The sequence below is a fragment of the Rana temporaria genome, chromosome 7 (genome assembly GCF_905171775.1).
Source record: "Rana temporaria chromosome 7, aRanTem1.1, whole genome shotgun sequence".
In the NCBI taxonomy this organism is placed as follows: Eukaryota; Metazoa; Chordata; class Amphibia; order Anura; family Ranidae; genus Rana; species Rana temporaria.
In genome coordinates this window covers 205,289,429-205,433,607 of record NC_053495.1, presented here as the reverse complement: position 1 = coordinate 205,433,607, position 144,179 = coordinate 205,289,429, and the positions used below count along the sequence as shown (strand labels likewise).

Sequence of the window (144,179 nt, the reverse complement as noted above, 5' to 3'; positions counted from 1 at the left end):
GGAGGGCCAATCACAGAGCTCTCCTGCCGATCTATGATGCGCCGTGTATGATATTCGCGCGCGATCCCCCTTCTTCTGAGGGACGGCAGGTCGGCTCCCCTGCGCGAGGTCACGTAGATCTACGTCATCTCGCGAATCAGCCACTAGGAGCACGTGCGCACCCCCCGTTCGCCCCTGGTCCCGACGCCTGTGCCCAACCAGGGCGATCACCGCCGGGCACCCGCGATCGCTTGTTACAGTGTTAAAACTATGCCCGATTTTTTAGACGCTATAACTTTTGCGCAAACCAATCCAAAAAACGCTTATTGCGATTTTTTTTACGAAAAATATGTAGAAGAATACGTATCGGCCTAAACCGAGGAAATTTTTTTTTTATATATTTTTGGGGGATATTTATTATAGCAAAAAGTAAAAAAAAAATAATTTTTTTTTTCAAAATTGTGGTTCTATTTTTGTTTATAGCGCAAAAAACAAAAACTGCAGAGGTGATCAAATACCACGAAAATAAAGCTCTATTTGTGAGAAAAAAAGGACGCCAATTTTGTTTGGGAGGCACGTCGCACGACCGCGCAATTGTCAGTTAAAGCAATGCAGTGCCGAATCGCAAAAAGTGGCCCAATCATTGACCAGCAATATGGTCCGGGGCTGAAGTGGTTAAGGAAAACTGGTCCAAAATAGTAAAAAAAAATGTTGTTTTTTAATTTAACTGTGTATTTCTTTCTACTACCATAACCTACCACCAAAGAACAACCCAAAATAAATTCTCCTGCTCCTGGCGATCGCAGCGATACCACATATATGTGTTAGTTGTTGTTTGTACCCGTAGTACAGCCCAGAAACAATAGTACGCATTTTGGGGGTTATTTATGAAAGGCAAATCTACTTTGCACTACAAGTGCAAAGTACAAGTGCAAAGTACACTTGAAATTGCACTGAAAGTGCACTTAGGAGTGCAGTCGCTGTAGATCCGAGGGGGACATGCAAGGAAAATAAAAAACAGCATTTTAGCTTGCACATGATTGGATGATAAAATCAGCAGAGCTTCCCCTCATTTCAGATCTTCCCCTCAGATCTACAGTGACTGCACTTCCCAGTGCACCTTCAGTGCAATTTCAAGTGTACTTTGCACTTTTAATTTGCACTTGTAGTGCAAAGTGGATTTACCTTCTGTAAATAACCACCAATGAATCTGTTTCTGTAATACAATTGTGCCAAATACCTTCATTACAGCGCCGCTCTTCCCCGCAAATATATTACAGAAACACACACATTGTACATTATATAATACTGTAATAGATTGGATTATAGGATTTTACAAGCATTTTAAACTAGGGCCTATTTTCGGGGTAGGGCTTATATTGCAGCCCTTCTGGAAAATAACACCGATAGCTGGATTCAGGTAGGGCGGCGTATTTTTGAGGCGGTGTAGCGTGTCGTATTTGCGCTACGCCGCCGTAAGTCAGAGAGGCAAGTGCTGTATTCACAAAGCACTTGCCTCCTAAGTTACGGCGGCGTAGCGTAAATGGGCCGGCGTAAGCGCGCCTAATTCAAATTGTGAAGAGGTGGGCGTGTTTTATGTAAATAAACCATGACCCGACGTGATTGACGTTTTTAACGAACTGCGCATGCGCCGTCCGTGGACGTATCCCAGTGTGCATTGCTCCAAAGTACGCCGCAAGGACTTATTGGTTTCGACGTGAACGTAAATTACGTCCAGCCCCATTCACGGACGACTTACGCAAATGACGTAAAATTTTCAAAATTTCGACGCTGGAACGACGTCCATAATTAACATTGGCTAGGCCAGCTTTTTGTTCGACTAACTTTACGCCTGAAAACGCCTTACGTAAACGGCGTATCTTTACTGCGACGGGCAAGCGTACGTTCGTGAATAGGCGTATCTCACTGATTTACGCATTCTAGGCGTAAATCAGCATTCACGCCCCTAGCGGCCGGCCTAAGTAGAAAGCTAAGATACGACGGGGCAGGCCGTCGTAGCCCCTAGCGGCCGGCCTAAGTAGAAAGCTAAGATACGACGGGGCAGGCCGTCGTAGCTTAGCTACATTTAAGTGTATCTCATTTTGAGAATACACTTAAAGATACGACGGGCTTAGATTCAGAGTTACGACGGCGTATCTACTGATACGCCGGCTTAACTCTTTGTGAATCTAGCTACCGGTCCTATTTTCACTTATTATCACTGACTCTGTCCATTCACATAACTGAAACATTGTAACCTCCTGTGATTACGATGTCTCAGTTTATGAATGGAGAGGAGCCGCTGTCTTCTCTCCATTCATTTTCAGTGCAGCGGAGGCTGCTGAGAAAGGGACTGGGGAATCTGTGTCCCTAGTCCCTTTCCCTGTCTCAAAGGGGAGATGTCAGAGGTCTGTTAAGACCCCTGATATCTCACCAAAGCCCCCCAACAGGGCTGACAAACAAATAAATAATTGCAATAAATAATAAAAAAAATAATAAAAAATTAAATAAAAACCCACTGACACTGTCCATTCCCCCCACCCTCTTAAAAAAAAAGCATTGTAAATAAATAAATAAATAAATAAATAGTAAATTTTTTTAAAACTAATTGTAAAAAAAAAAACTACTAACGTGCCATGAGATTTAAAAAAAAGTTTTGGTAATCAATATCGGCAAGTACTTAAAAAAAAGTATCGGTACCAGGGCTCAAGTCCTGCGGGAACGCGTGGGAACGGAGTTCCTGCACTTTTTTCACAGCAGGAACTCAGTTCCCATTGCAGGACGAGAGCAGCCGAGCCGCCCGAGTCAATCCTTCACTAAGCGGCGATGCCCAGCTCGAGTCACTGTCAGGGGCAGGCGAACCTTAGTAATCCTTTATGTTACTGGCCGCTTCCTGTATATGGATTCATCGGGTAGTGTGCGGGTATTCCGTCACGTCCTCGATGCCGCAATGTCTCCTGGGAGCTTCTGTCATTGTTCCCAGGAGACATTGCGGAGGTCTGCCGTGCGGGATTTAGAAAGAACTTGCTTCTTTCTAAATCCCGCGATAACTTGCGGCAGACCTCCGCAGTGTCTCCTGGGAACAATGACAAAAGCTCCCAGGAAACATTGCGGCATCGAGGACGTGACGGAATACCCGCACACTACCCGATGAATCCAAATACAGGAAGCGACCAGTAACATAAAGGATTACTAAGGTACAGTGGATCGAAAAAAAATAAAAAAACATGTGGTTTAGTAATTATGCATATGAGCGTATCATAATTTTTTTGTTTTTTGGTGGGGGAGTGGATCTTGGGTGGGAGTTCCCACATTTTTTACCCCAGGACTTGACCCCTGATCGGTACTTGTCTTAAAAAAGTGGTATCGGCAGGTCTTTTTTACTCAGACAATAGGTGCAGGAACTCCCCCTTTCCGAGTCACCCCTTTTCTCCGCCCCTACCCCCTCCCAGTACCGCCCCTTTTAGACAATATGGAAACCAAGTTTCATTTTGTGGTGCTAAGTAATTTATATGGAATTTGGTAATGATATCAAGAAAAGCAGTAAAATAGATCCCCTGCAGCCAGCAACAATAGATCCCCCTAACAACAATGGACCACCCACAATAAAATTTCCCCTCCAGCAACAATAGACTCACGGCAGCATCAACAGATCTCCGTACAGCCAGCATTAATAGACTCTCTGGCTGACATCAACAATAGACCCCTCCCCCAACAGTAGATCTCTTTCAGCAACAACTGACCCCCCAGCAACATAAAACCCCCCTAGAAACAATAGGTCCCCCTACCAGCCACAATAGACCCCCTGTAAAAATAGATCCACAGCAGTGAGCATCAATACCCTGCAGCACACCCCAGCAACATACAGTCAGTTCAAAAGGTGCCGGAACTGCGTTCCCCCGCGTTCCCGCTGAAAAAAAGCCATGGGTATCGGGACAACCCTAGTTTACATCTATTTGTCCTCGGGGAAAACATAATAATTAGTTGAAGTATTGAAGACAATTTAGCAGTAATGTTATGTATGAGAAAATCGATGTTCTGCCAAGATCGCGGTTGAAGAACTTGAATGAATTGTGGCAGTTGGAAACAACTGGATCAGCAGATGTTAAAGTGGAGGTTCACCCTAAAAAACAACTGTGTACCATCCCATCCAGCATACTAGCGTCAGCTACAGTATGCCTTTTTTTTTTTTTGCGCTGTACTTACCGTTTAATCCTTCAGTTTCGTTTCAGACTCCCGCGGGGAGTAGGCGTTCCTATGAAGAGGGGAACATGATTGACGTCCGGCTATGGCGCGTCACGCGTTCCCGAAAATAGCCGGAGTAAGACTCGGCTCTTCACGGTGCTATGCGTGCCTAGGAGCTGACTGCGCAGGCGCCGTATATATCCGAGTCCTATTTCGGGTATTTTCGGAACGCGTGACATGCCACAGCCGGATGTCAATCATGTTCCCCTCTTCATAGGAACGCCTATTTCCCCGCCGGAGTCTGAAACGAAACTGGACGATTAAACGGTAAGTACAGCGCAAAAAAAAAAAAAAAAGGCATACTGTAGCTGACGCTAGTATGCTGGATAAGATGGTAGATAAAGATTTTTTTTTTTTTAGGGTGAACCCCCGCTTTAAATAATGTCAATAGAACAAATATTGTATATAACAAATAAATGAAATGCTGGTCTTGTATTATCCACTTACCTGTCTACCTATGGATGTTCGATGTCCAATAGTCACAGGTGAATGACAAACATCGCAGGTAAGTGAGACCTTTTTTTTTTTTATAAAGGAGGTTGTCCCATTTGGTGACCTATCATAGATGCCACTCAAATGACATTATATTAATATGATACAACATTTCACCTAGTGAGCTTTTACCCTTTCTAACTGTCCCATTCCGAGCCATTGTATGAGCAACGCAGAACAATGTACAGGAATGACAGGTATGACGGGTGCCACCGATGGGGCCTAATAAGAGACAATTACGTGATTTAATTAAGGCATTATTGGGTTTGGCAATAAATCATCCATTAATGTATTCACTGTTCAATTGCTGCTCATTTTGCTGTTGTTGCAATCTGTAAGATACGCTATATTGTCAAAAGTATTGGGACATCAGCCTTTACATGCACATGCGCTTTAAAGGGGTTGTAAAGGTAAATAAATGTTTTTTCACCTTGATGCATCCTATGCATTAAGGTGAAAAAACATCCGACGGTACCCCCCCCCCACCCCCAGCCCCCGTTTTACTTAGCTGACCCTTCGAAAGTCCCGGGCGCGTCCATGTGATCTTCTTCGGTTCCCAGCCTGGCCGTTGATTGGCTAGGCTGGGCGGATTGATAGCAGCACAGCCATTGGCTGGTGCTGCTGTCAATCACAGTGGATGATGCGGCGAGCCGGGGGGGCGGGGCCGAGTGATACAGTCGGCGGCTATGGCCGCCGCTGTATCACGGGAGCGCGCTTGCAAAAGCTTTCCACCATGCTCGCTCGCCGCATGAAGGTAGAAAGCTTTTGCGAGGAGGAGCCGAGACAGCCGCCGAGGGACCCCAGAAGACAGGGTTAGGGGACACTCTGTGCAAAACGAGCTGCACAGTGGAGGTAAGTATAACATGTTAGTTATTTAAAAAAAAAAAAAAAAATCTGCCTTCTGACTGGAATCCCAGTCTAAGGCCTCATACACACTATAATGCCGCGTACACACGGTCGTTTTTTGTCTTGTAAAAAAACGTCGTTTTTTCTCATTAAAAAAAATAAGTTTTTCAAACTTCATTTAAAAAAAAGTGCGAATCGTCTCTCACCAAACTTTTACTAACACGAGGATCAGCAAAAGCCACCCAAAGGGTGGCACCACTGGAGATGAACTTCCCCTTTATAGTGCCAACGTACGTGTTGTACGTCACCGCCAGGGGCGTCGGGAGGCCTGGGCTTGGGAGGCTGGAGCCCCGAAGTACACAGTGTGCATTGCTCCAAAGTACGCCGCAAGGACGTCATTGGTTTCGACGTGAACGTAAATGACGTTCAGCCCCATTCACGCCATCGTATCTCCTCTAAGAATCTGGGCCTGTGTTTTTTTTTGTTTATATCGCAAAGTAATGTCTTTCTTCTGGCCACTCTGCCATAAAGCCCAACTCTATGGAGCGTACGGCTTGTTGTCGTCCTATGTACAGATACTCCAGTCTCTGCTGTGGAACTCTGCAGCTCCTCCAGGGTCACCTTAGGTCTCTGTGCTCCTCTCTGATTAATGCCCTCCTTGCCCGCTCCGTGAGTTTTGGTGTGCGCCCGTCTCTTGGCAGGTTTGCTGTTGTGCCGTGTTCTTTCCATGTGGTGATGATAGATTTGATGGGGCTCCTAGGGATCATCAAAGATATGGATATTTTTTTTATAACCTAACCCTGACTTGTACTTCTCAACAACATTGTCCCTTCCTTGTTTGGAGAGTTCCTTGGTCTTCATGGCAGTGTTTGGTTAGTGGTGCCTCTTGCTTAGGTGTTGCAGCCTCTGGGGCCTTTCAGAAAGGTGTGTCTATGTAATGACAGTTGTCCGGCCACCATAGGAGAGACCTATCAAAGTGGGCCAGTCTGGATGAAGTCCAGGGCCAAATTTTTGTCCCAGTCCAGCCCTGCAAGGGGGTGAATACTTTTGTAAGGCACTGTATCTTATTTGTTCTGGCTTGAGGGGGATGGGGGGGGGGGTGCACCATTGCCCACCTGCCCCCCTCCTTCCAGCCCAGTTCATTGCTGTTTTAGATCCATTTTAATATGTAGGATTCTTTCTATCGTTTTAGTTTGCTTTCCAGCCGCCAGAAGGTATTAAAACATTTTATCGACTAATAAAATCTAAATGTAACGTTTAAATCTTGTTTCAGTATAGTAACACGAGGAACATAACCTAGGGGCAAGGTACACTATGTGTATGTAATAACCATACAGAAACTACTGTATAATGTACATGGCTGTGAGGTCAGGTTTGGGAAGGGTGGAAATGGGAGTTGTCACACAACTGAAATGACTCATTGGAATCTCACTGGACTGTTTCAGCACTTGCTGACTGCCTCCTGTACTTATACGTCGGCGGAATGGCGCCCCTGCCGCGAGCTCCGTGACCGTGCCCGCAGGACCTGCAGACTCGATGTCCGCCAGGTGCCCACGATCGTGTCACGGAGCTGCAGAACGGGCAGATGCCTATGTAAACAAGGCATTTCCCTGTTCTGTCTAGTGACAGGACACTGATCTAATGATCCCTGTCATTGGGAGCAGTGATCACTGTTGTGTCACTTGTGTAGGCCATCCTCCCCCACAGTTAGACTCACTCCATAGGACACACTTAACACCTTCATCAGCCTCTGGTGGTTAACCCCTTTGTAATAGACTGTTTCCCTGGTCCAATTCCAGGATACATGTTAAATTCTGCCGCTGAGCCAAATTCACGTGGATGTGAGAGCATGCATGCGAAAGAGACCACACTGAAACACATGGAGCAGTACAAGTTCCTTCTCAACTCCAACAGGAAACCCTTTACTCAGGTTACAGCTCTTTATAGCCAAAGTGACATAAGCAATCGTCATCACATAGGTGTGTATATGATTGGCTCATCCATATATAGTCTTCTCTTGTGACGTTTATTCTTGACCACGAGGCTTCACATTCCAGGACACGGGGGCCATTTTGCCTTTGTTCGGTGGGAGGGGGAGGTGTGGGTATTGGGAGAGACATCTGTTTGTCATTTATCTGTTTGCAATTTTTGAGTAAGGATATATACTGCTGTCTTGTTACAGGAATACCAAAACACACACATATACATACATATATATATATATATACATATCGCAACAAGAAAGAAAGGAAATAATAAAAATAACAAAAGAAAGAACGAAAGGAAAGAAAATAACAGTATTTGAGTGGTTAAAAGAGAGGGATAATCATAGACACAATAGTCATTTTATCAACTCCATCGCACCTTCCCTGCCAGTGTCATTTACATAGTAATCCGTGCATTTTTATAGCACTGATCACTGTATAAATGACAATGGTCCCAAAAATATGTCAAAAGTGTCTGATGTGTCTGCCATAATTTTGCAGTCACAATACAAATTGCAGATCGCCGCCATTACTAATAAATAAAAAATAATAATAAAAATGCCATAAAGCTATCCCCTATTTCAGGGGTGCCCAACCAGTGGCCCGCGGAGCCCTCTGATGTGGCCCGCGACCTCCTGCTCTGAGATGGAATAGAATAGAATACTGTTATTAAAGGTAAGTTTATTAATAAAATCACAGGGCCAGATCCACAAAAGGGATACGTAGGCGTATCTGCTGATACGCCGTTGTATCTCTGTTTCTATCTATGTGACTCATTCATAGAACCAGTTACGCATAGATATCCCTAAGATCCGACAGGTGTAATTGTTTTACACTGTCGGATCTTAGGATGCAATACCACGGCCGCCGCTGGGGGGAGTTTTCGTCGTAAACCAACGTCGGGTATGAAAATTAGCACTTACGGCGATCCATGAAACTTTTTCCCGTCGGAAAGTCGCCGCAAGTGTTAGTTTGCCGTCGCAAAGATAGGGCTGCTTTTACAAAGTGTCAAATTAGTACACCATGTAAAAGTATACCCGTCTTTCCCGCGTCGCTTTCAATTTTTTTTTAAACATTTTTTTTTCCCGGCGCAACTCTTTTTTTCCCGCCGCAACTCTTTTTTACCCGTCGCGATTCACAAAAACTTGGCGCATCGTAACTTCGCGCAAAAGCACGTCGGGAAATTTGCGTCGGGAGCATGCGCAGTACGTCCGGAGCGGGAGCGCGCCTAATTTAAATGGGACTCGCCCCATTTGAATTGGCCCGCCTTGCGCCGGACGGATTTAGGATACACCGCCGCAAATTTCCAGGTAAGTGCTTTGTGGATCGGGCACTAACTTGGAAAATTTGCGGCGGTGTAACTTAAATCGTTTAAGTTACGTTGCGCCCCGGCTACGTGAATCTGGCCCACAGTGTATATATATATATATATATATATATATATGGGCATATCTGTTCTGCAGTGGTTACTGGGCTGCTTTCAAACTAATCCACAGGTGCAGAGAAGTTTTCCTGCGGGTTACCTGCACTGAGCCATAGACTTCTGTTATTATCAGCAAGTTTGGTGAGCTTTATGAAAGTGCACCAAACTTGCTGATATATAATTGAAGTCTATTTCAAAGTGCAGGAAAGCCAAAGGCACACTGCGTTGCACCCGCGGTGCGGGTAAATCGCAGCGCATCAGTGTGAAAGCAGCCTTGGGCCCCTTTCACATGGTCAGTCTGAAGCCCTGTACACACGATCAGTCCATCCGATGAGAACGGTCCGAAGGACCGTTCTCATCGGTTAACTGATGAAGCTGACTGATGGTCTGATGTGCCTACACACCATCAGTTAAAAAAACGATCGAGTCCAATGCGGTGACGTAAAACACAACGACGTGCAGAGAAAAAAGAAGTTCAATGCTTCCAAGCATGCGTCGACTTGATTCTGAGCATGCGTGGGTTTTTAACCGATGCTTTTGCGTACTAACCATCGGTTTTGACCTATCGGTTAGGCGTCCATCGGTTGAATTTTAAAGCAAATTCTAAATTTTTTGACCGTAGGATAACCGACCGATGGGGCCCCCACACGGTCGGTTTGGACCGATGAAACGGACCTTCAGTCCGTTTCCATCGGTTTTGACCGACCTTGTGTACGTGGCCCGACAGTCCGACCAATTGGACCCTCCATGCAGCTCTAAGTAGTGGCAGACATAAATCGACTTGTGTCCTACCTCCAATCCGAAAAAGTATAGTGGGCTGTGTCATTGTCCGCTCTGCATATGCAAAGCAGACACGGACATGCCATCCACCCGCTCCGCTCGTGGCCCGCGACCGGTTACCAATTTGATTAAGTGGCCTTTGCTCTTCAAAAGGTTGGGCACCTCTGTCCTATTTTGTAGACGCTATAACTTTTGAGCAAACCAATCAATAAACGCTTATCGCGTTTTTATTTTTTTACCAAAAATATGTAGAAGAATACGTATCGGCCTAAACTGAGGAAGAAATTTGTTGTTTTTTTTATATATTTTTGGGGGATATTTATTATAGCAAAAAGTAAAAAATATTGCTTTTTTTTTTTTAATTGTCGCTCTTTTTTTTGTTTATATCGTAAAAAATAAAAACCGCAGAGGTGATAAAATACCACCAAAAGAAAGCTCTATTTGTGGGAAAAAATGGCCTTAGGGGTAGGGGTTAGGGGTTAGGGAGTAGGGGTTAGGGTTAAACTTTAGAGGGTTAGGGGGTTGGGGTTAGGGGGTTAGGGTTAGGGTCAGGGTCAGGGTTAGGGTTAGGGCTAGGGTTGGGGTTTAGGGTTAGAGTTTACCATTGAAGAATATGGCTAGGACTCAGGAATTGGAACAGGGACCTCCCCCAAAGGTCAAAGGTCAGAAGGCGGGTTCCCAGAGGTCAAAGGTCACAGGGCGTGGCTGACCCACCCCCACCAAAGTGTACCGCCTACCCCAACTAAGTCGGGGAATGAACAAGTCGGGGAAAGCGTCTTAGGGCAGCCAATTCTTCCGGGGCTGAAGTGGTTAGAAAGCTTGGAGACCCGTTGCCCTAGAACAGGGGTCTCCAAACTTTCTAAACAAAGGGCCAGTTTACTGCCCCTCAGACTTTAGGGGGGCCGGACTGTGGCCAGTGGGAGTAGAAAATATCCCGGCATAAGTGGGACCAATCAATGCTCCATCTTTGGTGTCAGTGGTAGGAATCGTGTCCCATCGTTGGTGTCATTGGGACCAATTGCGCCCCTCTGTTGGGGTCTGTAGCAGGAATCAGGCCCCATCGTTGGTGTCAGTGGATGGAATGGTGCCCCATTGTTGGTGTCAGTCAGTGAGAGGAATTGTGCTCCATTGTTTTTTTCATTGGGGGGAACTGTGTCTCATCATTGGTGTCATTAGGAGGAATTGTGCCCCTTCGTTGGTGTCAGTGAATGAAACACTGCACCAAGGGCCTGATAAAAGCAAGCAAAGGGCCACATCCGTCCCCCGGGCCGCAGTTTGGAGACCACTGCCCTAGAACATTGGTGTGCCATAAAGGATGAATGAAGAAATGTAAGCCATGTGTGTCTCCCATCTTGTATAGCATACGATAACACGTGAAATAACGCAACGCAGCAGCGGAGCCCTCTGATGTGGCCCTAACTGATTACCATTATCACATACCGTACTGGGCTTATCACATTATTTCTACACCCTGCCGATCAGGTTGATCCCATATTCCATGACTCATTAGACACACTTGTAACCTTGTCATTCTAGAGAAAAAAATTAATTAACACCGGATTGTAAAGATTATAAAAAATAGACACATCCCTAATCCTAAAAATAAGATTGTCTTATTATCTATAATACATACAAAGTGAAAAAAAAATTAGCATTAAAAAAAAAAACGAGTATTAAAACTAGATTACTTACTTTTGTTTCCAGCGGTTTAGGCATTAATGGCTGTGTGTTGAGTTATTTTGAGGGGACGGCAAATGTACACTGTTATACAAGCTGTACACTCACTACACAACATACGCTACGCCGCCGTACCTTACCTGGCTTTAGTTCGAATCCATGAAGATTTCGCGCCGTAAGTTACAGCGGCGTAGTGTATCTCAAGCGGCGTAACGGCGCGGAATTCAAATGCGCCGAGTAGGGGACGTGTTTTATTTAAATGAAGCGCGTCCCCGCGCCGAACGAACTGCGCATGCTCCGTTCCTAAATTTCCCACCATGCATTGCGCTAAATTACGTCGCAAAGACGTCATTGTTACGTCCATCCCGATTCACGGACGACTTACGCAAACGAATAAAAAAAATTCAAATTAAACGCGGGAACGACGGCCATACTTATTATAGCAGGTGTAACTATACTCCACGAAAAAGCAGCTTTAACTATAAGCCGAAAAAAAACGACTAGAGACGCCGTAAAAAAATGCGACGGCCGCTCGTACGTTCGTGGATCGTCGGAAATAGCTAATTTGCATACTCAACGCGGAAAACGACGAGAACGCCACCCAGCGAACGCCGAAGAATTGCATCTTAGATCCAAAGGCGTACGAAGACGTACAGCTGTCGGATCTAACCCAGATGCCGTCGTATCTTGTTTTGAGGATTCAAAACAAAGATATGACGCGGGAAATTTGAAAGTACGCCGGCGTATCAGTAGATACACCGGCTTTCTCGCTCTGTGGATCTGCCCCAAAGTGTCATTTATTCAGTGTTGTCACATGAAAAGATACAAGGAAATAGTTACAAAAATTGGGAGGGGTGTACTTTTGTGAGATACTGTATATATATCTATAGCTATATATAGATATATAATTATATATAGATATATATTACTGTGCAAAAATATGAATGCTTTCGTCAATATATATTTAATTGTTTATTTTTATCAATTCACAAAATTTAGAGTGAGCGAGTAAATAGATACCTAGCATGTCACGCTTCCAAATTGCACACGCTCGAGGAATGGCACCAAACCGTTGGTACTTAAAAGCCCCATAGGCAACGCTTTCTATTTTTTTACTGGTTGCATGTTTTGAGTTACAGAGGAGGTCTAGTTATTCAAAAAAGATTGGGCTAGATTCAGGTAGTAGTTACGGCGGCGTATCTCCAGATACGCCGCCGTAATTTCAAATCTGAGCCGTCGTATCTTTACGCCGATTCTCGAAGGCAGATACGTTCAAAAAATAGGCTTCCTCCGCCGACGTAACTTGAATAGGGCGGCGTATAATTGTGTGCAATTTTACGCTGGCCTGCTAGGGGCGCTTTCGTTGTTTTTGGCGTAGAATATGCAAATGACCTAGATATGCCGATTCACAAACGTACGTACGGCCGGCGTAATTTATTTACGTCGTTTGCCTAAGGCTTTTTCGGCGTAAGGTTGCTCCTGCTATTAGGAGGCGCAGCCAATGTTAAGTAAGGACCTCGTTCCCGCTTCGAAATTTGAATTTTTTACGTCGTTTGCGTAAGTCGTTCGCGAATAGGGCTGGACGTAATTTACGTTCACGTCGAAAGCAATGACGATTTACGGCGGAATTTTCGAGCATGCGCACTGGGATTCTTTCACGAACGGCGCATGCGCCGTTCGTAAAAAACGTAAAATACGCGGGGTCACCATTAATTTAAATAAAACACGCCCCCCTCATCATCATTTGAATTAGGCGCGCTTACGCCGGCCCCATTTACGCTACGCCGCCGTAAGTTAGGAGGCAAGTGCTTTGTGAATACAGCACTTGCCTCTCAAACTTACGGCGGCGCAGCGTAAATACGATACGCTGCACCGCCGCAAGATCGCGCGCAGCTACCTGAATCTGGCCCATAGTTTATAAAACTATGTCCACACCGTTGTCATTTTGCTTGTGAGCATTGTGAAGCCCACAAGCACTTACTTCCTGGAAGTCTTGGATGGGGAGTGATAATTGGGTAGCGCACTGCATCCTGGGAAATGATGACACACATTTCCCAGGAGCATTAGAGGAAGATGATGTCAGGGTCCTAGGTGATTCCAACGGCAGATTTCGTGGGACTGCATAGCAACAGGCATTTCCACATGAGTAAAATTTATTTTTATTTTTTTAGGTCTAATGAGCACAATAATGAAAATAACATTTTGGGATGGAAACTCCACTTTAAGAACGATGTTTCAAAATATATATAAAACATTACATTTGGTAAATGATAAATGAACGTGGGGAGAGAGAGAGAAGCGATGTTGCTTACCTAGCGCCCAAAGCTTTCCCAGAGTGAGAGCACCACCAATGTTCCCCCTCCCCGTCTATGGGGGACGTGCAATCGATGGACGTATGTTTATATTGATTAACAATAAAAATAAAAATGGTGATATTCAATCATAGGATCAGAGGGAAGGAAAGGCAGAGGGTAAAAAGGGTCCTATAAGGGTCCTTGTTCAACCCGCTGCCGCCTGAAATTGAGAAGCAGGGGGGGGGGGGGGCTGCCGTGAATTGAGAAGCGGGGGGGGGGGGCTCTTTACAAAAAAAAGAAGAAATAAAGAAAAATATATATAAAAAAGGGGGGTTGCCATCCGGGGCCCTGGGGACCTCTGGGCCCTTTAATAAAATATATATATATACAATTTTTTTTTTTTTTTTTATAAAAATAAATTACAAAAAAGGGGGGTTGCCATCCGGGACCTCTGGGCCCTTTAATAAAAAAATAAAAAAAGAAACCTCTGGGGCCCTTTAATAAAAATAAATAAATAAATAAATATATACAATAAAATAAAAAAACATTTATTAAAAAAAAGGGGGGGGGTTGCCATCCAGGGCCCTGGGGACCTCTGGGCCCTTTAATAAAATAAATAAATATATATAAACAAAAATAAAAATATAAACATTTATAACAAATAAAAAAAGGGGGTTTGCCACATGGGGCCCTGGGAACCTCTGAGCCCTTTAATAATAATAATAATAATAATAATAATAATAAAAAAAAAAAATATATATATATATATATATAACAAGAAAAAAAAAAGAAATAAAATATATAAAAAAAAAATAATAAAAAAGGGGGGTTGTCATCCGGGGCCTTGGGATCTCCGGGCCCTCTGTACTCCTAAAAAAAATTGTGTCCCTTTAATAAAAAATAAAATAAAAATATATTAAAAAAAATATATAATAAAAAAAAGGGGAGTTGCCATATGGGGCCCTGTGGGCCTCCGGGCCCCTGGGGACCTCCGGACCCCTTACAGGTCTACTGCCTGTACCCCCCCTGATGGCGGCCCTGTACCCCAGTAGAGACCTCAAGACATCGTACCCACAATAAGTGCGTCCCAGATTCTTTGACATCCCTTGATTCATTCTATACTATGTACAGAGCACATGCCGTAGGTTCCGGGGCACTCACTGTATATTGGGTGCCAAGTAAAAGGTGTTTGCTTTAAGAAACCACATATAAGCCTGATACAAAACCTTTGATCTCCACGACAGATAACAATACAGATGCTGACATTTTCTGATGCCTAAGGATTTTTTTCCCTCTAAGAATGTACGGTAGGTGAGAATGTAGAACACCTATCAATTATGTAAAGGAACGGTGCTTACATTATCGTAATTGCTGCCTGTTTTATTTAATGAAGACTTAGACCAAGTAGAGCAACAAATTTTACAAGAGAAAACAAAACACAAGTGACACTAATAAAGGAGAGAGCAATGATGGCAGTACTGCAGGCATGGGTGTGCACCCAAAAGCTCAAACACACATATATGTATATAAAACATGGACAATGTCAGTACGGCACAGGATGATGTCAGTTGAGCAGTGGATGTGTCAGTTAGGCCCCGTACACACGAGAGGATCGATCCGCTGAAATTAATCCGCGGATCGGTTTCATCGGATAGATCCGCTGGTGTGTACGATCCAGCGGATATTTATCCGCGGATATATTTCGGGCCGACCGATATCCAGCGGATAAAAATTTCTTAGCATGCTAAGAAATCTATCCGCTGGAATCGGCTCCAGCGGATCGATCCGGTGGTCTGTACAGACTCACCGGATCGATCCGTCCGAACCCATCCCTCGCATGCGTCGTAATGATTCGACGCATGCGTGGATATCCTTATATGACAGCGTCGCGCACGTCGCCGCGTCATCATCGCGGCGACGGCGCGACACGTCACCGCGATGTGAATTCGGCGCGGATTTCGATCCGATGGTGAGTACAATCCAGCGGATCGAAATCCTCAGAGGATTTATCCGCGGAAACGGTCCGGAGGACCATATCCGCGGATAAATCCTCTCGTGTGTACCCGGCATAAGGCAGTAGACTTTGTCAGCAGGACAGTCGGTGGTGTTAGTAGCCATTTTGCCTCCCCGGTGTCATGTGACACATTAGTGCTACAAGGTCTCAGGTGTGAATGGGGAGCAGGTGTGTTAAATTTGGTGTTATCGCTCTTACTCTCTCATACTCTCATTGGGCATCACAGTGGTGTAGTGGTTAGCACTTTCACCTAGCAGCAAAAGGGTTGCTGGTTCGAATCCCGACCACGACACCATCTGCTTGGAGTATGTATGTTCTCCCTGTGTCTGCATGGGTTTCCTCCGGGTACTCCGGTTTTTTCCCACTCTCCAAAGACATGCTGGTAGGTTAATTGGATCCTAGCCAAATTGACCCAGTATATATATGTGTGTACGACTGTGTGTCCCAAGCGCATCAAGATCCTACGGGGTAAATGACCACACCAGCCAGGAAGACACTGGCTGCAAAAAGCGCCTAGAGGCGATTCAGTTTGCATGTGTAGCGCTATAAAAGTCACTCATTCATTCATACTGGTCACTAGAAGTTGAACATGGCACCTCATGGCGAAGAACTCTCTGAGGATCTGAAAAAAAAGAATTGTTGATCTACATAAAGATGTCCTAGGCTATAAGAAGATCGCCAAGACCCTGAAACTGAGCTGCAGCCCGGTGGCCAAGACCATACAGGGGTATAACAGGACGGGTTCCCCTCAGAACAGGCCTCACCATGGTCCACCAAAGAGGTTGAGGTCACATGCTCAGCGTCATATCCAGAGGTTGTCTTTGGGAAATAAACGTATGAGTGCTGTCAGCATTGCTGCAGAGGTTGAAGGGGTGGGGGGTCAGCCTGTCAGTGCTCAGACCATACGCCGCACACTGCATCAAATTGGTCTGCATGGCTGTCATCCCAGAAGGAAGCCTCTTCTAAAGATGATGCATAAGAAAGACCGCAAACAGTTTGCTGAAGACAAGCAGACTAAGGACATGGATTACTGGAACCGAGTCCTGTGGTCTGATGAGACCAAGATAAAGGTATTTGGTGTTAGATGGTGTCAGGTGTGTGTGGCGGCAACCAGGTGAGGAGGACAAAGACAAGTGTCTCTTGTCTACAGTCAGGCATGGTGGTGGGAGTGTCATGGTCTGGGGCTACATGAGTGCTGCCGGCACTGGGGAGCTACAGATCATTGAGGGGACCATGAATACCGACATGTACTGTGACATACTGAAGCAGAGCATGATCCCCCTCCCTTCAGAGACTGGACCGCAGGGGAGTATTCCAACATGATAACGACCCCAAACACAACTCCGAGACCACCACTGCCTTGCTAAAGAAGCTGAGGGTAAAGGTGATGGACTGGCCAAGCATGTCTCCACCTAAACCCTATTGATCATCTGTGGGACATCCTCAAACGGAAGGAGGAGGAGCGCAAGGTCTCCAACATCCACCAGCTCTGTGATGTCATCATGGAGGAGGGGAAGAGGACTCCAGTGGCAACCTGTGAAGCTCTGGTGACCTCCATGCCCAAGAGGGTTAAGGCAGTGCTGGAAAATGATGGCGGCCACACAAAATATTGACACTTTGGGCCCAATTTGGACATTTTCACTTAGGGGTGTACTGACTTTTGTTGCTAGCGGTTTAAACATTAATGGCTGTGTGGTGAGTTACTTTGAGGGGACGGCAAATTTACACTGAGCTGTACACTCACTACACAACATTGTAGATACAAAGTGTCATTTCTTCAGTGTTGTCACATGAAAAGATATAATAAAATATTTACAGAAATGTGAGGGGTGTACTTACTTTTGTGAGATACTGTAGATCTATATATATATATTGTAAATCTATTGGACATAATTGTATTTTATATGAGTGATATTACTATTATTCATGTGTTTATATTTGTATCTATATTAATATACTAATACAGTAAGCTTTGAATAATTCTATTATATTATATGATGTGCTTGTATCCAGTTCATTTGTTACTTTGTATGTAGAGCTGTGTTTAAATTGTTATTTATTGTTGATCCTTTACTCCCATCTAGTGGCACTATAGTAAAAAAAATATCAATTAACTCCATAGGTATTCAAAATGTAGACAGTTTCTCCAAAATCTTTGAATTACTCTCTCAGTCAGTGGCGGCTGGTGCTCAAAATTTTTGGGGGGCTCAAACAAATGAAAAAAACAATTGCAGCCTCACTGTGCCCATCAAACGCAGCCACTGTGCCCATCAATTGTCACCACTGTGCCATGCCAAACGCAGCCACTGTGCCATCGATTGTTACCACTGTGACCATCAATTGTCACCACTGTGCCATGCCAAACGCAGTCACTGTGCCATCGATTGTTATCACTGTGCCCATCATTTGTCACCACTGTGCCATGCCAAACGCAGTCACTGTGCCATCGATTGTTACCACTGTGCCCATCAATTGTCACCACTGTGCCATGCCATCAAATGCAGCCACTGTGCCATGCCATCAAGCGCAGCCACTGTGCCATCAATTGTCACAACTGTGCCTATCAATTGTCACCAGGGTGCCATGCAATGCCAAACGCAGCCACTGTGCCATCAATTGTCACCACTGTGCCATGCCAAACGCAGCCACTGTGCCATCGATTGTTACCACTGTGACCATCAATTGTCACCACTGTGCCATGCCAAACGCAGTCACTGTGCCATCGATTGTTACCACTGTGCCCATCAATTGTCACCACTGTGCCCATCAATTGTCACCACTGTGCCATGCCATCAAATGCAGCCACTGTGCCATGCCATCAAGCGCAGCCACCGTGCCATCAATTGTCACCACTGTGCCTATCAATTGTCACCAGGGTGCCATGCCATGCCAAACGCAGCCACTGTGCCATCAATTGTCTTCACTGTGCCCATCAATTGTGACCACTGTGTAATGCCAAACGCAGCCACTGTGCCATCAATTGTCACCACTGTGCCCATCAATTGTCACCACTGTGCCCAACAATTGTCACCACTGTGCCCATAAATTAGCACCAATGTGCCCATAAATTAGCGCCACTGTGCCCATCAATTAGAGCCACTGTGCCCTGTTAAAAGCTGCCACTGTGCCCTGTTAAAAGCTGCCACTGTGCCCTGTTAAAAGCTGCCACTGTGCCCTGTTAAATGCCCCCTCCCCCCGCCCGCCCGGAACTTACCTTTCTGGGGTCAGCCATCCTGCTTCAACCGTCCCTCGAAGTCTTCTACCGCCCTCAATGACGCTTCAGCCAATCAGGTTACCGGTAACCAGAACCGGTGAACCTGATTGGCTGAGACGCCTGTTAGTGTTAGCCAGGGAACGCACCCCCTGTACGTCCCCTGGATAACTATTTGGAAACCGATTACAGCCCTCAGCCTATCAGAGCTGCTGGCTCTGATAGACACTTCCAAATCCAACCAGTTGCCGTTATTCAGATGGCCGGCGCTCACCAGGGGGCCGGCCATCTGAATAGTGGGCGGCAGCGACAATACATAGATTCATGCAATGCACGAATCCATGTATTGTATTTCAGTGGCGGTGCAGGAGCAAGAGGGGACAGCGCTCCTGCGCCCACTATGGACGCACTGCTACTGCACTCAATATGTAAATAAAGATCTGAAATAACTCTTTAGCCACTTGGAGTATCTAAGTGTGCGGTGGTAGTGGGGGAGCCCCAGGTAAATGTTTGCATTGGGGCAAGTAAGCTTCAAGCTACGCCTCTGAAGATTGATATCTCCCCCACTTAACACTGTATGTCCACAAGTACACTCAGTCATGGGCGTCCGCAGATAGGGGCAAGGGGGGGCAATTGCCCCCCCCCCGAATCGTTAAAAAGGTGTTGTAGTTGTCAGCTTCAGTGTCTGCCGTGGCCACCACTGACTTTTTTTCTAAGTCAGTCATTTGCTCTCTGTCCTGACACATCTGATGTTCCTCCCTCACCCCCGATCCGATCATTGGATGAGATGGCTCGGCCGTTCCGCCGCTCCTCTTCAGTGATTGCCTGCCTGTATACATGTTGTGTAAGTCCGGCTGGCGTCTGCGCCGTCTACTCAGTGCAGTCAGTGGCCGAGCCGCCAAGTTGCCAGTGCCTACTCATCATCACATCACAGGAAATCCTGACCTGAAGTGAGGGGCATATACAGTTGCAAGCAACAGAAGAAGAACCACAGGTAACCACAGTTAGGAGAAGCATTTGGATTTATAAATTGCTGGAAAGTTGGACAGCTATTACTGGAAAGATATGTCTGTGTCTTCACTCTGTATTGGCCGTTTTTATTAAGATCAAAATATGGCCACAGCAGATATACAGTAAAACCTTGGATTGCGAGCATAATTCAGAAACATGCTTGTAATCCAAAGCACTTGTATATCAATTTTTTTTTTTTACAGAGTATAAAAGAGAAGAGAGGCGCCTCTAAGGCCGGGTACTCACGACCAAACATGTATGGTGAAAGCGGTCCGTCGGACCGTTTCCACCATACATGTCTGCCAGAGGGCTTCTGTACGATGGTTGTACACACCATCGTACAGAAGTCCGCGCGTAAACAATACGCGGGGCGTGTCCGCGGTGTCGCCGCGTCGATGACGCGGTGTCGCCGCGACAATGACGCGGCGACGTGGGCGGCCCGCCTTTAAAATGCTTCCACGCATGCGTCGAAGTCATTCGAAGCATGCGAGGGACGGCGGGCGCCTGGACATGTACGGTAGGTCTGTACTGACGACCGTACATGTCCGAGCGGGCAGAATTCCAGCGGACTGTTTTAAAACAAGTCCAGGAATATTTGTCTGCTGGGAAAAGGCCCGGCGGGCAAATGTTTGCTGGAATTCGGCCCGCTCGCGCCCACACACGACCAAACATGTCTGCTGAAACTGGCCTGCGGGCCAGTTTCAGCAGACATGTTTGCTCGTGAGTATGGGGCCTAAGGCCTCGTACACACGACCGAACATGTCCGCTGAAACTGGTCCGCGGACCAGTTTCAGCGGACATGTTCGGTCGTGTGTACGTCCGACCGGACAATTTTCCAAACGGATCGGACAGGTTTCCAGCGGACAAATGTTTCTTAGCATGCTAAGAAACATGTCCGCTGGAAGCCTGTCCGTCGGACATGTTCGGTCGTCTGTACGACTTACCGGACATGTCCGCTCGGCCGAAAGCCCTTGCATGCGTCGAAGTGTTGATGAGGACAAGGGCCCCTTCCCAAAAAAACCTGGCCATTGGTTGTCAGGGTCTGTGGGTGGGGGCTTATCGGAATCTCTTCCTTTTAATAAGGGGGCCCCAGAACCCTACCCCCACCTTTTTTAAAGAGTATGGGGTACATCGTACTCCTACCCATTCACCTGGAATAAAAAGTGTCAAAAATAAAACACTACACAGGTTTTTAAAGTAATTTATTAGGCAGCTCCGGGGGTCTCTTATGACCTTGGCGGGTCTCTTACGACTTCTCCGTTCTCTCCGGCCTCTTCACCGTGCTCTCTGTTCCTTCTCCCTTCTGTCTTCTGCCGGGTTCGTCTGCTCTTTTGCCCACTCATTTGCTAGCTCTTGCCCCGGTCTTCTCCGTTGTCCTCTTGCCTCTGCTCTTCTTCCGATGTTGACTCAAAGCTCTCTCCCACTGTAACGCCGTGTGCGCGGTGCGCAACGACTTATATAGGCATGGGGCGGGGTCACCGGGTGATGTAATCCGGTGACCCCTGCCCCTTATGACGTTACCGTCCCATCATGACATGGGCGGTGATGTCATAAGGGGTGGGGTCAGCGGATGGCGGGGTCACCTGGTCATTGAAGTCGTACTTTAGGTCGTAGGGCAAAGTCAGATCCACAGTCATATGACTGTCTTGTCAAAATCTCGGGTGGGAAATCGCAGCAAAATCGCACAAGTTTGGAGTAGCACAAGTGTGAAAGGGGCCTAAAACTCACAAATTATTTACTAATGGCAAAAACCAATCAGCACTATTCTATACTCCTACTCTTGGATCTCTATGATGCATTTTACATGGTTGACAATCCCCTCCTCCAAAAAGAAACTCCACTCCTTTGGTCTCAGTGACTTTACTCTACAATTCTACCTCCTCCTCTCCTCTTTTTTTTTTTTTTGGTGGGGTACCCCAAGGTTCTTTTCCTTCACCTCGGTTATTCTCAATCTACACCTCCTCCCTGGGTCAGCTGACAGCTTCCCATGGCTTTCAATATCATTTCTACGTTAATGATACCCCTAATCTATCTCTCTAAAACTGAGCTCATAATATTTCTTCCCCCAATGACTGTGCTGCTATCAATCATCCAATGAAGAGCCCACAAGAGTTGGGAAAAAGCAACGCAGGATCGCGCCCATGGAGATTCGGGGCTCAGGTAAGTAAAACGGGGGGGGGGGCTCGGGGGGGATGGAGAGTGTGAGGTGTTTTTTCACCTTAAAGGGGTTGTAAAGGTACATTTTTTCCCCTTAAATAGCTTCCTTTACCCTATTGCAGTCCTCCTTCACTTACCTCATCCTTCCATTTTGCTTTTAAATGTCCTTATTTCTTCTGAGAAATCCTCACTTCCTGTTCTTCTGTCTGTAACACCACACAGTAATGCAAGGCTTTCTCTCTGGTGTGGCGAAAGCCTCTTGGGGGGGGGGGGGGGGCGAGCAGGAGGGTCAGGACACTCTCTACTGTGCAGATAAAGGAGCTGTGTGTTAGTGGGCATCCTGACACTCCTGCTTGCCCTCTCTCCCCTCAAGAGGCTCTCTCCACACCAGGGAGAAAGCCTTGCATTACGGTGTGGAGTTACAGACAGAAGAACAGGAAGTGAGGATTTCTCAGAAGAAATAAGGACATTTAAAAGCAAAATGGAAGGATGAGGTAAGTGAATGAGGACTGCACAAAGGTAAAGGAAGCTATTTAAGGATTTTTTTTTCCTTTACAACCCCTTTAATTTACTTTTTTCAGACTTAATTAACTCTTTATCCTCCTTCTCTATTTAATTATTATTTTCCTGCTAACTTTTTTTTTTGTTCACTTTAATTTGAAAACTATATAACATTTTTTTTGTTTGCTTCTTTTGTTAATATTTTTGACAGCTGAAGTGTAAACAAAACAGTTGTGGTAGGTATCGGTTTTTGGTATTGGCTAGTACTAAAAAAAATAGTATTGGTACTAGTTGTAAAAAAAATGGTAGTGGTGCATCCCTAGTTTAGAGAACTCCTTGGTATTTTGAGTTTTTTTTTTTTTTTTAAAGTGTATTTTTGTGCGTGTACTCTCGAGAGAAGCCGGACTGCAGGAGTTGGGAGTAGGCAGGCCTGCCACCTTTCTCCATGCCCCGGGTGGCAATGGCGGGTGTGTGAGGGGGTCCTCCCACACAGCCCGCCCTACCTGCTCCGCTTTGAAGGGACTCCCTACAAGGGAGTGAGAGGATCTAGCCCGCTCAACCAGCCCCATTAGTCCTTCGCCTCTCTTTTTAGAGACCGCATGGTCAAAGTGCGTGCATGTTAACTCAATTTCGAGTGCGTGTAAGTGTGGTGGTTTTTGTGGGAGGGGGGTGGGCGTACTAAGCGCAGGATTACCTCGCATAGCACACCCACCGGGAGCCGGACTGAGACCACCAAACTCAATTCACATGTAGCCGAGACTGGGATCCGAACCCCTGGCTGCAGAGGTGAATGGCTTGTCAGTGCAGTGCCAATCACATTGAGCCACCGCAGCTCCCGTGGTATTTTGAGGTTACAAGTCAAAATGTACCCCTTTTGGGGTAGAGATAAGCATTCACATCGACCTCCAGGGACCATTTCCACAATGCTGTCTGCATCAGAGGACATTGCCTGCTGTACCGCCATCTTCTTATCTCACAGGGTCTGTAGATGCCACTTTAGATTCTGCTTTACCTTAAAGGAGGCAAGGCGGGTTTCAGTCAGCTGTTGTATCTGCTGTGGTGGTTAGGCAGTTTGTCTCTTGCTGATTAGCCTTTGCCATTTAAACACTGGGCATTGTTACTGATTTGCAGAACTTTATATGTCCACAAGATGGCAGCGTCAACTAGTCCTACTGTAGGATCCTATCTACAGCTGTCCTGGGGCTGCAACTACAAGGGTCATAAGCACCTGGAGGTGGGAGGGATATGTAGTTGGGAAAATGCGCCAACCGGGATGGAGTGAGAGAGTCGTGCTGTTTTGAGCAGTGCTGTACTGTGCCAAGCCAAGCTGTGCCAGGCTGACCTGTACCAAGCTGTACAGTGCCAGAGATAGAAAGTGGACTGCTGTGCTGGATGCTGAGACCACGAGTTGATTGGAGAGTGAGCTTTTACCAACCAGAATCACTGTTCAAGTAGCCATCGCATCAACTGCCGCTGTTGTGTTCCTGTTAAGGGGGTTCCACCATACAGACCAATTGCTGTTATTTGAGGACTGTTGTAGAGGGATCCAGTAAGAGAGTCTCTGACTTGAATCGTAGTTATAACTAACTTTTAACCCTTGTCTTCAGCCTAAATCTGATAACGGATCACTCATCACGTCTGCTGCTGTATTCATCATCAGACGGCAGCCATCAAAGCCAAATACAGAACCCTAAGCCGTTGAATTGACAGAATGCTGACTCTGCTTCACTGATCATCTACACCCCCCACTATCTCGTATTTTTAACATTAAACCCCCAACTTCCCCTTTTAACTTTTCATTTTCTGCCTGGCTGTCCCAAGGTTCCTTCCTAACTACTAGATCAAACTTTACACCATGCCTCCATTGAACGCCACCCCTTTGAGTTCACCTTTCTGTGTGCCAAAATTTAAAGGTCCCCAACATTGCCAGCAGAAGCTCACTATAAAAACTATCCAAGTCACCACATTTACCAAGAGCAAACCTGGGCTGTTGTTTATCCCTTTATAACCCTTCTCAGTCACTTGAGGAGAAACCTCTCATTCAGAAAGCTACTGTTTATGCTCTTAGTATCGCAGTATACACTGAGTTTGACCAGTGTTTAAGCATCAAGTTGTAAGGTGGACAGGCTCAGAGATAGAGTGAGAGAGATAGAGAGCCTCTAGAAGAAGTCACCTCAGTTATTATAAGACCTGTGGACAAATGTGAAGTCTGGTTATCAGATGAGATCTAGGGATCTAGGACTTGGAGCTTTATCCCACCCAAATTACTACAAAGCCTCCAGGCTCCAGAATCAGACTTATTAGGGCCTGAGAAAACCCTGGAGCCCCTCACCATGTGTGGGTGAGAAATCTTGGTGACATATATACACCATCGACAATCCTGTCCATCAGTGCCTCTTGGCATATATAGAAAGCCACAGCATTGAGTCTACAGCAAGAGTTGTGCAAGTCTACAGCATGAAAATGCAGCCACAGTGACCCCCTGTGGCGGAAGGACTATTGCACAACATAACTGAACCAGAACTTGCAGTAGACTTGCAAACTAAAAGAAAGTTGATCTGGAGTAAGGATGAACTCCAGCATGTTCGCATTGTACATGTGCAGAGCCCGCCAGGGAGAGATTTCCCGATCTCTGCAGCCGAGCATCGGGACAATGTCTCCCTGGCTGTGATTAGCGCAGAGCCGTGCAGACTTCTTGGCGGGCTCTGCACGTGTACTATGCGAACACGCTGGAGCTCATCCTTAATCTGGAGCCATGCAATGTGGACTTGCTGCAATTGTGCAACAAACTTGTAAAGCCCGGCAAGTCTAGCAATAGCTTAGCAAGTCGTTTTCAAACTTTCAGTAAAATTGCTGGCTGTCTGAGATATTGAACCTAGCCTTATGCTGTGACCAGTGGTGTATTTAGGTTTTGTGCTGACCTAGGCCTGACTAAACTCATGCACCCCCTAATTTAAATATGACCCACCCCTTCCCGTCAAAGCCACACCCCTTCCTGTCAAAGCCACACCCCTTCCCTTTTAAGACCCACCCTGTCATCATCATGGGAGGAAGACAGAGGGACGCCATGGGAAGAGGACAGAGGGATTCCATGGGAAGAGGACAGAGAGGGATGCAGTGGGAGGAGGACAGAGGGATGCTGCAGGAGGAGGACAGAGAGTGACACGGCATCTTTTAATTTTGGGGGAGAGGGAATAAGGGGATATGTGCTGGAGGGTGCTTTGGGAGTGGAGAGGACATGTGCTAGTGGGGGAGATCAGACCCCCCCACTAGCACATATTCTCTCCCCTCCCAAAGCACCCCCCAGCACATATCCCCTTACCCCCCTCCCATCACTCCATGTGTGCATCTGTTATCTGCAACCCCCTCCCCTTCTCAGTTACTGTGTCCCCAACTGTAAACTATATACAGACATTAGACCTGCAGCGTGGCTCTTGCACTGAAGTCCCTCCTCTGTGGCTCCTGCTCCTCCTGGCTGTGTACACTAGAACTTTGGAGCAGAGAAGTGTGTGCGGCTGTCAGTGGAGAGTAGGGCTGGGGAAAAAATCGATTTAAAAATCTGAATAGAGTTGCAAGGGCAAATCGATTCAGATTTTGACCGAATCGATTTTTTTTTTCATAGGACCGGCGGCCTCGCCTAAAAAATCCTGCCCGCAGCTCAGAAAGGGCGCGAGGTCGGACGCCGCGGACTAGGCCGAAGCCGCGGCCTTTTCCCAGGATTGCGGCGAGCTCGATTTTTTAGGCTAGGCCGCAGCTTCGGCCTAGTCCCCGGCCTTTTCCAAGGATCGCGGCGGACTAGGCCGAAGCCGCGTCCTCGCCTAAAAACTCCTGCCGGCGCAGTGTCCATCAGGATAAAAAAACTCTATTCGAATCGTGAATCAAGTTTTTTTTTTAAATCGCAGATTATTTTTTTGGCCAAATTTGCCCAGCCCTAGTGGGGAGAGAGGTGTTGGCTTCTACAGAAAGCAGATCGCTGCTTGCATGACTCTGGGCAGCAGATGTCCCGGTTGCCCACGCTAGTGCACCCCTGTCTGGCCAGTTACCGGAGCTCCGTGCTGGAACTTGATGTGGCACGGAGCTTCGGGATTCAAGGCTCCGTGCAGGAGCCAGGGGGACTGTGCAGGTGCTTTTTTCGTGCAGGGGAGTGTTTTTTGCCTTCCCCCCTGCAAAGTGCCGCCCTAGGCCCGTGCCTTGCCAAAACTCAGCACTGGCTGTGACTACAATGTCAATAATACATCAACAAACTGTCAGAGATGTGTGCTTCTGATGAATGCATTCCCTTTGTATTGCTTCAGCCTGTAATAACGAAATGGTGAAACCAACCCGGTTTAGTTACATTGTATCCAACAACAGTCCAAACACCAAAATGACAACCACAGATCTGCCATGACACTTCTTTATTAATATCGCAATAAATAAGATTAATCAGCATAAATAGCAGGTGCCATGACCTGACATGTTCACACATTTTCAAACATAGGCGTAGTATGAATCATAAAAAATTCAATCATCTTGTAAAAAATAAATTAGAACTCATTTGCTAATTAACAGGTTCATTATTAAGCTTTTGTAGTCAGGGTGCTACGAGGACTGTGCCTATAACTGCAGCACATTCCATTAGATTGCGTTATTAGTTATAACCAGAGCTTTTTTTCTCAGAAAATAGGTGCAGGAACTCAACCACGACCCGTTCAGATTTCAAAAACAGTAGAAGGGTCTTAAAGGGGCATTAAATACCAGGATTGTATTACATACAGAGTGCAGAGTTCAGGGGGTTACACAAGTGCAGAGCTGTCACTTGTAAACACAGAAACCAGACTTCTGTGTTTACAAGTGATTGTGGTGAGTGGGCACCAAACGGTCTGAGCCAAAGGTGGTGGAACTGAGTTCCCCCAAGTTCCCCCTGAAAAAAAGCCCTGGTTATAACTGGATAAAGTAAATAATCTTCCTTGTTTAAAGGGCAAGTTAACCTTTAATGAAGCTTATAAAGTCCTCGGTACATTAATACGCAGGGCTCTATATTGTAATAGAATGTTAAGTCTGGGTTCACACGCGTGCGGCCGCAGTTTTTAGTGCGTCAGTCCGGTGCGCTTCTGTTCACCGGTTCAGGAGCCATTCAGGTGCAAAAGTTTACCTGAAATCACACCTGATCCAGAAACCCAAAAGACGCACAGGACCCTTTTTTTAAAAACCGCCCAACGGCCCCCCCGGACATCCGTGAAACCGGCTCCATTGAAAGCCGTTCACATTCTTAAAGACGCATCCAATTTGCATATATGTGGACCCAGCCTCCCATTTTAAGATGCTCATTTCACTGTCCTCCCTTCTTTGTCCTGTAGATGGCAGGGCATACCAAGCGTTAGATGCACGGCTCTGAAAACTCGTAAACGAACACTCTCCTGTACCCACGCAGGCGCAGTCTGCTTTCTCTCCCAGTTCAGCATTTTGTGAGAGTGGAAGAGAGGTGAACGCGCATGTGTGAGTTTTTATACTTGAGCTGTTTAGCAGCAGTGCCCTGGATTTCAAATGGAATGCGATGTGGCAATAGGCAGAGTCCGTCTGTACTAATGTACAGTGGAACCTTGAATTACGACTATAATCCGTTCCAGGAGAATGCTTGTAATCAAAAGCGCTCGCATATTAAAGCGAGTTTCAATGGAAACGAAGATAATTTGTTCTGCATTGACTTCTATGGCATGCAATGCCGCATGTGGCCAGAGTTGGGGGGGCGCCGGAAAGCCTCGAAATAATTTGGGGACAGCTTGGCTGATCTTGGAAACCCAGGAACGGAGTATTTATGAACTGTTCTGAGTGCCACCGGCGCCCCCCACACCTCTGGTCAAATGCGGTACTGCAGGCCCCATTAGCTTGAATCCTGCTTGTTTTGCGAGACAACACTAGCAAACCGATTCAGAATTAAAAAAAAGTTGCTCGTCTTTCAAAACGCTCGTTAACTGCGTTACTCGTAAACCAAGGTTCCGCTGTACATGAGTCTATTTCCACTACAGTGACCTGAGAAGTAAAGTGCAATTTCTGCTTAATAAATATGTCCGGAGTCAGAGCAGGGATAGCAGTATTGTAAACAGATCCACCACATGACTTCATTATCGGTGATCCCGGCAGAGCCGAGGCAGGACAGTACAACCGTTTCTTATTGCACGTAAACCCCCGGATAAAGTTAAAACATTCAGATTTCTCCCGGGGTATTCAGATTTGGCGGAATGTCTTGGATTGGTTTAATTTCTAACATTATATCTTCCCATCTGTGAAAAGAAGAAAATATTATTAAGCAAAAAAAAAAAATACCAGAACAGAAGTCTTCAGAAAAATAAAATAAAAGTCTTAGAGGATATGTTCCTGTATCTCCAGGAAGACATCGACGTAATATTCTGTACATGCAGAGCTGTATAAGTGTAGCCCATAGGCGTGCGCACAGGGTGTGCCAGGTGTGCCCAGGTGCACCCTATTCACCCTGTGCGGCACACCCCCTGCTGACCTGGCTCCCCCTCCTTCCCCCCACAGCACTGCCAGCTTCCTTCCCCTCCTCACCGGTTGTTGCTGCGGATGTTTTAGGATGAGTGGGGGAAGGCTCCAGTAAATATGCCATTTACCGGCCTCTTCCCTTTCTGAATGAACACCGTGAGTGATTGGTAGAGTGGGTTTGAGCCTTGGGGTGCACACCCTAATGCCAAAGGCTGCGCTCACCCAGGGCTGCTGTTAGAAATCATGGGGCCCCCGTACAGCCTACCTGGCAGGGCCCCCAGTTATCAAAACAATATTTTCACTAAAAATACACTAAAATTATTATTATCGGACACAAATATAACAGAAAACCTGTGTGAATTTGCCTTTTTTATATATATATATATATATATATATATATATATATATATATATATATATATATATATATATATATATATATATATATTTTATTTATTTAAAAAAAATTATAATAAAAAAATAATATTTTTTTTTTAATTATTTTATTTTACATTGTTTAAAAATTATTTATCTTTTACAATAAAAATGTTTACAGGACAGGAAGAAGGTGGCATGGCTCAGTGACGGGGGGGGGGGGGGGGCATCAGAAGTAAGCAGAACAGGGAGGGGGATCGGTGCGGGGGATGCAATTACATGGACGATTCCCTGTGTCTCTCCCTGCAGCAGCTGAAAGCCGGTGGGAGGTTAAGAAACCGTCTTTCAGCTACTGCAGAGAGCTGCACAGGGCATCCTGCTGTAATTTCCCCCCTGCCCGGCCACACAGATTCCTTCTGCTGTTTGGGCCCCCTGTGTGCCGGGCCCTCTACAGGAGGACTGGTGGTCCCCCCCTATCAGCGCACCTATGGTGTAGCCAGGTCCCGGGCCTCCAGAGGCCTAATGGTGACCTCCAGAGTCAGGGAGAGCTGACATCCTTCCTTGTTGAGTGGGTTCCCAGGCATGGAGGGTGTGATGCAAGAAGAATGATGGGCGCCATTCACTTTTTGAATGCGAACAAGAGATTTATTGTCGCTTAACAAGAACTGGTTTGGGCTAGGACACCCTTGAGTAGATGCAATGATAATTTGCAGACTCTGAAACTCTATAGGTAGACAGCTATACAGGGAAATGCCTCCAGCCGGATAACACTTCTGTATAGGTAGGACCGCTGTCTCCTATGGCAACTGAACTTGTAACAGTCACTAAAGGTAATTGCACATAACTCTTGGTAACACGGAATAGTTCTTCTCTAGACATGTGCACTGCCAAAAAATTTGTTAGTTTTCATTTTCGTTTCATTCGTTGTTTTTTTTTTATTGATTGCCAATCGTACATTCGTAAATTTGTACATTCGTAAATTTGTGCATTTGTAAATTTGTAAATTCGTACATTCGTACATTCGTAAATTTGTAGATTCGTAAATTTGTAAATTTGTAAATTTGTAGGTTTGTAGATTCGTAAATTTGTAAATTTGTAAATTCATACATTCGTAAATTTGTAGATTTGTAAATTTGTACATTTGTACATTTGTAAATTCGTACATTCGTAAATTTGTAGATTCGTACATTCGTAAATTTGTAGATTCGTAAATTTGTAAATTTGTACATTTGTACATTTGTAAATTTGTAGATTCGTAAATTTGTAAATTCATACATTCGTAAATTTGTAGATTCGTAAATTTGTAAATTTGTAGATTCGTAAATTTGTAAATTTGTAAATTCATACATTCGTAAATTTGTAGATTCATAAATTTGTAAATTTGTACATTTGAAAATGTGAAAATTTGTACATTTGTAAATTTGTAAATTTGTAGATTCGTAAATTTGTAAATTCATACATTCGTAAATTTGTAAATTTGTACATTTGTACATTTGTAAATTTGTAAATTTGTAAATTCGTACATTCGTAAATTTGTGGATTCGTAAATTTGTAGATTCGTAAATTAGTAAATTTGTACATTTGTACATTTGTAAATGCGTAAATTCGTACATTCGTAAATTTGTAGATTCGTAAATTTGTAAATTTGTACATTTGTAAATTCGTAAATTCGTAAATTTGTAAATTTGTAGATTCGTAAATTTGTAGATTCGTAAATTTGTAAATTCGTAAATTTGTAAATTTGTAAATTCGTACATTCGTAAATTTGTAGATTCGTAAATTTGTAAATTTGTAAATTCGTACATTCGTACATTTGTAAATTCGTAAATTAGTACATTTGTAAATTTGTAAATTCATACATTCGTAAATTTGTACATTCGTGCATTCATAAATTAGTACATTTGTAAATTAGAACATTTGTAAATTTGTAAATTCATACATTCGTAAATTTGTAGATTCGTAAATTTGTAAATTTGTAAATTCGTACATTCGTACATTTGTAAATTCGTAAATTAGTACATTTGTAAATTTGTAAATTCATACATTCGTAAATTTGTACATTCGTGCATTCATAAATTAGTACATTTGTAAATTAGTACATTTGTAAATTAGAAAATTTGGAAATTCTAAATTTGAAAATCCAAAAACCCCAAAAAATGTAAATCTAAAATAATAACTAACTATTAAATTCTAGGTATTGTAATTTCCTTTCAAATTTGGCTGTTAGTGAATGTAATAAATACGAATTTATCCAAAGTTACGAATTACCTGAAATAACAAATGTATCATCTAAACGAATGGAACAGAACAAATTAATAACAAATAATAATAATAATTATTATTATTATTGTTATTTATTATTATTAGTTCATTACGTACCATTCGTTTAGATATGGCATTCGTTATTTCGGTTAAATAATTTGTAACTTTGGATAAATTTGTATTCGTTACGTTCATTAACAGCCAAATTTGAAAGGGAATTACAATACAGTAAAACCTTGGTTTGAGAGTAACTTGGTTTGAGAGCGTTTTGCAAGACAACAAAATGTTTTAATAAATTTTGCCTTGATATACAAGCGATGTCTTGATATTGCAGCTTCACTATGCCCATCTTTGCCCATCAGTAAGCCTCACTGTGCCCATTTGCAGCCTCAATGTGCCCATCTGCAGCCTCACTGTGCTGTTTGCAGCCTCACTGTGTCCATTTGCAGCCTCAATGTGCCCATCTGCAGCCTGACTGTGCCAATTTGCAGCCTCGCTGTGCCCATTTGCAGCCTCACTGTTCCCATCTACAGCCTCACGGTGCCCATTTGCAGCCTCACTGTGCCCATTTGCAGCCTCACTGTGCCCATTTGCAGCCTCACATTGTTTACGGTCTCCCGCTGTCCACTGTACTGTCGGGTTTGAGCCGTGGCCACAACAAAATGGCGGCGACTCTGAAACATTGCAGGCTGCTGTTAGAACTCTAGAGGCGGATCGCCATCGCTATCCAGACCTCTAGAGCTGTGACCACCTCTAGAGGTCTGGATAGCGCTGGCGATCCGCCAGCCCCAGAGAGACCGGAGAGCAGTAAGTGGGACCCTCACTCGAGTAGAAGCCGAGGGGGGCTTTTTCAGCACCAAAAGTGCTGAAAAACTCGGCTTATACTTGAGTATATATGGTATGTACTATGTCTACAATGTCTTTGTAAGCCATAACACTTTTATATGGTTCTTGTGTCCCCAGACAGCCCCCTAAGATTGGACAGGAACCTGTGCAGTCCATACACCTTGACACGTCTTTGCTCACCCAGGAATGGCAAATTTTCAATTTTAGAATCAAACAAGTCTTACCCTGGTTGTTGGCATAGACACTTCGAAATTTCGCACCCTCCTCCCACTCTCTGGAAAACTATAACCTGGGATCTCTCTTGGAAGCATGTTATTAAAAAATCCAAATCTGGCAATCTGTGGAAAAAAAGATGAACAAGGGTGAGCAAAAAAAAAGAAAAAAATGTGTACAAATCAATAAAGAACATAAAACGAACGAATAAAGCTCTGCTGACTTCCATCATCCAATCATGAGCTGTGATCAGTGTCCTGTCACTAGGAAGAATGGGGAAATTCTTGTTTACATCAGCATTTCCCCGTTCTTCTTAGACGATCACCGGTATCCCTGTGGACATCGAGTCCGCGGGACCAGCAATCACACTCACGGAGCTTGCGGCACTCACAATGCCGCATTTTAACCGGTTAACGACTGGCTCCTGTATATGTACGTCACTTTGGAATTCCCACTGTGTAAGCGCGCGCCGCCGCAATCTCAGTGACCATGCCCGCGGGACCCGCAAACTCGATGTCCGCTGGTGTCCGGCGATCGTGTCACAGAGCTGCAGAACAGAGAGAGGCAAATGTAAACAAGCATCTCCCTGTAAGAGAGCTATTAAAGTGTTCCACACGCGGGAGCACGCGCACGTCCCCTGGTGCCAGACAGCCTATTTAAAGGGCGCACTGACCCCCAGACTTGTGCTGACGGACCTCTGCCTGATGGCTTTGCACCGTGCTGCCCGTCTGTTGCTGAACCTGGCTATCCTTGTTCGGCTCTGCCCTGCCTCCCGGGTATCTGCGACTTCGTCCCTGCAACCTGCTGCGACTTTCAAGAGTTGCACCATCTGCTGCAGGCTTCCGGAGTCTCATTTGCAGGCACTTGTGGCTCCCCTGGCCCTTGGTTTCTCCTGTCTCCACTCTCAGCGGGACCAGGGCCAGAGATTCAAGAGAGGCTGACCTCGTCATTTCAGACTTCACCCAGGTACATGACACTCCCCATTCTGCCTACTGACACTGTCACTGATCAAATGCTCCCTGTAATCGGAAGCAGCGATCAGTGACGTGTCACTTGTAGCCACGCCCCCTAACAGTTAGAATCACTCCCTAGGACACATTTAACCCCTTCAGCGCCACCTAGTGGTTCACCTCTTCCCTGCCAGTGTAATTTTTACAGTAATCAGTGCATTTTTATAGCGCTGATCGCTGTATAAATGACAATGGTCCCAAAATGGTGTCAAAAGTGTCCGATGTGTCCGCCATAATGTCGAAGTCACGATAAAAATCGCTGATCGCCGCTATTACTAGTAAAGAAAAAAATATTAATAAAAATGTCATAAAACTATCATAAAACTATCTTAAAGCGTCTGCAAAATTGTAGACGCTTTAAGACAATTGGTAAATTCACGGCACAAATCAGTTTTTTGTGTAAATCACAACACTTAACCCTAAAGTACACAAGTTCACACTATATGAATGCGCCCCACCGGAATATTGACACTTACCAGAAATCCCCCTAATAGGATAGCAGCCAACGCAACAGCCGCCAGCACAATGAGAACGATGCCATAGGTGGGGATTGCTCCATTAGGGGTGTCTGAGGCGCCACTTCCAACATTTTGCGCTGAAATAGACAGAAAAAAAAATAAAGTTGAGTAAAGATTTGAACATTTTGTGCCTCATAGTGAACCTAACCAAATCTAAAAACCTCTCTAAGTTAATGACGCCGGCAACGCCGAAGTTACTCTCGACCACCGTAGGCCTAAAGGCAGCAGAGGCAAAGGGATGGTCCTCAGACTGCATTTATCAGGTGAGAATAGAACTGCGTGGGGGAGAAGGTTGCGGCCGCGGGAAGGGCGGGGTTATTTTTATATGGCTTCACGTTTATCTTTTTTTATCTTTTATTAGAGGGCGCTAGTCGGGCCCTGTGTGGCTGTCATAGGCATGTGCAGGGCCATCTTAATAGCATTATGGGCCCCTACAATGGAGACCGTGCAGGTAAACAAAAATCACGTAGGTAGGAGGTAGGGGATATCTAGGGTGTAGAGGGGTTAGAGTTCTGGGGGGATATCTGGGATGTAGAGGGGCAGCCCGGGCTCAAGGACCAGCTGCTAAGAGGAAAGGGCAGGGCCCCCCCCCATGCAGCTGGGGCCCCTGGGCAGTGCCAGGTATGCCCTCTCATTAAGACAGCCCTGGGCGTGTGCCGGGTGCTTAATTTGTAGAACCCCCTTTCTCTGCAATTACAGCTGCAAGTCTTTTTGGGGGTGTCTCTACCAGCTTTGCACATCTAGAGAGGAACATTTCTGCCCATTCTTCTCTGTAAAATATCTCAAGTTCTGTCAGATTGGATGGAGAGCGTCTGTGATCAGCAATTTTCAAGTCTTGCCACAGGTTCTGGGCAATCTCCAACATCAGTGTCTGACCTCACAAATGCTCTTCTGGAAGAATGGGCAAACATCCCCATAGACACACTCCTAAACCTTGTGGACGGCCTTCCCAGAAGAGTTGAAGCTGTTCTAGCTGAAAAGGGGGGGCCAACTCAATATTGAACCCTACGGACTAAGACTGGGGTGCCATTAAAGATCATGTGCGTGTAAAGGCAGGTGTCACAATACTTTTGACAAAGATTCAATACAGAGGGCTAGATTCAAGTAGCCCTGTAAGTTTGTGCGGGCGTAGCGTATGTTATTTACGCTACGCCGCCGCAACTTAGACGGGCAAGTGCAGTATTCACAAAGCACTTGCTCTGTAAGTTGCGGCTGCGTAGCGTAAATCAGCCGGGGTAAGCGCGCCAAATTAAAATTTGCAAGAGGTGGGCGTGTTTTATGTAAATAAAACATGGCCCCACGTAAATGACGTCTTTAACGAACGGCGCATGCGCCGTTCGTGAAAGAATCCCAGTGCGCATGCTCGAAATTCCGCCACACATCGTCAATGCTTTCGACGTGGACGGAATTTACGCAAAGCCCTATTCGTCTTACGCAAACAATGTAAACAATTCAAAATTCGACGCGGGAACGACGTCCATACTTAACATTGCGTACGCCTCATAGAAGCAGGAGCAACGTTACGCCGGAAAAGCCTTACGCAAACTACGTAAAAAATTCCGCCGGGCGCACGTACGTTTGTGAATCGGCGTATCTAGGTCATTTGCATATTCTACGCCGAAACCGACGGAAGCGCCACCTAGCGCCCAGCGTAAATATGCACCCTAAGATACGACGGTGTAAGAGACTTCCGCCAATCGGATCTTAGCCTAATTACGGCGTATCTTGCTTTCTGAATACAGAAAGAAGATACGCCGGTGCAGCTTTGAATTTACGCGGCCTATCTATAGATACGCCGGCGTAAGCTGAATCTAGCCCAGAGTATTTTGATGAAAGGAGGTGAAGCCCAGCACAGCCAATCTTCATTACGAACCCTTATCTCCCATAGGCACCTACCTAAACCTTGTGGACGGCCTTCCCAGAAGAGGTGAAGCTGTTCTAGCTGCAAAGGGCGGGGCCAACTCAATATTGAACCCTCCGGACTAAGACTGGGGTGCCATTAAAGTTCATGTGCGTGTAGAGGCAGGCGTCCCAATACTTTTGGAAACATAGGGGGATTCACTATAGGAGATGACAGATCGTGGTTCCCATGCTTGTAAGGAACTCACGATCTGCATCTCCTCTCAGAACAGAACAGGGATGTGTTTGTTTACACACACCTGTCCCTGTTTTGCCTCTCGTGCCCGCGATCGCTCGTGGCCTGGCGGTCATCGTGACCACCGGTCACGAGCATCGCCGCCCCCCCCCCCCCGCAGTGCAGCGGGCTCCGGTGGCGCACGCGTGCACGCTATACCTATGTACAGCTACGACGGTTTGCGGGATCGTGCCGACCTGCGGCAGTATAATGACTGAGGCAGGTCGGCAAGTGGTTAAAGAAATTCAACCCACTTCCTGTGAGCCCAGGGTGTCAAGGCCCTGCCCCTTTGCCCTGGGAGCACAGGAAAATACTGCAGAGTAGGAACACATCACTACTATCTGCAGCATTTAGGATCCCCTTCTCTTTGGGGGAAGGTATACATTTCGTTTTTAGTGTGGGGGTGCTTAGTGTGGGGGTGCTTAGTGTGGGGGTGCTTAGCGTGGGGGTGCTTAGTGTGGGGGGGGGGCTCCATTAAGTGGAAGGTGCAAAAGGCAGGGCAAATCCCAGGTCTGCGTTGGGCTTTAGGCTTGGTTCTCACCGCAGCGATGTCCGACTTTGCTCGCGATTCGCACCGCATTGCAGTGTGAACCGAGCGTTAGGCCCCATACACACGAGAGAATTTATCCGCGGATACGGTCCAGCGGACCGTTTCCGCGGATAAATCCTCTCGAGGATTTCAGCAGATTTCTATGCGATGGCGTGTACACACCATCGCATTGAAATCCGCGCGGAAATCCTCTGGCGATGACGTGTCGCGCCGTCGCCGCGATTATGACGCGGCGACGGGCGCGACGCTGTGATATAAGGAATTCCACGCATGCGTCAAATCATTACGACGCGTGCGGGGAATCCCTTTGGACGGATGGATCCGGTGAGTCTGTACAGACGAGCGGATCCATCCGTTGGGATGGATTCCAGCAGATGGATTTGTTGTGCATCTCAGCAAATATTCGATCTGCTGGAAATCCATCCCAGGGGAGATTTATCCGCGGAAACAGATCCGCTGGCGTGTACACACCATAGGATCTATCCGCAGAAACCCATTTGCTGGGATTTATCTGCGGATGGATTCTATCGTGTGTACGGGGCCTTAGAGTGGATGTAAACCAGATTCATGAAATTTGAGCTGGGCACATATATCTGCAGTGTTTTCTTATCCCTCTCCAAAGCACTGTGTCCTGTAGCTTTCTCGTGCTCCGTTCTTCTGTTATCAGCCTGATAACTTCTGACAAGTTCTCCCTCCCATATGATAAAAGCAGTCAGAGTTTTGTGTTGGAGAGTATACTATAAATAGATCTAGGGCCGTCTTAATGGCATCACGGGCCCCTGGGCAAAGTAATGTTCTGGGGCCCCCTACAATGATGACAGTGCAGGAAAACAGACACCAAGTAGGTAGGAGGCAGACTGCCTCCTCTGTGCATCTATCACTCTCGGTGCCATCATGGGGCCCCCAATTTCGGGGCAGCATAGGCTCAAGGTCCAGCTGCTTTGGGGAAAGTGCAGGGGCCCCCCCATGCAGCCGGGGGCCCCTGGACAGTGCCCTCTCATTAAGACAGCCCTGAATAGATCGGCAGAGTGCTGAACGGATCAACGAAACAGATCGGAAAGTCTCTACCTATGAGGAGAGGGGGTGTGAGCCTTTCCTCCAATCAGCTGTCTTGGCTGTATGCCCAGGCTTCACTGCAGTGCTGGACAGGAAGAAAAAAAATCTCCTAACACCATCTGAACTTTCTAAAAAATATATAAAGCTGAAGACAGCAGATATACGTGTAAAACTTATAGAGGGGGATTTGTTTCATCTCTGTGTATCATCTGAGGCTGTTCACTTCACTGGGTGTATGGGAGGGTTTACATCCACTTCAACTCACTGAACCTTTCTCTGTGTAGGGTGCAATGCAAACCACAATTTACCTGTCACAGCATTGATTGCAGATGGTGTACTGGCTCTTGGAGAGGTACTGGACCCAGGTGTTGTGCTGGATGTTGTAGTCGTTCCTGTAGTAGTAGTTGATCCAGGTGTTGTAGTCGTTCCTGCAGTAGTAGTTGATCCAGGTGTTGTAGTCGTTCCTGCAGTAGTAGTTGATCCAGATGTTGTTGTTCCTGCAGTAGTAGTTGATCCAGTTGTTGTCGTTCCTGCAGTAGTAGTTGATCCAGATGTTGTTGTTCCTGCAGTAGTAGTTGATCCAGATGTTGTTGTTCCTGCAGTAGTAGTTGATCCAGATGTTGTTGTTCCTGCAGTAGTAGTTGATCCAGATGTTGTTGTTCCTGCAGTAGTAGTTGATCCAGATGTTGTTGTTCCTGCAGTAGTAGTTGATCCAGATGTTGTTGTTCCTGCAGTAGTAGTTGATCCAGATGTTGTTGTTCCTGCAGTAGTAGTTGATCCAGATGTTGTAGTCATTCCTGCAGTAGTAGTTGATCCAGATGTTGTTGTTCCTGCAGTAGTAGTTGATGCAGATGTTGTAGTCATCCCTGCAGTAGTAGTTGATCCAGATGTTGTAGTCATTCCTGCAGTAGTAGTTGATCCAGATGTTGTTGTTCCTGCAGTAGTAGTTGATCCAGGTGTTGTCGTTCCTGTAGTAGTAGTTGATCCAGGTGTTGTAGTCGTTCCTGCAGTAGTAGTTGATCCAGGTGTTGTCGTTCCTGTAGTAGTAGTTGATCCAGATGTTGTAGTCATTCCTGCAGTAGTAGTTGATCCAGGTGTTGTTGTTCCTGCAGTAGTAGTTGATCCAGATGTTGTTGTTCCTGCAGTAGTAGTTGATCCAGATGTTGTAGTCATTCCTGCAGTAGTAGTTGATCCAGGTGTTGTTGTTCCTGCAGTAGTAGTTGATCCAGATGTTGTAGTCATCCCTGCAGTAGTAGTTGATCCAGGTGTTGTAGTCATTCCTGTAGTAGTAGTTGATCCAGGTGTTGTACTCGTTCCTGCAGTAGTAGTTGATCCAGGTGTTGTCATTGTTCCTGCAGTAGTAGTTGATCCAGGTGTTGTAGTAATTCTTGCAGTAGTAGTTGATCCAGGTGTTGTCGTTCCTGTAGTAGTAGTTGATCCAGGTGTTGTCGTTCCTGTAGTAGTAGTTGATCCAGGTGTTGTAGTCGTTCCTGCAGTAGTAGTTGATCCAGGTGTTGTAGTCGATCCTGCAGTAGAAGTTGATCCAGGTGTTGTAGTCGATCCTGCAGTAGTAGTTGATCCAGGTGTTGTAGTCGATCCTGCAGTAGAAGTTGATCCAGGTGTTGTAGTCGTTCCTGTAGTAGTAGTTGATCCAGGTGTTGTAGTCGATCCTGCAGTAGTAGTTGATCCAGGTGTTGTAGTCGATCCTGTAGTAGTAGTTGATCCAGGTGTTGTAGTCGTTCCTGTAGTAGTAGTTGATCCAGGTGTTGTAGTCATTCCTGTAGTAGTAGTTGATGCAGGTGTTGTAGTCATTCCTGCAGGTGTAGTTGATGCAGGCGTTGCAATCATCCCTGCAGGAGTAGTTGATCCAGGTGTTGTAGTCGTTCCTGTAGTAGTAGTTGATCCAGGTGTTGTAGTCATTCCTGCAGTAGTAGTTGATGCAGGTGTTGTAGTCATTCCTGTAGTAGTAGTTGATGCAGGTGTTGTAGTCATTCCTGCAGTAGTAGTTGATCCAGGTGTTGTAGTCATTCCTGCAGTAGTAGTTGATGCAGGTGTTGTAGTCATTCCTGCAGTAGTAGTTGATCCAGGTGGTGTAGTCGATCCTGCAGTAGAAGTTGATCCAGGTGTTGTAGTGGCTCCTGCAGTAGTAGTTGATGCAGGTGTTGTAGTCATTCCTGCAGTAGTAGTTGATCCAGATGTTGTAGTCATTCCTGCAGTAGTAGTTGATCCAGGTGTTGTTGTTCCTGCAGTAGTAGTTGATCCAGATGTTGTAGTCATCCCTGCAGTAGTAGTTGATCCAGGTGTTGTAGTCATTCCTGTAGTAGTAGTTGATCCAGGTGTTGTACTCGTTCCTGCAGTAGTAGTTGATCCAGGTGTTGTCATTGTTCCTGCAGTAGTAGTTGATCCAGGTGTTGTAGTAATTCTTGCAGTAGTAGTTGATCCAGGTGTTGTCGTTCCTGTAGTAGTAGTTGATCCAGGTGTTGTCGTTCCTGTAGTAGTAGTTGATCCAGGTGTTGTAGTCGTTCCTGCAGTAGTAGTTGATCCAGGTGTTGTAGTCGATCCTGCAGTAGAAGTTGATCCAGGTGTTGTAGTCGATCCTGCAGTAGTAGTTGATCCAGGTGTTGTAGTCGATCCTGCAGTAGAAGTTGATCCAGGTGTTGTAGTCGTTCCTGTAGTAGTAGTTGATCCAGGTGTTGTAGTCGATCCTGCAGTAGTAGTTGATCCAGGTGTTGTAGTCGATCCTGTAGTAGTAGTTGATCCAGGTGTTGTAGTCGTTCCTGTAGTAGTAGTTGATCCAGGTGTTGTAGTCATTCCTGTAGTAGTAGTTGATGCAGGTGTTGTAGTCATTCCTGCAGGTGTAGTTGATGCAGGCGTTGCAATCATCCCTGCAGGAGTAGTTGATCCAGGTGTTGTAGTCGTTCCTGTAGTAGTAGTTGATCCAGGTGTTGTAGTCATTCCTGCAGTAGTAGTTGATGCAGGTGTTGTAGTCATTCCTGTAGTAGTAGTTGATGCAGGTGTTGTAGTCATTCCTGCAGTAGTAGTTGATCCAGGTGTTGTAGTCATTCCTGCAGTAGTAGTTGATGCAGGTGTTGTAGTCATTCCTGCAGTAGTAGTTGATCCAGGTGGTGTAGTCGATCCTGCAGTAGAAGTTGATCCAGGTGTTGTAGTGGCTCCTGCAGTAGTAGTTGATGCAGGTGTTGTAGTCATTCCTGCAGTAGTAGTTGATCCAGGTGTTGTAGTCATTCCTGCAGTAGTAGTTGATGCAGGTGTTGTAGTGGCTCCTGGAGTTGTAGTTGATGCAGGTGTTGTAGTCATTCCGGCAGTAGTAGTTGATGCAGGTGTTGTAGTCATTCCTGCAGTAGTAGTTGATCCAGGTGTTGTAGTCGATCCTGCAGTAGAAGTTGATCCAGGTGTTGTAGTCATTCCTGCAGTAGTAGTTGATGCAGGTGTTGTAGTGGCTCCTGGAGTAGTAGTTGATGCAGGTGTTGTAGTGGCTCCTGGAGTTGTAGTTGGTATCGTTGTAGTAAGTGTTGATGAAGATGTGGGTGCTGCAGTAGTAGTTGTCTCGGCAGGTGTTGTTGAAGCTTCAGTTGTTGTTGGTTCTGCAATGAGATGTAAGGAACATTTTTTGTGTGTTATATATAAAGTTGGTTCAAAAACTATTTTCAATCCCATTTTATCCTCCCTCGATCGTTACAGATTTTACCAGATTCTACAGCCTCTTTGGTTACTGAATGCTTAACAACTTTGTGCCAACTGCCGCACGCCGCTATACGTCGGCACAATGGCAGCGGTGGGCAACTGGACGTACCTGTACGTCTCTTTTAAGAAACCACGAGGGGGGCGCACGTGCCCGCCAGGCTCTCTGTGACCGTGCCCACAGGGGCCCCGCAAACTCAGTGTCCCACGATCGTGTCACGGAGCTGCAGAACGGGGAGATGCCTGGGTAAACAAGGCGTCTCCCTGTTCTGCCTAGTGACAGGACACTGATCGTCTGTTCCCTGTCATCTGGAGCAGTGATCAGTGTCGTGTTACTGGTAGCCCCCCCCCCACAGTTAGAATCACTCCCCAGGACACTCTTAACCCCTTCCTCAGTGTAAACACAACATCTCCCCGTTCTGCCTAGTGACATGTCACTGATCGTCTGTTCCCTGTCATCGGGAACAGCGATTAGTGACGTGTCACGGTAAGCCACACTCCCCTAACAGTAAGAATCACTCCCTAGCTCACACTTAACCCCTTCAGCGCCCCTTAGTGTTTAGCCCTTTCCCTACCAGTGTCATTTACACAGTAACAGTGCATTTTTTTAGCACTGGTCGCTGTATAAATGACAATGGTCCCAAAATAGCATCAAAAGTGTCCGATTTGTCCGCCATAATCTCGCAGTCCTGATAAAATTCGTTGATCACCGCCATTACTAGTAAAAAAAAATATTTATAAAAATGCCATAAAACGAACCCCTATTTTGTAGACGCTATTAGCCAGATTCAGAGAGACGGCGCATCTTTATGCCGGCGTAGCGCATCCTATTTGCACTACGCCGACGTAACATAGTGAGGCAAGGCCAGTATTCACAAAGCACTTGCTCCCTAAGTTACGTCGGCGTAGCGAAAATGGGCCGGCGTAACCCTGCCTAATTCAAATTAGGCAGGTAGTGGGCGTGCTCCATGTAAAGTAACCGTGACCCCATGTAAATGAGGGCCGTTGGTACGGCGCATGCGCGCGCATGCTCAGAATCACGTCGCAAATACTCAATGCTTTCGACGTGAACGTAACCTACTCCCAGCCCCATTCACGTACGCTTACTACGTAAAATACGGCGGCTGTTCCGTCGTCCATACCTTGCATGGGCTGCGCCATCTTTTTGGTGGTTTATCTTTACGCCGGCTTATGTCTTACGTAAACGGCGTAGCTTACTGCAACGGGCGTACGTACGTTTGTGAATCGGTGTATCTTGCTCATTTACATATTCGACGCGTAAATCCACGTACACGACCCTAGCGGCCAGTGTAAATATGCACATAAGATACGACGGCGTAGGAGACTTACGCCGGTCGTATCTTAGCAACAGTGAGGCGTATCTCATTTTAAGAATGCGCGCAAAGATGCGACGGCGCTCATTCGGACTTACGACGGCGTATCTACTGATACGCCGTCGTAAGTCTCTCTGAATCTGGCTATATAACTTTTGTGCAAACCAATCAATAAACGCTTATTGCGATTTTTTTTTTTTACCAAAAATATGTAGAAGAATACGTATCGGCCTAAACTGGAGGAAAAAAATTTTCTTTTTTTTTTGGGGATATTTATTATAGCAAAAAGCCCCCAAAAAATTATTTTAAATTGTCGCTCTATTTTTGTTTATAGCGCAAAAAAAAAAACAACGCAGAGGTGATCAAATACCACCAAAAGAAAGCTCTATTTGTGGGGAAAAAAAGGATGTCAATTTTTGTTTAGGTGCCACGTCGCACGACTGCGCAATTGTCAGTTAAAGCGGCAGCATTTTCCGAATCTGAGTTTCCTCAGGGGACCGGTCGTGTGTCTTTTTAACAGGAATGTATTACCGTATATATTCGAGTATAAGCCGAGTTTTTCAGCACATTTTTTGTGCTGAAAATGCCCCCCTTGGCTTATACTCGAGTCACCTTTTTGCGCCTGATCTCTCGGGCTTTGGGGACCCGATACACATGTAGCCCCACTCTTCCTCTACAAGTGTGCAAAGTTTGCTGTTCGGGGGATCTACGGCCGGGGAGCACCGATTTTTCAAAGCTGGGCACCCCTTCCATAGACTCCCATGTTAAACGGTCATTTCTCCGGTGACTTTGGGGACCCGCTACTGGCCGGTCGTGGACCCGGACCCCTGGACCCAGACCTTGGCACCCATATAGCCCCATTTCTCCTCTACAAGTGTGCAAAGTTTGTTGTCCGGGGGACCTACGGCCGGGGAGCACTGATTTTTCAAACCCGGGCACCCCTTCCATAGACTCCCATGTTAAACAGTAATTTCTCCGGTGATTTTGGGGACCCGGTATCAGCCTGTCATAGGTCCCCTGGACCCAGAACTTCTCACACATTCAGCCCCATTTCTCCTCTACAAGTGTGCAAAGTTTGTTGTCCGGAGGACCTACAGCTGGGGACCACCGATTTTTCAAAGCTGGGCCCCCCTTCCATAGACTCTCATGTTAAACGTCAGTCTAGTCATGGGCACAGTGAGGTATGCAGATGGACACCCTAGGCTTATGCCGCGTACACACAATCATTTTTCGGGTTGTAAAAAACAAAGTTTTTCAGGCTCTAGTTTCTAATAGCTAGGAACCACGATCTGTAATTTCCTCTAGGTCAGTCCCATCCCCCCTTCAGTTAGAACACACATTAGGGAACACAATTAACCCCTGAATCGCTCCCCTAGTGTTAACCCCTTCCCTGCCAGTGACATTTTTACACCATAGCAGCCCCAACCAGTGAAAATGATGCCCTGAGCTGTTCTCATTTGGATCCTCAAAGACTGGAATGTCGTCCTCCATGTTCACCCATGACAGTGGGTAATGTCCCACAGGACCTTCAGGGACTTGAATCCCCCTTGCTGGGATCCACTGCCCTGGACCTGTATAGCACCTTTCCCTAAGCAAAATTAAGCTTTGTGGAGGCCCTTAATCAGTTGAAACCTTGGGGCCTCCCTTGAAGTTTCTGATGGTTTATTGTGCACATAAAGCCTCCTACACACGTCCAGTTTTCCCGACGGGAAAACTGCGAGCAGAGCTTTTGGCCGGGAATCTCAGTCGTGTTTATGCTCCTCGCAGTTTTTCTGACGGGAAACTGCCCAAAAACCGCAGGACAAAAAAAAGAGAACCGGTTCTCTTTTTTCCTGCCGGGAAAACCGGCGGACTTTTGCCTGGCGTTTTTTGGCAGTTTTCCTATGGGAAAAACTGCGATGGAGCATACACACGGCTGGGATTCCCGACCAAAGCTCCATCGCAGTTTTCCTGTCGGGAAAACCTCTCGTGTGTACACGGGGAATGACTGACCGAACAGGTTCTTGGCTTCCCCCTCAGGTTTTACCGCCGGGAAACCCGTACGTGTGTATGAGGCTTCAACATCAGGAGATAGTGGGATAACACTGAACTGAGTAATGTTCAAATCTGCCGCTAGATAGGCCATCACTACTGCACATTACACGGACGTAGGGTGCACCAGAATCTTTTACAAACCGACAGCTGAAACATCTATGGGCATCCTTCCAGAACCCCGCCTCCCTGAGGTGCGCATACGGCGCACGCTCTGTGACTGATGTGTCCTTGAGAAACAGCTGATCACAGATTGTGGTAAAGGGCCAATTGCAGTGGACCTTTACCATGTGATCAGCTGTGTCCAATCAGAGCTAATCACATGTAAACAGATTTATTGGTCATCAGCATTTCCTTTCCTCAGTCACTATCTCTGTGTGAGGAAAGGGAGGTTGTTAACGAATAGAATTGGATCCGGATAGTACAAATACTTCTCATCTGTGTTTGAACCGTTGTGTATTTGGTAACATTGTGCAGAGAGCCGCACATCAGTGAACATCACCTTCAGAAAAAACTGAGGGTACTTCCTGTAAGGGATGGATTATATAGGGCAGTGATCACCAACCCATGGGCCATGGACTGGTGCCGGTCCGCGGCCTGTTGCTAACCGGGCCGCATGGCGGGAGATGAGCGGCGACCACAGTCCATACAGCCCAGGCCTGTCACAGACCACTGTCCCCGCTCACCTCCTGCTGTGTGGCCATGCCCGTTTGTCTCCTCTGCCCACCCGACCGATGAGATCATCCAATCAGCAGGGCAGAGGGTGGCCCTTAACAGAGCAGTCCCTGTTGCATTCATGTAAAGGGGCACTGTGATAGAGGAGGCTGGGATTGCTCGGGGCACTGTAATATAAAGGGGACTGCACTGCAGACGGGCACTGTAATCATTCCAGTTCCCCTTTACAGTACAGTCCCCTTTATATCACAGTGCCCCTTTACAGTAAAGCCCCCTTTATATCACAGTGCCACCTTTACAGTGCATTCCCTCTTAGATCACAGCCCCCCTTTACATTACAGTGCCACTTTTACATCACAGCCCCCCTTTACATTACAGTGCCCCTTATCAGAGCAGTCCCCGTTGCATTAATGTAAAGGGGCTGGGATTGCGCGGGGCACAGTAATATAAAGGGGACTGCACTGCAGTGAATAGCCCATCATGCACTGCACCATCATTCGTGCATTACCGTGTAATGTGGCGACACAAGTAAAATGTACCCTTTTGCTGCCCATTACTGCAAAACACAGGGGGTGAAGCTTGAATCAGGGGCACTCAGCCTTTGATACGTGTGGATTTATTGTAACTGTATGCTTCTGTATTTTGTACAATAATGGTTTCTATTTCTCGCTATTCATAGGCATTATTTAATAAATATTAATACCTGTAGTTGTAGGCGAGGCAGTTGTAGTTGGCGCTTCTGTAGTTGTAGGTGTGGCAGTTGTAGTTGGCACTTCTGTAGTTGTAGGTGGGGCAGTTGTAGTTGGCGCTTTTGTAGTTGTAGGTGGGGCGGTTGTAGTTGGCACTTCTGTAGTTGTAGATGGGGCAGTTGTAGTTGGCGCTTCTGTAGTTGTAGGTGTGGCAATTGTAGTTGGCACTTCTGTAGTTGTAGGTGGGGCAGTTGTAGTTGATACTTCTGTAGTTGTAGGTGGGGCAGTTGTAGTTGGTACTTCTGCAGTTGTAGATGGGGCAGTTGTAGTTGGCGCTTCTGTAGTTTTAGGTGTGGCAGTTGTAGTTGGTACTTCTGTAGTTGTAGGTGTGGCAGTTGTAGTTGGCACTTCTGTAGTTGTAGGTGTGGCAGTTGTAGTTGGCACTTCTGTAGTTGTAGGTGTGGCAGTTGTAGTTGGCACTTCTGTAGTTGTAGGTGTGGCAGTTGTAGTTGGTACTTCTGTAGTTGTAGGTGTGGCAGTTGTAGTTGGCGCTTCTGTAGTTGTAGGTGGGACAGTTGTAGTTGGCACTTCTGTAGTTGTAGGTGTGGCAGTTGTAGTTGGTACTTCTGTAGTTGTAGTTGGCACTTCTGTAGTTGTAGTTGGCACTTCTGTAGTTGTGGGCGCTGAATAACAAGGAGAGGAGAATATTAGCAGATGAAATGGAGGTTTTCCTATCCACAGATGATTTCTTAAGCCTCATACACACGGTCGGACTTCAAACAAACTTTTCCGTGGATTTTTGTTTGAAGGGCGTTGGCCGTACACACGATAGGACTTTGCACCGTAGGACTTTTGTTGCTGAAAAGTTTGTCCGTTTGCAGAGCGAACTTTCGTCCGATGAAAACCGAAAAAGTTTGTCCGATGGAGCGTACACACGGTCAGATTTTTTGAAGTTTGTTGTCAAAAAGTCCGATCGTGTGTATAGGGCTTTAGTGTCCATTCGTCTTCTTTTCTTTAATAAATGTGGATTTACACTATATGAGCCTTTGTCCTTTATGGGGACACCTTGATCCTGTAAACCCACACGGGGGCACCACTTTTGAAGCTGGGAGGTCTGCTGCATGCCAGAGAGACCCGAGGCTGGGTATTTAGCCCCAGGTGTCCATTGATCCCCCTATAACAAGGGATTAGAGCATTGCGGTAAGAGGCAGCGTGTTCATAGGTGGAGGCACTCCTCCTATCTTCACTTCTTCCTTGGGTGTTTGTTTTTGGATTTTTGCGTCATTGCGGAGGATCCATCATCACAATTTTTGGACTATTGAGTTTTTGTTTTTTCATTTATATAGACTCTCATGTTCTCATTTTTAAAGTGTCACTCCTGGGAGGTTTATTATAATTCACTGTGTGCGTTTATTTATTACACTCAGTTGGATTTTTATATGATTTTTTCCTTTTTCGCTGGATTTTTAACCACATAGTCACCTCAGCGTGCGTGGTTATATTTGCTTGAGTGTTCACCTTATGTTTTTTTACATTTTTTGGTGTAGTGCACTTACATTAGTGCTAGTTGGACTAGCACTTCATACATCATTTTTTTAGCGCAACTTTTTTATATTTGTTGAGTGTTGTATAACATGTAAGTTGCAGCTTGTCACACACAATTTTAAATAGTGCAGTTTTTTTCTTTATATACTTGTACCCAGGGGCGTCAGGAGGGGGTGGCTAGGGGGACTGAAGCCCCTGAATGTGACCCAGAAAGGCCCAGAGTCTATGGAATGCTGCATTCCATTGTTAGCCCTGAGCGCCGGACGCTGGGACCAATCTGGTCGCAAGTGCGGCCAAAATTGGGCCAGTGCGCCCGAAATTGGCCGAGTGCCATAGCGGCTGAAAGTGGCTGAGTGTGCCCAAAATTGGCCGGGTGCCTTAGCGGCCGAATGTGGCTGAGTGCGCCCGAAATTGGCCGAGTGCCATAGCGGCCGAAAGTGGCTGAGTGCGCCCGAAATTGGCCAAGAGCCATGGCGGCCGAGTGTGGCCGAAATTGGCCGAGTGCCATAGCGGCCGAAAGTGGCTGGGTGCGCCCGAAATTGACCCATCTTCTGGAGCCTGCAGCGCCAATGCGAGGACCGCGGGAAGTGTGACAAGACGATGGTGATGTCCATCTTAGCCTGCAGGCTCCAGAAGGCGGAAACGCTATATCCCTGCTCGGACGGGTGGCTCTCCTCCTCGGCTGGGCTCGGCTCCTCCCCGACGCTGACGATTGAATGACTGCCTGCTGTGCCAGCACGGCTGACTGAGGTAGGTCAGACACACAGTGTGTGTATGTATGTCATTGTCATTGGTCAGTGTATGTAGGTCAGGCAGGTCAGTGGTCAGTGTGTGTAGGTCAGGCAAGTCACATCAGGCAGGTCAGTGGAAAAAGTTACTAGCAGAACAAACTGCTATAGCTAATCCAGATATGGACACCACTTCTCAGACTACCAATCAGGTTTCACTAAGACCTCAGGGTACATTAAACAAATCCATCCCTCCAGGCATAGGGCGGCGCCGCTCCCCAGCGAGAGGACCTTATGCCCAGGCACAGGTAGGGGGTGGTAAACGTTCTCTTGTCCCTAATTATGGAAATTCGGGAAGAGGTGGGGGCGGCTATTACGGTGTGCCTCCCCCTGTCACGACCATATGGACAGGGTCAACAACATCAGGGCAATTTAGGCCCTCCGTGAGCCCAAGGACAAGGTTGGAATCAGGGTCCACCACCTTCCCGGGGACGTGGACTTGCCACTGATCCCAAATCGGGGTACTAGGATAACTGCGTGCCAGATCAAACCTATCCCCGAGGTCAGGGGTATAATCCATCTTATGCTTATCACCATCAGGTTGTACACTGGTGATTATGAGTCTGAATATAATGTTTCGACTCAGAACAGCCTTCTCCCTTTGAGGGACACAGCTTTTTCTAATGAATTTGGATACCAACCACCCTTTGCTGTTGGAAAAAACAATGGCGTTTCAGATGGTTGTTATGGAGTTGTTGGAGTACGCTGCTACCCACAACTTCTTTTGGTTTGATGGCCATTTTTTCCGGCAGGACAGAGGTGTGGCCATGGGGGTTAAATATGCCCCCAGTTTGGCGAACCTCTTTTTGGCCAAATGGAAGGAGGATGTCGTCTATGCCCAACCAAGGCCGGAGGTGACCTTGTGGGCTCGTTACATAGATGACATCCTTCTCCTATGGAGTGGAAGTGAGACTGACCTCTCAATTTTCATGGATTCCCTCAACACCAACTCTAGAGGTATTCACCTCAGTTATGAGGCCAGCCAGGGGAAAATCTATTTTTTTTTGGACTTAACTATTTCTGTCGGTGAAGAGGGGTTTGTTACATCTACCTTTTTTAAACCCACCAACACAAATTCCTTCATCCCAAGTGATAGATGTCATCACACCTCTTGGATTAACTCTGTGCCGAAAAGTCAGTATCTAAGGTTTTAAGCACAATTGCACTTTTTGGCACAGGCACATGTTCTCACACAAAGATTTGTTGATAAGGGGGAATCCCCTTCAGTCCCTTATAAGTACTTTCGATCAAGTGAACTATGTTGATCGAACAGATCTATTGAAAGAGAAAAATGAGGGGGGGTTTAAACAGTGGATTTTGGAATCTATTTATCACCAATTTTTCATGTCAACATGCTAACATTAAGCATATTGTTAAAAAACATTGGCATATCCTTAAAGTGGAGGTTCACCCAAAAACGTAATTTTTAACATTAGATTGAGGCTCATTTTGTCAAGGGGAATCGGGTGTTTTTTTTTTTTAAATCGAAGCAGTACTTACCGTTTTAGAGATAGATCTTCTCCGCCGCTTCCGGTTATGGGCTGCGGGACTGGCGTTCCTATTTGATTGAGAGGGTGCAGGGGGCCGAGTGATACATTTGGCATGATACAGTCGGCGGCTATAGCCGCCGACTGTATCATGGGAGCTCGTCGGCAAGCTAACCCCCTTGGGAGATCTCTTCCCAGAACGGGGGTTAGCTCTTGGGGGGAGAAGCTGAGACAGCCGCCGAGGGACCCCAGAAGACCAGGATCTGGGCCACTCGCGTTTCACAGTGGAGGTAAGTATGACATGTTTGTTATTTAATGATTGAAACATGGCCTGTTGGGGGTACTTAAGGATTGAGGTTGAGAACCACTGGAGTGGAGGAGCTGTGATGAGCAGCAGCTCACCTTGAACAAAATGTAAATTCTTTTTTTGCAAGGTTCATCAAGATGTGATTTAAAATGAATGGCCCTTCGTACACTATACCACTGATCACGCATTACCATGTATGGTGGCGATACATGCAAAACGACTGTTACTGCAACAGGTGGGTAAATCTCGACTCAGGGGGCCTCAACCTTCGATACCTGTGGATTTATGGTTATGCACCAACATCTTGTATGATAACAGTTTCTATTCCCTGTTGCTCATAAACGATCTTTAATGAATACTCCTTTAAGGTTTCACCTACCTGGAGTTGTTGTGTTGTCGAAAAGGAGAGGGATGCCGCCTATGGTGCCATTATCTCGCCCACTAATATCAAAGGCTCTCTGTACAGCTGCATCAGTGTGATTGTCAGCTGGGAATAGTGCTGTACCGTTGGCCTCGGTGGAACCTCGTCTGTAGAGAAAACACAAATTCATTGTCAGGGATATGCAGTAATGTCTGGCAGCTTACCTTCCTCTCCATGTGTTCACCTTAGAGGCCAGACACTCTCACCTGGCTGCCTTTATCATCTCTCCTCCCTGAATGGCTCCACCCCAGGCCATATCAGGAACTCTATATTAACTAGTGCACTGCAGGTCTGCCTTGCTGATCAACGTTGTTTGTAAAGCATTGTGTGTTTGGGTTCCTGCTTGCCGTGTGCTACATTTATCTCTGTGTATCGATCTTGGCTTGTCCCCGACTACTCCTGTTTGCCTGTGACCCTGACCCTTGGCCTGTCCCTTGTTTATCCCTGTCGTCCCGACCTTGGCTTAACCCTCACTATCTCTTGTGTCTTGAGTGGCTGCTTCCCCTCTCTCCCTACGGAGCGTGACCTAGGGGACTCTGGGGGCCCAACCTGGATTCAGTTGCAGCTAAGGCCATCCTCACCACTAGAGGCTCTGGTGAATCTTAGACTCCGCGCCTTGGGGAATCTTTGGCTCAAGCTTCCTGTGGGATCTCTGTTTGTGCTCCAGTGGACCTGTCCTCCATATCCACTCTGTGGTCCATCCGCAGCAGTCTGCCATAGGGTTCACTACCTTGTGGTGCACTCCTGACTCCAACGGGGTGCATCTGTTATCTGGCCACAAGTAGGGTGACCACATTTCCAAACTTCCATTCAGGGACACCCTCCCTTCCCAAAAATCAGCTTGCGTTGTAACGAATCACAGCACAGGGATTGGACACCAGGGACGGAATTTATGATTTCTCCAATCACAAGCAGGGGGCAGGGATTGTGCTCCCCCAGGCATTCCCAGCCAGGACAAGTACTGTCAGTGAGTAAAGCGGTGATGTGGCGGCCTTTTTTGGGGGCATCAGATTGGCCTGGGGGGGTGGCTGTGTCAGTTTCATTCCGGGACACTGTATTGTCCTGGAATGAATGTGCCCGGGACAGACCTGCAAAATACCAGACTGTCCCGGGCAATCCGGGACGCGTGGTCACCCTAGCCACAGGTGACCTGACATTCATCTCTCAACTTTTCTGCCTTTTTCCTGCTCAGATCTTCCCCTCACAAAGACATATTCCTCTTTCTATAAACCCCGAAATGTGTATAATGTCTGAGCAAATACTGTGTGCCTTAGGCGTGCGCACAGATTCCCCCTACTGCCCTGGATCCCTCCTCCTTCCCTCTGCAGCACTACCGGCTTCCCTCCTTTCCTCTCCTGCGGGGATGTTTGAGGATGGGTGAAGGAAGGGGCTGGTAAATATGTATTTATCAGCCCCTTCCCTTTCTGAATGAACATGGTGAGTGATCGGTAGGGTGTGTTTGAGCTTTGGGATGCACACCCTAATGCAATAGGCTGCGCACACCTTTGCCGTGTGCCTTGATCTGCTAACCACTTTCTTTAAATGGATGTACCTGTAAGTCCTTGAGTTTTAGTGGTTATACCGGGGTGATGGCAACAGCCAATCGCCAAAAACGAAAAACGCCTATAAACGCAAACGCGGCCAGGCCCGGACTGACCATAGGGCATACCGGACATTAGCCCGGTGGGCCACGGCGGCCCATGGGCCGCATGTCATGTCTCCCACCCCAGTGTAACATGCAGGGGGTCCAGAACTGTTAGGGGGTGTCTGTGTAACAAACTGTGGGGGGGCTGTGTAATGTAAAGGGGTCCAGAGGTGCAGGGTGCTGTGTAATGTAAAGGGGTCCAGAGGTGCAGGGTGCTGTGTAATGTAAAGGGGTCCAGAGGTGCAGGGTGCTGTGTAATGTAAAGGGCCGCAGAGGTGCGGTGCTATGTAATGTAAAGGGGTCCAGTGTGGTGTGTAATGTAAAGGGATCCAGAAGTGCAGGGTGCTGTGTAATGTAAAGGGGTCCAGAGATGCAGGGTGCTGTGTAATGTAAAGGGGTCCAGGGTGCTGTGTAATGTAAAGGGGTCCAGAGTGCTGTGTAATGTAAAGGGGTCCAGGGTGCTGTGTAATGTAAAGGGGGACAGAGGTGCGGTGCTATGTAATGTAAAGGGGTTCAGGGTGCTGTGTAATGTAAAGTGGTCCAGAGGTGCAGGGTGCTGGGTAATGTAAAGGGGTCCAGGGTGCTGTGTAATGTAAAGGGGGACAGAGGTGCGGTGCTATGTAATGTAAAGGGGTTCAGGGTGCTGTGTAATGTAAAGGGGCCCAGAGGTGCAGGGTACTGGGTAATGTAAAAGGGTCCAGGGTGCTGTGTAATGTAAAGGGGGACAGAGGTGCGGTGCTATGTAATGTAAAGGGGTCCAGGGTGTTGTGTAATGTAAAGCGGTCCAGAGGTGCGGTGCTATGTAATGTAAAGGGGTCCAGAGGTGCAGGTTGCTATCTCATGTAAAGGGGTCCAGGGTGCTGTGTAATGTAAAGGGGTACAAGGTGCTGGAACCCCACATCCCATCATTAACCGCCGCTGCGTTTTTTTTTGTCCCAGTCCGGGCCTGAACGCGGCTAAACGCCGGTACCGCGTTTAGCCGCGTTTGGCGTCTGAAACGTGGAACTCTCAGCGTCTGAACTAATTTTTTTGCTTTCAAAGAAACGCTGTTGAAAGCAACTGCCTAAAAAACGACTGTAAACGAGACTGTGTACACGGTCACATAAGATAACATTGAAAAAAACATCCAACTGCCACTGAACGTCCGTTTAACAGCAGCCTTACCCAGAATCCTGTGCACCACCCCCTCCCCCATACAATAGCATTGGGATAACTTACCTGTAATTTATTATCTTGACCTTCCGACAGTCAGGGAGCCGTATTAGAATGAGTTGGAGCGCCTGCAAGGAGAATGTACAGAATTACTCACATGGATTTGTCATCTCTACATTTAAAGGCTCACTTCCTGTGCTGATGACAACATTTTTAATAGACAGGAAGTGAGGGAAAATCTCCAATATCTACAAAGGCAGAAATATTTTTTTTATTTTTTAGTAGTGTAGAGAAAGGCCCCTGTGCGATTTTTACATCTTTCTATGTCCCTTTTTTTTGAGTTTCTCTCACTTCCCATTTTTTTTTTTCCACCAGGAAGTCAGGCAAGATGTCTCTGCCAGAGCCCCAGTGTTCTGTCAATATCTCCAACCCATCAGAAACTCCAACCTCGTCACTTCCGGTTTATTTAACCACTTAAGGACCTCTTCACGCCGATATACGTCGGCAGAATGGCACGGTTGGGCACAATCACGTACCTGTACGTGTCTCTTTAAGCCCAGCCGTGGGGTTGCGAGCGACCCGGTCCAAAGCTCCGTAACCGCGCCCGTGGGACCAGCGGGCCCGATCGCCACCGGTGTCCAGCGATCGGTCACCGGAGCTGATGAACGGGGAGAGGTGAGCGTAAACAAACCTTCCCCGTTCTTCATTGTCGCAGTGTCACTGATTGTCTGTTCCCTGATATAGGGAATGACGATCACTGATGTCACACGTCCAGCTCCGCCCCCCTACAATTAGAAACACGCATGAGGTCACACTTAACCCCTACAGCGCCCCCCTAGTGGTTAACTCCTTCACTGCAATTGTCATTTTCACAATAAACAATGCATTTTTATATCACTTTTTGCTGTGAAAATGACAATGGTCCCAAAAATGTGTCAAAAGTGTCCGATGTGTCCGCCATAATGTCGCAGTCTGGAAAAAAATCGCTGATTGCCGCCATTAGTAGTAAAAAAAAAAACTATTATTAATAAAAATGCAGTAAAACTATCCCCTATTTTGTTAACGCTATAAATTTTGCGCAAACCAATCGATAAACGCTTATTGCGATTTTTTTTTACCAAAAATAGGTAGAAGAATAAATTTTTGCGATTCAGCACTGCGTCGCTTTAACTGACAATTGCGCGGTCGTGCGACGTGGCCTCCAAACAAAATTGGTGTCCTTTTTCCCCCACAAATAGAGCTTTCTTTTGGTGGTATTTGATCACCTTTTTTTGCGCTATAAACAAAAATAGAGCGACAATTTTGAAAAAAAAAAATATTTTTTACTTTTTGCTATAATTAATATCCCCAAAAATATATATAAAAAAAAATCCTCAGTTTAGGACGATACGTATTCTTCTACCTATTTTTGGTAAAAAAATCGCAATAAGCGTTTATCGATTGGTTTGCGCAAAATTTATAGCGTTTACAAAATAGGGGATAGTTTTATTGCATTTTTATTATTTATTTATTTTTTTACTAATAATGGCGGCGATCAGCGATTTTTTTCGTGACTGAGACATTATGGCGGACACTTCGGACAATTTTGACACATTTTTGGGACCAAAAAATGCTATAAAAATGCACTGATTACTGTGAAAATGACAATTGCAGTTTGGGAGTTAACCACTAGGGGGCGCTGTAGGGGTTAAGTGTGACCTCATATGTGTTTCTAACTGTAGGGGGGCGGGGCTGGACGTGTGACGTCATTGATCGTCTTTCCCTATATCAGGGAACAGACGATCAATGACAGCGCCACTGTGAAGAACGGGGAAGGTGTGTTTACACACAGCTCTCCCCGTTCTTCAGCTCCGGGGACCGATCGCGGGACTCCGGCGGCGATCGGGTCCGCGGGTCTTGCGGCCGCGGTCACAAAGCTTTGGACCGGGCCGCGGGCGCGCACCGCGGGAGCACGCCCGCGACCTACGGCTAGGCATGTAACAATCAGCTACGTGATTGTGCCCAGCCGTGCCACTCTGCCCACGTATATCGGCGTTAGGCGGTCCTTTAGTGGTTAAATAAACCGGAAGTTCAGCGGTTGAAGTTTCTGACGGGTTGGAGAACTTGACAGAACACTGGAAAGCTAAAAAAACACAGCTAACAGAGGTTCTAAACCTTCTTAACTCCATGCAAAAAAATGTATAAAGTTTTAGCTGGACATACACTATAATTGGCATTGGTACTAAGATGAATATGGATCCCATTGCTAGAGCTCCTAGGTGATTCAATATTTTGAGTGATCGACTCAGAACTGCAAAGTGAAGTCACAACGCCTTCTCCGAGTTTAAAGTGATTGTAAAGGTTCCCGTTTTATTTTTTTTTAAATAACATACATGTCATACTTTACTCCACTGTGCAGTTCGTTTTGCACAGAGTGGCCCCGATCCTCCTCTTCTGGGGTCCCTCGGCCCCAAAACAGGAGATTGCATTAAGTAGAAATAGTAGATTATGGGGCCCCCAGGCAATAGATTATGGGGCCACACAGTATATACAGTATACAGACACAGACACACACAGTATACACACACAGTATACACACACTGGGGTAGATTCAGGTAGCAATTACGCCTGCGTATCCATAGATACGTAGCGTAATTGCTAAGTAGCGCCGGCGTATCGACTTTCTGTATTCAGAAAGCTCGATACGCCGACTGCAGCCTAAGATATGACTGGCATAAGGCTCTTATGCCGTCGTATCGCAGGCTGCATTCTTACGCTGGCCGCTAGGTGGCGTTCCCGTAGTGGTCAGCGTAGAGTATGCAAATTGCATACTCACGCCGATTCACAACCGTACGCGCGCCCGGCGTTCGAATTGTACGTCGTTTGCGTTCGTCGGTTTCTGCGTAAGGCTGCTCATGCTATTAGCAGGCGCAGCCAATGCTAAGTATACCCGTCGTTCCCGCGTCGCTATATTTTTGAAAATTACGTCGTTTGCGTAAGTGAATCGTGAATGGCGCTGGACGCCATTTACGTTCACGTTGAAGCAAATGACGTCCTTGCTGCTGCTTCGTGAATGAAGCGTAGCGCAAGTAATTTACGTAGGCGTAGCGTAAAAACGGAACGCTGCGCCTCCGTAAGAGTGCGCAGCCCTACCTGAATCTACCCCACTGAAAAGGTACTGGTAAGACAGGGCAGCTATAATCTTGGGATTTTTTTTAAAACACTGATTTTTAAATACTGTCCCTGGTTTTACTGAGGCTGGCAACCCTGATGGGGCCCCCTAGTGGCGGGGGGGGGGCCCTCGGGCAGTACCCGAGTGCCTGAATGGTCAGTCCGCCCCTGTTGTTAAGCCAAAGGTGATTTAAAGAGTCATTGTAATCTTTTGGTGAAGATTATTTACTATTTTTTCTCCCTTTAAAATACCTTTAATAACCCTTTAAGAAACTCCTGATAATATTTAGGCCAATAACAGATGTTCTGATACTCACAAATCTCTCAAATATTGAAGTAAGTTCCTTGTATTCTTGGGATAAAGTATTATTATATGCGTCTATGAATGTCAGATTCATTCTACAATGGAAGTTGTATTCATACATTTTTTGATTAGTAGTTGGGGGCATAGGTGCAACTGTAGTTGTAGCTGTTGAAGTTGTGCTCTGTGCTGCTGTAGTTGTTTGTTCTGCAGTTCTAGTTGAAGTTGTTGTTCCTGCAAGAGTACTTGATGCAGGAGTTGTAGTCATTCCTGCAGTAGTAGTTGCTGAAGGTGTTGTAGTCATTCCTGCAGTAGTAGTTGATGCTGGTGTTGTAGTCGTTCCTGCAGGAGTTGTAGTCATTCCTGCAGTAGTAGTTGATCCAGGTGTTGTAGTCATTCCTGCAGTAGTAGTTGCTGCGGGTGTTGTAGTCATTCCTGCAGTAGTAGTTGCTGCGGGTGTTGTAGTCATTCCTGCAGTAGTAGTTGATGCAGGTGTTGTAGTCATTCCTGCAGGTGTTGTAGTCATTCCTGCAGTAATAGTTGCTGCGGGTGTTGTAGTCGTTTCTGCAGGAGTTGTAGTCATTCCTGCAGTAGTAGTTGCTGTGGGTGTTGTAGTCATTCCTGCAGTAGTAGTTACTGCGGGTGTTGTAGTCATTCCTGCAGTAGTAGTTGCTGCGGGTGTTGTAGTCATTCCTGCAGTAGTAGTTGCTGTGGGTGTTGTAGTCATTCCTGCAGTAGTAGTTGCTGCGGGTGTTGTAATCGTTACTGCAGGAGTTGTAGTCATTCCTGCAGTAGTAGTTGATGCAGGTGTTGTAGTCGTTCCTGCAGGAGTTGTAGTCATTCCTGCAGTAGTAGTTGATGCAGGTGTTGTAGTCATTCCTGCAGTAGTAGTTGATCCAGGTGTTGTAGTCATTCCCGCAGTAGTTGCAGTCATTCCTGCAGTAGTAGTTGCTGCAGGTGTTGTAGTCATTCCTGCAGGAGTTGTAGTCATTCCTGCAGTAGTAGTTGCTGCTGGTGTTGTAGTCATTCCTGCAGTAGTAGTTGATGCTGGTGTTGTAGTCATTCCTGCAGTAGTAGTTGATCCAGGTGTTGTAGTCATTCCTGCAGGAGTTGTAGTCATTCCTGCAGTAGTAGTTGCTGCAGGTGTTGTAGTCATTCCTGCAGGAGTTGTAGTCATTCCTGCAGTAGTAGTTGCTGCTGGTGTTGTAGTCATTCCTGCAGTAGTAGTTGGTGCAGGCTTTGTAGTCATTCCTGCAGTAGTAGTTGATGCAGGTGTGGCCGTCGTAGTTGGTACTTCTGTAGTTGTAGGTGTGGCAGTTGTAGTTGGTACTTCTGTAGTTGTCGGTGTGGCAGTTGTAGTTGGTACTTGTGTAGTTGTAGGTGGGGCAGTTGTAGTTGGTACTTCTGTAGTTGTAGGTGTAGCAGTTGTAGTTGGCACTTCTGTAGTTGTAGGTGGGGCACTTGTAGTTGGTACTTCTGTAGTTGTAGGTGGGGCACTTGTAGTTGGCACTTCTGTAGTTGTAGGTGGGACAGTTGTAGTTGGTACTTCTGTAGTTGTAGGTGGGGCAGTTGTAGTTGGTACTTCTGTAGTTGTCGGTGTGGCAGTTGTAGTTGGTACTTGTGTAGTTGTAGGTGGGGCAGTTGTAGTTGGTACTTCTGTAGTTGTCGGTGTGGCAGTTGTAGTTGGTACTTGTGTAGTTGTAGGTGGGGCAGTTGTAGTTGGTACTTCTGTAGTTGTAGGTGTGGCAGTTGTAGTTGGCACTTGTGTAGTTGTAGGTGGGGCAGTTGTAGTTGGTACTTCTGTAGTTGTCGGTGTGGCAGTTGTAGTTGGTACTTGTGTAGTTGTAGGTGGGGCAGTTGTAGTTGGTACTTCTGTAGTTGTAGGTGTGGCAGTTGTAGTTGGCACTTGTGTAGTTGTAGGTGGGGCAGTTGTAGTTGGTACTTCTGTAGTTGTAGGTGGGGCACTTGTAGTTGGTACTTCTGTAGTTGTAGGTGGGACAGTTGTAGTTGGCACTTCTGTAGTTGTAGGTGGGGCAGTTGTAGTTGGCGCTTCTGTAGTTGGTACTTCTGTAGTTGTAGGTGTGGCAGTTGTAGTTGGTACTTCAGTAGTTGTAGGTGTGGCAGTTGTAGTTGGCACTTCTGTAGTTGTAGGTGAGGCAGTTGTAGTTGGCACTTCTGTAGTTGTAGGTGAGGCAGTTGTAGTTGGTACTTCTGTAGTTGTAGGTGTGGCAGTTGTAGTTGGCACTTCTGTAGTTGTAGGTGAGGCAGTTGTAGTTGGTACTTCTGTAGTTGTAGGTGTGGTAGTTGTAGTTGGCACTTCTGTAGTTGTAGGTGGAGCAGTTGTAGTTGGCACTTCTGTAGTTGTAGTTGGCACTTCTGTAGTTGTGGGCGCTGAATAACAAGGAGAGCAGAATATTAGCAGATAAAATGGAGGTTTGCCTATCCACAGATGATTTCTTATTGTGATCTGGCCTCATATCACCGATTGTACATTGCGGTGTGTTGTGGTGAAGTGGGGAAAAGACGCTTCTTATTACTGCGTGTTTATTTCATATCAGGGTGAAGCCGACCTCGGGGGTGGGGGAGGGGGGACTCTGCCATTATCACATGTGTGGATTAATGTAATGCCCTCATATTTTATATAATAGTTTCTCTTTCTTGCTACTCATACACCTAATTTAAAACTGTATCAAATTATCAAATCGAAAACCAAAAAGCTGTAATTTATGTATTTTATGCCAAAAAAAGGAGGGGGAGGGGCATGGCAAAGGGACAACATTAATAAACTGAAACAAAAAAAAAAAATATAGTTTAGTTGTAATTTATGTCATCTGATGTTCTTGCGAATCCTTCTATGTCGGAAAAAACATTCAGTCAGTACTTAGGGGCTTGTAGGACCACATCTATGAAATCTTCACCTATCATCTCAAAGCTCCATTGGCCCACCAGCATGTGAGTTTGGAACACGATAGGGACCCCCCCGTTGGGTTCGGGTCTTGGTGGTGGTTCCCCAAAACTCTAGGGGAGGAAATTTTGATTAGAGAGTTCTACAAAATAGAGACTAGATGGATTTGAGAATTGGAGACTACCAAACCTGCTGGTCTCAATTGTAGTTTAGGTTTTGCTCCGTCTCTCAGGTCTTGGTAATTAATCCATCCTAATATGGAAACCGCATACCTATGTACCATATATATATATTAAATATGAAGTTATAAAAGGCAATGTCCATAAAGACATGGATAAGCGAGTTTGGGGTGAAGGAACTTTGCGAGCCTGGCCTTCTCGTCCTCACAAATGCTCTTCTGGAAGAATGGTCAACCATTCCCATAGACACTCTCCTAAAACCTTGTGGACGGCCTTCCCAGAAGAGTTGTAGCTGTTATAGCTGCAAAGGGCGGGGCCAACCCAATATTGAACCCTACGGACAAAGACTGGGATGCCATTAAAGTTCATGTGCGTGCAACGGCAGGCAATACTTTTGATAATATAGTGTATTTGTACCTGGGATAAAGGTTTTACATAAATAAATAAAACCTGATCATTATAAGCACCCCCCCTAATCAATAGTAAATGGTTTGTCTCGTCCCCCTAACTGCTTCATCTACAGGACAGGATTTGGTGTGGGGGGGGGTGTTTACTTGAAGGGGAAATTTGGCAGGAAGGATTTATACTTGGAGGGGTGTTGGGAGGGGGGAAAATTGTGCTGGGAGAGGGGATTTGGAGTGGGGAGGTGTACTTGGAGGGTTGGCGGGAAGGATTTGTACTGGGGGGATGTTAGGGAGGAGAAATTGTGCTGGCAGGGGGGATTTGGAGTGCGGGGGTGTACATGGAGGGTTGGTGGGAAGGATTTGTACTAGGGGGGTGTTGGGGGGGTAAATTGTGCTGGGGGGGATTTGGAGTGGGGGGTGTACTTGGAAGGAAAATTTTGCAGGAAGGACTTGTACTAGGAGGGGGGTTGGAAATTGTGCTGGGAGGGGGGATTTGGCAAGGGGGGGGTGTTTACTTGGAGGGTTGGCGGGGAAGGTTTTGAACTGGGGGGGGGTGTTGGGGGGAATTCTCTGCCTTTTGGCTAAGATCAAGTGTAGTATCTGTTCTTATCAGTTGCCAGGAGGGGGCGCTATGCTAACCGTCCCTAGTACACGGCGTGGAGGTGAAAGTCTTCTGATTTGGACGGAGAATCATGCGGTCGAAGCTGAAGGGCCGGGTCAATGGCCTTCTGGCCTGGATTTTGTGGTACCTGCCCCGGTCAGTTGTTCGGGAGAGAACACTAGCTCCTCCTTCCCACCGGGGGAGCGGTTAGTATTTCCCGAACGTGATTAGGAGGGAGGGATGGGAGTAGCCTGTTGTCGTGGGCTCTCCCCAATCTCTCAGAGCTCCTACCTTCCTGGCTGGGATGGGTGCTGCTGGTCCGGGCTGTTGGTCAGGGCTGGTTGAAAAGCCTATGGAGATGTGCCCCTGGGGTGGCAGTCCAGGGGTGCCGTTTTTGCACAAGTGTTTGAGAGGGCACTTCAAGTATGGCACCTTGGTCACATCTCCACTACACACTTTTCACACCTGCCTCTAGGGCCGGGCCTTTTGGCTGGGACCAGAGGAATTTTTGATTCCTGGCCGGAGGGCCGGCCATCGTATCGCACGATGGTCACTTTCCACTCACTCTCCTCATCTTTCTTCTCCCCCACTCTCTTTTAATTTACCCCTGTGTTTGTCACTTTATGTATTTTTTTGTTTGGTGTCATGTTTGTCACAGAGTGGTTAGGGTGCCGGTCCTCGGGCCTGCCCTGACGTCTTGGGAGTGGACATGGCCTTCTGGCTTAGTTCGCCTGCTCTCATGGGGTCTCCCTTCGGGGGAGCCCCACCAAGTACTTGGGTGGGTTCCGTTTCGGCAGACCCTCCAAAGAATGGGGTCCCTGTCGGCTTCGGCTGCTCGGACCAGTTGAGTACTTCAGTCCCCGTCTGGAGCCTAACGCCCCGGGGGATCAGGGTCAGGTCCTTCTTTATGGAGGACTGATTGACGTAGCACCCGTTGCACGTTTTTGTGTCACTCTTTATGTGTGTGCACATTTTTTTTTGCACCGGGTGGAGTTTTTGGGTGTGTTTTGCACGCCATGGGCTTTTCAACAAAAAAAAGGACCTTGCATTCACTATATCTGGTCTCCCCAGGAGCCTGCATTCACTATATCTGGTGTCCCCAGGAGCCTGCATTCACTATATCTGGTCTCCCCAGGACTCTGCATTCACTATATCTGGTCTCCCCAGGACCCTGCATTCACTATATCTAGTCTCCCCAGGAGCCCGCATTCACTATATCTGGTCTCCCCAGGAGCCTGCATTCTCTATATCTGGTCTCCCCAGGAGCCTGCATTCACTATATCTGATCTCCCCAGGACCCTGCATTCACTATATCTGATCTCCCCAGAAGCCTGCATTCACTATATCTAGTCTCCCCAGGACTCTGCTGTAAAGGAATGACCCGGGACATCCAGAGACTTTGTGAGGATGGGGGATACTCCTGTGTCAGCGTCCCTGATAAGTCTTGGGTCTGAGTCCACTCTGTGCCCTTTGGGCATGGAGTGGCAAGTGAATCATAACTCATGTATTACATGAGATGGGACATCACTGACAGTTCGTATTGCAGGATTTTGAGACACTGCAAGATGTTGGATTGTTCTGGCATGGATAGTGTTTTACAGTATATTCCTTAAAATGCCTGCAAAGAATATTCTATGATTTCTAGTGACATGCTAATTGAATCAGGGCCTGGGAAGCAGTCCATTGTCCTTGTGTAAAGGTGTTGTAACGGACAGGTGTTAATCCCAGGTCTGCTCCCAGACCTATAATTATGCATGCTAAAAACTGTTATGTGTGATAACACTGTCTCTGTATGCGGAGACGAAACGTCTGCCTAGGAGACGGAGTGGGTGAAGGTTTTGTTGTTATTAATTAAAGAATGTTTAGTAATTAGCCTTAGTGTGTGATGAGGGGGGGGGGACAGTTTGATTGTTCCTGTAAATTCTGTGACCTGTTGTACTATATAAAAAGCTGAGAAGAAATCATTAAAGTGTCATTACATTTGGAACAAGTACAGAGCTGCGTGTCTCGTCTTGATTCTGGGAAAATGGGATGCCTGCTGGTCTGTCTGTGTGTCAGATGAGCTGTTGTCGTGGATGGAAGGTCGTAAACGGTGGTGACCGTTACAGTGGTGGCACAGCAGTGGGATAATTCCATCGCTTAAAGGACGGCGACAAGGACACAGGACGATGGAGACGCTGTATGAACGGCTGAAGCTCTCTTCCCTCAAGGACTTACTGGAGAGCCGGGGCAGATCGGCCAGCAACCGTAAGAGAAGGGACATTATCGCACAACTTGTCGAAATGGATAGAGCTGAGACGCCCAGCGTAACAGACAGGACACCCGATGAAGAGTTTTGGGACCGGGCTGTTAGACGTGGACTGGCACAGTATGGACCTAATCCTCCACCGGAGATCATAGACCGGGTTATAGCGGCTGTGGATGCCACTTGGCTGGAGCAAAGAGGTGCTGCAGCAGCAGAAGTCACAGCAGCACCAACTGAAGAGAGGGGAGAGGTACAGATGCCAGTCACCATGGAAGTGGAGTTCCAGGGAGCCGGGGCAACTGGCCCCTCTCCCCAGCAACAAGCTGTGGTGGTAAAGCATTTACCCCCAGCTGAATCCCTGGCAGCAGAGCAGGATGATACTGGCTGCGGCACACAACTGCAGCTTGAGCTGACATCGGGGGATGGGACTGTGGTCCCCCCTCAAAGCGACCCAGCAGAAGGGCTGGCAACGGAGCAGAGTGCCACAAGTCTTGGCTCTCACCTAGCAGAAGAGGGAGTTCCTGTGGCAGTGGATGGGACTGTGGTCTCCACTGACACAACCCCAGAAAATGGTGCGTCACAGAGACAGGGGGATGTCGGCTTTGCTTTGCAAGCATCAGGGGATTTTCTACTACCAGTGGATGGGACTTCAGTCTCCACTGGAATACCCCAGGAATGGTGGCCAGTTGGCCCAGATCCCCAGCAGCATGATGAACTGAGCCCAGTCACCCTGTCTTCTCTCCAGCGGCGGAAAGGACTCCAGGGAGAAGGGCCAGTCCAGGCCTCTCCCCAGCGGCAGGCAGATTCTCTGAGAGAGACAGAGGTTGGCTGGGTGAGTAATGCTCTGTTTGGAGCAATTTATTTGGGGTACGGTATGGATACCAGCATTGGAGGACTGGATCTACTGACTGACTTCGGAGTCAACCCGTTCGGGGTCTCCTCCTGTGTCAGTCTCCCACCGAAAGGGGAGAGATGTAAAGGAATGACCCGGGACATCCAGAGACTTTGTGAGGATGGGGGATACTCCTGTGTCAGCCTCCCTGATAAGTCTTGGGTCTGAGTCCACTCTGTGCCCTTTGGGCATGGAGTGGCAAGTGAATCATAACTCATGTATTACATGAGATGGGACATCACTGACAGTTCGTATTGCAGGATTTTGAGACACTGCAAGATGTTGGATTGTTCTGGCATGGATAGTGTTTTACAGTATATTCCTTAAAATGCCTGCAAAGAATATTCTATGATTTCTAGTGACATGCTAATTGAATCAGGGCCTGGGAGGCAGTCCATTGTCCTTGTGTAAAGGTGTTGTAACGGACAGGTGTTAATCCCAGACCTATAATTATGCATGCTAAAAACTGTTATGTGTGATAACACTGTCTCTGTATGCGGAGACGAAACGTCTGCCTAGGAGACGGAGTGGGTGAAGGTTTTGTTGTTATTAATTAAAGAATGTTTAGTAATTAGCCTTAGTGTGTGATGAGGGGGGGGGGGACAGTTTGATTGTTCCTGTAAATTCTGTGACCTGTTGTACTATATAAAAAGCTGAGAAGAAATCATTAAAGTGTCATTACATTTGGAACAAGTACAGAGCTGCGTGTCTCGTCTTGATTCTGGGAAAATGGGATGCCTGCTGGTCTGTCTGTGTGTCAGATGAGCTGTTGTCGTGGATGGAAGGTCGTAAACGGTGGTGACCGTTACAGTGGTGGCACAGCAGTGGGATAATTCCATCGCTTAAAGGACGGCGACAAGGACACAGGACGATGGAGACGCTGTATGAACGGCTGAAGCTCTCTTCCCTCAAGGACTTACTGGAGAGCCGGGGCAGATCGGCCAGCAACCGTAAGAGAAGGGACATTATCGCACAACTTGTTGAAATGGATAGAGCTGAGAGGCCCAGCGTAACAGACAGGACACCCGATGAAGAGTTTTGGGACCGGGCTGTTAGACGTGGACTGGCACAGTATGGACCTAATCCTCCACCGGAGATCATAGACCGGGTTATAGCGGCTGTGGATGCCACTTGGCTGGAGCAAAGAGGTGCTGCAGCAGCAGAAGTCACAGCAGCACCAACTGAAGAGAGGGGAGAGGTACAGATGCCAGTCACCATGGAAGTGGAGTTCCAGGGAGCCGGGGCAACTGGCCCCTCTCCCCAGCAACATGCTGTGGTGGTAAAGCATTTACCCCCAGCTGAATCCCTGGCAGCAGAGCAGGATGATACTGGCTGCGGCACACAACTGCAGCTTGAGCTGACATCGGGGGATGGGACTGTGGTCCCCCCTCAAAGCGACCCAGCAGAAGGGCTGGCAACGGAGCAGAGTGCCACAAGTCTTGGCTCTCACCTAGCAGAAGAGGGAGTTCCTGTGGCAGTGGATGGGACTGTGGTCTCCACTGACACAACCCCAGAAAATGGTGCGTCACAGAGACAGGGGGATGTCGGCTTTGCTTTGCAAGCATCAGGGGATTTTCTACTACCAGTGGATGGGACTTCAGTCTCCACTGGAATACCCCAGGAATGGTGGCCAGTTGGCCCAGATCCCCAGCAGCATGATGAACTGAGCCCAGTCACCCTGTCTTCTCTCCAGCGGCGGAAAGGACTCCAGGGAGAAGGGCCAGTCCAGGCCTCTCCCCAGCGGCAGGCAGATTCTCTGAGAGAGACAGAGGTTGGCTGGGTGAGTAATGCTCTGTTTGGAGCAATTTATTTGGGGTACGGTATGGATACCAGCATTGGAGGACTGGATCTACTGACTGACTTCGGAGTCAACCCGTTCGGGGTCTCCTCCTGTGTCAGTCTCCCACCGAAAGGGGAGAGATGTAAAGGAATGACCCGGGACATCCAGAGACTTTGTGAGGATGGGGGATACTCCTGTGTCAGCCTCCCTGATAAGTCTTGGGTCTGAGTCCACTCTGTGCCCTTTGGGCATGGAGTGGCAAGTGAATCATAACTCATGTATTACATGAGATGGGACATCACTGACAGTTCGTATTGCAGGATTTTGAGACACTGCAAGATGTTGGATTGTTCTGGCATGGATAGTGTTTTACAGTATATTCCTTAAAATGCCTGCAAAGAATATTCTATGATTTCTAGTGACATGCTAATTGAATCAGGGCCTGGGAGGCAGTCCATTGTCCTTGTGTAAAGGTGTTGTAACGGACAGGTGTTAATCCCAGACCTATAATTATGCATGCTAAAAACTGTTATGTGTGATAACACTGTCTCTGTATGCGGAGACGAAACGTCTGCCTAGGAGACGGAGTGGGTGAAGGTTTTGTTGTTATTAATTAAAGAATGTTTAGTAATTAGCCTTAGTGTGTGATGAGGGGGGGGGGGCCAGTTTGATTGTTCCTGTAAATTCTGTGACCTGTTGTACTATATAAAAAGCTGAGAAGAAATCATTAAAGTGTCATTACATTTGGAACAAGCACAGAGCGTGTCTCGTCTTGATTCTGGGAAAATGGGATGCCTGCTGGTCTGTCTGTGTGTCAGATGAGCTGTTGTCGTGACTGGGATGGAAGGTCGTAAACGGTGGTGACCGTTACATCTGCATTCACTATACCTGGTCTCCTCAGGACTCTGCATTCACTATATCTGGTCTCCCCAGGACTCTGCATTCACTATATCTGCTCTCCCCAGAAGTCTGCATTCACTATATCTGGTCTCCCCAGGACTCTGCATTCACTATATCTGCTCTCCCCAGAAGTCTGCATTCACTATATCTGGTCTCCCCAGGACTCTGCATTCACTATATCTAGTCTCCCCAGGACCCTGCATTCACTATATCTGTTCTCCCCAGGACCCTGCATTCACTATATCTGCTCTCCCCAGAAGCCTGCATTCACTATATCTAGTCTCCCCAGGACCCTGCATTCACTATATCTGTTCTCCCCAGGACCCTGCATTCACTATATCTGGTCTCCCCAGAAGCCTGCATTCACTATATCTAGTCTCCCCAGGACTCTGCATTCACTATATCTGGTCTCCCTAGGACTCTGCATTCACTATATCTAGTCTCCCCAGGACTCTGCATTCACTATATCTGGTCTCCCCAGGACTCTGCATTCACTATATCTGCTCTCCCAGAAGTCTGCATTCACTATATCTAGTCTCCCCAGGACCCTGAATTCACTATATCTGCATACCTCCCAACATTTCAAAAATCTACTACGGGACATTCTTGCTGAGCGGGGGGGGGGGGGCGCGGATCGAAAAGTTGTTGAGGGGGGGGACAGCCGCGGATCGGGATCGAGATTGTTGAGCGCGCGCGGGGGGGGGGGGGGGATTGCCTCGGATCGAAAAGTTGTTCAGCGGGGGGGGGGGGGGATCTCCTCTTCACTTCAGCTGCCATTAAGCATGTCTCCCCTCTGACCTTTCATCTCCTTCCTGTGTGGGAAACCCTTTGCAGGGCTGCGGGAACATGCAGTCTGTGCGGGAAGTTCCCGCAGAATCCGGGCGGGTTGGGGGGTATGTATCTGGTCTCCCCAGGACTCTGCATTCACTATATCTGATCTCCCCAGGACTCCACTTTCACTATATGTGATCTCCCACAGTACACAGGACATTGAAATGTAATTATTTTAGTGAATATAAACTATAAATACCTTTCCTCATCAGCAGTATATAGCAGTCTTGTGACTCTTATCAGTGCCTGGTTTAAGCTTGTAGGAAGAGTTTTCAATCTCCTCTGACTGTCCTATGAGGCTGCGGGACCCCCTGACCTTCTGTCTGGACAGTGCTGGTTGGCCCTGTGCTGATCACATCCACCCTTCCAAAAGCAAAAAAAGATAATCTTTCTAGCAATAAAAACCAAACTGAGCATGTGCAGCCAGCCTGTCCTCAAGACTCTGTTCTATCAGTCAGGAGATGGATTGGGGACGGTGAAAGATGGGGAGGATCAGAGAAGACAGGATCAAATGTGGAGGACTAACCCCTTCGGTTCCACAGTGAGTATAACAATTTTGCTTTGCTGCATCTACAGACCTGTTGTGGGTTTAGTAACACTTTAATACCGCTTTACGTAATATTCCTTTAGGGTTTCACCTACCTGGAGTTGTTGTGTTATCATAAATTATAGGGATGCCCTCTATGGTGCCGTTGTCTCGCGAATTCGTATCAAAGATTTCCTGTACGCCTGCATCACTAATATCGTCATCCGGGAATATTGCCGTATTGTTGGCTTCTGTGGAACCGGGACTGTGGAGAAAACACAGAAATATCTCAACTTTGCTGCCTTCCCATCATCACATGTGGGCGTTACCTAGGGAGGTCTGCATGCAAATACCGCCTGCCTAGGAACGCCCACCTCTCCAGATTGACGCCCACCCATCAAGGTATTTTGATATTTGCATAACTCCTCCCAAGAGCCAACCCACTGCTTACATCAGGACGGGGGCTGTGATGTTGCCAGGAAGCTCTGTACAGCCCCCTAGACATGTGTAATTCGTTTAGTTCCAAATTCGTTTTAAAATGAATTTTGACAAATTTAGTTCTTTCCGAATTTTTTTTCAATTTCCGAATTTTCAGATTTTCAAAATTTAGAATTTCCGAATTTTCTAATTTCCAAATTTTTCTAATTCCAAATTTTCGAATTTCCAAATTCGAAATTTCCGAATATTTAAATTTCGGAAATATGGAAATGAGGAAATTCTAAATTTCGAAAGTTCTAAATTTCGATAATCAGAGATTAGAAAATCGGAGATTAGAAAATCGCAAATTCCAAATTCCAAAATTCGAAAATCCAAAAATTCAGGAATTTCCAAATTTTCCAATTTACCAATTTTTACATATCCGGATTTTCAGATTTTCGGATTTCCAAATTTTTTAATTTCCGAATTTTTTAATTTACGAATTTTTCGAATTTCCAAATTCGACATTTCGGAATATTAGAATTTCGGAAATTAGGAAATTCTAGGAGCCAGCTAAAAAAGTTAGGAGCCAGGAATGCGCCCCGTCCTGCGAGCTCGGGCGCAGAAGCGAACGCATAACTCAGTAGCACCCGCATATGAAAACGGTGATCAAACCACACATGTGAGGTATCGCCGCGATCGTTAGAGCGAGAGCAATAATTCTAGTTCTAGACCTCCTGTGTAACTCAAAACATGCTACCTGTAGAATTTCTTAAATGTCGCCTATGGAGATTTTAAAGGGTAAAAGTTTGTCGGCATTCCACAAGCGGACGAAATTTTAAAGAGTGACATGTTGGGTAACAATTTATTTGGCGTAACATTATCTTTAACTATATAAAAAAAATGAACTTCACTGGTGTCTTATTTTTTAATTAAAACAAGGATATTTTTTCCCAAAAAAATTGCGCTTGTAAGACCGCTGCGCAAATACGGTGCGACAGAAAGTATTGCAGCGACTGCCATTTTATTCTCTAGAGCAGTGGTCATCAACCCTGTCCTGCAGGGCCCACTAACAGGCCAGGTTTTATGTATTACCTTGGGGAGATGCAGTCTAGAATACTGCAATCACTGAGGAGCAAATGATATCAGCTGTGATGTATTTCAGTTATCTTGCAAACCTGGCCTGTTAGTGGGCCCTGCAGGACAGGGTTGATGACCACTGCTCTAGGGTGTTAGAATAAAAAATATATATAATGTTTGGGGGTTCTAATTAGAGGGAAGGAGATGGCAGTGAAAACAGACAGGGAAAGCTCCATTAGCATTGCTGGTTGTCTTGTCATACCAACGTCCACCACAAGATGGCACCAGATAACAGAAAAAAAAGCATAGGCCTGAAGAAGGACGCAAAATTACCGGCCGGGCCCGACACGATCGCGCTGGGCGGGGGCGCACGGAGACACAGGATGCGCCAGGTCGCAAATTCTAGTCGCAATGACGACCTGGCGCCCGGGGTTCGTCGAACCCTGGTGTATACTACCGAAAAAATGTGCCCTCTGCCCCCAAAGTGTTCAGGTTCAGCTTCAAGAAAAGGTGGCAACAGGGATGGCAAAATATGAGATGATTAAAACTTCAACTTTCAAGCGTCTGGTTGGAGGCCAAGTGCTGGAAGTTAGGGGGGTGGGGGGCCTCACCCAGACCCCTCTACACCACCCCTCCCCCATATAATAACATTGGGTTGACTTACCTGAAGTTTATTACAATGACCTCTATACACTTCGGTTTTGTTCGACGAATAAAGAACAGACACTGCAAAGAGAATAAATATAATCAATGATACCGATCTCTAATGAGAACATTTCAAGACCTAAGAGGTATCCGCCCGCTGACCGCGCCTTTTACGGTGCTTTTTGTTTAAAAGTTTCAATTAGTATTTTTTGCTATAAATTTACTTAGAACCCCCCCCTAACATTATATTTACAGCAGAGACCCTAGAGAATAAAATGGGGATTGTTGCTTAAGGACCGCCGCACAACGATATACGCCGACAGAGCGGCACGGCTGGGCATAAGCACGTACAGGTAAGCCCCAAACATTTTTAGCTGGATTCACACAGCCCGCCCTAACTTTGCGGCGGCGTAGCGTATCATGTTTACACTACGCCGCCGTAAGTTAGCGTGGCTAATACATGATTCACAAAGTACTTGTCTGATAAGTTACGGCGGCGTAGCGTAAATCGGGCGGGCGTAAGGGCGCCTAATTTAAATTTAGCTGAGGGGGCGTGTTTTATGGTAATGGGGGGGTGACCTTACGTGATTGATGTATTTTAAGAACGGCGCATGGGCCGTCCACCTACATATCCCAGTGTGCATTGCGGCAAAGTACGCCGCACGGGCCTATTGGTTTCGACGTGGACGTAAATGACGTAAATCCCTATTCACGGACGACTTACGCAAACAACGTAAAAATTTCGAATTTCGACGCGGTAACAGCGGCCATACTTAACATTACTATTCCAGCTATTTGATGGAATAACTTTAGGCCTGATAATGCGTTACGTAAACGGCGTATCTGTAAATGGCGTCGGTCGGGCGTACGTTCGTGAATAGGCGTATCTAGTGATTTACATATTCTACGCCGACCGCAATGGAAGCGCCACCTAGCGGTCAGCCGAAAAATTACACTTTAGGATACGACGGTGTAAGACACTTACACCGCTCGTATCTGAGCCTAATTTAAGAGTATCTGGTTTCCAAAATACGCTTAAATTAGCGCCGGCGTAAATTCAGACTTAGGCCGGCGTATCTACTGATACGCCGGCCTAAGTCTTTGTGAATCCACCTATTTATATATATACATAGGCCCAGATTCACAAAGCACTTACGCCGACGTATAACAAGTTACGGCGACGTAAGTGCAAATGTGCGCCGTCGTATCTGTGCGCCAGACCCACAAACTAAAATGCGCCTAAAAACAGGCTACACCCCACCGACGTATCTTGCTTACGCCGGTGTAGCGTGGGCGCACATTTAGGCTGGGAGCATAGTGCCACTCCCATTGATTAGCCATTCAAACATGCAAATGAGGGAAATACGGCGATTCACAAACATGCGTGTGCCCGGCGCATGCTACGCGAGATGCGCGTAAGTTGTACGTCCGGCGTAAAGTTATTCCCCATAAAGGAGGTGCAACCCGGCAACAGACATGCTCAGGTCTGCACCAGGGAACACAAGCCGGCGTATTGTGCGTTGGACGCGTGTCTGGCTGGGCGTACGTTATGTTCACGGCGTACACAGTGATCTGGCATATCTTAGGCAGTTGTGCCGGCGTGGTTATGAGCAGGCGCAGGGGGGTGCGTCCACGTCACGGCGCATGCGCAGTTCGTGATACGTACCTGTCTGGCGCTCGGCCCATCATTTGCATGGGGTCACGCCCACTTCCACCTACGCCGGCGTACGCCTTCTAAACCCACGCCACGCTGGCGCAGCGTTGGGAGCACTGGTTTGCTGAATGCATTGCTTGCCTCTCTGCGCTGCGTTGGCGTAGCGTACAGTGTTTGCTCTACGGCGGCGTAATGTGCGCCTTGCTCTCTGTGAATCTGGGCCATAAAGTTTGGGGCTTATGAGTAATTTTCTAGCAAAAAAAATACCAATTTAAACTTGTAAAAACAAAGAAGGCCTGGTCTTCAAGTGGTCTAAAGATATTTTTTCCCAAAGAAATTGTGTTTGAAAAACCCCTGTACAAATACCAGGTGACATAAAAAATTGCAACAATCACCATTTTTTTCCCTAGGGTCTCTGCAAAAAAAAAAAAAGTGTGTATACTGTATATATATATATTTTAATGTTTGGGGCTTATAAGTAATTTTCTAGCAAAAAAAAAAATACTAATTTAAGCTTGTAAAAACACAAAAGACCTGGGGCCGGATTCAGATAGCAGTTACGACGGCGTATCTCCGGATACGCCGTCGTAACTCTGAGTGTGCGGGGTCGTATCTATGCGCCTGATTCATAGAATCAGTTACGCATAAATTTCCCTAAGATCCTACGCCGTCGTATCTTAGGGTGCAATATTTACGCTGACCGCTAGGGCCGCTTCCCTAGACTTCCGCGTTGAACATGCAAATTAGGTAGATACGCCGATTCAGAAACGTACGTCCGCCCGGCGCATTTTTTTTACGTTGTTTACGTTAGGCTTTTTCTGGCGTAAAGTTACCCCTGCTATATGAGGGGTATCCTATGTTAAGTATGGCCGTCGTTCCCGCGTCGAATTTTGAAAATTTTACGTCGTTTGCGTAAGTCGTTCGCAAATAGAGCTGTATGTAAGTTAAGTTCACGTCTAAAGCATTGACGATTTGCGGCGTAATTTTGAGCATGCGCACTGGTATTCTTTCGTAAAAAAAACGTCAAATACATGGGGGTCACACTAAATTTAAATAAAACACGCCCACATCATCCACATTTGAATTAGGCGGGCTTACGCCGGACCGCATACGTTACGCTGCCGTAACAGAGGGCGCAAGTTCTTTTTGAATACGGAACTTGCGCCCTAATTTACGGCGGCGTAACGTATCTGAGATACGTTACGCCCGCCGAGAGATAGGCAGATCTCTCTGAATCCGGCCCCTGGTATTCAAGTTGTTTAAAGGAATTTGGAGAGAAATATGGCTGCCGTTGCGCACCTTGAAAATGAATCTGTGAGCATGCTCTGTGCCTGGCTGTGATGTCAACATCAGTTTGCATCACACTCATTGCGGGTGCAGCGCAGGGCCTGCATGCTTGCTGGCTGCCTGTATCTAACTGAAAACCCAGATTAATACTATTTCTGCTAGGAAAGAGGGAGGGGTGACTCCATCCTCTGAGACATTCAGCTACACGTGTATGAGTAACCTGATGTACTTTTATGCAAGACTATTTGCAATATAGGGTATTTAGGTTAATTAAAATTAAAATTCATAAATGTCAAAAATAAACCCCAAATAGTATTTAGGACGAAAAAACATTCTTATACTCACAGCGTTCTTAACTTTGTTCTCAAGGTCTTTGTATTCTGGAGATGAAGAATTATTATAGGCGTCTATGAAAGGCAAATCCAGTCTTACACGAAAATGTTTAATATAGTACGTTGGTTTAGTGTCTGTAGTTGTAGGTGGGGCAGTTGTAGTTGATGCCTCTGTAGTTGTAGGTAGGGCAGGTGTAGTTGATGCCTCTGTAGTTGTAGGTAGGACAGTTGTAGTTGGTACTTCTGTAGTTGTAGGTGGGGCAGTTGTAGTTGATGCCTCTGTAGTTGTAGGTAGGACAGTTGTAGTTGGTACTTCTGTAGTTGTAGGTGTGGCAGTTGTAGTTGGTACTGTTGTAGTTGTAGGTAGGACAGTTGTAGTTGATGCCTCTGTAGTTGTAGGTGTGGCAGTTGTAGTTGATGCCTCTGTAGTTGTAGGTAGGGCAGTGGTAGTTTCTACTTCTGTAGTTGTAGGTGGGGCAGTTGTAGTTGATGCCTCTGTAGTTGTAGGTAGGACAGTTGTAGTTGCTACTTCTGTAGTTGTAGGTGGGGCAGTTGTAGTTGATGCCTCTGTAGTTGTAGGTAGGACAGTTGTAGTTGCTACTTCTGTAGTTGTAGGTAGGACAGTTGTAGTTGATGCCTCTGTAGTTGTAGGTAGGACAGTTGTAGTTGCTACTTCTGTAGTTGTAGGTGTGGCAGTTGTAGTTGATGCCTCTGTAGTTGTAGGTAGGGCAGTTGTAGTTGCTACTTCTGTAGTTGTAGGTGGGGCAGTTGTAGTTGTTACTTCTGTAGTTGTAGGTGGGGCAGGTGTAGTTGTTACTTCTGTAGTTGTAGGTGGGGCAGTTGTAGTTGCTACTTCTGTAGTTGTAGGTGGGGCAGTTGTAGTTGTTACTTCTGTAGTTGTAGGTGGGGCAGTTGTAGTTGATGCCTCTGTAGTTGTAGGTAGGACAGTTGTAGTTGGTACTTCTGTAGTTGTAGGTGTGGCAGTTGTAGTTGGTACTGTTGTAGTTGTAGGTAGGACAGTTGTAGTTGATGCCTCTGTAGTTGTAGGTAGGACAGTTGTAGTTGCTACTTCTGTAGTTGTAGGTAGGACAGTTGTAGTTGATGCCTCTGTAGTTGTAGGTAGGGCAGTGGTAGTTTCTACTTCTGTAGTTGTAGGTGGGGCAGTTGTAGTTGATGCCTCTGTAGTTGTAGGTAGGACAGTTGTAGTTGCTACTTCTGTAGTTGTAGGTGGGGCAGTTGTAGTTGATGCCTCTGTAGTTGTAGGTAGGACAGTTGTAGTTGCTACTTCTGTAGTTGTAGGTAGGACAGTTGTAGTTGATGCCTCTGTAGTTGTAGGTAGGACAGTTGTAGTTGCTACTTCTGTAGTTGTAGGTGTGGCAGTTGTAGTTGATGCCTCTGTAGTTGTAGGTAGGGCAGTTGTAGTTGCTACTTCTGTAGTTGTAGGTGGGGCAGTTGTAGTTGTTACTTCTGTAGTTGTAGGTGGGGCAGGTGTAGTTGTTACTTCTGTAGTTGTAGGTGGGGCAGTTGTAGTTGCTACTTCTGTAGTTGTAGGTGTGGCAGTTGTAGTTGGTACTGCTGTAGTTGTAGGTAGGACAGTTGTAGTTGATGCCTCTGTAGGTGTAGGTAGGACAGTTGTAGTTGCTACTTCTGTAGTTGTAGGTGGGGCAGTTGTAGTTGATGCCTCTGTAGTTGTAGGTAGGACAGTCGTAGTTGCTACTTCTGTAGTTGTAGGTGGGGCAGTTGTAGTTGATGCCTCTGTAGTTGTAGGTAGGGCAGTTGTAGTTGCTACTTCTGTAGTTGTAGGTGGGGCAGTTGTAGTTGTTACTTCTGTAGTTGTAGGTGGGGCAGGTGTAGTTGTTACTTCTGTAGTTTCAGGTGGGGCAGTTGTAGTTGATAACTCTGTAGTTGTAGGTAGGACAGTTGTAGTTGGTACTTCTGTAGTTGTAGGTGGGGCAGTTGTAGTTGGTACTGTTGTAGTTGTAGGTGGGGCAGTTGTAGTTGTTACTTCTGTAGTTGTAGGTGGGGCAGTTGCAGTTGTTACTTCTGTAGTTGTAGGTGGGGCAGTTGTAGTTGGTACTTCTGTAGTTGTAGGTGGGGCAGTTGTAGTTGATGCCTCTGTAGTTGTAGGTGGGACAGTTGTAGTTGCTACTTCTGTAGTTGTAGGTGGGGCAGTTGTAGTTGGTGCCTCTGTAGTTGTAGGTAGGACAGTTGTAGTTGCTACTTCTGTAGTTGTAGGTGGGGCAGTTGTAGTTGATGCCTCTGTAGTTGTAGGTAGGACAGTTGTAGTTGCTACTTCTGTAGTTGTAGGTGGGGCAGTTGTAGTTGATGCCTCTGTAGTTGTAGGTAGGACAGTTGTAGTTGGTACTTCTGTAGTTGTAGGTGTGGCAGTTGTAGTTGGTACTTCTGTAGTTGTAGGTAGGGCAGGTGTAGTTGTGGGTGCTTGAGGAACACGGAAACAAAATATGAGCATATTCAAATTCAGCTTTAACTGGAGGTATACCTATCCACAGAGGATTTCCTATTGTGATCTGGCCGCACATGCTCCGCACCACCGATTGTGCATTGCAGTGTTGCGGTGATGCGGGGTGTTGCGGTGCTGCGGTGATGCGGGGTGTTGCGGTGCTGCGGTGTTGCGGTGATGCGGGGTGTTTTGGTGTGTTGCGGTGATGCGGGGTGTTGTGGTGTGTTGCGGTGCTGCGGTGATGCGGGGTGTTGTGGTGTGTTGCGGTCATGCGGGGTGTTGTGGTGTGTTGCAGTGATGCGGTGTTGCGGTGAAGCAGGGTGTTGTGGTGTGTTGCGGTGATGCGGTGCTGCGGGGTGCTGCTGTGATGCGGTGCTGTGGTGATGCAGTGCTGCGGTGATGCGGGGTGTTGTGCTGATGCGGTGATGTGGTGATGCGGTGCTGCGGTGATGCGGGGGTGGGGGCGCATCTGGTACTGATAGTTTCTGTAACACATAGGGGATGGATCCGGCTTTAGGGGGATTCTTAAATTAATATATGTGGATCTCTGGTAATACTCCCATATTTTCTATGATAATAGTGACTTTTTCTTGCTACTTATAAAATGTATTTAATGAATATTCCTTTAGGGTTTCACCTACCTGGAGTTGTTGTGTTATCATAAAGTATAGGGATGCCCTCTATGGTGCCGTTGTCTCGCGAATTCGTATCAAAGGCTTCCTGTACACCTGCGTCACTAATATCGTCATCCGGGAATATTGCCGTATTGTTGGCTTCTGTGGAACCGGGACTGTGGAGAAAACACAGAAATATCTAAACTTTGCTGCCTTTCCATCATCACATGTGGGCGTTACCTAGGGAGGTCTGCATGCAAATACCGCCTGCCTAGGAACGCCCACCTCTCCAGATTGACACCCACCCATCAAGGTATTTTGATATTTGCATAACTCCTCCCAAGAGCCAACCCACTGCTTACATCAGGACGGGTGCTGTGATGTTGTCAGGAATCTCTGCACAGCCCCCTAGACATGTGTAATTTGTTTAGTTCCAAATTCGTTTTAAAATGAATTTTGACAAATTAGTTCTTTCCGAATTTCCGAATTTTCGGAATTTAGAATTTCCGAATTTTCTAATTTCCGAATTTTTCAAATTCTAAATTTTCGAATTTCCAAATTCAAAATTTCCGAATATTTAAATTTCGGAAATATGGAAATGAGGAAATTCTAAATTTCGATAATCAGAGATTAGAAAATCGGAGATTAGGAAATCGGAAATTCCAAATTCGAAAATCCAAAAATTCAGGAATTTCCAAATTTTCCAATTTACGAATTTTTACATTTCCGAATTTTCTGATTTTCTGATTTCAAAATGTTTTAATTTCCAAATTTTTTAATTTCCGAATTTTTCGAATTTCCAAATTTTCCAATTTCCAAATCCGACATTTCGGAATATTTAAATTTCGGAAATTAGGAAATTCTAGGAGCCAGCTAAAAAAGTTAGGAGCCAGAAAACGCGCCCCGTCCTGCCGAGCTCGGGCGCAGAAGCGAACGCATACGTGAGCATCGCCCGCATATGAAAACGGTGATCAAACCACACATGTGAGGTATCGCCACGATCGTTTGAGCGAGAGCAATAATTCTAGCTCCTCCTCTAGACCTTCTCTGTAACTCAAAACATGCAACCTGTATCTTAAACGTCCCCTATGGAAACTTTAATGGGTAAAAGTTTGCCGGCATTCCACAAGCGGACGACATTTTGAAGCGTGACATGTTGGGTATCAATTTATTTGGCGTAACATTATCTTTCACAATATAAAAAAAAAATGAACTTCACTGGTGTCTTATTTTTTAATTAATTGCCCAAAAAAATGCGTTTGTAAGTCCGCTGCGCAAATACGGTGCGCCAAAATGTATTGCAACGACCGCCATTTTATTCTCTAGGGTGTTAGAATAAAAAATATATATAATGTTTGGGGGTGCTAATTAGAGGGAGGGAGATGGCAGTAAAAACAGACAGGGAAAGCTCCATTAGCATTGCTGGTTGTCTTGTCATACCAACGGCCACCACAAGATGGCGCCAGATCACAGAAAGAAGCATAGGCCTGCAGAAGGACGCAAAGCCGCAGCCTTAATTACCGGCCAGGCCCGACACGATCGCGCTGGGCGGGGGCGCACGGAGACACAGGATGCACCAGGTCGCAATGGCGACCTGGAGCCCGGGGTTTGTCGAACCCTGGTGTATACTACCGAAAAAATGTGCCCTCTGCCGCCAAAGTGTTCAGGTTCAGCTTCAAGAAAAGGTGGCAACAGGGATGGCAAAATATGAGATGATTAAAACTTTAACTTTCAAGTGTCTGGTTGGAGGCCAAGTGCTGTAAGTTAGGGGGGGGGGGGCCTCACCCAGACCCCTCTACACCACCCCTCCCCCATATAATAACATTGGGTTGACTTACCTGAAGTTTATTACAATGACCTCTATACAATTCGGTTTTGTTCGACGAATAAAGAACAGACACTGCAAAGAGAATAAATATAATCAATAATACCGATCTCTAATGAGAACATTTCAAGACCTAAGAGGTATCCGCCCGCTGACCGCGCCTTTTACGGTTCTTTTTGTTTAAAAGTTTCAATTAGTATTTTTTGCTATAAATTTACTTAGAAAACCCCCACCCCCCCAACATGCGGCTGGGAATAAGCACGTACAGGTACGTTGCCTTTTAAGAGCCCAGCCGTGGGTCGCGCGCGCCGCCGGCAGCAGCACGCTCGCGACCCGGTCCTGATCTCCGTGACCACGCCCACGGGACCCGATGGCCGCTGGTGTCCCGCGATCGGGTCACAGAGCTGAAGAACAGGGAGTGTCAGTGATCGTCTGTTCCCTGTCATAGGGAACGACGATCAGTGATGTGTCACGCCAGGCCACGCCCCCCACACAGTAAGAATCACACACTAGGACACACTTAACCCCTACAGCGCTCCCTATTGGTTAACACCTTCCGTGCCAGTGTCATTTTTCACAGTAATCAGTGCAATTTTTATAGCACCGATCGCTGTAAAAAATGACAATGGTCCCAAAAATAGTGTCAAAAGTGTCAGATGTGTCCGCCATAATGTTGCAGTCCCGATAAAAATCGCTGATCGCCGCCATTACTAGTAAAAAAATAAAAATATTAATAAAAATGCCATAAAACTATCCCTTATTTTGTAGACGCTATTAATTTTGCGCAAACCGGTCGATAAACGCTTATTGCGATTTTTTTAACAAAAATATGCAGAAGAATACGTATCGGCCTAAGCTTTTTTCTTTCCAAAAATGTCGCTCTATTTTTGTTTATAACGCAAAAAAATAAAAAACGCAGAGGTGATCGAATACCACCAAAAGAAAGCTCTGTTTGTGGGGAACAAAAGAAGGCCAAATTTGTTTAAACTTGCAAAAACACAAAAGGCCTGGGGGCAGATTCACATAGATTAGCGGATCTTTAGATCCGCGTAATCTATCTGTTTTTCGATCCGCCGGTCCAATTTTGCGAGGCTAGTGCATGATTCACCAAGCACTTACCTCGAAAATTGCACCGTCGGATCGTAACTCCCCCGGCGGAATGCAAATTCCGCGGCTAGGGGGAGTGTACAATTTAAATCAGGCGCGTTCCCACGCCGATTTAACTGCGCATGCGTCGCCGGCGAAATTTGCCAGTGCGCATGCTCCAAATGACGTCGCTAGGACGTCAATGTTTTTGGCGGCTACGTAAATTCCGGCCATCCGTATTCCGATCGACTTACGCAAACGACGTAAAAATTTGAACCTCGGCGCGGGAACGACGGCCATACTTAACATTAGCTACCCCTCATATAGCAGGGGTAACTATCAGCCGGAAAAAGCCAAACGCAAACGACGTTAAAATAAAGCGACGGGCGGGCGGTCTTGAATCGGCGGTTCTCCTCATTTGCATATCCGACGCATAAAAAACTGCGACGACACCTAGCGGCCGGCAGTAGATTGCAGCCTAAGATCCGACTGGTGCAAGGCACTTACACCAGTCGGATCTAAGGGAGATCTATGCGGAACTGATTCTTATGAATCAGTCGCATAGATCCGACCGTGGGATCTCAGAGATACGACGGCGGATCAGGAGATACGCCGTTGTATCCCCTTGATGAATCTGGCCCCACAGTCTTCAAGTGATTTATTTTTTCCAAAGAAATTGTGTTTGAAAAACCCCTGTACAAATACCGTGTGACATAAAAAATTGCAACAATCACCATTTTATTCCCTAGGGTCTCTGTTAAAGAAAAAAGTGTATATATATATATATATATATATATATATATATATATATATATATATATATATATATATATATATATATATATAAAAATAAATATAACTATATATAACTATATATATATACAGTGGCCCATATTCTCTCTAAATGTCCGCGGGCGGCGCGTAAGCCATTTACACTCCGCTGTCCCAACTTACAGGAGCAAGTGTTGTATTCCCCAAACACTTGCTCCGTAAGTTGGGACGGCGGAGTGTAAATGCCCCGGCGTAGCCACGTGTATCTTCAAGGGGGCGGCTTCTATTCAAATTAAGCGCGCCCCCGATTCTAAGTAACTGCGCATGCGCCGGGCTTAAAAAAGCCCATTGCGCATGCTCCAGTTCTCGGTCGGAAAATGTCAATGACGCCGACGTGTGCGTCATTGACGTAAAGTCGTATTCAAGAACGACTTAGGGAAACGACGTAGCCGACGGAAAAACACGACGCGGACCCGACGCTATCCGTAACATGGCCTACGTGGGACATGCGGAAACTTACCCCTCATATAGCAGGGGTAAGTTTCCGCTTACGCAAACGACGTTAGCGACGGGTACGCGACGCGAATTCGTTCGGGAATCGGCGTATCAGACTCATTTGCATAAACAAATGAGACCTTCACGTAAATGCAATCTAGCAGCGGGCGGCGTAATTATATTTAAGATCCGCCAGTGTAAGTGACTTACAGATGGCGGATCTTAAGCGTATCTATGCGAAAATGATTCTAAGAATCAGTCGCATAGATACACGGGCCAAAAAAGAGATATACGATGGAGTATCCTGAGATACTCCATCGTAACTTCTATGAGAATATGGCCCAGAATATATAATGTTTGGGGCTTGTAAGTAATTTTCTAGCAAAAAAACAAAAACAAATTGAAACTTGTAAAAACACAAAAGGCCTGGTCTTCAAGTGGTTTAACCTGGGCACTTAAACCCCCTTCCTGACCAGAGGACTTTTTGCCATTCGGCACTGCGTCGCTTTAACTGACAATTGCGCGGTCGTGCGACGTGGCTCCCAAACAAAATTAACGTCCTTTTTCCCCACAAATAGAGATTTCTTTTGGTGGTATTTGATCACCTCTGCGGTTTTAATTTTTTGCGCTATAAACAAAAATAGAGCGACAATTTTGAAAAAAAAAAAATATTTTTTACTTGTTGCTATAATAAATAGCTCAATTTTTTTTTTACGTATTTTTTTTATCCTCAGTCTAGGCCGATACGTATTCTACATATTTTTAGTAAAAAAAAAAAATCGCAATAAGCGACTGGTTTGCGCAAAAGTTATAGCGCCTACAAAATAAGGGACAGAATTATTATTATTTATTTTATTTTTTTACTAAAAATGGCGGCGATCTGCGATTTTTATTGGGACTGCGATGTTATGGCGGACACATCGGACACTTTTGACGCATTTTTGGCGCCATTCACATTTATACTGCAATCAGTGCTATAAATATGCCCTAATTACTGTATAATTTTTTTTTTTACTAGAAATGGCGGCGATCTGCGATTTTTATTGGGACTGCGACGTTATGGCGGACACATCGGACACTTTTGACACATTTTTGGCGCCATTCACATTTATACTGCAATCAGTGCTATAAATATGCACTAATTACTGTATAAATGTGACTGGCAGGGAAGGGGTTAACACTAGGGGGTGAGGAAGGGGTTAAATGTGTACCCTAATTAGTGTTCTAACTGTGGGGGAGGGGGGGTGACTGGGGGGGGTGACCGATCTGTGTCCCTATGTACAAGAGACACAGATCCGTCTCCTCTCTCCCCTGACAGCACCGCTGTCTGCGAGAGCCGGGAATGAGAGATGATCTCATATGTAAACATATGAGATCATCTCTCATTGGCCGCACAAATCGCCTAGGAAACGGCCGCTCCGATTGGCCGTTCACGGCGATCTGTGACTGGCTGTGTCCAAGGGACACGGCCAGCACAGCAGTTCCCCGCTGCGCGCTCGGGAGCGCGCGCGGTGAACGTGCAAAGGGGCGGCCGTAAAAAGACGGCCTGTTAGAGATTGGGAGCCGCGCTGAGGCCGTACAAAGTCGTATGGCCGTCAGCAAGTGGTTAAAGGTATTTTTTCCAAAGAAATTGTGTTTGAAAAACCCCTGTACAAATACTGTGTGACATAAAAAATTGCAACATTCACTATTTTATTCCCTAGGGTCTCTGCTAAAAAAGTGTGTGTGCATATATATATATATATATATATATATTATTTTTTATTTTTTTTGAGTGACTGACCCAGACCGGCAAAAGGCATTTTTAGCGATTTAAAGTATAACATCGCAGTAAAAAAAACTGTAATTTTTCAGGACTCGGCAACCTTAGCCCTCGTCTCTCCCTATGACTGATTTCCTTCAAATAGAAATTATCATTTTTCTTTGTCATTTTATTTCAAAAAATGTTTTGTTTCATTATTATTATCGAAAATTTCTCTATTATTTTATAAATCTTTTTTTTTTTTTTTTTTTACAAGATCTCTTTATAACATCAGTTTGCATCACACTCATTGCGGGTGCAGCGCAGGGCCTGCATGCTTGCTGGCTGCCTGTATCTAACTGAAAACCCAGATTAATACTATTTCTGCTAGGAAAGAGGGAGGGGTGACTCCATCCTCTGAGACATTCAGCTACACGTGTATGAGTAACCTGATGTACTTTTATGCAAGACTATTTGCAATATAGGATATTTAGATTAATTAAAATTAAAATTAAAATTCATAAATGTCAAAAATAAACTCCAAATAGTATTTAGGACAAAAAAACATTCTCATACTCACAGCGTTCTTAACTTTGTTCTCAAGGTCTTTGTATTCTGGAGATGAAGAATTATTATATTCCTTTATGAAAGGCAAATTCAATCTTACACGAAAATGTTTAATATAGTTCTTTGGTTTAGTGTCTGTGGAAATAACTGCTGCTGTAGTTGTAGGTGAGGAAGTTGTAGTTGTAGATGTTGTAGTTGGTACTGTTGTAGTTGTAGATGGGGCAGTTGTAGTTGGCGCTTCTGTAGTTGTAGGTGGGGCAGTTGTAGTTGTTACTTCTGTAGATGTAGGTGGGGTAGTTGTAGTTGGTACTTCTGTAGTTGTAGGTGGGGCAGTGGTAGTTGCTACTTCTGTAGTTGTAGGTGGGGCAGTGGTAGTTGATGCCTCTGTAGTTGTAGGTAGGGCAGTTGTAGTTGCTACTTCTGTAGTTGTAGGTGGGGCAGTTGTAGTTGTTACTTCTGTAGTTGTAGGTGGGGCAAGTGTAGTTGTTACTTCTGTAGTTGTAGGTGGGGCAGTTGTAGTTGCTACTTCTGTAGTTGTAGGTGGGGCAGTTGTAGTTGTTACTTCTGTAGTTGTAGGTGGGGCAAGTGTAGTTGTTACTTCTGTAGTTGTAGGTGGGGCAGTTGTAGTTGATGCCTCTGTAGTTGTAGGTAGGGCAGTGGTAGTTGCTACTTCTGTAGTTGTAGGTGGGGCAGTTGTAGTTGATGCCTCTGTAGTTGTAGGTAGGGCAGTTGTAGTTGCTACTTCTGTAGTTGTAGGTGGGGCAGTTGTAGTTGATGCCTCTGTAGTTGTAGGTAGGGCAGTTGTAGTTGCTACTTCTGTAGCTGTAGTTGGGGCAGCTGTAGTTGTTACTTCTGTAGTTGTAGGTGGGGCAGGTGTAGTTGTTACTTCTGTAGTTGTAGGTGGGGCAGTTGTAGTTGATGCCTCTGTAGTTGTAGGTAGGGCAGTTGTAGTTGCTACTTCTGTAGTTGTAGGTGGGGCAGTTGTAGTTGATGCCTCTGTAGTTGTAGGTAGGACAGTTGTAGTTGCTACTTCTGTAGTTGTAGGTGGGGCAGTTGTAGTTGATGCCTCTGTAGTTGTAGGTAGGACAGTTGTAGTTGCTACTTCTGTAGTTGTAGGTGGGGCAGTTGTAGTTGATGCCTCTGTAGTTGTAGGTAGGACAGTTGTAGTTGCTACTTCTGTAGTTGTAGGTGTGGCAGTTGTAGTTGATGCCTCTGTAGTTGTAGGTAGGGCAGTGGTAGTTGCTACTTCTGTAGTTGTAGGTGGGACAGTTGTAGTTGCTACTTCTGTAGTTGTAGGTGGGGAAGTTGTAGTTGATGCCTCTGTAGTTGTAGGTAGGACAGTTGTAGTTGCTACTTCTGTAGTTGTAGGTGGGGCAGTTGTAGTTGATGCCTCTGTAGTTGTAGGTAGGGCAGTTGTAGTTGCTACTTCTGTTGTTGTAGGTGGGGCAGTTGTAGTTGATGTCTCTGTAGTTGTAGGTAGGGCAGTGGTAGTTGCTACTTCTGTAGTTGTAGGTGGGGTAGTTGTAGGTAGGGCAGTGGTAGTTGCTACTTCTGTAGTTGTAGGTGGGGCAGTGGTAGTTGATGCCTCTGTAGTTGTAGGTAGGGCAGTTGTAGTTGCTACTTCTGTAGTTGTAGGTGGGGCAAGTGTAGTTGTTACTTCTGTAGTTGTAGGTGGGGCAAGTGTAGTTGTTACTTCTGTAGTTGTAGGTGGGGCAGTTGTAGTTGCTACTTCTGTAGTTTTAGGTGTGGCAGTTGTAGTTGATGCCTCTGTAGTTGTAGGTAGGACAGTTGTAGTTGCTACTTCTGTAGTTGTAGGTGTGGCAGTTGTAGTTGATGCCTCTGTAGTTGTAGGTAGGGCAGTGGTAGTTGCTACTTCTGTAGTTGTAGGTGGGGCAGTTGTAGTTGATGCCTCTGTAGTTGTAGGTAGGGCAGTTGTAGTTGCTACTTGTGTAGTTGTAGGTGGGGCAGTTGTAGTTGATGCCTCTGTAGTTGTAGGTAGGGCAGTTGTAGTTGCTACTTCTGTAGCTGTAGTTGGGGCAGCTGTAGTTGTTACTTCTGTAGTTGTAGGTGGGGCAGGTGTAGTTGCTACTTCTGTAGTTGTAGGTGGGGCAGTTGTAGTTGATGCCTCTGTAGTTGTAGGTAGGGCAGTTGTAGTTGCTACTTCTGTAGTTGTAGGTGTGGCAGTTGTAGTTGATGCCTCTGTAGTTGTAGGTAGGACAGTTGTAGTTGCTACTTCTGTAGTTGTAGGTGGGGCAGTTGTAGTTGATGCCTCTGTAGTTGTAGGTAGGACAGTTGTAGTTGCTACTTCTGTAGTTGTAGGTGTGACAGTTGTAGTTGATGCCTCTGTAGTTGTAGGTAGGGCAGTGGTAGTTTCTACTTCTGTAGTTGTAGGTGGGGCAGTTGTAGTTGATGCCTCTGTAGTTGTAGGTAGGACAGTTGTAGTTGCTACTTCTGTAGTTGTAGGTGGGGCAGTTGTAGTTGATGCCTCTGTAGTTGTAGGTAGGACAGTTGTAGTTGCTACTTCTGTAGTTGTAGGTGGGGCAGTTGTAGTTGATGCCTCTGTAGTTGTAGGTAGGGCAGTTGTAGTTGCTACTTCTGTAGCTGTAGTTGGGGCAGCTGTAGTTGTTACTTCTGTAGTTGTAGGTGGGGCAGGTGTAGTTGTTACTTCTGTAGTTGTAGGTGGGGCAGTTGTAGTCGATGCCTCTGTAGTTGTAGGTAGGGCAGTTGTAGTTGCTACTTCTGTAGTTGTAGGTGTGACAGTTGTAGTTGATGCCTCTGTAGTTGTAGGTAGGACAGTTGTAGTTGCTACTTCTGTAGTTGTAGGTGGGGCAGTTGTAGTTGATGCCTCTGTAGTTGTAGGTAGGGCAGTTGTAGTTGCTACTTCTGTAGTTGTAGGTGTGGCAGTTGTAGTTGATGCCTCTGTAGTTGTAGGTAGGACAGTTGTAGTTGCTACTTCTGTAGTTGTAGGTGGGGCAGTTGTAGTTGATGCCTCTGTAGTTGTAGGTAGGACAGTTGTAGTTGCTACTTCTGTAGTTGTAGGTGTGGCAGTTGTAGTTGATGCCTCTGTAGTTGTAGGTAGGGCAGTGGTAGTTTCTACTTCTGTAGTTGTAGGTGGGGCAGTTGTAGTTGATGCCTCTGTAGTTGTAGGTAGGGCAGTTGTAGTTGCTACTTCTGTAGTTGTAGGTAGGGCAGTTGTAGTTGTTACTTCTGTAGTCGTAGGTTGGGTAGTTGTAGTTGTTACTTCTGTAGTTGTAGGTGGGGCAGTTGTAGTTGTTACTTCTGTAGCTGTAGTTGGGGCAGCTGTAGTTGTTACTTCTGTAGTTGTAGGTGGGGCAGGTGTAGTTGTTACTTCTGTAGTTGTAGGTGGGGCAGTTGTAGTCGATGCCTCTGTAGTTGTAGGTAGGGCAGTTGTAGTTGCTACTTCTGTAGTTGTAGGTGTGGCAGTTGTAGTTGATGCCTCTGTAGTTGTAGGTAGGACAGTTGTAGTTGCTACTTCTGTAGTTGTAGGTGGGGCAGTTGTAGTTGATGCCTCTGTAGTTGTAGGTAGGGCAGTTGTAGTTGCTACTTCTGTAGTTGTAGGTGTGGCAGTTGTAGTTGATGCCTCTGTAGTTGTAGGTAGGACAGTTGTAGTTGCTACTTCTGTAGTTGTAGGTGGGGCAGTTGTAGTTGATGCTTCTGTAGTTGTAGGTAGGACAGTTGTAGTTGCTACTTCTGTAGTTGTAGGTGTGGCAGTTGTAGTTGATGCCTCTGTAGTTGTAGGTAGGGCAGTGGTAGTTTCTACTTCTGTAGTTGTAGGTGGGGCAGTTGTAGTTGATGCCTCTGTAGTTGTAGGTAGGGCAGTTGTAGTTGCTACTTCTGTAGTTGTAGGTAGGGCAGTTGTAGTTGTTACTTCTGTAGTCGTAGGTGGGGCAGTTGTAGTTGTTACTTCTGTAGTTGTAGGTTGGGTAGTTGTAGTTGTTACTTCTGTAGTTGTAGGTGGGGCAGTTGTAGTTGTTACTTCTGTAGCTGTAGTTGGGGCAGCTGTAGTTGTTACTTCTGTAGTTGTAGGTGGGGCAGGTGTAGTTGTTACTTCTGTAGTTGTAGGTGGGGCAGTTGTAGTCGATGCCTCTGTAGTTGTAGGTAGGGCAGTTGTAGTTGCTACTTCTGTAGTTGTAGGTGTGGCAGTTGTAGTTGATGCCTCTGTAGTTGTAGGTAGGACAGTTGTAGTTGCTACTTCTGTAGTTGTAGGTGGGGCAGTTGTAGTTGATGCCTCTGTAGTTGTAGGTAGGGCAGTTGTAGTTGCTACTTCTGTAGTTGTAGGTGTGGCAGTTGTAGTTGATGCCTCTGTAGTTGTAGGTAGGACAGTTGTAGTTGCTACTTCTGTAGTTGTAGGTGGGGCAGTTGTAGTTGATGCCTCTGTAGTTGTAGGTAGGACAGTTGTAGTTGCTACTTCTGTAGTTGTAGGTGTGGCAGTTGTAGTTGATGCCTCTGTAGTTGTAGGTAGGGCAGTGGTAGTTTCTACTTCTGTAGTTGTAGGTAGGGCAGTTGTAGTTGCTACTTCTGTAGTTGTAGGTAGGGCAGTTGTAGTTGTTACTTCTGTAGTTGTAGGTGGGGCAGTTGTAGTTGTTACTTCTGTAGTTGTAGGTTGGGTAGTTGTAGTTGTTACTTCTGTAGTTGTAGGTGGGGCAGTTGTAGTTGATACTACTGTAGTTGTAGGTGGGGCAGTTGTAGTTGATACTTCTGTAGTTGTAGGTGGGGCAGTTGTAGTTGTTCCTGTTGGCACAATTGTATGGTAACGTTAAATATGATAAATATGATATATATATACACAGGCCCGGACTGGCCATAGGGCAAACCGGGCATATGCCCGGTGGGCCGCGGCCGCCGGGCCGCTGTTTTTTCTTGCGGGGCCAAGGCAGGCTACTCTTTAAGCCTGCGCTGGTCCTCCGACCTTTCCGCGGCCGCCCGGGTGCCAGGTTAGCCTCAGGCTCAGCGTTCGGCATCGGCACCAGCAGCAGGAGGAAGTAAACAAGGGGGAGGGACTAGAGGAGACACCGCTCCACGGCCGCCAGTGAAGTTCAGCCGTTGGTGACGGGGGGCGTGACCAGGAAGGGAGAGGAGCCTGTTACAGCATGTTCTTTCGATGGGATCTCCGAGAAAACCTAAGTGCCGGCCCCTGTAACCTGAATAGGAGGGGCGGTGGGGTGGCTGCATCTAGAAGAATCATTCTCTCCATCGTCCTCCCGCGGTCTCTGAATGCCTGCTTTTGCTCCTCTCCCTCTCGCAGGCATTTAGGTACTGCGGGAAGAAGATGGAGAGAATGATTCTTCTAGATGCAGCCACCCCACCGCTCCTCCTATCCTGCTCATCTCTGCTGCCCCCACAGTGCTCTCTACCCCCCTCCACAGTGCTCTCTAGCCCCCCAGTGCTCTCCACCTCCCCCATGCTCTCTGCTGCCCCCACAGTGCTCTCTACCCCCCTCCACAGTGCTCTCTAGCCCCCCAGTGCTCTCCACCTCCCCCATGCTCTCTGCTGCCCCCCGCCTCTCTTCCTGTGCTCTGCACCTCCCCCCTGTGATATCCACCTCTCCCTGTGCCCTCCACTTCTCCCCCAGTGCTATCCAGCCCACCCCCCCTGGCCCCTGTGCTCTCCTCCTCCCTCCTGTACTCTCCACCTCCCCCCATGCTCTAGGCTGCCCCCCTGTGCCCTCCACCTCTCCCCTGCTTTTTACCTCCCCCTGTGCTCTCCACCTCCCTACATGCTCTACGGTCTCCCCCTGTGCCCTCCGCCTCTCCCCCTGTGCTCTTCACCTCCCCCAGTGCTCTCCAGCCCCCCCCAGTGCTCTCTAGCCCCCCAGTGCTCTCCACCTCCCCCCATGCTCTCCACCTCCCTCCTGTGCTCTCCACCTCCCCCATGCTCTACGCTGCCCCCCTGTCCCCTCTGCCTCTCCTCCTCCCCCTGTGCTCTTTACCTCCCCCAATGCTCTCCAACCCCCCTTCTCTCCACCTCCCTCCTGTGCTCTCCACCTCCCCCCATGCTCTACGCTGCCCCCCTGTGCCCTCCGCCTCTCCCCCTGTGCTCTCTACCTCCCTCCATGCTCTACGCTGCCCCCTGTGCCCTCCGCCTCTCCCCCTGAGCTCTCCACCTCCCCCTGTGCTCTTTTCAATTCCCCTAATTCTCTCCAGCCCCCCCAGTGCTCTCCACCCCCCCCAGTGCTCTCCAGCCCCCCTTCTCTCCACCTCCCTCCTGTGCTCTCCACCTCCCCCCATGCTCTACGCTGCCCCCCTGTGCCCTCCGCCTCTCCCCCTGTCCTCTCTACCTTTCCCCATGCTCTACGCTGCCCCCTGTGCCCTCCGCCTCTCCCCCTGAGCTCTCCACCTCCCCCTGTGCTCTTTTTAATTCCCCTAATTCTCTCCAGCCCCCCCCAGTGCTCTCCAACCCCCCCAGTGCTCTCCAGCCCCCCTTCTCTCCACCTCCCTCCTGTGTTCTCTACCTCCCCCCATGCTCTACGCTGCCCCCCTGTGCCCTCTACCTCCCTCCATGCTCTACGCTGCCCCCTGTGCCCTCCGCCTCTCCCCCTTCCTGTGCTCTCCCCTCCCCCTGTGCTTTTTTCAATTCCCTCTAATTCTCTCCAGCCCCCCAGTGCTCTCTATCACCCCCAGTACTCTCCAGCACCCCCTTCTCTCCACCTCCCTCCTGTGCTCTTCACCTCCACCCATGCTCTACGCTGCCCCCCTGTGCCCTCTGTCTCTCCCCCTGTGCTCTCTACCTCCCCCCATGCTCTACACTGCCCCCTGTGCCCCCCGCCTCTCCCCCTGTGCTCTCCACCTCCCCCTGTGCTCTTTTCAATTCCCCCTAATTCTCTACAGCCCCCCAGTGCTCTCCAACCCCCCCAGTGCTCTCCAGCCCCCCTTCTCTCCACCTCCCTCCTGTGTTCTTTACCTCCCCCCATGCTCTACGCTGCCCCCCTGTGCCCTCTACCTCCCTCCATGCTCTACGCTGCCCCCTGTGCCCTCCGCCTCTCCCCCTGTGCTCTCCCCTCCCCCTGTGCTTTTTTCAATTCCATCTAATTCTCTCCAGCCCCCCCCAGCGCTCTCTATCACCCCCAGTACTCTCCAGCCCCCCCTTCTCTACACCTCCCTCCTGTGCTCTCCACTTCCCCCATGCTCTACGCTGCCCCCTGTGCCCTCCGTCTCTCCCCCTGTGCTCTCTACCTCCCCCATGCTCTACGCTGCCCCCTGTGCCCTCCGCCTCTCCCCCTGTGCTCTCCACCTCCCCCTGTGCTCTTTTCAATTCCCCCTAATTCTCTCCAGCCCCCCCAGTGCTCTCTATCATCCCCAGTGCTCTCCACCTCCCTCCTGTGCTCTCCTCCTCCCCCCATGCTCTACGCTGCCCCCTATGCCCTCCATCTCTCCCCCTGTGCTCTCCACCTCCCCATGCTCTATGCTGCCCCCCTGTGCCCTCTGCCTCTCCCCCAGTGTTCTCTAGCCTCCCCAGTGCTCTCCACCTCCCCTTGTGCTCTCCAGCCCCCCAGTGCTCTTTAACACCCCAGCCCAGTATTCTCCACCTCCCCACATGGTCATCTTCAGTAGAGGGCAGTGTGGTGCGCACCGCACGGCTCCCTTTTTTTTTTTTTGTACAAACTTTACTTGAAGTGTACAAAGGGTACACTTCATTGGTGGCGATGCACTGCTGTACATTACCATGCGATTCGGCATTTCTGCATTTTATTACAACATGCTGGAGCTCAGCCATACCGTGTTTCCCCGAAAATAAGACCTAGCATTATTTTCCAGGGGGGCTGCAATATAAGCCCTACCCCGAAAATAAGCCCTAGTTTAAAATGCTAGTAAAATCCTATAATCCACTCTATTATAGTATTATATGATGTACAATGTGTGTGTTTCTGTCATATAATTGCGGGGGAAGAGAGCTCTGGGGGGGGGTCACAGAAGCGCAGAGCGGCGCTATAATGAAGGTATTTGCCACAATTATATTACAGAAACACACACAGGGCCGGATTCACGTAGATCGGCGCATTGTTACGGCGGCGTAGCGTATCGTATTTACGTTACGCCTCCTTAAGTCAGAGAGGCAAGTGCTGTATTCACAAAGCACTTGCCTCCTAACTTACGGCGGCGTAGCGTAAATGGGGCCGGCGTAAGCGCGCCTAATTCAAATGAGGATGAGGGGGGCGTGTTTTATGTAAATGATTGGTGACCCGACGTGATTGACGTTTTTTACTAATGGCGCATGCGCCGTCCGTGTACATATCCCAGTGTGCAGTGCTCCAAAGTACGCCGCAAGGACGTATTGGTTTCGACGTGAACGTAAATTACGTCCAGCCCCATTCACGGACGACTTACGCAAACAACGTAAAATTTTCAATTTTCGGCGCGGGAACGGCGGCCATACTTAACATTGGCGAGGCCACCTAGGGGGCAGCTTTATCTTTCCGCGGCGTATCTCTTACGGAAACAGCGTATCTTTACTGCGACGGGCAAGCGTACATTCGTGAATCGGCGTATCTAGTCATTTACATATTCTACGCCGAACTCAACAGAAGCGCCACCTAGCGGCCAGCGGAAAAATTGCACCCTAAGATACGATGGCGCAGGCCGTCGTATCTTAGCTAGGTTTAAGTGTATCTCAGTTTGAGCATACACTTAGGCTGCATTCACATCTGAGCGTTTTGTCGCCTGAAGCGCGATGCTCAAAGACGCTAGAGGGGAAAAATAACATTATTCTCTATGGAGATGGTTCACATCTCCAACGCAAAACGCCGTACGCGTAACGCCTAATTTCAAACAAGTCCCGGACCCGCGAATCGGGCGGCTTGGGCATTTTACATTGATGCCAATGACCTGTACAAAACCGTGGGGAAAAACGCTGCGTTTTGTCGCGGCAAATCGCGGGGTAAAACGCCGCAATTTGTCGCGGTAAAAAACGCCGCAAATCGCCTAGGTGTGAATGCAGCCTGAAACTTACGACGGGCTTAGATTCCGAGTTACGTCGGCGTATCTACTGATACGCCGGCGTAACTCTTTGTGAATCCAGCCCACAGTGTACATTATATAATACAGTAATAGAGTGGATTATAGGATTTTACAAGCATTTTAACTAATTTCACACTGGGGATTCCTGACAGGCAGGGAGGGGGAGGGGGAGAGAAGACAGAACATTACATGGTAAGACCTACCCAGAAAATAAGCCCTACTGTGTCTTTTGTTGCCAAAATTAATATAAGACCCGGGGCTTATTTTCGAGGAAACGCTGTAGGCTGCATTGCAGTGTGAATGGGACATCTAGAAAACGATTGTTTCCTGTGTGTCCTTGCGGTGACAGATCTATACAGTGCAATAAAACGCCGGTCACCGCACTCTGTTCATACCACTTAAGGACCGCCTCCTGCAGATATACGTCGGCAGAATGGCACGGCTGGGCACAAGCACGTACAGGTACGTCCCCTTTAAGTGCCCAGCCGTGGGTCGCCGGCACGCGCACGCGACCCGGTCCGAAGCTCTGCGGCCGCGGGACCCGATCGACGCCGGTGTCCCGCGGTCAGTCACCGGAGCTGAAGAACGGGGAGAGCTGTGTGTAAACACACCTTCCCCGTTCTTCACAGCGGCAGTGTCATCGATCGTGTGTTCCCTGATATAGGGAAAGACGATCACTGACGTCACACGTCCAGCCCCGCCCCCCTACAGTTAGAGACACATATGAGGTCACACATAACCCCTACAGCGCCCCCTAGTGGTTAACTCCTAAGCGCCAATTGTCATTTTCACAGTAATCAGTGCATTTTTATAGCACTTTTTGCTGTGAAAGTGACAATGGTCCCAAAAATGTGTCAAAATTGGCCGATGTGTCCACCATAATGTCGCAGTCACACAAAAAAAAAAAACGCTGATCGCCGCCATTACTAGTAAAAAAAAAAATATTAATAAAAATGCCATAAAACTATCCCCTATTTTGTAAACGCTATAAATTTTGCGCAAACCAATCGATAAACGCTTATTGCGATTTTTTTTAGCAAAAATGGGTAAGAATACGTATCGGCCTAAACTGAGGGAAAAAAAATGTTTTTTATATATTTTTGGGGGATATTTATTATAGCAAAAAGTAAAAAATATTCAATTTTTTTTCAAAATTGTCGCTCTATTTTTGTTTATAGCGCAAAAAATTTAAAACGCAGAGGTGATCAAATACCACCAAAAGAAAGCTCTATTTGTGGGGAAAAAAAAGGACGCCAGTTTTGTTTGGGAGCCACGTCGCACGACCGCGCAATCGTCAGTTAAATCGACGCAGTGCCGAATCGTAAAAAGGGGCAAGGTCCTTTAGCTGCATAATGGTCCGGGTCTTACGTGGTTAAATCATCATTGTAGACAAGCCCTTGCTGGTCCTGTTGCTGGTTGCAGTTATAATTATCGGACAGCATCAAACTGGTTGACACAAAATGCTGCGCAATGTGTAATACATTTCTTGTATCGGGAAATAAATATTTTGGTGTAATTATTATGTTTGGTACACGTGTCATTTCATCATCTGATGTGTTACATTTCTTCTTATCTTCATCATTTCTATTTAATTGATACATAGAATACAATGTTGCAACATTAGGGCTGAGTAAGGAAAGGGATCACTATATCCTGACATGGCGGTTTTTTAACCACTTCCTTACTGGGCACTTAGGGCCAGATTCACAGAAAAAGTACGCCGGAGTGTCTGCTGATACTCCGGCGTACTTTCAAATTTTCTGCGTCGTATCTTTATTTGAAATTCACAAACAAGATACGACGGCTTTTGGCTAAGATCCGTCAGGCGTACGACTTCGTACGCCTTCGGATCTTAGGATGCAATACTTCGGCGACCGCTGGGTGGAGTTTGCGTCGTTTTCCACGTCGGGTATGCAAATTAGCTGATTACGACGATCCACGAAGGTACGCGCGTTCGTCGCATTCTCTTACGTCGTCGCTAGTCGGTTTTTCCCGTCGCAAACATAAGCCTGCCTTTTCATGATTACATTTAGAACAGCCATGTTAACCACTTCCCGACCGCCGCATGTAGATATACGTCGGCAGAATGGCACGGACAGGCACATTGGCGTACCTGTACCTGCCTGCCTAGACGTGGGTCGGGGGTCCGATCGGGACCCCCCCCGCTACACGCGGCGGTCGGGTTCCCTCGGGGAGCGATCCGAGACGACGGCGCGGCTTTTTGTTTATAGCCGCTCCGTCGCGATCGCTCCCCGAAGCTGAAGAACGGGGAGAGCCGTATGTAAACACGGCTTCCCCGTGCTTCACTATGGCGCTGCATCGATCGTGTGATCCCTTTTATAGGGAGACACGATCGATGACGTCATTCCTACAGCCACACCCCCCTACAGTTGTAAACACACACTAGGTGAACCCTAACTCCTACAGCGCCCCCTGTGGTTAACTCCCAAACTGCAACTGTCATTTTCACAATAAAGAGTGCAATTTAAATGTATTTTTTGCTGTGAAAATGACAATGGTCCCAAAAATGTGTCAAAATTGTCCGAAGTGTCCGCCATAATGTCGCAGTCACGAAAAAAATTGCTGATCGCCGCCATTAGTAGAAAAAAAAAAAAATAATAAAAATGCAATAAAACTATCCCCTATTTTGTAAACGCTATAAATTTTGCGCAAACCAATCGATAAACACTTATTGCGATTTTTTTTACCAAAAATAGATTACGTATCGGCCTAAACTGAGGGAAAATTTTTTTTTATATATATATATGTTTTTGGGGGATATTTATTATAGCAAAAAGTAAAAAATATTGAATTTTTTGCAAAATTGTCGCTCTATTTTTGTTTATAGCGCAAAAAATAGAAACCGCAGAGGTGATCAAATACCACCAAAAGAAAGCTCTATTTGTGGGGGAAAAAGGACGCCAATTTTGTTTGGGAGCCACGTCGCACGACCGCGCAATTGTCTGTTAAAGCGACGCAGTCCCGAACTGAAAAAAAAACCCTTGGGTCTTTAGGCAGCATATTGGTCCGGGGCTTAAGTGGTTAAACCATGGCCGTCGTTCCCGCGTCGAATTTCAATTTTTTTTTTTTTCGTAAGACGTCCAGGAATACGAAAGTACGTTACGCACGTCGCTGGAAATTTCCTAACGGAGCATGCGCAGTACGTTCGGCGCGGGAACGCGCCTAATTTAAATGGTACACGCCCCCTTTGGATTAGGCGGGCTTGCGCCGGACGGCTTTACGCTACGCCGCCGCAAGTTTACAGACAAGTGCTTTGTGAATCAAGCACTTACGCTGAAAACTTGCGGCGGTGTAACGTTAACGGGATACGTTACGCCGCCGCATTTGTACCTGAATCTGGCCCTTAAACTCCCCTCCTGCCCAGACCAATTTTCAGCTTTCAGCGCTGATGCAATTTGAAGGACAATTGCGCGGTCATACAACACTGTACCCAAATGAAGTATTTGGAACTTTTTCCCACAAATAAAGCTTTCTTTTGGTTGTATTTGATCATCTCCCGGTTTTTATTTTTTGTTAAAAAAATAAAAAGAGACGTTTTATATTTTTTTTATATTTTGTTATAAAATTTTGCAAACAGGTAATTTTTCTCCTTCATTGATGTACGCTGATGAGGCTTCACTGATGGGCACCGAAAGGCTTCACTGATGGGCACCGAATGGGCTGCACTGATGGGCCCCGATGGGCTGCACTGATGGCCACCAATAGGCTGCACTGATGGCCACTGATGGGCCGCACTGATGGGCACCGATGGGCTGCACTGATGGGCACTGATAGGTGGCACTGGTGGGCAGGGCGGCCATCACAAATTTTGTGATGGCTTACACAGCTTTAGGCAAGGCCCCCCTGGAGCAGAGAACCGAGGAGGGGGGGGGTGCTGCCAAAAAAAACAAAACAAGTGTAATCTCTTCTCTTGGGCCCCTTACAGGTGTAATGCAAAAAAAAATGGGAGGGGGGCCGGTTTGGCCTGTAAGGGGCCCAATGGTCCCCAGGGCCCCTTACAGGCCAGACCGGCCCCCCTCCCATTTCTTTTTTCAAAAATGTAATGCAAAAAATAAATAAAAAATAAAATAAAAAACAGGAGGGGGGCCAGCCGGCCTGTAAGGGGCCCTGGGGACCATCGGGCCCCTTACAGGTGTAATGCCTGTACCCCCCTGATGGCGGCCCTGCTGGTGGGCACTGATAGGTGGCACTGAGAGGTGACACTGAGAGGTGGCACTGATGGTTGGCACTGAGGGGCATTAATAGGTGGCACTGGTGGGCACTGGTGGGCACTGAGAAGTGGTACTAATAGGTGGCACTGATAGGTGGCAGTGATGGGTACTGATGGGTGGCAATGATGGGCACTGATCAGAACAGGTAGGTTACACTACAAGGCAGCACTGCTAGGTGGCACTGATTGGCACCACTGGTGGGCATTGATAGGTGGCACTCGTGGGCATTGATAGGTGGCACTGATTGGCACCACTGGCGGGCATTGATAGGTGGCACTTGTGGGCATTGATAGGTGGCACTGGTGGGCACTGTGGACACTAGCAGGTGGCACTGGCAGGCGGTAAGGTGGGCACAGATTAGGCAGATGTGTCCCTTCCTCTTTGGGGCCGATGTCCCTTGCACAAGAGTCCGTGATCGTCTGTCAGCGTTTATAATTCTTTATAATTTTCAAATTGCACAAAACAAAAACTCACCTGTTGTTTGGCAGTTTGTAGCCAATATAAGCCCTGAAAGAAAAAACAAATGATATGTAACCCAAATTTCATGTAAGCTTTACCATGTAAATGTAACCTAAAAACTACTTTTCAATATTGTTAGATCTGCAGCATTCATTAAAATTACTCCTGGTGATCCTGCCATAAAAGTTTTTGTTCTTACACTTCCTCTTATGGGGTGAGGAATGGGGTGTACTGCTGATAAGGCAGTACAGCCAGCCCTTCTGTCCCGGGCTGTGTTTACTATACTTCAGTTTGTGATTGAACAATAAGCCTCAGAGTGTCTCCTAATTATTCATCTCCAGTGCAGCTGAGGCTGCGGAGAAAGGGACTGATGGGGCACTTGCAGAGCAGTGCTATTCACTTCAATGGGTCTTGTTAAAGGGGGGGGGGGGTATAATTTCTGTCATGGTTGCAAAGCATAGCATTGTGACATTTTAGCAAAAATTGTATTTGATATTTTTGGGGGAAGGTGGGGGGGGGGGGGGGACCCTGTCAGGTAGGCTGTACAGGGCCCTGTTATTTCTAACAGCTGCCAACACTGGGCCAGATTCTCGTATCCTGGCGTAAAACTATGCGGGCGTAACGTATCTCGTTTACGCTACGCGTCCGCAAGTTTTACGGGCAAGTGCTTGATTCACAAAGCACTTGCCTGTAAAGTTGCGGCGGCGTAGCGTAAAAGGGGCCGGCGTAAGCGCGCGTAATTCAAATGATCCCGTAGGGGGCGTCGATCATTTAAATTAGGCGCGTTCCCGCGCCGATCGTACTGCGAATGCGCCGTCCCTAAAATTTCCCGACGTGCATAGCGCTAAATGACGTCGCAAGGACGTCATTGGTTTCGACGTTAACGTAAATGGCGTCCAGCGCCATTCACGGACGACTTACGCAAACGACGTCCATTTTTAAATTTTGACGCGGGAACGACGGCCATACTTAACATTGGTTGCCCCTCATATAGCAGGGGCAACTTTACGCGTCGCAAATGCTACGGAAACGTCGTAAATTCACTGCGTCGACCGCGCGTACGTTTCGGGAATCTCGCGTAAATAGCTAATTTGCATAGACGACGGGGAAAACGACGTCGGCGACACCTAGTGGCGGGAAAAAAAATTGCATCTAAGATCTGACAGCGTAAGAGCCTTACGCCTGTCAGATCTAATGGATATCTATGCGTAACTGATTCTAAGAATTAGTCGCATAGATACGACGGCCCAGATTAGGACTTACGACGGCGCAAATGGCGTTGCGCCATCGTAAGCCTTTTGAGGATCTGGCCCACTGGTGACAACACAGGAGCACACCTAGGAGACAAGGTTGGTGCTCAATATTTTTGGGAGGGCAGCAAACCAACGGCACCCCCACAGGAGAAGGGGGCCATAACAACAACCCCCCCACATCGGAGACAGACGGGGGGGAAGGCCTTAGGAGGGAGATGACGAGTTCTGACCAGGATGACACTCTGATCTCCCCTCCTCCTCTCTTCATTGTCCGAGCCAGGGAGTGCTGGATGTGGCTGCAGGTGAGACCCCTCTTCAGGGCCATTGCTTCTACTCCCGGTCATACAAGAAGTGGTTCCTGAGACCCCTGGCCGATTTAGTCTCAGGACTCGCTTCCTGATTGGCCAGGAGGAGAATCAGGAAGACAATAGCAAATATTAATTTTCTATTGTCACACAGCTGGCAGGGTCGGATTTGCTTTCCCCCAAGGCCAGGTTCCGCAATGTACCTCCTCCCCGCCAACCAAACCACCCCCCCAAATCAATTGAGAATGGCAACCGGGTGGCAGGGACGGCACGGTTAGTTCAAATAGATATATATATATTTTTTTGTTTTTTATCACTTTTTTTTTTCATTTGTAGCTTGTCGTTTACTTTTTTAATTTTTATATCATTTTCTTATTTTTTTATATTTTTCTTATTTACTTTTTAATTACTTTTTTATTTTAATAATTTAATTATTATTTCTTATTTTTTTTATCATTTTTTTTTCCCACTTAACTTTATTGTTCTCACGCGGGAGAAAACAATTCCCTGTGTGATAGCAATTGGAGGTGACAGGTTCATTTTATTGACCCTGTCACCTCCAAAACAGGAGTCCTAGCACTGTGCTAGAACTCCTGTCACAGCTGAGATGGGAAGAGCACAGTTCACCCCTCTCAATGTGTACAGCAGCGGCAGGGACGGGAGAGAGACTCGGCGGCCGGGGGGAAGGACGGCGTCCCGAAGACAGAGCCAGCAGAGAGGTATGTGGGGGGGAGAGAGAGGGGAGGACAGATGGCAGCACACATTTTACAAGTGATTTTAGCGCCGCAATCACTTGTTAACGAGCGAGCGGATTCCCCACACACTACATTTAGTTCTGCTAGAAAGCAACCTAGCGCCCTTAACTGTATGTTTGGGCCATCGGGGGACTCCATGCCGCTGCCGCCCTATGGTGCCCTGCCGCCCCAAGGCCTGGCCTTGGTGGCCTTGTGGGAAATCCGGGCCTGACAGCTGGGTGGGCTCGGGGCGCAGAGAGCCCACCCTTTTTTTAAGCCAATTATAGCCTCGGGCCACCATGTGGTTCTAAAAAAAAAATAAACCCCATTAAAATTCATGCATCTGGCACCCTGAATGTAGATTAGGGTCCGAATGCATGGATTACAGGGGGTGGGGGTCACCCCATAACATAATGTGTATGGAAAAAAAGGGTCTCCCCAGCAGTATCAGCAGCAATGAGATGCAACAAAGAATGAAAAAGAAGCGAAAACAAGTATTTTCGCTGCAAAGGGCATCATGTCATCATGCAGCATGATCTCATGATTTGGACGAGACTAAACTTGGTATATCCCATTATGTGTGGCCAACTCAATATTAAACCCTACGGACTAATAGCCGGATTCATAGAGAGTTACGCCGGCGTAACAGTAGATACGCCGTCGTAACTCTGAATCTACGCCGGCGTTAATTTAAGCGTATTCTGGAAACCAGATACGCTTAAATTAGGCTAAGATACGAACGGCGTAAGTCTCCTACGCCGTCGTATCTTAAAGTGTAATTTTTAGGCTGGCCGCTAGGTGGACGCTTCCGTTGAGTTCGGCTTAGAATATGTAAATGACCAGATACGCTGATTCACGAACGTACGTGCGCCCGTCGCAGTAAAGATACACCGTTTCTGTAAGAGAGACGCCGCGTAAAGATAAAGCTGCCCCCTAGGAGGCGTAGTCAATGTTAAGTATGGCCGTCGTTCCCGCGTCGAAATTTGTAAATTTTACGCCGTTTGCGTAAGTCGTCCGTGAATAGGGCTGGACGTAATTTACGCCCACGTCGAAACCAATACGTCAATCACGTCGGGTCACGAGTAATTTACATAAAACATGCCCCCCCCATCCTCATTTGAATTAGGCGTGCTTACGCCAGCCCCATTTACGCTACGCCGCCGTAAGTTAGGAGGCAAGTACTTTGTGAATACAGTACTTGCCTCTCTGACTTAAGGCGGCGTAGCGTAAATACGATACGCTACGCTGCCTTAAAGTTGCGGCGCTCTCTGAATCTGGCTATAAGGCTGCTTTCACATTGGGGATGGAGCCGCATGATGGTATAGCCGCGCTACTTGTAGCGCGGCTATACCGTCGTATTTACCGCGATATTCGGGCACTTGCGGTGAGGTTTTAACCGCTAGCGGCCGAAAAAGGGTTAATACCGTGGTATTACTGCGGTTTCCCATTGATTTCAATGGGAAGGCGCGGTATAGGAGCGGTGAACACACCGCTCCTATACCGCAGTAAAGATGCGGCTAGCAGGACTTTTGGAGCACTCCTGCTAGCGCACCGCTTCAGTGTGAAAGCCATCAGGCTTTCACATTGAATACTACAGGGCAGGTTTTTTTCATGCGGTATAGCAGCGCTATTTTTAGCGCTGTACCGCATGAAAAACGCCTTAATGTGAAAGGGGCCTAAGACTGGGATGCCATTAAAGCTCATGTGCGTGTAAAGGGAGGCGTCCCAATACTTTTGGCAATAAAGTGTAATTTCAGGGAATGTTCCTGAGACATGGATTTTGAAATGAATAGGAAATCGAGGTTTTGGATGAAAGGTGAAATATGTAATCAGGTGGAGCAAATGTGCTTTATAAATGAGACTAGCGATCTTTAGATGACAGAAGAACGGTGAAGGATCAATGAATGAATATGGAACTTGCACGCTAAGGTAACGTTAGAAGATCACACAACCTGATTTCTTACCTGTCAAGAGTAGAAGGCGGAGCCCCCCTGCCATTCCAATACTCATCCTGAGACCCCTTCTCAGCCCCCCCGACACAGCTCAGAAAATCCTGCTGGAAAATAAAATATAGATATAAATCCTTTTTCTTTAGGAAAATAAAGTTTCCACCTGAGATTACCATACAGCTGCGCTATCTGTGTGATATGACACATTTGTCCCCCCACATCTTGCTTTGGTGACCACCTCAAAGTTTTGAACTATGCGATAAAGGCATTCTCAGACTCATCAATCATGCAGCATGATCTCATGATTTGGACGAGACTAAACTTGGTATATCCCATTTTGTGTGGCTCCCTGCAAAGGGATAATGTGTCCAGAGGCAGCTCTTTAATTAGGCAAATTAGGTGGTCGCCTAAGGCCTCACACTCACAGGGGCCTCGCGGCCGCCTTACTTGCCCGATGCATTACCCCAGTTTTGAGGGACAGGGGACCTTAACGCTTCTGTGCTCAGGCAGCGTTAACCACTTCCAGACCGCTGTACGTCTTTATACGGCCTAACTTTAAAGATAGATATCTCGGTAACGGCAGCAGCTGCTGCCACAACCGAGGTATCTATCTTTAGTGTCAGCGGTCCGGTACACGATAAGGGCGGTCTCCGCGGCGGATTCGCCGCGAGATCGCCGTTATCGGCGGCGGGAGAGGGGCCCCCCCTCCCGCCGCTCTCCCGCGCCCTCCGCCGCTTACCGGAGCCGTCGGTATCGGCGGAGGAGATCGCGACCGTTCGGCAGCTGTGCGGGGTTGCGAGTGAAGGAAAAATCTCCTTCGCCCGTCCCCATAGCTCTGCTGGGCGGAAGTGACGTCAAAACGTCAGTCCCGCCCAGCCTCTTAAAGAAACATTTTTTTTTTTTGTCATTTGAAAAAATGACATTTTCAAATTTTTTATTTTTTTTTGCATTTAAGCCTAAATATGAGATGTGACGTCTTTTTGACCCCAGATCTCATATTTAAGAGGACCTGTCATGCTTTTTTCTATTACAAGGGATGTTTACATTCCTTGTAATAGGAATAAAAGTGATCATTTTATTTTTTATTTTTTTTCCAGTGTAAAAAATAATAAAATAAATAAAAATAAATAAGAAAAAAAAAAAAAATTTTAAAGCGCCCCGTCCCGACGAGCTTGTGCGCAGAAGCGAACGCATACGCGAGTAGCGCCCGCATATGAAAACGGTGTTCAAACGACACAAGTGAGGTATCGCCGCGATCGTTAGAGCGAGAGCACTAATTCTAGCCCTAGACCTACTCTGTACCTCAAAAAATGCAACCTATAGAATTTTTTAAACGTCGCCTATCGAGATTTTTAAGGGTAAAAGTTTGACGCCATGCCACGAGCGGGCGCAATTTGTAAGCGTGACATGTTGGGTATCATTTTACTCGGCGTAACATTATCTTTCACAATATATAAAAAAATTGGCCCAAATTTATTGCTGTCTTATTTTTTAATTAAAAAAAGTGTTTTTTTTCCAAAAAAAGTGCGCTTGTAGGACCGCTGCGCAAATATGGTGTGACAAAAAGTATTGCAATGATCGCCATTTTATTCTCTAGGGTATTAGAAAAAAATATATATATAATGTTTGTGGGTTTTAAGTAATTTTCTAGCAAAAAAAACTGTTTTAGTCTTGTAAACACCAAATCTGAAAAACACCCAAAGTAGAGAAGTGGTTAAGAGCCCTGACTCAGGAGCGGGGCTGCCAGCGTTCCTAACAACCAGTGAATATCGGTGACACCCCCCCTTGTGACGTCAATGACCCAGCATGCCCTCAGTCAATGATGTCTCAAGGGGCGGGTTCCCCAGGTGACATCACTGAGTGGCCCCGCCCCTTAGTTATTAAAGAGCAGGATCTGGGGGCTACGATTGTTAAAAGGGGGCTTCCAGATTCCGATAAGAGCCTTGCCGGCAGACCCCCACAACCACCGGCCAGGGTTGTGGGGAAGAGGCTCTTGTCCTTGAATTATTTTTCCTATCATGGGTGTGAGTGGGGCCCCATGTCAAGTTTTGCCTAAGGCCTCACAAAGCCTAGAGCCGCCTCTGAATGTGTCCTATTAGCTCCATGCAACTTTTATTTTGTTTTAAAATGATTGAATCAACTTGTTTATTTGGGGTAGGGGGGGTGATCATTACTAATGTAATATAATCAAACCAGAAGTTATGATTTTATGTCAGAGTTGAATTGTCTGAACAGTCTTTTCTAGGTCAGATCCTGCTAATCAGGGCCATCTTTAATGTTGATTGGATCCTGGGCAAAACATTTCTTGGGGGCCCCCCATGCAATTTTGCTCTCCACCTGCTCTGGGACATACAATAAATATCAGCTAGACTTAAAGGGGTTGTAAAGGTAAATGTTTTTTCACCTTAATGCATCCGATGCATTAAGGTGAAAAAACGTCCGGTACCGCCCTGAACCCTCGTTTTACTTACCTGACCCATCGAAAGTCCCGCGCGCGTCCACGTGGTCCTCTTTGGTTCCCAGCCTGGCCGTTGATTGGCTAGGCTGGACGGATTGATAGCGCTGCTGTCAATCACAGCGGATGACGCGGCGTGCGGGGGGGCAGGGCTGAGTGGTACAGTCGGCGGCTATGCCCGCCGATGTTTCACGGGAGCACGCTTGCAAAAGCTTTCTACACTATGCAAGCTCGCTCACATGAAGGTGGAAAGCTTTGGCGAGGAGGAGCCGAGACAGCTGCCGAGGGACCCCAGAAGACAGGGGCCACTCTGTGCAAAACGAGCTGCACAGTGGAGGTAAGTATAACATGTTTGTTATTTAAAAAAAAAAAAAAAATGCCTTTAATGTTGCTTTAAAATCAGTTTACGGTATCAGATCAGGCAGTGATTGCGATTGGTTGCCAGAGGTTACAGTATATCATTACCACTTACTGACTGGTTGATAGAGGTTACAGCACACATTACGGCTCACTGATTAGTTGCTGGAGGTTACAGCGCATGATTTCTTGTTGATTGGTCGCTAGAGATTACTGTACAGTAATACTGCTCACTGATTGGTTGCCAGAGGTTACAGCATATCATTACCAATTACTGACTGGCTGCTAGAGGTTACAGCACACATTACGGTTCACTGATTAGTTGCTGGAGGTTACAGCACATGATTTCTTGTTGATTGGTCGCTAGAGATTACTGTACAGTAATACTGCTCACTGATTGGTTGCCAGAGGTTACAGCATATCATTACCAATTACTGACTGGCTGCTAGAGGTTACAGCACACATTACGGTTCACTGATTAGTTGCTGGAGGTTACAGCACATGATTTCTTGTTGATTGGTCGCTAGAGATTACTGTACAGTAATACTGCTCACTGATTGGTTGCCAGAGGTTACAGCATATCATTACCACTTACTGACTGGTTGATAGAGTTTACAGCACACATTACGGCTCACTGATTAGTTGCTGGAGGTTACAGCACATGATTTCTTGTTGATTGGTTGCTAGAGATTACTGTACAGTAATACTGCTCACTGATTGGTTGCTAGAGGTTACAGCACACCATCTCCTGACTTCAGGGGGGCATGATATACATATGAATGCTGACATTTATTTACATATGGACCTCCACACCGTTTTTTCGTCGTAGGGGCTTCCCCTTAGGCCCCTACACACGAGAGGATCCATCCGCTAAAAAATCTCAGCGGATCGGTTTCAGCGGATAGATCCCCTGGTGTGTACGTTCCAGCGGATATTTATCCGCGGATATTTCCGATTTCCAGCAGATAAAAATTTGTTAGCATGCTAACAAATCTATCCGCTGGAATCGGCTCCAGCGGATCGATCCGGTGGTCTGTACAGACTCACCGGATTGATCCGTCCGAACCCGTCTCTCGCATGCGTCGTAATGATTCGACGCATGCGTGGATTTCCTTATATGACAGCGTCGCGCACGTCGCCGCGATGATGATCATCGCGGCGACGGCGCGACACGTCACACGTCACACGTCACCGCGGTTGAATTCCGCGCAGATTTGGATCCGATGGTGAGTACATGCCAACGGATCCAAATCCGCCAGAGGATTTATCCGCGGATACGGTCCGGAGGACCGTATCCGCGGATCAATCCTATCGTGTGTACCAGGCCTTCGAATTCCATACCAGACCGAAGGGCCTGGTATGATCCTAGAGGGGGAACCCATGCCATTTTTTTTTAATTATTGCATGGCGTTCCCCCTCCAGATCATCAGAGCACAAGTCGCATGCCTAAGTTGGATCAGGCAAGATGGCGATCCGGCTTTGATCCAACTTCAATGATAGTCAATGGGCTGAAGTAGGATCAAAGTTGGACCAAAGTAGTACAGGGAGCATTTTCAAAGTCGGACCCAATTGTGTCGGCCCAGTTGAGACGGCTCTCATAGGGAAACATTGATTTTCACACGTCATGCGACATGAGCTCCCAATGCCGGAGCGTTTGTGTGAACCCGGCCCAAGGGTTGGTGCCACCCTTGGTCCGGTCAAACAACTGATTTTTATCTCACCTGATGTGAGGTATGGAATCATCTGAATATTTGCAGAAGCTAGTATTTCCAGTATCGTAATTGCTGTATAATTAATCACATAGAACATCTCTCTTCCCGTACATGCCACGCTCTGATCGTCAGAGCGGAACAATCACTCACACTTTGACACTCTTAAAACTCACTCCTAATAATTACTTATTTTTAGTAACCAGTTCAGCTCCCGCACCAGTACAGAAGATCAATTTTCTATGTATTCCTCAATAACTTTGCTATTACTTAACCACTTGCCTATTGGGCACTAGTACCCCCTTCCTCCCCAGGCCAAATTTCAGCTTTCAGCGCTTTCACACTTTGAATGGCAATTGCGCAGACATACGACAATATAACCATATGAAATGATTATCTTTTTTTTCACACTAATAAAGCTTTTTATTTTTTGCTAAAAGAAACAAATATAGTCAAAAAAGTAAAAAAAAAAAAAAAATATATATATATATATATATATATATATATATAGCAAACAGGTAATTTTTCTCCTTTGCTGATGTGCGCTGATGAGGCTGCACTGATAGGCTGTACTGATGGGCATTCATGGGCAATGGTAGGCTGCACTGATGAGGTGGCAATGGTGGGCACTGATGAGGAGGCACCGATGAGGCTCCACCAATAGGTGTCACTGATGGGCACTGATAGGCATCACTGATGGGCACTGATAGACGGCACTGGTAGGCGGTAGGCGGCACTGATGAGGCTGCACTGATAAGTGACATTGATGAGGAGGCACTGATGAGGCTGTATTGATAGGCATCACTGATGGGCACTGATAGACGACACTGATGGGCACTTATGGGTACTGATTGGTGGAGCTGATGGGCACTGGTGAGCACTGACTGACAGTACTGTTAGGCACTGTTAAGACTGCACTCATAATCATGACACTGATGCCCCTTTTAGAGAAGCTCCTCTCCTCTCCGATAACCAGCTTCTGATGACATCCATAACCCACTGTGATTGGACACAGCTGATCACATGGTAAAGAGCTGCTGATTGGATCTTTACCTCAATATGTGATCAGCAGTGTCCTCCGAACAATGCGATGACAGAGAGCGTCACCCATGGCCCCGTGATCACGGCATGCCGTCACATGGCAGCGTCCCAGAACTAGCTGGCGACGCTGTAGCCGTCATTCCACTATACAGAGATGCAAAGTAACAGAGATACAGTACAGAGATACAAAGTAACAGAGATACAAAGTAACAGAGATAAAAAGTAAGGCCGGGTACAGACGAGCAAACATATACGATGAAACCGGTCCGCCGGACCGTTTTCACCGTACATGTCTGCCCGGGGATTTCTGTATGGTGGCTGTACTCACCATCATACAGAAATCCGCGCGTAAACAATACGCGGGGCGTGTCCGCGCCGTTGCCGCGACGATGACGCGGCGACGTGGGCGGCCCTGCCAGTTCAATGCTTCCACGCATGCGTCAAAGTCATTCGACGCATGCGAGGGATGGCGGGCGCTCGGACATGTACGGTAGGTCTGTACTGACGACCGAACATGTCCGAGCGGGCAGGATTCCAGCGGACTGTTTTAAAACAAGTCCAGAAATATTTGCCCGCTGGAAAAAGGCCCGGCGGGCAAATGTTTGCTGGAATCCTGCCCGCTCGGGCCTACACACGACCGAACATGTCTGCTGAAACTGGTCCGCGGATGTTCGGTCGTGTGTATGGCCCATTACAGCAGGGGTGTCCAAACTTTTTTCAAAGAGGGCCAGATTTGATTAAGTGAACATGCGTGAAGGGCCGACTATTTTGCCTGACATTCTTTGAACCATTAAAATTCTGCCTAAGTGTTCGTCTGAGCAACTAATACACGGCCCAACAAGAATTCTCTTGCCTTTGTGGCTGTGTGTGGTGAAGAGATGAGCTTGGGCGTGTTATTTGGATATACTATATATATTTTATTTGTGGCCCCAACGAAACCCAGAGCGCTGCTTAGGACTAAGGATGAGCTTTGGCGTGTTATTTGGATATACCGTATTTATCGGCGTATAACACTCACAGGCTTACCATTGCCATGTATGCAGCCTCACCATTGCCATGAATGCAGCCTTACAATTGCCATGAATGCAGCCTTACCATTGCAACCAATGCAGCCTTACCATTGCAACCAATGCAGCCTCACATGTGCCATAAATGCAGCCTCACATGTGCCATAAATGCAGCCTTACCATTGCCATCAGTGCAGCCTGAACGATGCCCATCTGCAGCCTCGGAGGGCAGAGGGAGGGGGCGGGACAAGTGCCAACAGATTACAAACAGGAGAATGCCTTGTTTATCCTGTGGCCTCTTTAATAGACAGAACAGTCGTCCAATGGCATCCCAGGAGACGGGACTTACAATACAGACGCTGCTGAGTAAACAGGAGATTCTCTTCATGTAATCTGACGGCGCTCGTCCTGCCCCCTTCCTGTCCCCTCCAAGGCTGCGCCAATAAATACAGTATATATCTTGTGTGGCCCTGGGGGCCACAAACAATATATACATCCAAATCCCCAGGGGGGCCATATTAAATCAACAGGGGGGCCGCATTTGGCCCCCGGGCCTGACTTTGGACAGTAATGTTACTTTATATCTCTGAAAAAGCTACAGAGTTTATAAATACTCATTAGAATGTCCGTACAAATCCCGGCTTTCATTTTAACAGCTGGGAATTGCAGGTAAAAGTGGTGGGGGAAATGGCAATAAGGGGGGAAGAGACAAAATGTACATAGTATAGTATATACAAGCCTGGATAAAGATTACATTAATTAAAGGGACCGGTCAGCCAGGAAATATGCGGGCTGTCATTGATTATACGTTTTCAAAGGTGTCAATTTCAAGACTCATCTCAATACTTCCTTTAGACTTACTGACATCTGATTTACACAATCTGTTCCAAGCTTGTGACTCATCAGACATTGAGGAAACAATAAAGAACATCATTTGATGTGCAACATATTTTTACTATCATTTACATATTTATACAGCAGCTTAAGATTTAGTGCAGAAATGTTTTATTTTCTTTTTTTAATGCATTCTTTATTCCATGATAAAAATGAAAATTCAGCGCCAAAACAATTTTAAAATTTTAATCGCTTGACAGCACTAATATATATATATATATATATATATATATATATATATATATATTAGTGCTGTCAAGCGATTAAAATTTTTAATCGCGATTAATCGCATTAATGTCATAGTTAACTCACGATTAATCGCGCGATTAAGGAGGTTCACCCTTTAAAACATTTTTTTTTTGTTTTCTTATATTTTTTTTTTTTTTTTTTATAATATTAAATTGTGTTTTTTTATTTTTTTACATTTTGATCACTTTTATTGCTGTCACAAGGAATGTAAACATCCCTTGTGACAGCAATAGGTGGTGACAGGTACTCTTTATGGAGGGATCGGGGGTCTAAAAGACCTCCGAGCCCTCCTTTGCACTTCAAAGTATTCAGATCGCCGAAAACGGCGATTCTGAATACTGTGTACTTTTTTAAATCCGGCGCCATTGGCAGCCGAGAAACCCGGAAGTGACGTCATGACGCCGCTTCCGTGGTTTCAATGCGGAGACTGAATCAAAGCCGTTTACGGCTTAGTGTCAGTCTCCAACCTGGACACAGAAGGCGGCGGATCTAGGATCGGGTCTCCCGGTGGGACGGGAGGCCCGGTCAGAGCGGCGAAAGGCGGCGGGAGGGGGGGGGATGTCCCCTCCCGCTCCTCTGGCATAACAACCGAGCGGCTTTTAGCCGCATCGGTTGTTATGTTTGGATAGCCGATCGCCCGCTCTAAACAACGGTACCGGGATGATGCCTGCGGCTGCAGGCATCATCCCAGTATAACCCCCGAACGCCGCCTCGTTAATCGCGCGATAAAAAAATTGACGGCATTAACATGGGTTTGCGTTAACGCCGTTAATAGCGCGTTTAACTGACAGCACTAATATATATATATATATATATATATATATATATATATATATATGAATACATATAACTAATATTAAGCTGCTCCTCTGTGTCAGGTGTATACCACGATATGTTAAAGGTGATGGTAGAGGGTGCTAGACTATAGTGAATATTACTATAAATTAATCTAATTAAGTGAAAATTAACCGATTTTTTTTTACAGTATACAATACAAATATCACAGGTGATATAATTGCTATTAGTGTTAATAAGAAATAAAGTCCCAATAGGAATAATGGGCCAGATTCACGTAGAATCACGGCGGCGTAACGTATCGTAGATACGTTACACCGCCGCAAGTCTTCATCGCAAGTGCCTGATTCACAAAGCACTTGCAATGAAAACCTACGCTGGCGGCCTCCGGCGTAAGCCCGCGTAATTTAAAGGGGCGTGTGCCATTTAAATTAGGCGCGCTCCCGCGCCGGACCTACTGCGCATGCTCCGTTTCGTAATTCCCGCCGTGCTTTGCGCAAAGTGACGTTATTTTTTCGAACGGCGACATGCGTAGCGTACTTCCGTATTCCCGGACATCTTACGCAAACGACGTGAATTTTCAAATTTCGACGCGGGAACGACGGCCATACTTTATACAGCACATACGTGTGCTGTGTAAAGTTAGGGCACCCAAAATGACGACTAACTTTGCGACGGGAAACTAGACTAGCAGCGACGTAGCGAACGCGAAAAATACGTTGTGGATCGCCGTAACTCCTAATTTGCATACCCGACGCTGGTTTACGACGCAAACTCCTCCCCCCAGCGGCGGCCGCAGTACTGCATCCTAAGATCCGACAGTGTAAAACAATTACACCTGTCGGATCTTCTGGCTATCTATGCGTAACTGATTCTATGAATCAGCCGCATAGATAGAAACAGAGATACGATGGAGTATCAGCAGATACGCCGTCGTATCTCCACTGTGAATCTGGCCCAATGAATCCAATCATACAGCTGCTTGTCAGATCCACGTACATAAACTTTAGGTGATGTAGCAATGCCGCGTACACAATATCATTTTTCGGCATGAAAAAAACATTGTTTTTCAAAAATGTCATTCAAAATGATCGTGTGTGGGCTGCAGGTTCTGAAAAACGACAAAAAAAAAATTCGAACATGCTGCATTTTTTAACGTCGTTTTAAACGATGTTGTTTTTTCGGGTTGTAAAAAATGATCATGTGTGGGCTAAAACGACGTAAAAAACCCGCGCATGCTCAGAAGCAAGTTATGAGACGGGAGCGCTCGTTCTGGTAAAACTACCATTCGCAATGGAGTAAGCACATTCATCACGCTGTAACAGACAAAAAAACGCGAATCGTCTTTTACTAACACGGAATCAGCTAAAGCAGCCCCAAGGGTGACGCCATCTGCATGGAACTTCCCCTTTATAGTGCCGTAGTACGTGTTGTACGCCACCGCGCTTTGCTAGATCATTTTTTAAAAACGATGGTGTGTGGGCAACATCGTTTTAATGATGAAGTTGGGAAAACGTTGTTTTTTCTACATGCCGAAAAATGATCGTGTGTACGCGGCATTAGTCCTCCACCATAAATTCAGAACAAAGAAATCTTCACCCGAAGTGCTCAGATATAAATTGTGCTTACCACAAATATTTGACTTCTTTAACGGAAAAGAAAGTCAAATATGGCGTAGACAGGATTGTGCCTGCACACATACTGGATTGATAGGACATTTTCAATGGCCTCACTCCCGGAGATTAGGTAAGATATATGGACAAAATGGAGAAAAAGCCCATAGCATAATACTGTTTTTATTTGTAAAAAATTGTATAAAAAAAGCCAAATGGCTCCTTACATTAAAAGGTGGGCCTGGGGCTGCAAGCGTGTAAACGAATACTGTGCGGTGCCGCTCTGCTGTAGCCTCGATGGCGGCGTGCATTCCACCGACCGCTGCTAGTTCCTCAAGTGACGGAGATGGCGTGGACAGACACGTGACCAGGTACCGCCGCCGACGTACGTTTCGTTGGTTTACTTCTTCAGGGGGAAAACTCGCTCATCCACACTATATTGCCAAAAGTGTGGGGCTACCCCTCATTTGGTGGAGGGGGGATTGGGGTGCGGGGTTGTTTTTTCAGGGGTTGGGCTTGGCCCCTTAGTTCCAGTGAAGGGAACTCTTAAAGCGTCATGATACCAAGATATTTTGGACAATTTCATGCTCCCAACTTTTATGGGAAGAGTTTGGGGACGGCCCCTTCCTGTTCCAACATGACTGCACACCAGTGCACAAAAGCAAGGTCCAAGTAGTTCCCTTCACTGGAACTAAGGGGCCATCCCCAACCCCTGAAAAACAACCCCCCACACCATAATCCCCCCTCCACCAAATGAGGGGTAGCCCCACACTTTTGGCAATATAGTGTGGATGAGCGAGTTTGGGGTGGAGGAACTTGACTGTCCTGACCTCAACCCGATAGAACACCTTTGGGATGAATTAGAGTGGCCAGGCCTTCCCATCCAACATCAGCGCTTGACCTCCCAAATGTGCTTCTGGAAGAATGGTCAAACATTCCCATAGACATAAGCTGTTATAGCTGCAAAGGGCGGGGCCAACTTAATATTGAACCCTACAGACTAAGACTGGGATGCTATTAAAGTTAATGTGCGTGTAAAGGCAGGTGTCCCAATACCTTTGGTAATAGTGGGCCAGATTCTGAAAGGACTTACGACGGTGCAGCGCCATGTACGCCGTCGTAAGTCCTAATCCGAGTCGTCGTATCTATGCGCCTGATTCTTAGAATCAGTTACGCATAGATATCCATTATATCCGACAGGCGTAAGTCTCTTACGCCGTCGGATCGTAACTGCATTTTTCCGCTGGCCACTAGGGGCGTGTAAGCTGATTTACGCGTCGAAATATGTAAATTAGCTAGATACGCGAATTCCCGAACGTACGCCCGGCCAACGCAGTAAAGTTACGACGTTTACATTAGGCTTTTCCCGGCGTATAGTTGCCCCTGCTATATGAGGCATAAGTGCGGCGTACCCATGTTAAGTATGGCCGTCGTTCCCGCGTCGAAATTTGAAAAAGTTACGTCGTTTGCGTAAGTCGTCCGTGAATGGGGCTGGACATCATTTCCGTTCACGTCGAAACCAATGACTTTGGAGCAATGCACACTGGGAAATTCCACGGACGGCGCATGCACCGTTCCGAAAAAACGTCAATCACGTCGGGTCACAGTAGTTTTGCATAAAACACGCCCCCCCTGATCCAAATTTGAATTAGGCGGGCTTACGCCGGCCGATTTACACTACGCCGCCGCAACTTACGGAGCAAGTGCTTTGAGAATACAGCACTTGCCCGTGTAAGTTGCGGAGGCGTAACGTAAATCGGATACGTTACGCCCGGGCAAAGTTACGCCACTTCACGAGAATCTGGCCCATAGTGTATACAGTATATAAAGAGGAACAGTTGTCACAATTAAAGTGATTGTAAAGGCCAGTTGTCATATTTAGTTATTAAAATAACGCTCCCAATGCTCAGGGCGGGTTATTATTTGCCCCGAGCATTGGGGCAAATAATATGTATTATGTAAATGTGTATACGTAAATGTGTAAATATGTAAATGTATTGAACACAGCAAAGGGTGAATGCATACAGAAGAATGTGCATGATGGGCAGAGCTCATAAGCACTGCTCAATAATACATCCGCCTCTTTGCGAAAAGCACTGCCCATCATGTGGCCTTTTCCCCTTGTTGTGTTCAATGTTGGAGAATAGCATCAGCCCCTTGTTGTGTTTTGCCCCTTGTTGTATTTAATGAATAAGCCACCCCAAGCATCGGGAGCGAGCGGAGTGTTGATTGCGCATGCGCCGTGTACAGGTGATGAAGGCTGTTCATCCTCAGAGATTTTCGGCGGCTCTGTTTGCGCATGCGCAATGCAGCCCGGGCATTATCCGATGGGGGACCCATATCGACAGGACACCGGGTCCCGATTGTTATTACAGGGCCCGGGGTTCTCAATGAGACCCTGGTCTCTGTAGTAGCCAATCAGAGGCTATCACAGAGATCAGGTGACCTGGAATCAGGAGTTCCAGATCCCGATTGTTAGTATGGGGCCCGGGGCTCTCGGTGAGACCCCAGTCCCTGTGCTGGAAATGCGCCCAGCACAAAGACAGATATGCAAATTTGCAACCCCACAGAAAAAAAAGCCCAGTTCAGTGGGGGGCCGCATATTTGCATACGCTTGGTGCCAAGGGATTAAATTCCTTTTGATCATTTTCGGGATCTAGGTGGATCAATGAAACGGCTCCTGGCACTTTAGTAAAGCAATAATGAAATGAAAATTTACATTTAAAAAAAAAAAAATTGTACATCGTCTACGTATCTCACATCCTGGCCCGGATTCACAAAGCACTTGCGCCGACGTATCTCAAGATACGCCGTCGTAAGTACAAATGTGCGCCGTCGTATCTATGCGCCGACCCACAAAGATAAGATACGCCTAAAAATAGGCTTCATCCGACCGACGTAACTTGCCTACGCCGGCGTATCGTGGGCGCATATTTACGCTGGATGCATGTGGCGCTCCCATTGATTTTCTTTTCAAATATGGAAATGAGGGAGATACGTCGATTCACGAACGTACGTGCGCCCGGCGCATGCTATACGCGGTTTGCGTAAGTCGTACGTCCGGCGTAAAGTTATTCCCCATAAAGGAGGTGTAACTCAGCAGCAAACATGCAAAGGGCTCCACCAGGGAACTCAAGCCGTTGTATTTTACGTTGTTTACGTTGGACGTGAATATGGCTGGGCGTAGGTTACGTTCACGCAGTAGGCAGTGATCCGTCGTATCTTAGGGAGTAGATCCGACGTGATTCTGCGCATGCGCACTGGGATGCGTCCACGGGACGGCGCATGCGCCGTTCATTATACGTATCTGTCTGAGACTCAGCCCATCATTTGCATGGCTCACGCCCACTTCCACATACGCCGGCTTACGCCTAGGAAACCCATCGCAGATTTGACAGCACTGGCTTTGTGAATCCAGGCCCAGATTCACAACCGAGATACGACGGCGTATCTCCAGTTACGCCGTCGTATCTCTGAGTTGCGCCGTCGGATCTAAACTGCAATATTTTTTTTGACCGCTAGGTGGCGCTTCCGTCGAATTCCGCGTCAAGTATGCAAATTAGCTAGATCCGCGAATTCCCGAACGTATGCGCGGCCGACGCAGTAAAGTTACGACGTTTACGTTAGGCTTTTCCCGGCGTAAAGTTGCCCCTGCTATATGAGGCGCAGCCAATGTTAAGTATGGCCGTCGTTCCCGCGTAGAAATTTTAAAAAGTTACGTCGTTTGCGTAAGTCATCCGTGAATGGGGCTGGACGTCATTTACGTTCACGTCGAAACCAATGACGTCCTTGCGGCGTACTTTGGAGCAATGCACACTGGGAAATTCCACGGACGGCGCATGCACCGTTCCCGAAAAAACGTCAATCACGTCGGGTCACAGTAGTTTTGCATAAAACACGCCCCCGTGATCCAAATTTGAATTAGGCGGGCTTACGCCGGCCGATTTACGCTACGCTGCCGCAACTTACGGAGCAAGTGCTTTGAAAATACAGCACTTGCCCGTGTAAGTTGCGGAGGCGTAACGTAAATCAGATACGTTACGCCCGCACAATTTTAGGCGGCTCTACGTGAATCTGCCCCCCAGTGCTTGCCTCTCTGCGCTGCGTCGGCGTAGCGTAAAGAAGATACACTACGGCGGCATAAATATGCGCCGCTGTTTGTAAATTTGGCCCCTGTCTTTTTATTTTTTTATTTTGAGGATACCATGTGCAAAAAAGAAAGATAAGAAATAGATAAGGCTCCTGTCACAACAACAATTACACTTTTTGTTGCTAATATAAAAAAATAAATAAAAATTGGACACAGATACCAATAACCAGTAATAAAAATACAACGGTGTCTTATCAAAACTTCAGCGCTGCACCGGGATCTAGAACCTGTGTAATCACACCTACTAAACAAACAACAGAGATATGAATAAAACAAAACAATCAGATCTTGTATGACAATATTTGTTAATCATATGGAAATTGCACTTGCCCTATTTGATGACCTGAAAATCCAGGTCAAAGAAACGAATGCCGATATGTTTGGAATTTTGGCAAGCACACGCTGACGCTTATTAAGTCAGGTTATTAGTTTATCAGATCACAGGAGAGACATCTGTGGAAAGTATTCCGAGGAGGAAGCTTTAGCAAACCAGAATCGCACATACTCAAAGAGGCGCCGGGAACTTTTAGGCTTGCACTTGTGGTAAGAGTCTTGGAGGAATCCATGGGAACGGCATTCCTGTACATTTTTTAACAGCAGGAACTCTGTTCCTGTTAGCAGCCGCGTCCTGCAGGGCCGACAGCGCAACCGCGCATGCGCTATATGCGAAGCCTGCAAAGCTCGTACATGATCGACTGTTTTTGGCTGGGGGGGCGCAGTGGTGTATTGGCATTTTTGAATGGAAGGCAGTAACACTCGGGCGTTGGGGGCCACGGCGCCTCGCCACAGCAGAGAGCAGGAGGACAGTAGCAGTACACTGGATGTGAGCATCAAAGAGGAGGACAATGATGTGAGGGGGCAGAGGAGGACATTACTGGGGGGGGGGGGGTGAAGGGGGGCAGAGGAGGACATTACTGGGGGGGGGTGAAGGGGGCAGAGGAGGACATTACTAGGGAGGGTGAAGGGGACAGAGGAGGACATTACTGTGGGGGGGGGGGTGAGGTGGACATTACTGGGGCGGGGTGAAGGGGGCATAGGTCGACATTACTGGGGGGGGTGAAGGGGGCAGAGGTGGACATTACTGTAGGGGTTAAGGGGACAGAGGAGGACATTACTAGGGAGGATGAAGGGGACAGAGGAGGACATTACTGTGGGGGGGGGGGGGTGAAGGGGGCGGAGGTGGACATTACTGGGGGGGAGGTGAAGGGGGCAGAAGAGGACATTACTAGGGAGGGTGAAGGGGACAGAGGAGGACATTACTGTGGGGGGTGAAGGGGGCAGAGGAGGACATTACTGCTGCAAGTGGGGGCAATAAAAAAAATGAGGCTAACAAGTGGGGGCAATAAAAAAAATGAGGCTGACAAGTGGGGGCAATAAAAAAAGTATCAAAAATCATCTTTTTGTGGGCTGGCGCGAGGGCATACGCGTGGGGTGTCCCTGAATGGCAGTTTGGAAATGTGGTCACCCTAGTCCACAAACCTTTGGTGACACGGGCAGGACAGGGAACCTGTAGATGTGTGACATCACATTATTATGTCTCGATATTCCACCTGGTTATTTTATATCACTTTGAATATGTAGGATTATTTCCTAAGGTGTCTATCGTATAATGAGAGCTTTGCGGATCATTATGGAAGGGATTCTACTCACGAGGAAGGTTTTCTGTGAAGATTAAATATATCATTGCCGCTGTATAACTAGCAAGTGATATTTAACACTAATCAGCTGGAAAAGTACAGCGTCAGATCCTGCGAGTCATTTCCATGCCATGAGCTCTAATTACCGGGGAGCTGCTGTGATTATCATTCTATATCAGGGTGTGATAAGGAATCGTATCGCTTAGGGAGCCGGCTGAGTCATCGGCAACATCGATCCTCACGGATGAGTTACAGAGAAAGTCTTTCACAAGCTTTTCTTATTTGGCATTGTTTACATTGTTTTCACAGCACAGTTGGAGCGTCGGACTGGATCGGATTAACGAGGATGGTAGCCAGCAGGGGCAGAAAATGTCACGGGCATCAATGAGAATAAATATGGCCTCAGGGTTGGTGGTCAAAGAAAAGGCGTAGGGCCCCTATCGGTAGGAGGAATACCGTTATTGGTATCGGTGGAAGAAATGGTGCCCCGTTGTTGGTGTCAGCGGGAGGAAGAGTGCCCCAAGGGTCAGATAAAGGCTAGCAAAGGCTTTGGAGACCCCCGAGCTAGTGGATCCTAATATAGGATTCATCAACTGTATAATATTTCCCTCTTTTTGGACACCATTGGTGAAATAAATTAAATTAGGTTTGTCAAGAAGACATTTCGGAGAAGTTGATAACCACACTGATGATGGTGATTTTATGAAGAAAATTAAATGCCTGGTGTGCTCTATGAAAATTTTTAGGTTGAGCCTCTTTCCAATTTTCACTTATTATTGCTTAATAACCTTTGCGCTTTTTTTTTTTTTATAACCCCCCCCCCCCTCTACATTCCTTGTACTTTTATGTCATTCCATCCTTGTATCAGATGGCAATGAAGACCAATATCACTAGACCAATACTTGATCGTTAAAGACTAATGCCGCGTACACACCATCGGGCTTTTGGTCGGGCCAAATCACATCGGAATTCCAACGGAAATAAACAGAACATGTTCTCTATCTAAACTCCGATGGAATTCATCTGAATTTCCGATGAAAAAAACTCAGATGGGGTTACGCACGATCGGAAAAAGTCCACGGAACTTTTTCCATCGGAAATTCCGATCGTGTGTACGGGGGGGCATAACTCTATCCCAAAGTAAAAAAAAAAAATTAATTGATAGCGACTTATTCAAGCGGAGTTCCACCCTGTGCTATGTCGATCGGGTGTCCACGCTAAGTTCGGTATCAATATGGTGGCCCTAGGGGAGCCAGGGGCCACCAGGTTGCACTAAGGAGGGGTGAACCGTCCCAGGCCGGAAACGGAGCAGGTCAAAACCCCTGTGCTGATCACGCCTGTGAATAGCCGGTGTAGAGCAGCCTGGATAATACAGTGAAACACAGTCTTAAAAAAAAAAAAAAAAGACTCCAAAAAAATAATAAAAATTATAAAATAAAATATAAAAAATTAAAATTGAAAAAATAAAAATAAAAAATGTTACTTACCAGAAATGGTTGCTAGGCAGATCTTCCTAATCTACCAGTTCCTATCCCGCGGTAGTCTTCCTTCCTCGCGTTGTCTTCTAGGGAATGGGGTGCGCTGTCTTCCAGGGACGTGTGTGTGTGTCCCAGAAGACAGCCGCCCATTCCCAAAGTGCCGTAGGAAACGGGCAGTGAAGCCGCAAGGCTCCACTGCCTGTTTCCCTAAGGGAGGATGGCGGCGCCAGGACCCGATACGAAGGACGGATCGGCCTCGGGGGGCGACATGGCAGGCGCCCAGGACAGGTAACCGTCCTTAGTATTTGTAGCTGCTGACTTTTAAAAAAATAAATAAAAAATTGCGGGAACACTGCTTTAAGGAAGTATATTATATTTGTACATCAAGTTGTCCTCAGAGAAGTCTCGATGATTAGTAGAGTTCTGAAGAAGAGTAGTTAGCAGTACTGTTGTGTAACATGAAAATAGAGGATCTGCTAAGGAACTTATTATGAGTTTGTAGCAGATGGAAATACCCGGGGGAGGCAGATGTGAAATATTGTCCATAGAATAAGTATCGTATAGAACAAATAACTAACACGTAGAAGATATGTTGGTCTGTTGCCATCCACTTACCTGCCTATCTATGGATATTTCCAGTATTGTCCTCCCGATAGTCACAGATCAATGACAGACATTGCAGGTAAGTGGGTCCCATTTATAAAGGAGGTTGTCCCATGTGGTGACCTATCACAGATGTCACTCGGTGATAAAAACCACATTCCCCTGATATGATAAAGCGTCGCACCAATAAGTATGATGAGCTATTACACGACATAACTGTCCCATCCAGAGGCATTGTATGAGCAACAGAGACACAGTATACCGGAATGTCAGGTATGAAGGCTGCCGTAGCAAGTGCTTAATAAGAAACAATTATGTGATTTCCCTAAATAATGAAGCAATAATTGCATTTGACAATGAATCAATCATTAATCTATTCACTCTTAAATTCCTATTATTTTGTTGTTGCTTTCAATTGCTTTTTTTTATACTTTTAAATTATAAGATAAACTGTTTCCTTGTTGCCTGGATCGTAGGCCATCGGTTTTGGTGGAGCGGTATAGCCAGTAGTGTATTTAGGTTTCGTGCTGCCCTAAGCCTGACTAAACTTGCGCACCCCCTAATTTCACCACTTAAGACCCGGACCATTATGCAGGTTAAGGACCTTGCCCCTTTTTGAGATTCGGCACTGCGTCGCTTTAACTGACAATTGCGCGATTGTGCGATGTGGCTCCCAAACAAAATTGGCGTCCCTTTTCCCCCACAAATAGAACTTTCTTTTGGTGGTATTTGATCACCTCTGGGGTTTTTATTTTTTGCGCTATAAACAAAAATAGAGCGACAATTTTAAAGCAGTTTTGAGCAATATTTTTAAAGCGGAGCTCCACCCTAAAGTGGAACTCACGCTGATCGGAACCCGCCCCCCCTCCGGTGTCACATTTGACACCTTTCAGGGGGAAGGGGGGTGCAGATACCTGTCTAAAGACAGGTATTTGCACCCACTTCCGGCCACACGTCTCGGGCAAAAGACGGGTTTTTCCAGACTTCCCGTCTGTCCCCCGTTGTGTGCTGGGAACACTCGGCTCCCAGCACACAGCGTGTGAGCCAATCGGCGGGCGCAGCGCGACTCGCGCATGCGCCGTAGGGAACCGGGTAGTGAAGCCGGAGCGCTTCACTTCCTGGTTCCCTCACTGAGGATGGCGGGGGGGAGCAGCAGAGAGACGAGCGATCGCTCATCCTCTGCTGCGGACGGCGCTGGACTCCAGGACAGGTAAGTGTCCTAATATTAAAAGTCAGCAGCTGCAGGATTTGTAGCTGCTGGCTTTTAATATTTTTTTTTACTGGCACATCCGCTTTAACTTTTTGCTGTAATAAATATCCCCCAAAAATATATAAAAAATTAGGGCTGTTACTGATCAAAAATTTTGTGTTCGATTAATCGTTTTTTTTTTAAAATCAATTAATCGACTAATTTTGATTAATTATAGCGCACATACAAATCCAACTACTTTTAGCTGATCTCCTTGCAGGCTGATTCCCAGCTACCGACCACTGGAAAAATGGATAGCAGGATACAAAAAACACACACAGGCAGCGCTCGGTGGGAATAGCATTAAAACTTTTATAGTCTTCAAGTAGGTAACAAAATAAATATTGCACTGGAGATAAAATCGATGTAGCTACAAAAACTGTAAAAATGGTGCGAGTAATACCAAACGGTAGCAAAAGCATTTTTAAAAACATGTAGCTTAGTATGATACTGGTATAAAAATGTGTACAACAATGCCACTGCTGATTCTAGATGAGGAGAGGTTAACATCAGTCCGTCGGCATGTAGATGTCCAATGAAGGAAACAAGTGGATGGTTGTAGAATCCCAGGTTGATAGAGGGAAGTGATAGAGGGAAGTGTAACAGCCCTTGCATGTGGCAGATAGTGAGGTCCCGCCGGCATGCAGATATGAAGGCACAGCAAAGGAGCCCTTCAGATGGACACGGCAAGACCCGCCGGTGTCCGTGATGTCCCTGGATCTCCGACGGAACTCCCTGAAGGGCCGGAAGCCGACAGAGAGTTGAGTACCAATCAAAAGAATTTTGATCGATCAAAGAAATGTAAGATTAATCGATGAATTAATAGTTAATTTCCACAGCCCTAAAAAAACGATTTTTTTCCTCAGTTTAGGCCGATACGTATTCTTCTACATATTTTTGGTAAAAAAAATCGCAATAAGGCGAACGTAAACGACGTAAAAAAATGCGCCGGCGGGACGTACGTTTCTGAATCGCCGTATCCACCTAATTAGCATATTCCTTGCGTAAACATAGCGGCCAGCCTGAAATTGCAGCCTAAGATACGACGGTGTAAAACACTTACACCTGTCGGATCTTAGGGATATCTATGCGTAACTGATTCTATGAATCAGGCGCATAGATACGACCTCCCGCACTCAAAGATACGACGGCGTATCAGGAGATACGCCGTCGTATCTTGTTTCTGGATCCGGCCAATTGTATTTAAGCATATACCGTATTTATCGCGGTATAACGCGCTCCCGCGTATACCGCGCACCCCTAAAGTGGCCCCGAATCCTGTGGAAAAAAAGTTTTTTTGTACTTACAGTTTTGGTGTCTTGCGTGGCGTCCATCGGCGGCCTCGTCGGGTCCGGCGTCCGTCTGCGGCTTCGGGTGTCCTCTTCGTCGGGTCGGGCTCGTTTCCCGCGCCGAGTTTGAATACTGCGCCGACATATACAGAGCGCAGTACACTCGTGTATTGTCGGGCAGGCTTGGTAACACTCGCGCTCACGTCCTGTACATCCAGGACGTGAGCGCGGAAGGAGCCGAGACTGGCCGACTATACCCGAGTGTACTGCGCTCGGTATATGTCGGCGCAGTATTCAAAACTCGGCGCGGGAAAGCGGGTATCGGCGTATACCGCGCACCCACGATTTTGCCCTGATTTTCAGGGCAAAAAAGTGTGCGGTATACGCCGATAAATACGGTAAGCTCCGTTTTGTGTTGAAAATAACTGTGAAATCTAAAACTCTGATGGGTGTAACAAGATGTCCGCTTGCCCCCTTAACACTCTATCATTACTGTGCAATTGTGTGGGATGTAGCAAGATGGCGGCGATGGAACGTCACTTCCGGAGCAATCTGTGATGGGGAGCGGTATGTGACACTACATGTGTCACTTTTCACTCTTCCTCATCTTCCTTCTCCCACTTTCTTTTATTTACCCCCGTGTGCGTCACTTTTATGTATTTGTTTGTTTGATATCACGTTTTGTCACAGTGTGATCTGTAGGGTGCCGGTCCTCGGGCCAGCCCTGAACGTCTTGGCAGTAGGTGGACATGGCCTAATGGCTTAGTTCGCCTGCTCTCATGGGGTCTCCCTTCGGGGGAGCCCCACCTAGTACTTGGGTGGGTTCTGTTTCGGCAGACCCTCCAAAGAATGGGGTCCGTGTGGCTTCGGTTGCACGGACCATGTGAAGTACCTCAGTCCCCGTCTGGAGCCTAACGCCCCGGGGGATCAGGGTCAGGTCCTTATTTATGGAGGATAGACGTAGCACCCGTTGCACGTTTTTGGGTTTCACTCTTTATGTGTGTGCACATTTTTTTGGCACCGGGTGGAGTTTTTTGGGTGTGTTTCACACGCCATGGGCTTTTCAAAAAAAAAAAAACTGTCACGTCATACACTCACCGGAGGGAATTGGCCTATAATATACAGTATATAAACTCTGGCTGACTCTTTTTATTTTATACTAGCTCCTTGTATGGGTGCTGCATCCAGGATCTAGTTATAAATACAGTATTTCCAATCTTGGATGCAGAGATTATTTATGACTTGGCCTTAATTAAAATCTCGGCATATCAAGATTCATTTGATTATCATACGAGTCTGGCAGGTAATTCCTAATACTTTGGGTTCCATTCAGTTGTAACATGCCCAATGCAGCATTCATATATAACAGAGGTGCTCGGGTTCCTTTTGAAGAGCGAGGGCCACTTCAGTGATTTGGTAAGCGGTCGCGGGGGACCACAATAAAAAACGAAATCCTTCAGAATTTCACATTTTTGATTTCCTAAAAAGCATGAAGATTTTAATGCCGCGTACGCACGATCGGAAATTACGTCAAGAAACCGTGGAAGTCCCCATTGCAGTTCTCAGATTAGCAGATGACCTTGATCAAGAACACCTAAATTGGCTGATTAGAACTCCCCACCAGCACTGCCACTGGTACCCATCCCCCCCCGCCAGCACAGCCACTCATACCCCCCCCCCCCCAATCAAGGAGTAAGAGAAGGAATACAAATAGAGAATACATGGAAGGGAGAGGAAAAGGGGGAGAAAGAAAGAAAGAAAGAAAGAAAGAAAGAAAGAAAGAAAGAAAGAAAGAAAGAAAGAAAGAAAGAAAGAAAGAAAGAAAGAAAGATGGGGGGGGGGGGGGGGAGAGAGAAAGAAAAATGGGGGGAGAGAGAGAGAAAGAAAGATGGGGGGAGAGAGAAAGGAGGATGGGGAGAGAGAGAGATAGATGGGGGAGAGAGAGAAAGAAAGATGGGGGGGGAGAGAGAGAAAGAAAGCTGGGGGAGAGAGAAAGACAGATGGGGGGAGAGAGAAAGAAAGAAAGATGGGGGGGGGGGAGAGAGAGAAAGAAAGATGGGGGGAGAGAGAGAGAGAAATAAAGATGGGGGGAGAGAGTGAAAGAAAGATGGGGGGAGAGAGAAAGAAAGATGGGGGGAGAGAGAGAGAGAGAGAGAGAGAGAGAGAGAGAAAGAAAGATGGGGAGAAAGAGAGAAAGAAAGATGGGGGGGAGAGAAAAAAAAATGGGTGGAGAGAGAAAGAAAGAAAGATGGGGGGGAGAGAGAGAAAGAAAGATGGGGGGAGAGAGAGAAAGAAAGATGGGGTGGAGAGAGAGAAAGAAAGATGGGGGGAGATAGTGAAAGAAAGATGGGGGGAGAAAGAAAGATGGGGGGAGATAGTGAAAGAAAGATGGGGGAGAAAGAAAGATGGGGGGAGAGAGAGAAAGAAAGATGGGGGGGGAGAGAAAAAAAAATGGGTGGAGAGAGAGAAAGAAAGAAAGATGGGGGGGAGAGAGAGAAAGAAAGATGGGGGGAGAGAGAGAGAAAGAAAGATGGGGTGGAGAGAGAGAAAGAAAGATGGGGGGAGATAGTGAAAGAAAGATGGGGGGGAGAAAGAAAGATGGGGGGAGAGGGAGAAAGAAAGATGGGGGAGAGGGAGGAAGAAAGATGGGGGGAAGAAAGATGGGGGGAGAGAGAGAAAGAAAGATGGGGGGAGAGAGAAAGAAAGATGGGGGGGGGAGAGAGAGAGAAAGAAAGATGGGGGGGAGAGAGAGAGAAAGAAAGATGGGGGAGAGAGAGAGAAAGAAAGATGGGGGGTAGAGAGAGAGAATGAAAGATGGGGGGTAGAGAGAGAGAAAGAAAGATGGGATAGAGAGAGAAAGAAAGATGGGGGGAGAGAGAGAGAAAGAAAGATGGGGGAGAGAGAGACAGGAAATGAGTATAGAGAGAGATAAAAAGGGAAAGAAAGGAGAACAAAGAGAAAGAGTGAAACATCCTAAAATGTACCATAAGGGGGCATTATACTGTACGAGTGGAAGGGTCTCGGGGAGCGCTAAATGTCCGCGGGTTAGAGGAGCAAATTACTTGCCTTGGGTGCTGATGTAGAGGTTCCTACTTTTGTACCATGGCTGCCCTAACCTTTATGTGTTGGTTTTAAATGTAACTTTTTATATTGTGTTTTGTATAAATACAATTGATGAAAATTGTTTCTTAAAGTGAATTTTTCTGCACCTTAAAACTTTGATGTTTGCTGTTCATTTGTTCCACCTTCCATATATGTTTTGTAAATAAAAGCTTTATTATTTTCCCAGGTTCAGAGATGTTAGTAAAGTTTATCTTTTATATGCAATATACTCTTCATGGAGAGTACGGGAAATCTATACAATGCGTCAGATAATCATCAATCATCGATGGATGTGGTGTCAGATAGCGAGTGCTGAACATTTATTTTTAGATCCTAAAGATCCCTTTAGGGGATGAGCTACAGGTAGCTAGTCCCGTTCAACTGGATTTGCTCTGTAGGGTTAGACGTTGTGTAGCTCATACAAGCTACTACTTTTCTAATGTGTACGGCGGCGTATCAGTAGATACGCCGTCGTAACTCTGAATCTACGCCGTCGTAAATTTAAGCGTATTCTGGAAACCAGATACGCTTAAATTAGGCTAAGATACGAGCGGCGTAGGCCGCCGCTAGATGGCATTTACGTGAAGGAGTCATTTGCATATGCAAATGATCCTTCTACGCCGATTCCCGAACGAGTTCGCGTCGCGTAACCGTCGCTAACGTCGTTTGCGTAAGCAGAAACTTACCCCTGCTATATGAGGGGTAAGTTTCCGCAAGTCTCGCGTAGGCCATGTTACGGATGGCGTCGGGTCCCCGTCGTGTTTTTTCGTCGGATACGTCGTTTACGTAAGTCGTTCTTGAATACGACTTTACGTCAATGACGCACACGTCGGCGTCATTGACGTTTTCCGCCGAGAACTGGAGCATGCGCACTGGGCTTTTTGCAGCCCGGCGCATGCCCAGTTCTTTTGCATCGGGGGCGCGCTTCATTTGAATAGAAGCCGCCCCCTTGGAGATCCGCCAGGCTACACCGGGACACTTACACTCCGCTGTCCCAAGTTATGGAGCAAGTGGTTGGGGAATACAACACCTGCTCCAGTAAGTTGGGACAGCGGAGTGTAAGTGCCCTAAGCGAAGCAGGCGGAGATTCTTTCAGAATATGGCCCCTTATTCCAATACATAAGGAAAGGCAGATCTTGTTGTATCCAAGTACAGGATAGTGAGTGTGAAAGTTGTAGTTATACATAATATTCCACACATAACACATTTTAATCACTTCAGCCCCAGAGGATTAGGCTGGCAAATGGCCGGGCCACTTTTTTGCGATTCGGCACTGCGTCGCTTTAACTGACAATTGCGCGGTCGTGCGACGTTGTACCCAAATAAAATTGACGTCTTTTTTCCCCACAAATAGAGCTTTCTTTTGGTGGTATTTGATCATCTCTGCGGTTTTTATTTTTTGCGCTATAAACAAAAATAGAGCGACAATTTTGAAAAAAAAAGCAATATTTTTGCTGTAATAAATATCCCCCAAAAATATATAAAAAACAAATTATTTCCTCAGTTTAGGCCGATACGTATTCTTTTACATTTTTTTGGTAAAAATCGCAATAAGCGTATATTGATTGGTTTGCACTAGGGATGTCCCGATACTGATACTAATATCGGTATCGGGACCGATACCAAGCATTTCCCCAAATACTTGTACTAGTACTCGGGGAAAATGCTCCGATACTTTACCGATACCTGACTTTCCCTGTATCCTCCCCCAGTTCCCCCATCCATTCTGCTCTCCCCCCTCCATGCTCCGTGTCCCCCCTCCGTGCCGCTGGCATTCTGCTCTCCCCCTCAAAGCTCTGTGTCCCCCCTCCGTGCCGCTGCCGTTCTGCTCTCCCCCTCCGTGCCGCTGCTGTCCTCCATTCTGCTCTCGCCCCTCCATGCTCCGTGTCCCCCCTCCGTGCCCCTGCCGTTCTGCTCTCCCCCTCTGTGCCGCTGCTGTCCTCCGTTCTGCTCTCCCCCTCCATGCTCCGTGTCCCCCCTCCATGCCGCTGCTGTTCTGCTCTCCCCCTCTGTGCTGCTGCTGTCCTCCATTCTGCTCTCCCCCCTCCATGCTCCGTGTCCCCCCTCTGTGCCGCTGCCGTTCTGCTCTCCCCCTCCGTGCCGCTGCCGTTCTGCTCTCCCCCTCTGTGCCGCTGCCGTTCTGCTCTCCCCCTCCGTGCCTCTGCCGTTCTGCTCTCCCCTCCGTGCCGCTGCTGTCCTCCGTTCTGCTCTCCCCTCCATGCTCCTTGTCCCCCCTCCGTGCCGCTGCCGTTCTGCTCTCCCCCTCTGTGCCGCTGCTGTCCTCCGTTCCGCTCTCCCCCTCTGTGCCGCTGCCGTTCTGCTCTCCCCCTCTGTGCCGCTGCTGTCTTCCGTTCTGCTCTCCCCCTCCATGCTCCGTGTCCCCCCTCCATGCTGCTGCCGTTCTGCTCTCCCCCTCTGTGCTGCTGCTGTCCTCCATTCTTCTCTCCCCCCTCCATGCTCCGTGTCCCCCCTCCGTGCCACTGCCGTTCTGCTCTCCCCCTCCGTGCTGCTGCCGTTCTGCTCTCCCCCTCCCTGCAGCTGCCATTCTGCTCTCCCCCTCTGTGCTGCTGCTGTTCTGCTCTCCCCCTCCGTGCCGCTGCTGTCCTCCGTTCTGCTTCCCCCCTCCGTGCTCCGTGTCCCCTTCCGTGTCCTCCTCCGCCCCCTCTGTCAGGATGGAGAGTGGAGGTAGGAGCCGCTAAACCCGGCTCCTACCTTTTCCGAATGAACAGAGTCAGTGATCACTGACTCTGTCCATTCAATTAACTGAGCATTATAATATGTGTTTACGATGCTTCAGTTTATGAATGGAGGAGCCGCTGTCTCCTGTCCATTAATTTCCAGTGCAGCTGAGAAAGGGACTGGGGAATCTGTGCCCTTAGTCCATTTCTCTGTCTCAAAGGGTAGATGTCAGAGGTCTGTTAAGACCCCTGATATCTCACCAAAGCCCCCCCAACAGGGCTAAGAAAAAAAAAATAGCAATAAATTATAAAACAAATTAATTATAAAAAAATAATACATATTAAAATAAAAAACACACTGACACATCCATCCCCCCCCCAAGAAAGCATTGTAAAAAAAACAACAAAAAATTGTGAAAAATTTAAATTGTAAAATAAAAAAAAAAAACTGACACATGACATAAAAAAAAAAGTAATCGGTATCGGCGAGTACTTGAAAAAAAGTATCGGTACTCGGTCTTAAAAAAGTGGTATCGGGACAACCCTAGTTTGCGCAAAAGTTATAGCATCTACATAATAAGGGATAGTTTTATGGCATTTTTATTAATATTTTTTTTTTTTTTTACTAGTAATGGCGACGATCAGCGATTTTTATCGGGACTGCAACATTATGGCGGACACATCGGACACTTTTGACGCTATTTTGGGACCATTGTCATTAATACAGCGATCAGTGCTATAAAAATGCACTGATTACTGTGTAAATGACACTGGCAGGGAAGGGGTTAAACACTAGGGGACGATGTAGGGGTTAATTTTTTTATATATTTTTGGGGGATATTTATTATAGCAAAAAGTGAAAAAATATTTTTTTGTAATTGTCGCTCTTTTTTTTTTTATAGCGCAAAAAATAAAAACTGCAGAGGCGATCAAATACCACCAAAAGAAAGCTCTATTTGTGGGAAAAAAAAGAACGTAAATTTTGTTTGGGAGCCACGTCGCACAAGCGCGCAATTGTCAGTTAAAGCGACGCAGTGCCGAATCTCAAAAAGTGGTCTGGTCTTTGGGCAGCCAAATGGTCTGGGGCTTTAGTGGTTAAAGAAACAATGTTTATCAATAAAATGTATACTTTTTTAACACTTGGCTATATATTATCTTGGTACCTTTAAAGTCCCATTGTCTCTTTTACAATTTATCTCTAAATAGGGGTGCGGTACGCACCAATGACCTCTCATTGCCCAGCTCCCAAATAAATAGATACCTAACATGTCACGCTTTGAAAATTATGCGCGCTCGTGGAATGGCGACTACGGTACTTAAAGCGGAGGTTCACCCTAAAAAGCAACTTTCTACCATGCCATCCAGCATACTAGCGCCAGGAAAAGTATGCCTTTATTTATTTAATTTTTTTGCTCTGTACTCACAGTTTAATCCATTAGTTTCGTTTCTGACTCCCCGCGGGGAAAGGCGTTCCTATGAAGAGGGGAACATGATTGACGGCCGGCTATGGCGCGTCACGCTTCCCGAAAATAGCCGGAGTAGGACTCGGCTCTTCACGGCGCTATACGGCGCCTGCGCACAGACTAGGAGCTGACTGCGCAGGCGCCGTGAAGAGCCAAGTCCTATTTCGGCTATTTTCGGGAAGCGTGACGCGCGTATTATGAGATGTCCCGTGGCTTGAACATTGAAATGCACAAACAGGCTGAAATTGCCAAAAGGTTAAATGGGATTTGCGCGCAGGTTGTGCCCTATCTTGCCCAAGAGCATCAACAACAGGTTTTGGAAGCCATTGAGAGAGCAAAGCAAGTGACTGTTCCAGAACTGAATTCCATCATTCACCTTCACCATCAGCTACCGACCTGGTAAGCCAGATGGCAATGCTGATGGTTTATCCCGGCAAACAGACGTCATCCCGGCCTCCTAGTTCCGGACATCCCCAAGTTGACCCGAAAAGGATCAAGCCGGGTCTGCCGGAGTGTTCCACAAGGAGGGAGCCATGTAACAGGAGTCACTTTTGGGCACAGATTGAGCCAGGAAATAAAGAGACATATATTGGATTGTTTTAACATGGACAGTAATCTACCATATATTCTTTAAATGTCTGTAAAGGATATTGTGACCCAACCAGTCAATAATGACTCTTTTCAATGATTAGCCCTGGCTAGTGACATGCTAATTGAGTCTGCTTCTGAAAGACCTCTCATTGTGTGATGCTGCCACGACCGCGCAATTGTCAATCAAAGTGTGACAGCGCTGAAAGCTGAAAATTGTCCTGGGCAGGAAGGGGGGAAAGTACCCGGTATTAAAGGGGTTAAGGGGGGAAAATCCTTCCAGGGCTGAAGTGGTTAATGCACATGACTAGGAGGCGTGTCTTACTCCCATCCCGTTGTTGGGTACAATTTGCATTCGTGTCCCCATTATGGGGTGGCTTTCATATGGCATCATTTTATTGAATGTAATGACCTTTATGTTTTTATAGATCGTGTCTCTGCCTCCTATTGTCCGCCGGTACGGAACATTTTGTTCTGTGTGATTTTGTTCTTACTCATATCATTTCCTAGAATTCTTCTTTGTTTTCTCAGTTCCATGCATCCCATAGGTGTAGTATGTATGGATAGAAGACTAGGGCGTGTCATTCGTGATCGGTGATGTCAGGGCGAGACCTTTCCTAACTAAACAAATATTTGATGTATTCACCAGAAAAAAATAATGAATAATTTATGGGACTAAATAATTACTGTATTAGTAACCTTACTTCATGTTTATATAATTTATTCCGACCTTTCCATTTCTTCATCTAGCATTGTGTACTTGTATGATTTATATCTTTCTCAAGGAACTATCTAGGCACTATCTTAGTGCATTAACCATTTAAGGACCCCCCCCCCCGCAATATACTGCACTGGATGGCCCATGCTGGCAATGTAATGTACCTGCAGGTCACTGCCTGCTTCAGAGTTTACGGAGCCCCTCCCCCTCCGATAGACATGTGCGGTTCATTTTGTTCCGAATTAAAATTTGGACTAATTTTCGTTATTTGAAAATTCGTATATATCCGAATTTCCAAATTAGAACAGTATCGAATTCAAATAGTTTTCAAATTCAAAACGAAAACTTTTCAAATTCTAAAACTTTTCAGATTCAAATAGTTTTCCAATTTCCAAAGAGAATCAAATAGAAAATACGACAATCTACCCTATTCCTTTATTTTTTATTCTTTTTGGAAAACGGAAAACTATTTTAAAACGTTTCGAAACTCAAATTCGAAAAGTTTTCCAGTTTCTAAAGAGAGTAAAATAGAAAATAAGAGAATAGACTAGAGAAAATTTATATATGTTTTCTATTGTATTGCTTTATTTTTTATTCTATTTTGTTATTTTTGGAAAACGGAAAACTATTTGAAAACATTTCGAACTCGAAAACTTTTAAAATTCAAATAGTTTTCCAATTTCTAAAGAGAATAAAATAGAAAAAAAGGAAATAGAATAGAAAAATATATATATATTTTTCTATTCTATTATTTTATTTTTATTATATTCCTTTTGGAAATTAAAAAAAAATATTTAAAAACTATCTGAATTTGAAAACTTTTCAAATTTGAAAACTTTTCAAATTTGAAAACTTTTCAAATTCGAAAACTTTTCAAATTCGAAAACTTTTCTAATTCAATTCGAAAGCTTTTCTAGTCGATTCGAAAATGAATAAACGAAACGAATCCCGAAAAAAAAAAATTCAAATAGTTTTCCCATTTCCAAAGAGAATAAAATAGAAAATAAAGGAATATAATAGAGAGAGAAAAAAAAACGTTTTTCTAATTCTATTCCTTTATTTTCTGTTCTATTTTGTTATTTTTGAAAATTGGAAAACTATTTGAATTCCAAAACTTTTCAAATTCAATTAGAAAACTTTTCAAATTCGATTCGAAAACTTAAATACATATATTTTTTTCAATTCCATTCCTTTATTTTCTATTTTATTGTTCTTGGAAATTGGAAAACGATTTGAAAACTATTTAAGTTTGAAAACTTTTTAAGTTCAAAAACGTTTCAAATTCGAAAACTTTTGTAGTCGATTCGAAAATGAATAAACTAAACGAATTAACGAATTCAAATAGTTTTTCAAATTCCTTTAATTTTTATTCTATTTTATTCTTTTTGGACATTGGAAAACTATTTGAAAACTATTCGAACTCGAAAACTTTTCAAATATAGTGCCTGGGGGGTCCCCTTATTGTGCCTGTAAAGTGGTGCATCTGTAACATATGCTGTATAGAACATGCTGCAGCAAAAATTTAATTTCTAAAGAAAAAAAAACAAGTCAAATCCCATTTTCCCATTCTACTCCCTTATTTTTTATTTTATTCTCTTTGGAAATTGGAAAACGATTTGAATTTGTTAGTTTGTTTTGAAAAGTTTTCGAACTTGAATATTTTTTGAGCTCAAGAAGTTTTCCAATTTCCAAAAAGAATATAATAGAAAATAAAGGAATATTTTCTATTTGATTCTCTTTGGAAACTGGAAAACGATTTGAATCTGAAAAGTTTTCGAGAATAAAATAGAAAATAACGTATCGTTCAGGTTATGTTCACGTCGTAGGCAGTGATCCTTCGTATCTTAGGGAGTAGTTCCGATGTGATTCTGAGCATGCTCACTGGGATACGTCCACGGGACGGCGCATGCGCCGTTTGTTTTAAGTACTTGTATGGCACTCGGCCCATCATTTGCATGGGGTCATGCCTCATTAACATAGCTCACGCCCACTTCCACCTACGACGGCTTACGCCGAGGGAACCCAGCGCAGTTTGGGAGGCAAGTGCTTCATGAATTCGGTGCTTGCCTCTCTGCACTGCTTTGGCGTAGCGTATATTAGATATGGTACGCCGGCATAACTATGCGCCGCTCTACGTGAATCCGGGCCTACATTTGGAGAGGAGTCAACAAGGCCTATGATAAAAGGTCCACCGTCCCTACTGTAAAACACGGAGGTGAATCACTGATGTTTTGGGGATGTGTGAGCTACAAAGGCACAGGAAATTTGGTCACCATTGATGGCAAGATGAATGCAGAATTTTATCAAAAAATACTGGAGGAACATTTCATTCATCAGCCAGGAAGCTGCGCATGGGACGTACCTGGACATTCCAACATGACAATGATCCAAAACACAAGGCCAAGTCCACCTGTCATTGGCTACAGCAGAATAAAGTGAAGGTTCTGGAGGGGCCATCTCAGTCTCCTCACCTCAAAATCATTGAGCCTCTCTGGGGAGATCTCAAACATGCCGTTCATGGAAGACAGCCCGAGAATTTACAGGAACTGGAAGAGGAACGGGCAGCTTTACCACCTGAGAAGATAAAGAGCCTCATCCACAAATACCACAAAACACTTCAAGCCGTCATTGATGTCAACGGGGGCAATACACCGTATTAAGAACTGGGGTATGTAAACTTTTGATCGGGGTCATGTGGGTGGTTTCTGTTGTCATTATGATGTAAAAAGAGTAAACGCAGTTGATTGATAATACATTTTAATATCACTTATCAGTTTGGGAAATGTGGTCTATGAGATACACAAATAGGTAGATTCAGTAAGAGTTAGGCCGGCTTATCAGTAGATAAGCCGACCTAACTCAGAATCTACGCCGACCTATGTTTAAGCGTATGCTCAAACAGAGATACGCTTAAACATATCTAAGATACGACAGCTTGCGCCGCCCTATCTTAGATTGCAGTATTTTGGATGGCCGCTAGGTGGCGCTTCCATTGCGGTCGGCGTAGAATATGTAAATGAGTAGATACGCCGATTCACGAAACGAACGCCCGGCAGACGCAGTACTTTTACGCCGTTTACGTAAGAGATAGGCCGCGTGAAGTTAGAGATAGGCCCTATTGGAATAGTAATGTCAAGTATGGCCGTCCACGTCAAAATCAATAGGCCCGTGCGGCGTACTTAGCCGCAATGCACACTTGTTAATGTAGGCGCCCGGCGCATGCGCAGTTCGCAAAAAACGTAAGGTCAAGCCCCATTAGCATACAACACGCCCCCCTCAAACACATTTGAATTAGGCGCCCTTACGCCCGCCAATTTAGGCTACGCCGCCGTAACTTAGCAGGTAAGTACATTGTGAATCATGCGCTTGCCTAGCTAACTTACGGCGGCGTAGCCTAAATGCCTTAAGCTACGCCGCCGCAAAGTTAGGCATAGGTACCTGAATCTAAAAATGAATAGTTTCCATATTTGTAATTATACAGTTACATCTTTTTTTCTGGAATGCACACTTCTCTGTCACGTTCCTTCTTTGGCATTGTGTGTCAGTGTGTATGTATGTCCGTGTGTCATGACGTGGTTGTGAAAAAAACGAGAAGAAACCTCCCAGCATTCCCCGGGTTCTGCAATATCATGTATAGAAGAAAGATTAAAGACGCGATAACCTTCCCCCGACCGCAGTGCAGAGATGTATGCATAATATTACAATGTAGTGTTACCATTTATCCTTCATGAATAATTGATTTAATTAACTGGCGATGATAACAGAAAACATTATCATAAGCATGTACAGACCTCTCCCTCCATGCTCAGAGTCCCTCATAGACTCCATGTAAAGACGGGCGTTCCGCATTACAAAGATACCTTTGAGGAATTGTACACGGGCGTAAATCAGCATTTAAAGTCCAACTGAACTTTCAAGTTTAAATGAACTAAATTCATTCGAGGTGCATGAAAATCAAGGGGGTAGATTCACGTAGCTGCGCTTCCTCTTACGGCGGCGCAGCGTATCGTCTTTACGCTACGCCTGCGTAACTTGCAGGAGCAAGTGCAGTATTCACAAAGCACTTGCTCCGTAAGTTGCGGCGGCGTAGCGTAAATGGGGCCGGCGTAAACGCATGTAATTCAAATGTGGAAGGGGGGCGTGTTTTATGTAAATGCATGATGACCTGACGTGATTGACGCATGCGCCGTCCGTGTACATATCCCAGTGTGCATTGCTTCCAAGTACGGCGCAACGACGTATTGGTTTCAACGTGAACGTAAATTACGTCCAGCCCTATTCGCAAACGACTTACGCAAACGACGTAAAAAAATTAAAATTTCGAAGCGGGAACGACGTCCATACTTAACATTGGCTGCGCCTCCTAATAGCAGGAACAACCTTACGCCGAAAAAGCCTAACGTAAACGACGTAAATAAATTGCGCCGGGCGTAGGAACATTTGTGAATCGGCGTATCTAGGTAATTAGCATATTCTACGCCGACAACAACGGAAGCGTCCCTAGCGGCCAGCGGCAGAATGCGCCCTAAGATACGACGGCGTAAGAGACTTATGCCAGTCGTATCTTAGGCTAATGTCAGCGTATCTAGCTTTCTGAATACAGATTTGTATTCAGATTTGAATTTACGCGGCGTATCTATGGATACACCGGCGTAAATTCTCTCTGAATCCGGGCCAAGGTGTCCAAAGTCTTATGCCGCGTTTTTCCGTTTTTCATGACGAGAATTTTTTTTTTTTTTTAATTGGTCATTAACCACTTCCATACCAGGCACTTATACACCTTCCCGCCCAGACCAATTTTCAGCTTTCAGCGCTGTTGCACTTTGAATGACAATTGCGCGGTCGTGCTACACTGTACCCAAACGAAATTTTTATAATTTTGTTCCCACAAATAGAGCTTTCTCTTGATGGTATTTGATCACCTCTGGGATTTTTATTTTCTTCCAAAAAAATAAAAACAATTACCGAAAATTTAGAAAAAAATAAAGGGCTAGATTCATATAACCCGCCGTAAGTTTGTGCGTGCGTAGCGTATCTCAGATACGCTACGCTGCAGTAACGTAGTGAGGCTGGGGCTGGATTTACAAAGAACCTGCGCCCTAAGTTACGGTGGCATAGCGTAAATCTGCCGGCGTAAGCGCGCCAAATTCAAATTGAGAAGAGGTGGGCGTGTTTTATGTAAATAAAACATGACCCCACGTAAATGACGTCTCTAACGAACGGTGCATGCGCCGTCCGTGAACGTATCCCAGTGCGCATGCTCCTAATCACGTTGCAAATAGTCAATGCTTTCGACGTGAATGTAATTTACGCAAAGCCCTATTCGCGAACGATTTACGCAAACGACGCAAAATTCTACGCTGTCCCGACGTCCATACTTAACATTGGCTATGCCTCATATAGCAGGAGTAACGTTACGCCGGAAAAAGCCTTACGCAGACGACGGAAAAAAATCCGCCGGGCGCACATACGTTTCTGAATCGGCGTATCCAGATCATTTGCATATTTTGCGCTGAAATCGTCGGAAGCGCCACCTAGCGGCCAGCGTAAATATACACCCCAAGATACGACGGCGTAGGAGACTTACGCCGCTCGTATCTTAGCCTAATTTAAGCATATCTGCACAGGGCGCCATGGGCAACAGGGGCGCAGGGCTGATCCTAGACGGGGTGCGAAGGGTGCAGTTCACCCAGGTGCCACAGAGGTGGGGGCACTCAAGCGCCAGAGTGCTCCCCTCCCTCCTCCCCCTCCATGCCGGTGTGCAGTGGCGCTCTCTCCGCCGGTCACCGCTGCTGCTGTTTCCTGGCTGGCTGCCTATTTTTGTCCCCCTTCATCCTCCTGTCAGAGATCGGAGCGGCTGTCTCTATTTGGCGAGAGACCCGCGGTGACATCGTAGGGGGCGGAGCGGTCCATGCCATGCATTTGTTCTCCTCTGTCATGATCTTCTCCACCAGGGCGGCGTGGCTGCACACTGTCCTCTCCTCTCCAGCTGGGGTTTGTCCTGTGGGGGGTCTGTTGTACTAATGGGGGGTCTGTACTAATGGAGTGGGTGGTCTGTGGGGGGTGGTCTGTACTAATGGAGCGAAGGGGGGTGGTCTGTACTAATGGGGGGGGTGGTTTGTGGGGGTGGTCTGTACTAATGGAGCAAAGGGGGGTGGTCTGTACTAATGGGGGGGTGGTTTGTGGGGGTGGTCTGTACTAATGGGGGTCTGTATTAATAGAGGGGGGGAGTTTGTACTAATGGATTGGGGTCTGTACCAATGGGGTGGTTTGTTCAGGGGGTCTGTACTAATGGAGGGGGGTGGTTTGTCCTGAGGCGGGGTATGTACTAATGGAGGGGGTGGTTGGTCCTGGGGGTCTGTTCTAATGGGTGGGTGGTTTGTGGGGGGTATGTACTAATGAAGGGGGGGGTGGTTGGTCTGGGGGGGTCTTTACTAATGGGTGGGTGGTCTGTACTAATAAGGGGGGTGGTTTGTCCGGGGGGTCTCTACTAATGGAGTGGGGGTTGGTTTGTCCTGAGAGGGGTCTATTCTAATGGAGGGGGGGGTGATTTGTCCTGAGGGAGGTCTGTACTAATGGAGGGGGGTGGTTTGGGGTGGGTCTGTGCTCCAGAGGGAGAGGACAGTGCTGAGAGAACACCATCAGAGAGAGAACCCCGCTGCCCTTCACCACCAGAGGGAAAGCAACACAGCCTGGCGCCATCCATGGGGGAGAAAAGAATGGAGTTATTGCCAGAATACAGACCCAGACTCTACCCAGTGGAATCACGACGGGCAATTCAGAGTGAGCCGACTCCTGATCAGAGAAACCGTTGTTGCTGTATCGCTGGGTCAGGTGAGAGGGCCGATCGGCCATTATCTAATATTGTCCAAAGGAACTGACATTTTTTACACTTTTGGGGGTACCAGTGACATTACCACAGTAATCAGTGCTAAAAATATGCACTGTTATAGTAATAATGCCATTGGCAGGGAAGGGGTTAAGTTAATTATTGTAATTGTTTGCACATGCACTTAAATTATCTGTTATTAAAACAAATTATTTGTTACAATTTTTTTTCCCTCTTTGTGTATGTTTAGGTGACCAGGGGGCGAGTGGGTGAAGATGGGGGGGGGTGCCATTAGCTCGCACAGGGCGCCTGAACACCTAAGGCCGGCCCTTCTCAGTAAACAAGCCAAAGGTCGGTAACAAGTGGTCGCGAGATAGGATCAAGCAGATGCTTAGTCAAGGAACAAGCCAAAGGTCAGTAATGAGTGGTAGCGGAGATACGGACAGCAGCAGGTGTGACAAGAGCTAGATATTTGCTGGAGAGAGCAATATAATCTGGCAAACAGAAAATGCAGAGGCTTCGCTTAAATCAGGAAGTTTATGGGAGGAGCAAAAGGTTCAAAGTTCAAAAGAAACAAGGGTGAAGAGGTGGCCTCCGAAAGCAAAGCTTTACTTTATTCACAAAGCACTTGCCTGTAAAGTTGCGGCGGCGTAGCGTAAATCACCCGGCGGAATTCAAATTCGGCGGGTAGGGGTCGTGTTTCATTTAAATGAAGCGCGTCCTCGCGCCGAACGAACTGCACATGCGCCGTCCCTAAAATATCCCGGCGTGCATTGCTTTAAATGACGTCGCAAGGACGTCATTGGTTTTGACGTGGACGTAAATGGCGTCCAGCCCCATTCACGGACGAGTTACGCAAACGACGTAAAATTTTCAAATTGCGACGCGGGAACGACGGCCATACTTAACATTGGATACGCCACCTAGGGGGCATGTTTATCTTTACGCCGCGTATCTCTTACGGAAACGGCGTATCTTTACTGCGACGAGCAAGCGTACGTTCGTGAATCGGCGTAACGACTCATTTGCATATTCTACGCCGAACTCAATGGAAGCGCCACCTAGCGGCCAGCGTAAATATTGCACCCTAAGATACGACGGCGCAGGCCGTCGTATCTTAGGCATGTTTAAGTGTATCTCAGTTTGAGAATACACTTAAACATACGACGGGCTTAGATTGCGAGTTACGCCGGCGTATCTACTGATACGCCGGTGTAACTCTTTGTGAATCTGGCCCGTAGAGTACAACATGAATTCTTATTGGTTGTAACAGGTCCTAGGGTGACCACATTTCCAAACTACCATTCAGGGACACCCTCCCATCCAAAAAATCAGCTTGTGCTGTAACGAATCACAGCACAGTGATTGGACACAAGAGGCGGGATTTATGATTTCTCCAATCACAAGCAGGGGGCGGGATTGTGCTCCTCCAGGCATTCCCGGTCAGGACAAGTACTGTCAGTGAGTAAAGAGGTGATGTGGCAGCCTTTTTTGGGGGCATCAGTTTGGCTTGGGGGGGGGGGGGGGGTGGCTGTGTAAGTTTCATTCCGGGACACTGTATTGTCCTGGAGTGAAGGTGCCCGGGACAGACCTGCAAAATGCGGGACTGTCCCGGGCAATCCGGGACACGTGGTCACCCTAAGGTCAGTGCATCTTTCACATTTCTCGGTATTTCAAGCCCAAAGCAGAGCCATTTGGACCAGACAATGAAGATGTGTGTGCATCCGGATTGCACTATGAAATAGGCAATGAAAATAGATGTCTGGTACTTTGTACTCTCTTCTGTTGGCGGAGTCTTTATTGAGGCCGTATCTCAACTTTTACTGTAGCAGTTTCTTCCAGTTTCTTTTGAATTTTTTTTTTGTAGCTCAAATAGCCAACTATATCTTTTCATTATATATGACAGGAAGCTGCCGTGCAATAACGAAAGAAAAACGACTACTATATACGAGGCTCGGCTACCGCTGAACGAGGAAAAAAGTCCAGCGTTCTTGAGAACGGCCAAACAGGCAAAGTCCTGTCTGAAAGTTGCAAGGCTGCAACAGGTACATCGCGCAAGCTCCGTGACCGCGCAAGCAGCACCCGCGGACCCCGATTGTCGCCGATGTCCCGCGATCGGGTCACAGAGCTTACGTGGCTAGCGACACTGTCACTGAACGCGTTCCCTGTCATCGGGAACAGCAATCAGTGGTGTGTCACGTGTAGCCGCACCCCCCCCCTACAGTAAGATTTACTTCCTAGGGAACACTTAACCCTTTCAGCGCTACCTAGTGGTTAACCCGATTCACTGCCAGTGCATTTTTATAGCACTGATCGCTGTAAAAATGACAATGGTCCCGAAATGGTGTCAAAAGTGTATATATAGCCGGATTCAGAGAGTGTTACGCCGGCGTATCAGTAGATACACCGTCGTAAATCTGAATCTACGCTGTCCTACATTTAAGTGTATTCTCAAATTGAGATACACTTAAATGTAGCTAAGATACCACTGCCTGCGCCGTCGTATCTTAGCTCACTATTTACGCCGGCCCCTAGGGGCGTGTATGCTGATTTACGCCTAAAATGCGTAAATCAGGGAGATACGCCTATTCACGAACGTACGCTTGCCCTTCGGAATTATTTACGCCGCTTACGTAAGACATACGCCGGCGTAAAGATAAAGCTGCTCTCTAGGTGGCGCAGCCCATGCAAAGTATGGACGTCGGAACAAACGTATCTTTTTACGTTGTTTGCGTAAGTCGTACGCGAATATGGCTGTGCGTAAGTTACGTTCACGTCGTAGGCAGTGTTCGACGTATCTTAGGCATTCTATCCGACGCATGCGCACTGGGATACATCTGCGGACCGTTTTCATCGGACATGTCTGCTGGGTGAATTTGGTCTGATGTGTGTACACACCATTAGACCAAATTCCCCGCAGACAGAATACGCGGTGACGTGGCGGCGACGATTACGCGGCGACGTGCGCGAACCCGGAAGTTCAATGCTTCCACGCATGCGTCGAATCACTTGAACGCCATGCGCGGGTTCTCCGGCCAGCGGACATGTCCGATGAGTCGTACTGACCATCGGACATGTCCGACGGACAGGCTTCCAGCGGACAAGTTTCTTAGCATGCTAAGAAACTTTTGTCCGCTGGAAACCTGTCCGCTAGGCAGGAAAACTGTCCGGTAGGCCGTACACACGGTCGGACATGTCTGCGGAAACTGGTCCGACAGGCCAGTTTCAGCGGACATGTTCGGTCGTGTGTACAAGGCCTGACACGTAGAGAGAGTCCTGCCGCACAGATGTAGTTCCCAGGAGGGGGTGAGCACGTCACTGACCACCGCAGTAAAGCCTCCCTTCACGGTGGTCAGTAAAATCAGACAAGCAGGAAGTGAACAGAACAGAGAAGAAATAGAGCAACTTCTGAGCAAAAATGAACAATGAGGAAGTGAAAAGAGGAATGTCTGCAGGTAAAGGATGCTTATTATAAAAAAAAAAAAAAATCCTTTACAACCCCTTTAAGAAAACGGAATGTCATTCATTTCTGGTTTACATCTACTATAAAACAAGTCCTCAGTTGTCTTCAACCATTTGCTATGCAGATTTTGCGGAGAACACGACTATAACTGTCACCTATAAACATAACATAAAGTTATGATGTTCAAAACACTGACTGGTTCCACGAGTCAGTTAGGAAAAACAGCCCACAGTGTATAAAGATGTACTCATAATTTATATGTAATAAAAAAGAAAGACACCCACATGACACCGCGCCAACATGATTTGTTCATGAAGGAGAGAAAACGTTTAACAAGCTCATAAAGGTAATAACAAGTCTAGACACAGGATACAGCCAATAAAATATGAATAGGATTTGGCGCAAATTGCACTTTACTGGGTAGCTCCACCTTTGTGGGAAAGTTAGGCCAAAAAGTAAAATTTTGGTGTCATGTGACCAGAGCCCCTTCTTCCACATGTTTGCCGTGTCCCCTCCCCCACATGGCTTCTCACAAACTGCAAACAGGACTTCTTGGCCCGGATTCAGAAAGATGAGCGGATCTTTCTGCGGGCGTAACGTATATCAGATACGTTACGCCGCCGTAAATTTGGGCGCAAGTTCCGTATTCAGAAAGAACTTGCGCCCTAAGTTACGGCGGCGTAACGTATGTGGGCCGGCGTAAGCCCCGCTAATTCCAATGGGGATGTTGTAGGCGTGTTTTATTTAAATTTCAGATGACCCCGCGTATTTTGCGCTTTTTGTGAACGGCGCATGCGCCGTTCGTGAAAAAATCCCAGTGCGCATGCTCGAAATTACGCCGCAAAGCCTCATTGGTTTCGACGTGAACGTAACTTACGCAAAGCCCTATTCGCGAATGACTTACGCAAACAACGTAAAATTTTCAAAACTCAGCGCGGGAACGACGTCCATACTTAACATTAGCTACGGCTCATATAGCAGGGGTAACTTTACGCCGGAAAAGTGCCTAACGTAAACGACGTAAAAAAATGCGCCGGCCGGGCATACATTTCTGAATCAGCGTAAATACCTAATTAGCATATTCCTTGCGTAACTATACGGAAGCGCCACCTAGCGACCAGTGTAAATATGCAGCCTAAGATACGACGGTGTAAGACACTTACGCCGGTCGGATCTTAGGGAAATCTATGCGTAACTGATTCTCTGAATCAGTCGCATAGATACGACGGCCCGCACTCAGAGATACGACGGCGTATCAGGAGATACGCCGTTGTATCTCGTATCTGAATCCGGCCCCGTATGTCTTTCTTTCACCAATGTCTTTCTTCTTGTCACTCTTCCATAAAGGGCAGATTTGTGGAGAGACCACTAATAGTTGTCCTGAGTACAGATTCTCCCCCCTGAGCTGTGGATCTCTGCAGCTCCTCCAGAGTTACCATGGGCCTCTTGGCTGCTTCTCTGATGAATGCTCTCCTTGCCCGGCCCGGTCAGTTTAGGTGGACGGCCATGTCTTGGTAGGTTTGCAGTTGTGCCATACTCTTTCCATTTTCGGATGATGGATTGAACAGAAGCTCCGTGAGATGTTCAAAGCTTGGGAGATTTTTTATAACCTAACCCTGCTTTATACTTCTCCACAACGTTATCCCTGACCTGTCTGGTGTGTTTTAGAGTAGAATTATGTATGGTGTGTGTACATTTGTGGTACCCTAATCATGTTTTTCCATAACTTTATGTACAGGGCTCGAGTCCTGCGGGAACGCGTGGGAACGGCATCCCTGCACTTTTCTCACAGCAGGAACGCCATTCCCTTTGCAGGACTAGAGCAGCCGAGCCAATCCTTCACTATAGTGAAGGACTCGACTCAAGTCACTGTCGGGGGCAGGCGAACTGAGCCGAGCAGACTCGGAGCTCCTCCTCCAGGCTCCGACCTCGCCTGCCACCTGTCCTTCAGTACGCGGCCGGTTGCGTGTGACATAACGCGGAGGCGGAAGTCACACAGCAACACTAGGTGAGCCCGCGTCTCCTCTCCTCACACACTGACACTGTGGGCCAGATTCACAGTCAGCGGCGTAAATGTAGGCGGGCGTAGCGTATCGTGGTTACGCTACGCCGCCGCAACTTAGAGAGGCAAGTGCTGTATTCACAAAGCACTTGCGTCTAAAGTTATGGTGGCGTAGCGTAATTTTCCCGGCGTAAGCGCGCCTAAATCAAATGAGGAACAGGGGGGCGTGTTTTATGTAAACTAATCATGGCCCCACGTAAATGGCGCTTTTTTCGAACGGCGCATGCTCAGTATCACGCGGAATTTTCAAATTAAATTACGCCCGCTCAATGCCTAGTCGACGTGAACGTAACTTACGTCCAGCCCCATTCACGGATGACTTACGCAAACGACGTAAAACACGACGCTGTTCCGACGTTTCCGTCCATACCTAACATGACTTACCCCTGCTCTATGACGGGCAACTTTACGCCGGCGTATGTCTTACGTAAACAACATATCTTGCTACGCCGGGCGCACGTACGTTCGTGAATCGGCGTATCTAGCTCATTAGCATATTCAACGCGGAAATATACGGAAGCGCCACCTAGCGGCCAGCGTAAATATGCACCCCAAGATACGACGGTGTAAGAGAAAGAGACTTACGCCGCTCGTATCTTACCCGAATTTATGCGTAACTGATTCTAAGGATCAGCCGCATAGATACGACGGCCCTCATTCGGACTTACGACGGCGTACATGGCGCTACGCCGTCGTAAGTCCTTTGAGAATCTGGGCCTGTGTGTGCAGTGAGCTGTAAAAATGACTTGCCCCTGATTGACCAGCCAGCACCCTGAGACCAGCCAGGCCAGCGCCAGTATTTTCTGTGAAATATATATGCATATGAGCGTATTTTGCTTTTTTTTTTGGTGGGGGAGTGGATCTTGGATGGGAGTTCCCACACTTTTTTCCCCCAGGACTTGACCCCTGTTTATGTAGCTTTGTAAAAATCAATAAACCTTTAGGCCCAGATTCTCAAAGGAGATACGACGGCGTATCTCCAGATACGCCGTCGTATCTCTGAGTCTGGGCGGTCGTATCTATGCGCCTGATTCTTAGAATCAGTTACGCATAGATTTCTATTAGATCCGACCGGCGTAAGTCTGTTACGCCGTCGGATCTTAACTGCATATTTACGCTGGCCGCAAGGGGCGTGTACGCTGATTTACGCCTAGAAATATGTAAATCAGCTAGATACGCGAATTCACGGACGTACGCCCGGCCGACGCAGTACAGATACGCCGGTTACGTTAGGCTTTTCCCGGCGTAAAGTTACCCCTGCTATATGGTGGCGTACATGCGGCGTATCAATGTTAAGTATGGACGTCGTTCCCGCGTCG

General features: G+C 46.7%; 1 protein-coding gene and 1 pseudogene across 1 annotated transcript; one reads left to right on the top strand and one right to left on the bottom strand.

The window, feature by feature from the left end:
• Window positions 1–28,519: 28,519 nt before the first annotated feature.
• LOC120946255 (mucin-2-like) lies at window positions 28,520–119,476 on the bottom strand. Its single transcript, XM_040361085.1, has 25 exons — window positions 119,432–119,476; window positions 101,447–101,538; window positions 97,206–97,238; window positions 87,486–88,276; window positions 87,306–87,373; window positions 85,290–87,163; window positions 84,087–85,109; window positions 83,538–83,944; window positions 78,878–78,939; window positions 77,067–77,215; window positions 76,465–76,936; window positions 75,502–75,755; window positions 74,926–75,357; window positions 74,278–74,673; window positions 73,978–74,171; window positions 70,711–70,772; window positions 68,666–68,847; window positions 57,303–59,677; window positions 53,902–53,963; window positions 50,997–51,145; window positions 46,505–47,173; window positions 38,371–41,664; window positions 34,281–34,399; window positions 32,806–32,919; window positions 28,520–28,878 (listed from the first exon to the last, which is right to left on the bottom strand). Exons 2-25 carry the CDS (start codon window positions 101,490–101,492, stop codon window positions 28,852–28,854), a joined length of 13,254 nt encoding a protein of 4,417 aa, XP_040217019.1. The 5' UTR covers window positions 101,493–101,538; window positions 119,432–119,476; the 3' UTR covers window positions 28,520–28,851.
• Window positions 61,339–61,469, top strand: LOC120946323 (annotated as a pseudogene).
• Window positions 119,477–144,179: the final 24,703 nt, after the last annotated feature.

What these genes read in the sequence shown, in the direction of transcription:
- LOC120946255 (XM_040361085.1), bottom strand. Translation starts at nt 101,492, where the DNA reads ATGAGTATTGGAATGGCAGGGGGGCTCCGCCTTCTACTCTTGACAG. An exon ending in CCCCACCTACAACTACAGAA is followed by an intron (nt 83,945 to 84,086) that starts GTAACAACTACA and finishes CTACAACTACAG; the next exon opens with AAGTAGCAACTACAACTGCC. An exon ending in GTCATTGTAATAAACTTCAG is followed by an intron (nt 68,848 to 70,710) that starts GTAAGTCAACCC and finishes ATGGGAAGGCAG; the next exon opens with CAAAGTTGAGATATTTCTGT.